Source organism: Tasmannia lanceolata, unplaced genomic scaffold (assembly GCF_043159265.1).
Source record: "Tasmannia lanceolata isolate RefF3 unplaced genomic scaffold, GAP_Taslan_0.1 ptg000012l, whole genome shotgun sequence".
NCBI classification, from domain to species: Eukaryota; Viridiplantae; Streptophyta; class Magnoliopsida; order Canellales; family Winteraceae; genus Tasmannia; species Tasmannia lanceolata.
In genome coordinates this window covers 27,670,051-27,791,406 of record NW_027518689.1, presented here as the reverse complement: position 1 = coordinate 27,791,406, position 121,356 = coordinate 27,670,051, and the positions used below count along the sequence as shown (strand labels likewise).

The window sequence follows — 121,356 nt, the reverse complement described above, 5'->3', positions numbered from 1 at the left end:
CAAATAACAGAAACATTACAATTAGGTTGAAAAAAATCAATACAATAACCTTCATAAAATTAACCTTCACAAAAATCAGTACAATAACCTTCGCTACAACACACAGTAAAACAAAATCCTAAAATCGGTACAATGACTGAACTCGTGTTGTGAAGAACACAAATCCGACCCCAGATTTCCCAAATCCAAGCCTTATTTACCGAAAATCCAACCCAAGTTCAACCCAAAACGAAACCCTAACAATATATATCGAAACCGTAAGGAGAAGACTCAACTCATGTTGTGAAGAACAAAAATCGGACCCCAGATTTCCCAAATCCAAGCCCTATTTACCCAAAATCCAACCCACGTTCAACCCAAACCGAAACCCTAACAATACATATATAAAAAAAAAAGAATATTTGTTACAGACCCAATCCGACGTTTGAACGGAGAAGAAGAGTTTCAAAAAAAAATCCACCAAACCAGTAGGAGAAGATATGTTGGAAAGAAGCAGAACTCCCCCCAAAAATGAAAAAAAGAAGTCACTGAAAGGCGTATTGGCAGAAAAAATAAAAAAAAGGAGAAAAGGAGGAAGAGAGAGACGAGATCTAACCTTCTTTGGGGTCGCCGGAGGGGAGAGCTCGCCGGACGGGGTGATCTTGCTTGCCGGAATCGTGAAGAAGAGGACTTATGTGAGAGGAGGGTTTTTGCTCGACAGAGAGATGCCCGACATATTTTCTCGCTGGAAAAGGAAATGGGTTTTCCCATCTATTTTGTGGGAAAACAATCGAGTCAAAACGCGAGAAAGTGGGTTTTCCACGCCCTTATTTTCCTTTACCACGTCTGTAAATTCTCTTTCTCGAGAAACCTTGTGAACAGCGGAATACATCCCATCACGGGAAAATTTGCCCTACTTTCGTTTCCTTTCCTTTCTCGGGACGGCAAGTGAACAGAGCCATATGGAATTTTTTTTGTTCTGTATTTGAGCTGTGAGAAAACCTTTCCTGCGCAGCTGCGCAAAGAGCTTCTCTGCACTTAAGTGGCTTAAAAAGCCTCCCATAGGTTCGTATAGCGGGTCCACCTTTGCGGGGTCCACAAAAAGTTACCAATGGGAGGCTTTATAAGCCACTTAAGAGCAGGGAGCTCCTTGCGCAGCTGCTCAGGAACACTTTCCTCTTGAGTTATTGGTAATAATTTTTTTAGTCACTTAGAAAAATATAATCAATATTATCATTATTATCTGTAATGATTCCTTAATTGGGATAGTTAATTAAATTGAGGGACTTCAAATTAAAATAGGGAAATGTTATCAGCACTACTATATTTTGATGAGGGCTCTCCTCATTTTATTTTAAGTACGGTATGGCCCGCAACAAAGGATGATCCAAACCATGCATCAGATGGGCCACAACCTAAATAGGTTGTGCCCAAAAAATCATTTCCATATGTTGATCCTAACCCTTCGATCTGAATGTTAGAGGGTTGATCTTAACCCTCTATAGATCGGAGGGTAAGGATCAACCTATGGAATTAAATGATTTTTGGGGCACAACCTATTTAGGCTGTGGCCCATCTGATGGACGGTTTCGATCATCTTATGGTGCAGGCCATACCGTACTTTTAATAAAGTGAGGAGTGCCCTCATTAAAATACAATAGTGCTAATAACATTTCCCTTAAAGGAACATGAAGTCAAATAGTCTCGAAGTATGACTGGGAGTTCACATGAATAGAAATGTTGTCATCTCAACATAAGCTCTTCTCCACTGGATACAAAGGACAAACCCAATTCCGTCGAAGTACATTATTTATAAGTAGTAGATATAATATTCAGACAATCCAGCAGTAGTTTTTCCTACATTCAACACCAGATTTTAATTTAATATATCTCAAGTTTAACTAAAGACCTCAGGGTTCATTGACAACCCTCATAATGAATTTCATCAATAGGAAGAGGCCGATTGAGAAGGAAAGGAGGAGTAGAAAAGTAAAGAAGAAAACAAATCCTAAGTTTCTTTTCAATTTTTTTTAAATGTATATGTCACGCCCTCATGCCATACACATACACACATAATCAATACACAAGGCTTATGAGTGCGACGGCGCCGCACACCTGCAAAGCAAGTTTCACAAGCATACAAGGCTAGCAAAGCAAATACCAAAACCATATGCAATAATCCAAATAATCTAAATATCCAAATTTATATGTCTTACATTAATCTAATAATCAAATCTCAATCACTTTCTAAATCTTTCACCTAACCCATAATCCCATAAAATCAAAGTACGTAATCAAATGACATAGTCTCAATAGTCCTAGTCTAAAGAATGAAAAGTACTAATAAGTAGAGATAGTCAGAAATCAGGATCACTCATGCTCCTCCTCGCCGGTTCCACGAGGATCAAACTTTGAAAATATTAATATAACCACAGTCAGCTGAAAAGCTCGGTACATAATATCGCACTATAAAGGTGGGATCATTGCATGCTACAAAAGAAAGGTTCACAATAGGATAAAAGATATAAGTCACAAATAAAATGATTATCACAAGTTCAATAAGGAGGGAGCAAAGATTCATAAGGGCACAAGTTTAGTATCACATCGAAGGTCACAACATTCAAAGGGTCACTGAAGGTAATCAATATGGGTACGATACCACCTTGAGATAATTGGCTTAGTCCAAAAAGCAAGTTATTGTCACTCCGACTACTAATGGGTACACAAAGTGAGTTATTGCTTACACCGACCGCTCACGGTGTCAAAACTAGTTCCTATGTTCACATACCTGTCGACAGGGCCAACATTTGTCTCCCATTGGCGGGATCACAGTTCACATATAGGCTAATGCCTATGCCCCACTGGCGGGGGTCTTTTATGAGTTCACATAACCTAAGCCTCTCAATAGGTGTTCAAAGTTCACATAGTTCGAAAGAAGGTATTCAAAGTTCAAGGCAAGTGTTTCAACTTGATTCCAAAATAGTTTCACAATAAAGATAACTCAATATTCCAAGGGTTTATATATTTGAGAAAACAAAAGGGGTGAGCATGCAAGATCCAAATAAAGATCCAAAGTTTATCAATAGCTTCACAATTCAGAAAGTTTGGGGTTCACAACCAACAATGTCATAATATTCAAAAAGGTAGATCGCAGCACTAAGGTAGTACGAAATTACGTACCTCAATACCGAATCACTTTCTTTATGCCTTTCCTTAGAGGTCAAATACATATTTCAAATAGTTCATTCACATCACATAAGGGCCTAATAGCTAAGGCAAAACACACAAGATGATTGGAAATTCCCAAAATAATTTATAATTTTCAGGTCATTGGCAGTCGATTGGGCTCAACCAGTCGACTAGCCGAAGGCTACTGTCCCCATATAAAAAAATCTCTCTTAGGCGATCTAGTCGACCGGTACCACCAGTCGACTGCCACTCCATTACTGTTTCTTAGCGAAAAATAGTTTTTGGGCGCTCCAGTCGACTGCCCCTTAACTAATGTTTCGATGTAAAACACAGTTTTTGGGTGCGCTAGTCGAACCAGTCGACTGCCCCTGGAAAAACTGGTTTTACCCGATTTCACATAACCTTAGTAATTTCCATCTTTCTCATCCGGACTTCTCAAAGCCATTTCGCGTCGCACTTATGAAAGAGAGAACAACCACCTTAGATAAATTAAAAGAATAAGACAGAATATGGGATGGGTGCTATGTGGTGACGGTGAGAGAGAGAGAGAGAGAGAGATTCTATGAATATGCTTAGGCGTGGACTGTCATTCTACCCTAAACTCCCCGAACTAGTAATTCGATTTGAATAAATTCCGTAAAAAGTAGGTATTTCTCTTATTATATAGTACTATAGTTAGGGGATTGATGAGGTTACTCACTTCTTTTATAAATTGTCAAATGTTGTCTTAATCACCAAAAGCTAGTGAGAAATATCATTATTAAAACAAGGGAAGGTAGATATCACTTTCCCATTATTTAAGTTATATTTGCTGAATTTGTGGTATTGCAACCATATTTCCCGAGCACATTTTGATGTTTTAAAGGGAATGTTTGAAAACGATGAAAAGAAAGTTGCTAATTTATTTTCCATCAAAATATTTGCCTAGTCGAACAAACAAATATCGCATGGTCCTCTTTTCAGTTATTTTCATTTTCTTTAGAGGTAAAGTGGACAGTTCCAAATTTAAATTTTGGGAAGGCAAGATTTTCCAAAATAAAATTTTACCTTAAAATTATTTGCGGGTGTTTCTTTGACGTAAATTTTTTACCCGCCCGAGCAAGCCGGTCCACCTGAAACTTGATGAGTGGGGCCCACCCTGCTTGATCACGCGGCCGACAGGCTTCCATTGGATTGTCTTAATTATGCCAATTGAGCAAATTGAGAAACTTAAAAATAGCATAAAATTAATGGAAGCGATTAGCTTGAAAGTGCTACAAGGATGTTCACATGGACAGTAAGATTTTTCGCCTCAATATAATCTCCACCTACTATTACGTGGTTCCTATGATACACTTGGATCTTATCGGCATAATCGAATTACATTATTTATAAGTAGATCGATATTAATTCACACAATTCAACAATAATTTTTCCTCCATTCAACACTAGATCTCAATATAACACATAAACTTTCACTGCAGACCTCGGGGTTCATTGAATACTCTTATAATGAATTTTATCACTAGGAAGAAGTCAAATGAGAAGGAAAGGAAAAATAGATAGGAAAAGGGCAAAAGAAGAAGAAAGCAAATCCTAAGCGGAGAGTTTCTTCCTGATTAAATTTTTTTTTTGCTTAAAATGGAGTTTTTTTTTTTTTCTTCCAAATTTTGATGCAGTTTTACGAAAAATGTTAATAACGTGTTCCTAGAGCAAATCGGTTTTTAAGGTTCCGTTTCTTTTGATATAAGAATGTATATAAAATTTGTTTTTATGTTCATTTTTACAACATAAAACAAATTTTACATCCAAAGAAACGGAGCCTAAATTTTGATATGTACATGTAAAATTTTGATGCAGTTTTACGAAAAATGTCAATAACGTGTTCCTAGAGCAAATCGGTTTTTAAGGTTCCGTTTCTTTTGACATAAGAATGTATATAAAATTTGTTTTTATGTTCATTTTTACAACATAAAACAAATTTTACATCCAAAGAAACGGAGCCTAAATTTTGATATGTACATGTAAAATTTTGATGCAGTTTTACGAAAAATGTCAATAACGTGTTCCTAGAGCAAATCGGTTTTTAAGGTTCCGTTTCTTTTGACATAAGAATGTATATAAAATTTGTTTTTATGTTCATTTTTACAACATAAAACAAATTTTACATCCAAAGAAACGGAGCCTAAATTTTGATATGTACATGTAAAATTTTGATGCAGTTTTACGAAAAATGTCAATAACGTGTTCCTATAGCAAATCGGTTTTTAAGGTTCCGTTTCTTTTGACATAAGAATGTATATAAAATTTGTTTTTATGTTCATTTTTACAACATAAAACAAATTTTACATCCAAAGAAACGGAGCCTAAATTTTGATATGTACATGTAAAATTTTGATGTAGTTTTACGAAAAATGTCAATAACGTGTTCCTAGAGCAAATCGGTTTTTAAGGTTCCGTTTCTTTTGACATAAGAATGTATATAAAATTTGTTTTTATGTTCATTTTTACAACATAAAACAAATTTTACATCCAAAGAAACGGAGCCTAAATTTTGATATGTACATGTAAAATTTTGATGCAGTTTTACGAAAAATGTCAATAACGTGTTCCTAGAGCAAATCGGTTTTTAAGGTTCCGTTTCTTTTGACATAAGAATGTATATAAAATTTGTTTTTATGTTCATTTTTACAACATAAAACAAATTTTACATCCAAAGAAACGGAGCCTAAATTTTGATATGTACATGTAAAATTTTGATGCAGTTTTACGAAAAATGTCAATAACGTGTTCCTAGAGCAAATCGGTTTTTAAGGTTCCGTTTCTTTTGACATAAGAATGTATATAAAATTTGTTTTTATGTTCATTTTTACAACATAAAACAAATTTTACATCCAAAGAAACGGAGCCTAAATTTTGATATGTACATGTAAAATTTTGATGCAGTTTTACGAAAAATGTCAATAACGTGTTCCTATAGCAAATCGGTTTTTAAGGTTCCGTTTCTTTTGACATAAGAATGTATATAAAATTTGTTTTTATGTTCATTTTTACAACATAAAACAAATTTTACATCCAAAGAAACGGAGCCTAAATTTTGATATGTACATGTCAAATTTTGATGCAGTTTTACGAAAAATGTCAATAACGTGTTCCTATAGCAAATCATTTTTTAAGGTTCCGCTTCTTTTGACGTAAGAATGTATATAAAATTTGTTTTTATGTTCATTTTTACAACATAAAACAAATTTTACATCCAAAGAAACGGAGCCTAAAAGTAAAATATATAGCAGTTGAAAAAACAAGGAGTGTTGGTATAACTTCCCCATGTTTGACTTTTATTTTTAAAACGGTGCTTACCATATTTGACTTGTAGATGAATTTTTTTTAAAAAATAGTTAAACTTGTCATTATACTTATTTTAGAAGTGGTGACATTGAAAACATAATTGATGTAATACATTTTGAATTGGACTGTCCATCATAGTGTACAAGGTCGTACTTACGTTGGATACAATCAGGGCTTAGGCATTGAGGGAGGGAAGAAGGATAAATCTTGAAAGAGAAAAGACTATCATCAAAACTAAAAGCAGGAAATTTTTTTTTTTTTGAAGAACTTCTCTACATTAAATCAGTGCTGATAATTTACTAAAGAAGACAACATGAATGCAGAGAAGTTCCACCCAATTGGACGGTTAGTGTATTAACAAGGTGCATTAACGTGGTTTAGATTGTGCAATGGACAGCCCCACTCCTAATTAGTGTATTTATGACTATCTTTTTACACTACAACGGGTGGCCTGAGGTAGAAAAATGTCTTGACTATATCATTTCCCCTAAATTATATAAAAATAGGGAAGTGATTATGTTCACATCTCTTTTTTACTTGGGACAGACCCCTCTAGCTATAAAGAGTTGTCATAAATACACTAGAGGGGGTTCTCCCGAGGAAAAAAAGTGATGATTATATCATTTCTTTAATAATAAAGTGGGGTTCACTTTATTGGGCCCACAAATAAAGGGTCTAGATCTAAGTTGGGCGTCTCTATGTTGGGCCCACAAATTAATAGTTTAGATCAATCTACATTATGGGAGCCACTATTATTGCTGCATTTGCATGCATGGTTGTTCACTCATTTAAATTTCAAAATTTGAATTTTCCAACTCATTTTTACTAGTGAATTTGAATTTTGAATTCACCCACTTTTTCACAGAATGCAATGGTTATAAAATGATGACATGAAATGCTCATTTAAACGAGAATTTATATGATGGGTGGCCGTGAAAACACGTGAAGTCTGAAAAAAGTAGGTACGGCCCACTTTTTCTGATATCCAAACCGTTCATCTGTTTGGGCACAACGTAAATAGGTTGTGCCCCAAAAATCATTTCCATTGGATGATCCTAACCCTCCGATCTGAACTGATATGAAAATGGAGATTTCCAAAAATCATTTATAGGATCTTCTACAGATCGTAGGGTTAGGATCATCCTATGGAAATGATTTTTGGGGCACAACCTATTTACGTTGTGCCCAAATAGATGAACGGTTTGGATCATCGAAAAAAGTGGGCCGTACCTACTTTTTTCAGACTTCACGTATTTTCACGGCCACCCATCATATAAATTCTCCATTTAAACAACCATTTTTATTATCAAATAGAAGAAATACATTGAGGTGGTGGGTAGGTGAGGAAAGCATTGGCAAGGATCGCTGGGTTGCATGCCATGGAAGTGGTGAACCTAGAGAAATTAGGCCTGAGAGCCCTTGCTGCTCTTTCCTCCATCCGTGTTGATTGAAATTTACTTCGATCTGCGATTCATTTTTGGTATCCTGATGGGCTCGTCTTTTGTTTCGGGATGTAGTAGCTCTACCCGATTCATGAGAAACTATATACGATGCTTACACTTTTTGGCAATGGTACAAGAAATCGGGCTTTCACCTGCATTCATGAGCGTCGGTGAAAATACGGATTAACATCGGTGTAACTAACACCGGCGGTCATCCCGGTCGTTGGTAAATATGGCGTCCCTAAAGGGTTATACCGACGTTCAATGAAAAACGTCGGCGAATGTGTTTACACCGATGTTTCTAACCGTCCCAAAAAACCAAATATTAAATGCCGGAATTTACATATTCACTGACGTTTGAGGAAACGTTGGTGAAATATGACATTTACTGATTTACCGACGTTTGTTTAGCGCCGGCAAATGCTTACATATACACCGGCGTTCAGTAAACGTCGGATAATAACTCAAATACGCCTGAGAAAAAAATTTCACCGACGTATAGTGACTGTCGGAGTGATGTATATTCACTGACGCTTACTTTAAACGTCTAAAGACAATCACCGACGGTTTTAGTGAACGCCGGTAAATATATAATTTTTTTTTTTTAAATTTCAGATACAAAGAAACCCCAAATAGGGTACAAGAGCCTCCTAATTTCGACATACACATTGACATTCAATCTCATGAGAGAGAGAGAGAGAGAGAGAGAGAGAGAGAGTTTTCCAAAACAAATGTAAGAATGTTGACTCAGGTGTGCAAGTGAAAAGATGTGATCGAAAGGCAGAAAGTCAAGGATGTGATCCAAAAGGTGAGCTCCGCCACTACACAAGTTCTTTGTAATGCTCTCATATATAATAAAACTACAAGGAAAAGCATAAGGTGGAACAACCTCATCCTATCAAGTAAGCCACACTCGAGGAGTTTGATAGTATTTATCATACATGTAGAAAAAAATAGTAAGTTAGACCTTTTGGTATTGACATGAAATGCGAAGAATAATTTCTCTTTTTTAATGATTAAATTGGAACAAGAAATGCAAGGATGTTATGTGAAGCGATAATAAAAACAATCTGAAAGTTCCCATTTGTGCAAGCTTCCAAAGACCAGAACACAAACACCAAAAGGGGGATATGATGAGAAACATAAAGTATTATAATTAGACCCAGATACATATGCACTTAATTACAACCAACGAGCAGAATTACAGCCAAGAAGCAGCTGTGTGCGATAAAATTTTTGACATTGTGAAATTTCAGAAAAGTTTTTCTGTTAGTGCTCGTTACCGGATGAGCACGAACACGATCTTGGGCCCGAAACTTTGAAGAACCAATTACTTTATATGTTTTTGACAAAACTTTAGAAAACCGACTTACCGGATTCCATTGCCATCGCACAGGCTATGTCCAGAGATGGTACTGAACAGCGGAAGCTTATCTCTCCAGTCTCTTTGCACGCCTTGGATTCGGATTCCATTGCCATCGCACAGGCTATGTCCAGAGATGGTACTGAACAGCGGAAGCTTTTCTCTCCAGTCTCTTTGCAAGCCTTGGATTCTGAGAACACATGAAAAACATTAAACCCGTGTTGCACTCCTCACTTCACATCCAAAAGGCTGACAGGATGCCAGGGATCTATCAATTCTTGCCGTGGATACCAAGAACTGATTTCCCTTATCTCTTCAAGGGACGTGCGTGAGCAGGGACGTGGGAGAGATCATATCTTTATAGAGTTTTTAAGAATAGAAACTACCCATCACTGTTTCATTCTCCCACCCTTCCCTACATTTACGCTTCCACTTTCCTTTGGTAGTTAGGTTGTTATTAAACCTCTTGTGATTCCTAATATCATGGGCCCCACTAATCCCAACCGTCGATCTTTGCGCAGGCCACCTAAGGCTGGGATTTATCCCAACATTCTCCCACTTGGCCTACAAAGATCTACTGGATTACCTTAGGGATCATAACTTTATATGATATATGAATCACTTACCAAACTATACTATTCCGTTCAGTAAAAATGACCAACAACAAATTGTGTAACCATTGAGTCACCAACTCTACTCAATAGCCTACCCCACGGTTATATTGTTAGTAATCCCTACTAACATGAATATTAATGCATACATGCATGAAACGTAAAAAATGATCTAAAAATAGTCATTCAGACATTCTGCCCCCTTATTAACAATCCATGTACTGTGCACAAAACAAAATGGAGCGGCAGAAAATAACCATAACGTCAGAATAAAAAATACATAATGTGATCACAACACAAATGTCTAGACATAATGCGAACTCCCACTGTCAAAAGCCATTATGCTTATCTACCAACTTTATGCATGCAATTTGATCCTTAAGGACCTCAGGTGGTAAGCCTTTGGTCATTGAGTTTGCCAACACTTGTGCGGTCATCATGTGTTCCGAAGACATTATATGATTCTGAACTCTCTTCCTCACGACAATATGTCAACACATTGACTCCTTAACTTAATTTGTCGTTCTTGAAAAAGTAAAACCGCAGCAGAATTATCACTATACATTCTCAGTGACTTGTTGACTATCAACAAGATAAAACCCTGAGACGGAATTCCGCAACTATAAGGCATAATAACATGAGGCCTTAAAATACATAAGAAACTCTGAACCTAAGGTGGAAGCAACCGATAGTGTCTACTTGACATTCTTCCACTATTCCGGACTTTCTGCAAAATATCCCAAAGCAGAACTCTAGGTGTCCCGACAACAACAAAGTTAAAATCTGAGTAGCCTATCACCTTAAGGCTATCCGATCTCCTAAATGTGAGCATGTAATCCGAAGTCCCTCTCAGGTAACGCATAACCTTCTTGGCTGCCTTTCAATGATCCAAACCTGGGTCACTTTGGTATCTCCCAAGCATGCAGTATCTCCCAAGCATGCCAACTGCAATTGCAATATCAGGGCGGACATGAGACTCCCAACTGCCGAAGCATAAGGGATCCTCTTCATCTCATCCCGTTCCAGTGCGTTCCTGGGACACTATAACTGACTGAATACATCGCCCTTAACCAAATGGGCAAGACTAGGGGAGCATTTCTTGATGCTGAACCTTCTAAGGACTTTCTCTGTATATGCCTTCTGGGATAAACCCAGCAATCCTCGAGTACTATCCCGGTGAATCTTGATACCTATCACATAGGATGCTTCACCAAGGTCTTTCATGTCAAAGTTCCTTGAAATGAACTTTTTCGTCTCGTTCAGCATTCCCAAATTACTACTGGCAAGTAGTATATCATCAACGTATAACACAAGGATGATGAAATGGCTCCCACTAACCTTAAGATATATGTACTGGTCTACAACATTATCTTTGAACCCAAAACTGGAAACTACCTCGTGAAACTTGAGATACCACTGCCTAGAAGCCTGCTTTAGTCTGTAAATTGATTTCTTTAGTTTACAGACTAGGTGTTCTTTGCCTTTAGTCTCGAAGACATCAGGCTGTACCATATAGACCTCCTCATGCAAGTCACCATTCAAAAATGCAGTCTTCACATCCATCTGATGGAGCTCTAAGTCATAATGAGCTACCAGAGCCATGACAATCCTCAAAGAGTCTTTCTTTGACACAGGAGAGAAAGTCTCTTTGTAGTCTATTCCCTCTTTCTGAGTGAACCCGTTAGTGACTAGTCTGGCCATGTATCTTTCAATACCGCCCTTGGAGTCCCTTTTGGTCTTGAAGACCCATTTACAACCTACAGATTTGGTTCCTTTTGGCAACTCAATGAGTTCCCAAATGCGGTTCTCTTCCATAGAGAGCAACTCATCCTTCATGGCTTTAAGCCATTGAGCTGATCGATTATTATCCATGGCCTGACTAAATGAAAGTGGATCATCATCAATTTCACTGTTGTAGTCACACTCATTTAGATAGACAATGTAGTCATCAGCAATGGCCAACCTCCTCTCTTTGTGTAACCTGCGCACAAGCTGCTCAGTGGTAGTGACCATAGGAGCACCTATAGCCTTTGGACCTTTTAGGGTACCCTATGAAGTGACAAGTGATAGTTCTGGGGTCTAATTTCTTCATCTGTGGGTTATACACCCTTGCTTCAGCTAAACAGCCCCATACGTGCAAATATCCTAATTCAGAAAAAATCGAGTGAATGGAGAACTCCACCCTTAACTAATCTCTCCATCCAATTGACAGAGATGTGGCCCAATCGCTTATGCCACAGACTAGAAGAGTTTTCATCTACTCGACCCCGTTTATTGCCACGGTAACCGATTTCGTCGTTCACATGCATGCTTAACAAAGTCTGAGAAAACGAGTCATCTAAATGTAACATATAAAGATTACCCATGAGGGTGCCAGAACCAGCCACAATAGAATGAAGGAGTAGAGAAAAGCCATTATTTCCAAACTTAAATTAAAATCCACACGAACCAAGTTTAGAAACAGAGATTAGGTTTCTACTCATAGATGGAACATAGAGAGTATCTACAAGATCTAAAATAAAACCAGAATCTAAAACAAGGCGGAAAGCCCCAATCGCCTCGACATTAGCCTCTACTCCATTTCCAAATTTAATGGTTCTCTCCCCTTTACTGAGTCTCCGACTATCAAGAAAGCCTTGCATGGAACTCAATATGTGAATAGTCGAACCAGTATCTATCCACCAAGTATTTCTAAGAGCGTCTACCAAAAAGGACTCATGAGAAATAAAAACTAAATGAACTATCCCGAAGTGGTAGTTTGACACGGAACCTGGGCTCATTGTTGTAGAACTAGACCAAAAGTTACAGTCATGCTCACAATCTATGACACCTCATACATCCATACAGGGGAGTTTATTAGTTCAATCCATAATTTAAAATAATCTAACTTTAACAGAACAGTCAGATTACACAGAATTACGGAAAAAACATAAGTGTGTTTCTAAAAGGACACTAGCGTATCACCATGGCCCTTCCGTTGGGCCGAGCCACGGAGCCACGACATACAATTAGCTCCCACTATAGATAACACAATACCGTAATTCTAAAGAGACACCAGGCGTATCATTGTGACCCTTCCGTTGGGCCGAGTAACAACATACAATTGGTTGGTTCTCAAATCACATCACTCGGCCAATCCGACCTTAGGGAAATCGGTCAGATAGTCTAGAACCACAGAAATACCTGAGTGTGAACCCAGCGAAACACCGTCGTGTCATCGTGACCCTTCAGTTGGGCCGAGCCACGACACAAGTTGGCTTTCAACCTAGTCAACACAATACTGTGATCCTAGCGGGGCATGTCATCGTGACCCTTCTGTTGGGGCGAGCCACGACACACAATCAGTTCTCACCAGTGAGACCGACTAGACCTAGACAACATGCACCAGGAGGGCTCAACACCGTTGGGCAGAAGTAGCACTCCCGACAAAGTTATTCAAGCCTAGCCTCCTCACACTGCTTGTTTGCACAAACACAACAGCCCTCCGTTGAGCTGACTGCTGCCTTTGAACAACCAAACACAACTTTAAGTGTGGTTTTATCAGTTCTGGATGTGTCACTATGTGCGACACGGTTTTCGATTCAACCACTAATACACAAACCATCTTGCTTCCCCAGATAAGTCCAAGGTTTTCCGTTTTATCAATTATGTAGTGTTTCACTTTAAGGAAATCCATGATATATTAACCATAACCATAAAACCATCATTTAACTAGGGCACTGGCATGCATTTACATAAATCAATTCCAATTACATGTCAAGCCAAATCAATACTTTAGTTGGATAACAAAATCCAAAAAATAAAAACCCAAAATAGAGTCAAGAAAACTGGGTTGCTTAACCTTGTTTGCAAAGGTTTTGGACTGATCGGATTACATCCACAGACAATCTTAACCATTAGGAAAATCCTTTTGAGTTGTGTGTAAAATAACATACATACATAACGTAAGGTTTCTGTGTTTCATAATTAGAAACCACAAAGGATCATCCAAACTAAGTTTTAATTGTCAATCAAATCCAAAATTTATGCAAAATCAGATCCTTAAGGCATGGATAATGTTTTAAAGTAGTTTCAAGATCGAAAGGAAACTCTAAGAACAAGTTACATATAACTATTGTGTATAATAGTTACTGTATACATTCATTTATGTGTTGTGTATACACATCGCTGCTGTATATATCTTATACAACTAGATAGTCTAGATCTTAGATGAGTCGAATGGGCGGGACCCACCCGGGGCTTTTGGTCATCGTCGTGCCCGACTCGGGGAAGTAAAGTATTAGTTTTTCTGAAACAATTTCAGATTTTCATTATTTTAGTCGAACTTCGACTTTTCATTGCCGGAGATCAAGGTGTTCGATCGACGAACGGTCGGTGGCGTTGGATTCATATCGCCTCCGGCTACCCATCCATGCCATATGATCACTGGAATGACAGTCACATAGCCAGATCCAGCCAGATTTTCAACTGCCGGGAAAACTTTAAAAGCTTGATTTTGACGCCGGTTTTAATGGCATCATCGCCGTTTCAACGCCGGCAACCGTGGCTCTGATACCACATGTAAGTGCTCGTTACCGGATGAGCACGAACACGATCTTGGGTGCGAAACTTTGAAGAACCAATTACTTTATATGTTTTTAACAAAACTTTAGAAAACCGACTTACCGGATTCCATTGCCATCGCACAGGCTATGTCCAGAGATGGTACTGAACAGCGGAAGCTTTTCTCTCCGATCTCTTTGCAAGCCTTGGATTCGGATTCCATTGCCATCGCACAGGCTATGTCCAGAGATGGTACTGAACAGCGGAAGCTTTTCTCTCCGATCTCTTTGCAAGCCTTGGATTCGGATTCCATTGCCATCGCACAGGCTATCTCCAGAGATGGTACTGAACAGCGGAAGCTTTTCTCTCTGGTCTCTTTGCAAGCCTTGGATTCTGAGAACACATGAAAAACATTAAACCCGCGTTGCACTCCTCACTTCATATCCAAAAGGCTGACGGGATGCCCGGGATCTATCAATTCTTGCTGTGGATACCAAGAACTGATTTCCCTTATCTCTTCAGGGGACGTGCGTGAGCAGGAACGTGGGAGAGATCATATCTTTATAGAGTTTTTAAGAATAGAAACTACCCATCACCGTTTCATTTTCCCACTCTTCCCTACATTTACGTTTCCACTTTCCTTTGGTAGTTAGGTTGTTATTAAACCTCTTGTGATTCCTAATATCATGGGCCCCACTAATCCCAACCGTCGATGATCTTTGCGCAGGCCACCTAAGGCTGGGATTTATCCCAACATTTTCTGCGTAGAAAAAAAAACAGAATTGCCACTAAGGTCATTTTCTGACTATAACTTCATCAAGTAAATAGGTTTTGTGACTTTCCCTTTGATTTTAACAGTACATTTAGCACTATGAAAACATGAACAAACATGGAAATCATCAGACCAAACATGAAAGACAAAAAGACAGGCCAAGTATTTCAGAGTTCAAAGCAAATGACAAGATTCTTGATGTTAAATTTTTAATCATTTAAAGCCTTTAAAGCTTTTTTTCTTTTGTCTTACGTGAATCAAATTTCAAACGGTTGAAATTCCATCATCATTACTATGCAATATTTAATTGCCTTTGAATACTTTATACGTTTTTTCTTTTTCTCTTTATTTGTAAGCGTTATTTGCATTAAGAGAGTGATAGAGAGACGTTGAAGAGTGTATATTTATATACACATCAATAGTGTATACAAGACACAAGTTCTCTTTTCCTCTCACAGACACATGACTTCTTCTTCTTCTTGAATGTTCTATTCATTCTATTCTTGAGTATTGTTTTGCAAGTTTCAATCTTTTCAAAGCTTTGAAAGTTTCTTTTTTAAGTGGGCAATTTGTTCGGCATCAACCGTTGTTCACAAGGTCCGAGCCGGTGCGTGCACACCTTAAAATACAAAAGATAGTGGTGTTGTATCCTGGAGATAGGTCGCAAGAGAACCCGATTGCATACCAAGCGTGGTGGGGGTGATAATCTATCTTAAGGGTAGCGTTATTCCGTAACGTGCCTCTACCACTAAACTTACTCCATTTTCTTACATATTTCCTTTGATCTTTGCTTACGGATTTACGGTTTACATTTGGGCATCAAAGGTAACTCTTTCTTTATTTCATTTCAATTACATATATCACTATTTTTGTTGAACTAATCTACTTGACCCTAAGATTTTATCCAACAATCTTAAGATAGATTATTTGTATTAGTTCAACATGGCCGGTGAAAATTACACTCATCCCGAGAAGTTTGACGAATTGAACTTCAAGCGTTGGCAACAACGGCTTTCAACTCTTAAAGTTGCCTATGTCTTGAGCACACCCAAACCTAGTTCCGAAGACCATGAACTCGCTCAATCCGATGTCAAACAAAAATGGGAAAATGATGGCTTTTTGTGTCGTGGTTACATACTTAGTGCCATGACCAATTCATTATATGATGTGTATTGTGGAATGAAGACCGCAAAAGAAATGTGGGAAGCTTTAGATAAAAAGTACAAGACCGAGGATGTAGGAGTGAAAAAATATGTAGTTGGAAACTATCTTAGATATGAGATGGTGGATGGAAAATCCGTCTTAGGGCAAGTTCATGAATTCCAACTCTTGTTGAATGAGATCCTAGCAGAAGGAGTTAAAATGGATGACCACTTCCATTCGGCGGCCATTATTGATAAACTTCCACCTTCATGGAAGGAATTCCCAAGATGAACTGATGTTGCTTTGTGGACTTCTACCGCTAAGTTATATCCCTTCCCTGCCTCATCGAGAAATAGTCACCTCCGGAAGGAAGGAGCTAGAGGCGAAAAAGTATACACTGGAGGTTTGGAACCCAGAGAAAAATCCGATATAACATCTGAATCTTGAAACCAGATATTCAGTTGTTCCGGCGCCTTCGTTCTTCGCCTCGATGTTGATGGCTCGAACTCGTGTATAGGCAACTCGACTCGAGGAGCTTATGCTAGGAGCTTCTTCCCCACATATCCTAACCGGGCATTTTGGTCGAGCGGAAAGAAAGCCGATTCGTTGGTCTTTTCTGGATCAGACGGCTTCTGCAACACTGGTAACTGGACACCGTCGTAAGAAGATTCTTTCAAACATTCAGACCTAAGCTCTGACTTTAGCCTACCTACTTCTGGCTATACGCCTACTCCCTTCCTTCGCTTCTGAACTAAGCCACATAGAGGGGAGAGCGATAATTAGTTAGTAGCGTGTCGTAGTACTCGGCTCGTCGCTACTTTGATTCAAAAGGTAACCGACGGTTCCCGACTTTCTCCGGTTTCCGCAACCGTAACCATTTGTCACTCCGATTACTTCATCCATAAACCCTTTTGTATTATTTCAATAGCGGTACGCTCTAAAAAAAAAAGTCAGCAGAGCTCTCGTGACTAAGCAACAACCCCTAGCATACTTTCGTCGATGAAGCAGAACGTCTGCGTGCGCCGGACCGCCGACGAATAATAGGTACCCCCACCCCAGGCAGAGTTAGTGAGCCGTGTAATAGGCGACCATTTCGCGCGGTTCGGGGGGCACTTGAGTCAGCCGCCGGCGCCCGGCTGCGGTCGATTGTTGGCAAGGAACTTGATCTCCCCCCCCCCCCCCCCCACCCCTAACATAAGGGGCAGCTGCGGTCGATCCAGGGAATGGAGGGGCCCTTTTACCAAGTCTTCTCATTACTTTGGGTCTCTCATTTCCTATTTTTATTGGCATTACTATAGTGGGATTTCAAATAAATGAAAGTCTTAAACATCGGAAAGAGGAATTATCCTTGGAAGATCTCCTAGTAACACTTTGAATTGAAGAACATAGGAATCGTGATCAAAATGACAAAGAATCGAAACTCTTCTCTAAGGACAATCTTGTTGAGACTAGTGAAAAGAAGTCAAATAAAAGTCTTGGGTCTCTTCAAAACTCTGAAACCACTTCAAAAGTAACATAAAAATTGACAAGAATAAGAAGAAAGAAGGTTGTTTCAATTGCAGAAAACTTGGACACTATGTTAGACAATGTCGACATCGAAAGGGAAAAGACACTTCCCAAAATGTCGAAAACTCTCAAGCGAAACCCACTCCTCAAGCAAATATGATGGAATCCAGGACTGTTATTCACGGAACCGAAGTGAAGAAGCTTATAACCGTAGACTCTGAAGTGAACATTGTATTCAATGTGAGTGATTGGTGGGTAGACACTGGAGCCATTGTACATGTCTGTTGTGACAGAAGTGTGTTCGTCACCTATCGTTAAGTAGATGAAAGCTAGATGCTTTTCATGGGTAACTCCTCAATGGCTAAGGTCATGGGGAAAGGGAAGGTTGATCTTAAACTCACTTCCGGCAAGGTTCTCACACTGCACCAAGTTCCTTATGTTCCAGAAGTAAGAAATAACTTAATCTCTAGTTACTTGTTGAAAAAGCACGGTTTCAAGCTCGTCTTTGAATCTGATAAGTTTATTCTCACCAAGGGTGGGATGTTTGTGGGAAAGGGTTATGCTTGTGGGGGTTTATTCAAGCTCAATGTATCCATGAATGAAATCAATAAGGTTTCTGAGTTTTCTGCTTATATTGTTGATAAATCAAAGTGTCAAATATGTAAATTCACAATCTATCAAAACGGTGGTAGATTAGGACATGTAAATTCATAATCTATCAAAACGATGGTGAACTTAGGTATGATTCCAAATGTTTCTACTGAACATAAACCAAAGTGTCAAATATGTGTTCAGTCAAAGTTTAGCAAAAAACAATTTAAATCAATAGAAAGGAATTCAGAAATTCTAGGACTAGTACATAGTGATGTTTGCGACCTCAAGAACACTATTACAAGAGGAGGAAATAAGTACTTTATAACCTCCATCGATGATAAATCAAAATTTGCAATGGTATTTCTTCTTAAATCTAAAGATGAAGCTTTAGAAAAATTTATAGCCTATAAAACTGAAGTGAAAAATCAATTAGACAAGCAGATTAAAATACTTAGATCAGATCGAGGTGGTGAATACACCTCAAATTCTCCACAACAAATGGAGTAGCAGAAAGAAAAAATAGGACTCTAATTGACATGGTAAATGCCATGTTAACTAGTTCAGGGCTACCACTCAACATGTGGGGGGAAGCCTTATTGTCAGCTTGTTACATATTAAACAAAATACCCTATAAAAATGAAAATGGAACTCCATTAGAGTTATGGAAAGGTAGAAAACTAAGTCTTAAATACCTTGAAGTGTGGGGGTGTTTAGCTAAAGTGAGCTTACCTCCCCCTAAGAAAACAAAGTTAGGATCTAAAACAGTGGATTGTGTGTTCATAGGGTATGCACAAAACAGTGCAGCTTATAGATTTCTAGTGGTGAAATCTGAACATTACTCTATAGATGTAAACACTATATTAGAGTCTAGAGATGCAAAATTTTTTGAGGATGTATTTCCTTTTAAACAAATAAGTGCGAGTCAAACTCTAATACCTAAAATAGAAGTTACATCTGTATTCCTCATATAGAAAACCAAGAACCTAAATGAAGAAAACGAGGTAGAGAAGAAGCTAACCTAGAGGTAGAACCTAGCAGAAGTCTAAGAGAAAAGAAAGCTACTGACTTTGGCTCTGACTTTTATACCTTTTTGGTAGAGGATAATCCATCTACTTTTAAGGAAGCGATGTCTTCTTTGGATGCAAACTTGTGGAAAGAAGCTATTAATAGTGAAATAGGATCCATCATGTCAAATAACACATGGGAGTTAATGGATTTACCTCATGGGTGCAAACCAATAGGTTGTAAATGAATTTTTAAAAAGAAACTTCGAACCGATTGATCTATAGAAAAATTTAAGGCTAGATTAGTAGCCAAATGTTTTGAACAGAAAGAAGGGATAGACTTTTTTTACACATATTCTCCTGTAACTAGGATTACTACAATAAGAATATTGATAGCCATAACGGCTATCTATAACTTGGAAATCCATCAAATGGATGTTAAAAATTCTTTCCTGAACGGAGAATTAGGAGAAGAAATTTACATGGATAAACCTGAGGGATTTGTTTTTCCTGGTCAAGAACATAAAGTCTGTAAACTTATAAAATCCTTTTATGGTTTAAAACAAGTGCCAAAACAATGGCATGAGAAATTTGATAAAGTAGTATTATCAAATGGTTTCACCATAAATGATCCTGATAAATGTGTATACAGTAGATTTAAAGGTAATTCTGGAGTTTTCATTTGCCTGTATGTCGATGAAATGTTAATCATCGGTACGAGTCTAGATGTTATAAATGACACTAAGAATCTTTTGTCAAAGAACTTTGACATGAAAGACCTTGGATTGGCAGATGTAATCTTAGGGATTAAGATAATTAGAAACTCAGAAGGGATTATTTTGACGCAATCTCATTATGTTGAAAAGATCCTTAGAAAATTTAACAAACTTGATAGTACACACTTGAGTGTACCATATGATCCTAGTTCAAAACTTAAGAAAAATAAAGGATACCATATCCTAATTAGAATACTTCAGAATTATAGGTAGTTTAATGTATCTAATGAACTGCACTAGACTAGATATTGCTTACGTAGTTGGTAGGCTAAGTAGATATACTAATAACCTTAGTCAAGAACACTGGGATGCACTTATTAGAATTTTAAGATATTTGAAAGGTATAATGGAGTTTAGACTTGACTATGGTAGTTATCCTGCTGTATTAGATGGATATAGCGATTCAAATTGGATTTCAGATTCTGAAGAAACAAAATCCACAAGTGGATATATTTTCACTTTAGGTGGTGGTGCTGTTGCTTGGAAATCTACCAAGAAGACATGTAGAGCACGTTCCACTATGGAATCTGAATTTATTGCTTTAGATAAAGCAGGAGAAGAAGCGGAATGGCTTAGGAATATGTTAGCAGATATTCCTCTGTGGTGCAAGCCAATTCCATCTATCTCTATTCATTGTGATAGCCAAGCTACAATAGCAAGAGCTAAGAGCAGAACATATAATGGTAAATCCAGACACATACGTCTGAGGCATAACAATGTGAGGCAATTGCTTTCAGATGGAGTAATTGCAATTGACTTTGTAAGGTCAGAGAGAAACTTGGCAGATCCACTGACCAAAGGACTAGCTAAAAAGCTAGTGGCTGAAACAACAAGAGGGATGGGGCTAAAGCCTATCAAATAGAATCACTAGTTACGACAACCCAACCTATATGACTAGAGATCCCAAGAACTAGGTTCAATGGAAAAAACAAGTTATTCGAGTGATCAGTGAAAGAACTATACTTAAATTTTTAAGAGAATGAAAGACTTCTCTTGGCCTATCCCTAAGATGTAAATAGTGCTAGCTGTAACGATATGGAGAAGGGCTTTGCTCTAAATGGGTCTATAGCTGTTTATAAGCGGGGTTCCTGGTTACACGTAGCCTTGATGGACTCACATATATGAGTGTGGAAGTGGGGCCGCTTCCTATGAGAATAAGGCTTGTTCTCTAGAGCGCTCATAAAACAGGATTAGCGCATGGCCGAAATGTGCTACCCCGATAGAACACGGTTACATTACCGGTATCATGTGTGTAATATATGAAAGTCTATGATCCGAAGTTCTTAGTTCAAGACGTAATTCACTTTGAACTTTTATAAACTGGAATATGTGAACACAAAGTGGAGGTTCAAGTCCACAAGACACCTTCACCTAGTGCATGCTATTTTAAAGTTGGCCATATATTATTTTTATTTGAATTTGAATTTGAATTTTGATTCATGTGGGGGATTGTTGGATTTTTTAATCATTTAAAGCTTTTAATGCTTTGCCTTTAAAGCTTTTTTTCTCTTGTCTTATGTGAATCAAATTTCAAACGGTTGAAATTCCATCATTTCTATGCAATATTTAATTGCCTTTGAATACTTTATACGTTTTTTATTTTTGTCTTTATTTGTAAACGTTATGTGCATTAAGAGAGTGATAGAAAGATGTTGAAGAGTGTACACACACACACACACACACACATCAACAGTGTATACAAGACACAAGTTCTCTTTTCCTCTCACAGACACATGACTTCTTCTTTTTGAATGTTCTATTCATTCTATTCTTGAGTACTGTTTTGCAAGTTTCAATCTTTTCAAAGCTTTGCAAGTTTGTTTTTTAAGTGGGCAATTCGTTTGGCATCAACCATTGTTCGCAAGGTCCGAGCCGGTGCGTGCACATCGTCAAAGACAAAAGATAGTGGTGTTGTATCTTGGAGATAGGTCGCAAGAGAACCCGATTGCATACCAAGTGTGGTGGGGGCGATAATCCATCTTAATGGTAGCGTTATTCCGTAACGTGCCTCTACCACTAAACTCACTCCATTTTCTTACATATTTCCTTTGATCTTTGCTTACGAATTTGCGGTTTACATTTGGGCATCAAAGGTAACCCTTTCTTTATTTCATTTCAATTACATATATCACTAGTTTTGTTGAACTAATCTACTTGACCCCAAGATTTTATACAACACTTGATTCTGATTTCAAGAAGTTAAAAAAAAAAAACAGATTCGAAAACAATTCTTGTGACTTTTTAAAGATCGATGATAATTCAATGTTCCCCACCATCACCTTGGCATATGTTGAACACCCCATCCAAAATAGGGAAAATGATGGAGGTGTTTGATTAGCTTGTTGGAAAATATAAAAGCCCATGCAATGTATCGTGCGTAAAAAAATCACATGAAAAATAATATATAATCGAACATGCAATCATGCATGAATTCAAGACCCGCTTTTGACAGCAAGGCGATAAGACCAGATATACGACTAGTTTCATAATCATCCAACTATCCATGAGTGTAAAATAATGGCCTCACCCCTATGAAAACACATCAAAATTTTAGGTCTAAATGGTGGGACACGGCCTATGCATGGTTTAGTGGTGATGGTGGCCCCCATACCATCGAAACTTGAGGTGAAAAAATAGCTAGAATTGGATGATAGTCAATTGTGCATTGTGGCAAGAGAGGACCGTTACTTAATAACTCATTTTTCAGAAAGTGGAAACCTTAAAAGTGAATGAGGCCATGAACAACTTGCTTTCATGGCTCATCCACTAACTTTAATTAATTCATGCGTTTCAGATAGAAGAAAAAATTCGCATCATACGTAGGCTAAGTGATCAAACAATTAATCAAACACCAATCAAAGGCTTGACCATAGAGGAAAAGCAAGGTTACCTAAAGGTGTTTCAGGAAATGCAGGTTGATGTAACCTGAAAACAAAGGGAAACCAAGTGAAATGAATAACAAATAAATATACTACATGTTAATAAATCCGATCATCAAGCTATAATAAATATGTCGTCGTATTAAAATTACTTACCAAGAAGGACGGCTAAGCAATTACTCCACCTAAAGCTTCTCCAATCTCGATGTAGAGATCGGTTTGTCTAATCAGAGGCTCTTTTTGCTCCAATGCAACTGTGATCTGAACCTCAGTGAAATGAGTGCCTAATGGCACCCCCTCGACTACATGTGTCTGATCGACGCTCAACCGAATACCATGGGCCACTTCAACCCCCTCATTTTGAATGCTCATTAAGGTAACCTTAGAAAATTCCAAATGATCATAAATAAAAAAAGACAATTATTTATTAAGTCACAAACTAATATATGATTTATACTAAAATTAAATGACATTAATACCCGATCGCGATGGATATCTCTGTGACTGCCTGAGGAGGTCGCATGTGATCGTGACTGAGTAGGATCGTCAGGTGGCTAACATACAACAAGATAGATACATATAAAGGTAATAGTGAACTAAAACAACTATGCAATGGAAAAAATTAAAGTCATACATTGCTATTTTCAACGCCTTGGAAATGTGCTAAGAGTGCCATCAATTGGCATTCCATGTGGGCCTGATTTTGCAACATTTGGGCCTACTTCTCTCTCAAACTTCCCACCTCAATTGTGAGTTGCTCGTTGGCCCTTTGAAGTGATGCATCCCTCTCCTGTGACATCCCACCGCTGCACGTAGAGCTAAATATGGTAGGAAGGGTAGGTCCGGCACCCATCATGCGCACCCTGCCGCATCTCTCCTCGCCAAGGCTGTCATTTGGGACAACCGCGGGGCTGATATCGGGATGATGAGACTCAATCTCCTTTATCTGATCCTGAATAAACCAATATGTAATACAATAAAATCTTTTATACAGTTCTATAACATAAAAAAATAAAGTATCAATGTTATGAAACATACTATAATATCTCTACAAACATCATCATAAGGCTTCTCGTCTTTGGTGCTGTGAAGACGAATGAAAAGTTGGGCTCGACTTATAGCATTACCACGATTCTTTCTAGTCTGTTCTCAAATTAACAATATCATTGCTAGCTTGTCATAATCAAAAGAAAAGTAAATTAAAAAAATTCAATCACGACTCCACCTCCTCCTCCCAATATACTGGGATGGCCTTTGATCCACCGGTGTGTTTGATGATTTGTTTAGAGCGATTGAGTTTCTCAAATTGAAAATATAGGAGATTTGAGAGAATATAATAGTATAATCAATAAGTACATATTCCTTCCTAACCACATTGAAAATACAGAAGAAGGAAAAAACTAATTTACAAAAATTACAAAATTCCAATATACAGTGGGGAATATCAGTGAGTAAGAACTTAGGCATACATGTGAAAAACATTTAAAAATATTGCAGAAACTAAAACGTAGACCATTCATATGCAGAGACTATTCATAAACATAGATTAGAACTCAAACATATATGTGAAAAACATCATATAAATTGTAGAAAATATAGTAGTGACCATTCATAAACAGTGATAAGGGAAAACGAAGAACATGAAACTATAAACAAAGATCAATCTAGACATTAGAAAAACAAAAAGATTGCCAAAAAAAATCCTCAAGGGTTTAGTCAATAATACTCAAAATATTAGCACTCAGCTTTCATGAAATAGGAAGATTTATACTGGTATGTGCATGAAAAATATCACAAAAATAGGAGAAGGCTAGGGTTTCGGCCATGGTGGATGAAAATATCAGGAACAAGAAATACATCACAGAATAGGAGAAAGCTGGTTCACTAGTATTGAGAGACAGAGAGGAGAGAGACATTTTTTTGGCCGAAACCCTAGCTTTCTCGCAATGGATTCGATAGACAGAGATAGAGAAAAGGAGAAACAAATGGGGTTTTGCAGAGAAGACATGAGAGAGAGAGAGAGAGAGAGAGAGAGAGAGATTACCTTGTAACGGTGGGAATATCGTCAAAGCTTTCAGCGTGTTAATATAATCACAAAATTAGGAAAAACCAGCACCGTATGGAAAGGATCGTCACAAAATCAGTTGAAAACTCACTGGAATCGTAAAAAAAAGTAGTCAGAGAGGGCGAGGGATTCTGCAGCACCCGAAAAAAAGAATGCTGGTGATTATTACCTTCAGCGGCATTTGCACAAACGTCGGTGCTTTTCATCACTTGAAAAAAAATTATTTAATATATTTAACACACACCGACGTTAGTAAAAGAATGCTGGTGATTATTACCTTCAGGGGCATTCGTACAAATGTCGATGCTTTTCGTCACTTGAAAAAAATTACTTAGCGACGTTTTCAATAAATCGTCGATATTGTATTTATTTAGCGACGCTCATTTTTTAGTATTTTTTTTGGGCGGGACAAGTTAGTGGTGCGGGAATATCACTTCACCATTGTTCTACTTTAGAAACGTTGGTGTATATGTAAATGTAGCGACATTTTTTTTTAGCGCCAGTAATGGAACGTCGGTGAAGGCCCGCTTTCTTTTAGTGTCCCTTAGTCAAGCCTTCCTTCGGGATGGGTTTCGACACCCTGTTAAGCCAATTGATTGGTGTACCGAAGAGGTCCTTGGCTCCTTTCCTTGACCGTCATGGCATTGCTGTAACTTGATTGTATCCTAACCATCAAGAACATGTTTCTTTTCCATTTCATTCAATAAGAACCACACCATTACTTCCTCTAACTTCATTGTATCCTTACCATATAATAAAGTTGTCACCAGGTTCTCACACGAATCCGGAAACGGAGTAAGAAGCAAAATGGTCTTGTCTTCTTTCTTCATCTTTTCTTCAACCTTGTGGAGCTGATTCATAAGCCCATTGAACAAGATAACGTGCTCTAGAAGATCTCTAGCTCCATGCATCTTAAGTTGTACAATTGTCGCTTCAGATACAATTGACTGGCCAAGCTTTTTGACATGTAAATCTTTTCTAATTTCTCTCATAACTTAGGTACCTTTTGTTCTTCCATAATGTTAAACATTGCGTTATCTGCTAGACATATCGAAATTGTGTCGTCCGGCTGCGACTTAATGCCTTCTCACTCGATGTTTGTCATCTTCTTTGGCTTCCCATCCTTTCTTTTCAATGTCTTTGCTATACCTTATTGAATAAGGATGTGTTAGATTGTATGCCCTAAAGCCAATTCTTTATGCCCTAAAGCCAATTCTTGTTGTATTGAAACTTTCATTTAATAAAGATTCAGTATTTCGTGACATCTATTGGGCACTTATTAGAGTGTACGATGTGTTTCTTGACACACTCTTGTCCTTAGGTAGCATCATAGGATAGGTCATGCATATAAAGATATCATGCATATAAAGATTATGTGGCTGGGAGATATGACCTTTCGATTCTTTGCAAACCTACGACATTCCTAGTTAGGGTTGAGATTGGTCATCCCGTACCTGTGCGTAACCAGCATTGAACCTGCCTCCATAGATGCATTGGGGTGGCCTATCTCAGGCACTAGGGTAGTTGACTCTAAGCAGGTGGAATAGGTGCGGTGATTGGATCACACATTGAATGGATCATTCTACAAATTAGCCCGTGGACAAGGATTTGGATAAGGTTATTCTGTCAGACAGGACCCTTGGACATGTCCTTAAACCTAAGGGGTCATTTTGATTTGTGGGCTCACCATGTGGCTTTGGTCTATCTAACCGTAGTCTCCAGTTTGGATTTCTTGACGGTAGTATTGGGTCATCGGGAAAACCCATGGGATCAATAGTGATGCCTAACAAGGAATCCTCCACCTCTTTCACAGCGGAATACCATTTACAGTTTTGACCTCAGCTAAGCCCTTTGAATAAAGGTTGGCTAGCTAGTTCGATAAAGTTTTTATTCGAAGGTTTCTAAAAAAAGTAATGGTTGTTTTTAAAAGATGTTTGCAAATGCATTTGCAGGCTAAAATTGATAGATTGAAAGGTATACCATTGAGTGGGCCTAGGGGTAATTGATGTCCACCCCCCGTAGGACTCAACTCAGTAAATGTAGAATTGGAACGTACATATTGGATGCGATTAGGGTAATTTGATCTAATGGTCCTTTTTAGGATAATGTCTTGGTGGGGTTAAAGGACTCGAAATCAAGGACTCGAAATGGATCATGGTGTGCGATACCATTGGATTGCGAAACCATTGGATTTGGGGTTAAAGGACTCAAAATCAAGTCGTACCGACAATTTCCCATCTCAGATCAAAGATCTGATGGGAAATAAAGAATAGAGTCGCCATCTAGGATTAAGGCCTACAACCCAATATGAAACTCTGTGCTACAAGGCATGTCAACGTCCCAAAGTGAAGGGTCCGTGCTTGGTTACGAATAGGGAAGGTGTTAGGCACCCCACTCGCCCGATGAACTCGGTCTCTAATGCCAATCGTATTAGTTTAGGGAATTTTGGGTGAAAAAGCGTAAAATGGGAACAAGATAAGAACTATCTAATAGAAGGCAATGCTAAGAAAGCAGTAACCGAACACATGCTGATAAAGTGAATGCAAAGTAAACATACAATTAAGTAACAGTTAATGCTAAGTAAACAATAACCAATCACGTGCTCAGAAGTAAACACACAAGCAAACATGTCACTAAGCAGGATAATGCTAAGGAAATTGAAACCAATCACATGCTCTGAAGTAAACACACAAATAGCATACAACTAAGCAAGAGACTATACTAAGCAGTAAACAATCAGAGTAGAAAAGTAATCATATAAGCATCTAAAAGTAAGCACACAGGCAATCAATGAATCACAAGATATAGAAACAAAAAGAACTCGGGAAATCGACGAGGTGTTAAAGAAACAAAAGAAAGTGAAAAAACATGATCCTGGAGGAACGATAGGCTCAGGAGGGGGTCATCGTCGCTTATTGTCTACAGGGTTGAATGAGTGGTGAGACTCATCACGCTGTCGCCCAAAACCGGCAAAAAACACGGCTAAACGAAGAAAACCACTGGAAAACGAGGAAAATCGCGAGAAAATGTAGGAAACCACGAATGCGAGAAACCACGAGAAAACATGGGAAAACGCGAGAAATCACGAAGAAACACGCGAAATAGTGGGAAAGCCCGATGAAATTTGAAAAACGTGGGCTCCAGTGACCTGACGATCACCATCCTCTCCCTTTTTTATTTTTGTGTTTTTTAGTTTTTATGTTTTGTGTTTTTAGTTTTTTTATCCCTTTTGTTTGAAAAAGGGGTTTTTGGCTCAGGAGGTTGCCGTCCGTTGTCGCTTAAACCGAATGGTTTTAGAAAACATTTTTGTTGTTTTTGGGATTTTAGTGTTTTATGATTTTTTTAATTTTTTATCCCTTTTGTTTGAAAAGGGGTTTTTGGCTCAGGAGGTTTCCGTCCGTCGTCGCCTAAACCCAAAGAAGTGTTCCCAAAATCGATGGAATCCCCAAACTCAAAAAGGATCCCGAGGAACGTGAAAAGAGTGATCCTGAAAGTGAAGGAAGTATTCAAGGAACCACTAAACCCCGTAAGAAGTGATGATCTCGATGAAGGGGGAACCCCTAACCCCCATAAGAAGTCCTAAGATAGGAAAAGAGACATGAAGGGCGAGGGGTGGCTCAAGAAATATTCCGTCAACACCTTGACCGGACGGAGAATTCTTGAAAACCGATGTGAGTGTCAAACACCAATGACAACCCCAAACTCTGATGAAACTCTCGCAAATAAGGAGAAGCTCAGAAACGAGATCCGGACGTCGTCACAAGACCCGAGGGGAGAAAAGGAGAAAAGGAGAAAAGGGGCTCCGAGTACCCACATCATAGCCCTTACCTCCTGTTCCTAGGAAACCAAGCTTGAAATCAAAACTTCAATGAAATTAAATCCGAAAATCAAGCTCCTCCCTTAGGTTGTTTTGACACATGCCCAGAATCGGAAAATCATGGAGGAAATCAAACTAAACACTCGACTACAGATTTGCAATATTTGAATAAACACATCAAGAAGCACGGGATGAAAGCAAGACTAGAGCCAAGAACTGAACAACATAAGGGAGATAACTCAACTCAATCATTAAGTTGAGCACAAATGAAGGATTTCATTATGAGGGCTACTCTTTTCAGACTAGACCAAGCCCAATTTGACTTCTATACCTTTCCCACCTGCCTATTAGAATAAAGGAGAAAGAACGCCATGGTGAAATACTAAAGCTAATGGTGCCAATGTCAGTAAACGCTAACCAATGTTTGCACGACAAAGTTTCAATAGTGGCTACACCAATAACACGTGATCATTTTCCCTTTTACCACTGAATGCGAAACAGTCACTACAGTGTTAGTTCCAAAGGAGGAAAACAACAAAGTGATATTATTATCGAAACATGGTAATGTTAAATATCAGTCATCTGAAAGGAGAAAGGGTGGTATTAATATCATCAGATAACGATATTAGCATGCGTATTACCCTATGTTGATAATTACATTTCTCTCATGTTGTCTCTCACCGGAAGAAAAATTACTTCAATTGCTTCGAGGACATCCTTGGAAGGGGCGGCTTGAACTGAAGAATGACTTCCATTTTACATATGATTTCACAGCACATGGACAACAACTCAAAATATAGGACACTAAGCCTCGGCCACGAAATGAGAAAAGGGAAGCTAGCTTTATAAGACCAATTCAAATTGTTGTTAAAAAGCTAGTCAAGTTGGGGCCAAAAATATAAAGCGAAGGGTACTAATATGGCACCATAATCTCTAATACATGCACAAACTTGATTCGTATACCACTATACATCAAAATCACCATGGATTTTTACAAGCACTGACCTATATTAGAATTTGATCCATCCCTCAAAGGGAAATATCTTCAACATGTATAATGATAATGGCAAATGAACATAGAATGAGTGAACTGGATCCAAGAAGCATAAAAAATAAACCAAAGACAAATGGATTTACTGATTTCAATGCAGAAACAAAGCCACAAGAAATGAATCAAAAACCTTGAGAAGAAATTCAAGCTTCAAATATTATGGGGAGCTACATTAAATGGAAAGTAAATGGAACTTATCTTCCCAATTAATTGAAAAATCACCCTAGCAAGACAAAATCCATGGCAACCCAAGGGCATCATCAACAGACAAGTCAGAAACCCAGAAAAATAGAAATAGAACGGTAGGATTGTTATTTCCTCATCTAAAGGAAATTGAAAATTGATATTAATTTGATAAACAACGTGGTGCTAAGGAAGATGAAGAGTTAATCACACATCAAAGACCAAATCCATACACAATCACTAATAGAGAATGAGAAAAATGAATTAAAAATAATAAGTGGAAGAAGCATTACCTTCTTCTCTAATCTAACTCCTCTTTTGATTGAAGAAATGTCTAAAATAATAGCTCTAATCGCAAGATATCGCCAGATCTTTTAAATGGAGTAATCGGAATTTCTTTAAGCGGTGTCCAAATGGAAGACAAGAGGATCTCTTTCCTTAAGCTCTTATCTCCATCTGCTCTCTCTTTCTCTTCTCTTGATTTTTCTCCCCCCTCCAAATGCCCTAAGTCATGATATATATAGAAAAAAGAGGGTGCTGATATCAGCACCCCCATGCTTTGGTCATCACACCCCGAACTGCTTCTTACCCTTTAATTGTCTTTAAAAAAACATTCCTATTCCGCTAATTCACTCCCCTTCTGCTTAAAAATTGATGTCAGCACCACTGTTTTGTTAATTGCACTGATTCAACTTGTCTTTGCTTTTTTGATGAATTGGTGGATTGGTACTTACCCTCCTTTGCCTCGATAATGTACCCTCCATATTTGCAAACCATCATTACTTCTCCTTGCTTGATAATCCCACAAACTCAGCTTGTCTTTTCCTCGGGATCTTGTCAATTTTCTCTGAACATTAGTTGCATGGGTGTTCCCGGAAATAGCAACAACCCCTCGGGAACTTTGTACTTATTAACAGACATAGTGCGCTGATGAAAATCTAAGATCTCTTCGCATTTGGGTTTGATTCCCCAGGAGTTTTATAGGATTCGGATTGCTTCGAGGCTCGGGTTTTTGGGAACTCTTTCTGATTTCGGGGATTTAATCAATTTCAGGATTTTTTATTTGATTTTGGGAGTTTAAGGCTAGGTCAAAATGGGATGTCTACAGCTGCTTATCTAATGGGATCATAGCTGGACTACATTGCATGAGATCACAGTGGGACCTATTGTGGGGCCCTGTAGGATCAGCCATTGGATCCCTGCATCGATCCCACTCACAAATCGCTAGATGCTTATGGATTGTTGGATAATCCGGGTTTCTGATTCAATCGTATGTGTAATATGGATTGGATCCACTGTATGTGATACAAGGAGGAAACACACCATAACAGGGCGTGTACACTTTACTTAGAAGAGAGATATTTCATATTATAATGTGTACATGTCTTAATTGACATGTGCTCAATTATAACTCAAATCCTATTGGATTAGAGTTATGAGAGATCCTATTAGTTGGTTTGATCTCAGAACTAGCATCATACAACATACAAGATGAGCAACCATTTATTATGGCCGAAAGTAAAAGATTTGAAAAATATATTCAAAAAGCTCTAAATCCTGCTTTTAAAAAAGTGACTAGAAATACTATAAAATCAGATTCCTTTAAATTATTTATTGAAAGCAAAGAACAATTGATTTCAAGTTTTGAAAATTTTAATGAAAAAATTGCACGTACTTCTGATACTTGAACTAGTAAACAAAATGAAGGCTATATTTGTGTAACAGGACATTATATTAATTCGAACTGGATGTTAGAAAAAGAATACTTAGTTTTACTCAATTAGAATTCCCGCATAATGGTCATTCTATATCAAAATCTATTATCTACTGTTCACGATTTTAAAATTCAAAATAAATTTTTTTCTATTAGCTTCGATAATGCTAGTAATAATACTGCATCAATAAGGGTTATTAAAATCTCAATTGAAACCTATTTTAGATGGACAACTATTTCATATTAGATGTGCATGCCATATTTTAAATTTAACTGTACAAGATGGTTTATCGAAAATTGCACCACAGTTATTAAGAATTGTCTTCAATTTATTCAGTCTCCAAGGCATAGAAGACAAGAATTTAAAGCTTTATGTAAAAATTAAAAAAAAAACTACAAAAAAAGCCTCTTAGATATTAACACTAGGTCGAATTTAACTTATAAAATGTTAAAAGCATCATTTGAGTTCAAAACTATAATTACAACATTTTGCCAAGAACATATGCCTCCACCTTGCAATCATACTATATCCTTAGAATATTGAAACAATTGTGAAATTATTGCAGATTTATTAGAAATATTTTTAAATACAACTAATCTTCTTTCCGGTGTTTACTATCCAACTTCACAATTAATTTTGGGTCAATATATAAAATTACTATTTGTTTTAAAAATAATAGATCGAGATTGGGAAATGGAAGTCTACTTCATAGAATGGAGGATAAATTTAGAAAATATTTTCAAGAAATTCCTCCTCTATATTTTTTAAGTACAATAACAGACCCATGATCAAGTTACAAGGTTTAGAGGTCATTTTAGATGCATGCAATGAAAACGCAGGTATTGGATCTGGGCATAGTATAGATGAGATTATAAATTTATTATATTCTATGTATGCATTGTATGAGACAGAACATGGACATAGAAGACCGAGTTCTTCACAAAACTACCAACCTAGAAATAACCCACTTTGGTCACTAATAAATTAAAAAAGACCTAGAAATAGTGCAAGTACATCTTCTGATGAGCTATCATTATATTTGGGAAATGATTATTCAAACTACCTTAATCCTGATGAATGGGAGAGTTTTGATGACATACAGAGCAGAATGTCACCAAAAACAGTAGAGGTATGCGTGTGCCTCAAGGACTGGTTGGATGCAGATGATAGAGCACAAGACAAAGAGAAGATGACTCAACCGACTCACCTGAATGAATATGAAGATTCAAAATTTTAAGTCGTTAATTTCTACTTGTACTTCACAATGTATTTGTACTTTATTTTTTTTCTTTTTTTCTTGTATGTTGGTGGGTTAGAGGCAAGGTTCTATGTCCTCCTCTAATAATTTTCTATATTAACAAAATTTTAAGGTGCCGCCCGGGTTCCTAGATAAATATTCCGGGCACAATTGATCTTTGTTTTTAAATTACTTGTAATTTGACTTGCAAATTTTTCATAAATGACTTGCAAATTTTTCCAATTTTTTCCAACAACTGGATTCTCGGAATTCCGAGAAAAATTCTAGTAGAAAAAAACATATAAATTCTCGGAATTCCGAGAAAAATTCCACTAGAAAAAAACATATTCTCGGAATTCCGAGAATGCAATTGTTTGAAAAAAAAAACCGTTACATGCCGAAACGTGCCAGCACGGCACGACACGGCACTCCAAGGCACGCTACGAGTGGGCCGCGGGCCGTGCCGTGCCTAATCCCCACGCTTTGGTGTACCGGCACGGCGCACGGGCCACGCTGGGCCGAGAATTTTCGTTTTGCCACCTTGATGCACGGGACCAACAAATTTGACCCAACTTTATACCACACATGTTCTCGATTAGTTGAGGATTTCGCAGTAAGTGAAGGGGATTGGTAAATTCGCTTCTCCTTCCTTAAGTTATAAAATGATTTGAATGTGTTAACTTACCAACTTCTCCAAAAGCTTAAGTTGTTGGAGGAAGGTGTTATTTATCTTTTATACTTTAACACTGCCCTGCACGTGTTACCCACTTGGCAAACACGTGGAACATGTGGTCCCACTTTGGCCGACCATCGCATGTGGATTTTTGCTATCCGGGTGGTTTGAACTTGAGACCTTTGGCTCTGATACCATGTTAAGTGACAAACTTCTCCAAAAGCTTTTCAGAGTTGGCCTACACATGGCACATGTGGCCCCTCTTTGGGGTTTGGCCATTGTATGTGGATTTTTGCTATCAAGGAGGTTTGAACCCAGGCCTTTGATCTGAAACCATGTGAAACAACCAATAGCTCCGTAAGCTTAAGCTTTTGGAGAAGTTGGTAAGTTAACATGGTATCAGAGCCAAAGGTCTCGAGTTCAAACCTCCCGGATAGCAAAAACCACATGCGACGGTCGGCCCAAAGTGGAACCACATGTGCCACGTGTTTGCCCAGTGGGCCACACGTGCGGGGGAGTGTTAAAGTATAAAAGATAAATAATGCCTTTCTCCAGCAGCTTAAGCTTTTGGAGAAGTTGGTAAGTTAGCAGAATGTGTGTACACATGCATTATGCACAAATGTTTTATTTTTTCAAGTGCTGAACTTGAATCCCTTTAGGCAGGCATGTTGTGGATTAAAGAAGTTTGGTAAGAGTTATGAAAGAAATGATGCTTTAAGGCGTATTACTAATTTTAAGGAGAGATATTATGTCGCTTTCCTCGAGATAATATTCGACCCCACCACTTGAATAATTAATGTGCATCTGGATCAACACCATTGGATTTTAGGGCAAGTCGGTGAGATATTGGTTTTTTTCAGCGAAAAACAGATAACCAGAGAGAAACGAACGAAATGGGTCAAAAAGAGAGTTTATATACCTGTAGAGAGGGACAAGAAGGCTTTGTAAATCACCAAACTATGATTCTCATAATGGAATCTCAGATTCATTCACAAATGATATATTTTTGATCTATTTATAGAACTTCTAGTGTCTTTTCTAGTTGAAAAGTATCATTTCGATACCCCTGATGATCAACATACTACTTATTTGACTGTTAGATTGCGTTAGATCGTAAATCTACGATCCAGATCGGCTCTTTAGTGACCGTTGGCTTGTCTAAAACCCCGATCTGTCACGTAAAGGTTATTTGACCATTAGATCGTAATCGATCACCAACATGTGGCCTAAATCACACCCGATGAACATTTTGTCGTTGGTATGTGACCAGTCATGATCTGGAGATCTAGACCCCACTTGATTGAGCATCAACCGTTACCACGTCGATTTTCTCAGTAATAAATATAAAGTTTACTTTAGCTATTAAACATCTTATAAATGAATTCTTTATAGATATTAAGTAACTTATACATTTTTCTACGAAAATAATAAGGGATTTGATAGGCGGTTTCCCAAAAAGACATTTCGCAGTTAGTTGTTGCATAAGAGCAGCCACACATGCTCACTTTTCAGCAGATTTTTTCTTATTCATTTGATTCATATGAGGCGGCTGCTCTCTGATTGTCACGCCCCAAACCCCACCCTGGGCATAAGACATGACAGTGCCGTACACCTGCAAGACAAGTCCCACAAATGTCCAAGGCTACAAGCAATAACATAAATAACCTGGCATTCATAACTAAACATATCAGAGTCTCAATTAGTGCAAACCCATCAGAGTCAAATCAAAATCTCATCTCTCCCCAATAGTCAAAACAAAATAAATATTAAGGTCTTTACATCTTATTCAAATACTCACTTCCTAAAGAATCTGAAATAACTAAACTAATTTTCCAAGCCATAGTCTAGTTCGAAGGCTAAGCGTCCTGTTCCTCGTTTTCTTCACGAGGGCCAAGACCTGGAAAATATTAAATAACCACAGTCAGCTGAAAAGCTCAGTACATAATAAAGCACTACTCTAAGTATAGTCTAAGCATGCCAAGGCTCAATAGGGTCAGATAGTCAAAATCAAAGTTGAGTTATGAGGTCTTAGCTAAATCAATAGGCACAAAGTAGTTATAAGTGCATGTCAAATATGGTTATAAATTAAAGGTGCAATAAGGCAAATTCAAAGTCTGAGTTCTAACCAGGTTCAAAGGTTTTCAGAGTTCATATTCAAAGGTTTTCAAAGTTTATATACACTTCAGAGTCATCAGCATGGTTCAGAAGACATGTTATTGCTTATACACCGACAGTCCATGGTGTTGGAACTAGTTCCTCAAAGTTCAGATACAAGTCGACAGGGCCAGCGTTTTATCCCACTCACGGGCCAAAAGTTCCAGTGTACTACTCCCACGGTGGGTCCAGAATTGCCAATTATTTTACCCCCATATGGCAGGGTCCAGAAATAGTCCAAGCCTCCACAGAAGTGTTCAAAAGGTATCCGAGGTTCATATTCAGATAGTTCAAAGTATCCAAATGGTTCCAATAGTTCAAAGTATTCAAACTGCTAGTGTCAAAGGTTCAAAGTTCAGAACATGTATTCACAACAATTATTTCTAAGGTTTGGAGTTCAAACAGTTATTTCAAAGGTTCGGAGCTCAACAGTTATTTTAAGGATTCAGAGTGCAGAGCAGTTACTTCAAAGGTTTGGGGTTCAGATACTTCTAAATATTCGAATAGTACTAAAGATTCAAAATTCAAAAGATGGTCCCAAAGGTCTAAAGTCCAGACATAAATTCATACAGTTGTTTCAAAGGTTCTAAAGTAGCAGTAGGTGAAACAAAATGGCATGTTAGACTTCAAAGCTAATTGAAAAGTTCAAAGGTGTCAATACAGTTTTCCAAAGTTAACACTGATTCAAAGGGAAAAGGGTTTACAATTACCCAAAGTAGTACGTTATTACGTACCTCAATGTCGTTTGTTCTTTCCTTAAATCTGATTATGTTTCAATATTCCGATTTAACCAGGGCATAGATAACAAAAAGGGTGTTTTTAGAATTACCATTATCATAGAGTCTTCAAACATTTCTGAATCTATTTTTATCATAAAGTACGTCTTCTACCGAGTCCATAGAGTACAAAAGCATCGAAAACGGATAAGAGATGAAGAAGTTATGATTTTTCAAAGTTTTACACATTTTCAGGGTTCGGAAGTACAAAGGTTTCTTCGGAAGTCCGAAGGCCTCAGACCGATTCTAGTGGCCTCCCTTCGGAAGTTTGAATGTTTCTTCAGATGTCCCCTTTGGAAGTTCGAAGGTTTCTTCGGAAGTCCGAAGATCACAGACTGGGTTTTTGGGGAAAATTCCAGATTCGTCATGAAAACTTCAAAAGGGCATAACTTCTTCATTTTAACTCCGATTCGCGAGTGGTTGGAGTCGTTGGACTCGTATCGATGAGATGAATCCATCTAATCCAATTTCATGCTCCAAAATATCTCAGATTTATTTATCATAATTTAATCTAAGATTTTAGGGCATGAATCAACCCTCAATTCTTAAAGTTCCAGAACTAAATTCTTAGTTTATTAGGGATCTTTAAATACATCCCTAAATTCTTATACAATTTTTATGCGAAACTGACATAAATCTCACCTTGATTCACGGCTTTGACTCTGAAATCGCGATCTCCTCGTTCTTCTTTTCTTCTTTCTCTAAGGCTGAACAAAACGTTTAGGGTTTGTTTTAGTCTCAAAATGATATATTTATAGGCTTTATTAAGAAGCCCTAATATGAGTCAAATTCAAACAGACAAAATGCCCCTTTTTAATAAAGTGGGACAAAATTTTAATGGAGGGTATTTACATTCTACCCTCCTTACAAAAATTTTGTCCTCGAAATTTACTTATCACGTACTTGAATTTTCAAACAGAAACGGATATCTCGATCTCATTTTCTCTTCCAGCTCCTAAGTGGCTTCACGTTCTGAGTGATTCCGCCACTGAACTTTCACATACAGAATAGTTCTTCTTCTGAGAAGTTGGCCCTTATGATCCACAATACGGACAGGTTGTTCCTCAAATGACAGATCTTTTCTCAGATTCAGAGGTTCCAATTCAATCACATGATTCGGGTTTGCTACGTACTTTCGTAACATAGACACATGAAACACATTGTGTACTCTAGATAATGATGGAGGTAAGGCCAGTCGATAGGCCACTGTTCCAATCTTCTCTAATATTTCATAAGGTCCCACAAATCTCGGGCTGAGTTTTCCCCCAACCCCAAACCGCATCACTCCTTTGGTGGGTGATACTTTCAAAAGTACCTTATGTCCAATCTAAAATTCTAATTCCCTTCGTCTAACATCTGCATAACTCTTCTACTAGCTTTGTGCCGTGCGAAGATGCTCTCTAATCAACTGAATTTTATCCATGACTTGCTGAACCAAATCCGGGCCTAAGAGTCTTCTTTCACCTACATCATTCCAACATATAGGTGATCTACATCTCCCTCCATAAAGGGCCTCAAAAAGTTCCATCTTAATACTGGCCCGATAACTGTTATTGTAGGAGAATTCAATCAAGGGAAGATGGCCATCATAAGATCCTTTCAAATCCATAATACAAGCCCTGAGCATATCTTCCAAAATTTGAATAGTTCTTTCAGATTGCCCATCTGTCTGAGGATGGAAAGCTGTACTGAATTTAAGGGAAGATCTCATTGCTGAATGTAAGCTATTCCAAAATGAGATACAAAACGAGTGTCTCTATATGATACAATGGTTTTAGGCACACCATGATACTTCACTATCTGATCAACATACAATTTGGCCAACCTTTCATGTGTTAGGCCGTTCTGATGGGTATGAAATGAGCTGTCTTTGTCAATCTGTTCACAATTACCCACGCGGAATCATTGCCTGAGAGAGTACGAGGTAGAGCCGACACAAAGTCCATCGTAATCTCCTCCCACTTCCATTCGGGGATAGGAAGTAGTTGCAATATCCCTGGTGGTCTCTGAAATTCTGTTTTAATTACCTGACAAGTTAGGCACTGAGATACATATAGAGCTATTTCTCTCTTCATATTATTCCACCAGAAATTCCCTTTCAAGTCCTTATACATTTTCGTACCTCTAGGGTGTACAGAATAACGCGAAATGTGCGCTTCCTTCAAAATTTCATTTTTCAGAACGGAGTCATTCAGATTACAAATACGGTTACCAAACATCAAGGTACCGTCATTGTGAATTCAGAATTCAGATTCAGATCCTTCTTTTAACTTATTTCTAATTTTACAAAGTTCTGGGTCGGATTCCTAAGTTATCCCGATTCTTTCCTGCACTGTGGGCTGTACTTGGAGTGCTGCAATCAGTACCCCAAAGTTTGGACCACGAATTTCTATTTCTGATCTTCGGATGTCTTCCAAAATGTACTTTTGAGAAGTAATCAAAGTTGCCAAATTCACAAACGACTTCCGACTTAGAGCATCAGCTATCCTTCAATAGTTCTAACCAACGCCTCTGTCTCATGTTCAATTCTTTTTGAGTAAAGATATACTTAAGACTCTTATGATCACTAAAGATTTCACACGGTTCCCCATACAGATAATGCCTCAAGATTTTCAGAGCAAACACAACGACTGCCAATTCCAAATCATGAGTCGGATAGTTCTCTTCATAAGGTTTCAACTGGCGTGATGCATACACTATCACTTTGCCATTCTGCATTAACACACATCCTAAGCCTTTCTTCGAGGCATCACTCTAAATTACAAATCCCATTCTACTAACAGACAAAGCTAGAATGGGAGCAGAAACTAGTCTTTGTTTCAATTCTTGAAAACTCTTTTCACAATCCTCAGACCAAACAAATTTTGTCCCTTTCAGTGTCAAACGGGTCAAAGGGGCAGCCAAACGCGAAAAGTCCTGAACAAAACAGCGGTAGGATCCTGCCAATCTCAGAAAACTACGAATTTCAAGAACATTATTCGGCCTATTCCATAATGTTACTGCCTCAATCTGCTTTGGGTCTACAGACACACTATCTTTAGAGACCACATGACCCTAAAAGGAGATTGAGTCGAGCCAGAATTCACATTTCTTCAGTTTTTCATATAGTTTCTCTTTTCTTAAGGTTTCTAAGACAACTCTCAAATGATGCTCGTGGTCAGACTGACTTTTAGAATATATCAGAATGTCGTCAATGAACACAACCACGAACTGGTCTAATAGTGGTCTGAATATCCTGTTCATCAAGTCCATAAAAGCTGCCGGGGCATTGGTTAATCCAAACGGCATAACAAGAAACTCATAATGGCCATACTGAGCTCGGAAGGCGGTCTTCGGAACATCTTCTGATTTAATTCTAAGATGATGATAACCCGATCGAAGGCCGATCTTGGAAAACACACATGCCCCTTGCAATTGATCAAACAAATCATCTATTCGCGGAAGCAGATATTTGTTCTTTATAGTAACTTCGTTCAATTCTCTGTAATCTATACATAATCTCATAGTTCCATCTTTCTTCTTAACGAACAAAATTGGTTCTTCCCATGGTGAAACACTGGGTCGCACATAATCCTTCTCTAACAGTTCTTCTAACTGACTTTTCAATTCTTTCATTTCCAAAGGTGTCATATGATACGGGGCCTTAGAGATAGGCGCCGTTCCAGGAGCTAGATCAACAGTAAATTCAACTTCTATATTCAGAGGTAGACCTGGAAGGTTTTCAAGAAACACATCTGCAGACTCCCTAACTATAGGGATGTTCTCAATCTTCATACCATTATCATTAACCTCAACTACTGAGGCCAAGATAGCTTCGCAACCTTGTCCAAGAAGTCGAGAAGCTTGCATTGCAGACAAAACTATATGAGTCGAGTGAGCTCCACTCCCTTCAAAACAAAAATTTTCCTCTCTTACTACCTTCTTATTACAATCTACCAATGCATAATGGGTTGACAACCAGTCCATTCCCAAAATCACATCGAAGTCAGATAATTCAGCAAAGATAAGATCTACTAACATTTCTCTGTTTTCAATCCTTATAGGACACATCTTACTAATTTTGTTAGCCATATTCCTAAATCCAATAAAACGCTTAATCAGAAAACTGTCTAAAGCATAGTTACATACTTACAATAATACAAACAATTCCCATTTGGAGCCAATATCTATACAACACATATTTTTCATGATTCTTACCCAATCACAAACTCGCATGCTTCCCAAGCGTCCCTGGGTGCATTTGAATTTATAATTGAGCCCTGATCGCGCGTCTGATTTATGTGTTATCAGGAGTCCCCGAAACACACAAACCTATCAAGCACTTCCTAATTGCTCCTTATCTAAATCCCCAGTTCTCACAATCAAAGTCTTTTGTTCAAATGATTCTACCTAGGACCTAAAGCCTAAGATTTGATACCACTTTCTGTCACGTCCCAAACCCCACCTTGGGCGTAAGACATGACAGCGCCGTACACCTGCAAGACAAGTCCCACAAATGTACAAGGCTACAAGCAATAACATAAATAACCTGGCATTCATAACTAAATATATTAGAGTCTCAATTAGTGCGGACCCATCAGAGTCAAATCAAAATCTTATCTCTCCCCAATAGTCAAAACAAAATAAATATTAAGGTCTTTACATCTTATTCAAATACTCACTTCCTAAAGAATCTGAAATAACTAAACTAATTTTCCAAGCTGAAGTCCAGTTCGAAGGCTAAGCATCCTGTTCCTCATTTTCTTCACGAGGGCCAAGACCTGAAAAATATTAAATAACCACAGTCAGCTGAAAGCTCAGTACATAATAAAACACTACTCTAAGTACAGTCTAAGCATGCCAAGGCTTAATAGGGTCAGATAGTCAAAATCAAAGCTGAGTTCTGAGGTCTTAGCTAAATCAATAGGCACAAAGTAGTTATAAGTGCATGTCAAATATGGTTCTAAATTAAAGGTGCAATAAGGCAAATTCAAAGTCTGAGTTCTGACCAGGTTCAAAGGTTTTCAGAGTTCATATTCAAAGGTTTTCAAAGTTCATATACACTTCAGAGTCATTGGCATGGTTCAGAAGACATGTTATTGCTTATACACCGACAGTCCACGGTGTTGGAACTAGTTCCTCAAAGTTCAGATACAAGTCGACAGGGCCAACGTTTTATCCCACTGACGGGCCAGAAGTTCCAGTGTACTACCCCTACGGTGGGTCCAGAATTGCCAAATGTTTTACCCCCATATGGCAGGGTCTAGAAATAGTCCAAGCCTCCACAGAAGTGTTCAAAAGGTATCCAAGGGTCATATTCAGATAGTTCAAAGTATTCAAATGGTTTAAATAGTTCAAAGTATTCAAACTGCTAGTGTCAAAGGTTCAAAGTTCAGAACATGTATTCAAACAATTATTTCCAAGGTTTGGAGTTCTGAACAGTTATTTCAACGGTTCGGAGTTCAGAGCAGTTATTCTAAGGATTCAGAGTTCAGAGCAGTTACTTCAAAGGTTCAGGGTTCAGATACTTCTAAATATTCGAATAGTACTAAAGATTCAAAATTCAAAAGAAGGTCCCAAAGGTCTAAAGTCCAGACAGATATTCATATAGTTGTTTCAATGGATCTAAAGTAGCAGTAGGTGAAACAAAATGGCATGTTAGACTTCAAAGCTAATTGAAAAGTTCAAACGTGTCAATACAGTTTTTCAAAGTCAATACCGATTCAAAGGGAAAAGGGTTTACAATTACCCAAAGTAGTACGTTATTACGTACCTCAATGTCGTTCGTTATGTTTCAATATTCCGATCTGACCAGGGCATAGATAACAAATAAGGGTGTTTATAGAATTACCATTATCATGGAGTCTTCAAACATTTTTGAATCTATTTTTATCACAAAGTACGTCTTCTGCCGAGTCCATAGAGTACCAAAGCATCGAAAACGGATAAGAGATGAAGAAGTTATGATTTTTCAAAGTTTTACACATTTTCAGGGTTCGGAAGTCCGAAGGCCTCAGACTGATAGTACTAGCCTCCCTTCGGAAGTCCGAAGATCGCAGACTGGGTTTTTGGGGAAAATTCCAGATTCGTCCTGAAAACTTCAAAAGGCCATAACTTCTTCGTTTTAACTCCGATTCGTGCGTGGTTGGATTCGTTGGACTCGTATCGACGAGAGGAATCCATCTAATCTAATATCATGCTCCAAAAATCTCAGATTTATTTATCATAATTTAGTCTAAGATTTTAGGGCATGAATCAACCCTCAATTCTTAAAGTTCCAGAACTAAATTCTTAGGGATCTTTAAATTCATCCCTAAATTCTTATACAAATTTTATGCGAAACCAACATAAATCTCACCTTGATTCATGGCTTCGACTCTGAAATCGCGATCTCCTCAGTCTTCTTTTCTTCTTTCTCTGATTTCTTTCTCTAAGGTTGAACAAAACATTTAGGGTTTGTTTTAGCCTTAAAACGATATACTTTTAGGCTTTATTAGGAAGCCCTAATTTGAGTCAAATTCAAACGGACAAAAATGCCCCTTTTTAATAAAGGGGGAATAAATTTTAATGGAGGGTATTTTTGGGTATTTACATTTATACAACAGCTAACCCTGAAATGCTTTCCTGCCGGAGTCCCTTGCAAATCCCAAATAATGAATACCTTATTGATGTAAAATTCTTTGTAGGTATTAGAGACATATTTTAAGTGAATTTAATCATAAAACCATGGTTTTAAATTTCGACCGAAATCTGAAATTTCAGACCAAAGATTTCGGTGGAGACCGACACCGAAATCACTAATACCCGAAAAGGTATTTTATTTCGTCCGAAATTTCGGAATTTCGGTTCGACATTTTGTTTTTCCCCGAAATTTCACCCAAAGACCAGTTTTTTTTTTTTTTTTTTCAAATAAGTTTCACCCAAAACCTGTTTTTTTTAATTAAACTAATATTTTCTGTCAAATAAAATATTGTTGATCTGGTTTCGCAGGATTTTGGCTGAAATTTTGATTTCGGTGGGGTCCGAAACCGGTAGCTAAACCGAAATTTAAAACCATGCATGAAACTGAATATTTTTTGCACGGATAATGTTCGCACATTTTGAGTATGTATTGTAAACACATTATTGTTTCGGCAAAGGCATTTTCAGGCCATTTGGATACAAGAATTTTGTTGTCCAGGATTGTAAAATCTTAGAATTTACAAGTACCTGTATTTCGTAAGCTAAAACCTGGATTTTACAATCCTGAAAATGTTCAATCCAAGTTTTAGCTTATAAAGTCCAGGTTTTAGAACCCAAGTTTTAGCTTGTAGAATCCAGGACTTTACAATTCTAGATTATAAAATCCTGGTATCCAAATGGACTGTTTGAGCACTTGTCAATGTTGGTGTTGAGTACCTATGTAAATTCTAATTAAAATGATGATTAGGAGTTAAAAACAACGGAGTTTAAGTGATACTGGGGCTGTTCGCCAAGAGATAGAAATACTTGGATAAGCTATTCTTGGAGACTATCCTAATCCATTTTGAGTATTTCATATTTAAGTGGGACCCACTGTACTTATTGAAAAAAACTAGACTTCACTCGCACACACGCCATATAAAAGGCACCATCGCCATTGTAAAGACATTTTGGGTATTTTGTGGGGGTTGGTGTTATGTATATAAATGCTAATTAAAATAATGATAACAATGATTAGGATTTAGAAACAAAGGAGTTTAAGGAGTACTTTAGAGATAGAAATCCTTGGGTGAGCTATTCCTGAGAGTGATTATGCTACTTAAATAAGTAATCTGATTCTGCACTGTTAAACGAGTTTGTTCTGGTAATATTTTATAAGAGAACTAAGCTCAACGCGAACAAAGGATAAATAAACCCCGGCTTACTATTCCCACCATGGACACGTTGATCGAGCTGGAGTCCCGCATTAATGAGTTTGACCACTTTTTGGAGTCTGTTGTTGGACCTCTAGATGGACGAATCAGAGAAGACGCTTAACTAGGAAGTTGTAGGTCTTTGAATTATCTTTCCAACAGATATTCATGGTCCTAATTTGGCTCAGTGGTTGAAGGGTTATGACTATTATGGTAGACCGTGTTTGCTAGCTTTGACTAGTTAATGTGGTTAGAGTTCCTAAACTATTAATGATGTATGTGAGTCCCTAAACTAGTTAGTGGACTAGTTTGAACGAATTTTCTCATGTATTTCTCTATTTAAAGAGTATCAAACATATGTAATGGAGTTAGTTGAATATTTGAATGAAAATTTGCTTAGTGCATTTTCCCTTGAACCTTGAAGAGTTCTACCTTGAAACCTAGAAGAGTTTCACTCCTTCCTTGAAGAGTAGGAGCTTTCCCCTATTGTTTGCATCCTTGAAGAGTTACAACCATCAATCTAGAAGAATTGATGTTACCTATCTTCCTTGGCAACCTAGAAGAGTAGCCATTGAAATTATCTTTCTCTATTTTGCCCCGCTCTATTTCCAGAAACCTGTCCATTCGCAGTCATCTACTTCCATCACCATTTCAAGCCCTTTCCAGTATTTTTCTGAGCAAACTTTTGTCAGCAAAGTTGTAGATCTTTGAGTCCTTGAAAGTTTGGCTTTCGAATCAAGTCATTCCGACCTATATCGAGGGAGATACATTCATTTTACCGAACTTGCGCAAATCTGTTTTTTTTGAATCCGAATTCTTGAGCATTTGAGTGTGTGTCTGTCACTCTCCCGATCCTTAGTCCAAGAAGCCTAGGAGAGACTTGTGTTTATCTTGTTTCGCAAGATTTCGACAGAAATTTCGATTTCGGTGGGGACCGAAACAGGTACCGAAACCAAAATTTAAAACCATGCATAAAACTGAATATTTTTTGCACGGATAATGTTCACACATTTTGAGTATGTATTGTAAACACATTATTGCCGCAACAAAGGCATTTTCAGGCCATTTGGATACAAGAATTTAAGTAGAATCCAGGTTTTAGCTTATAAAATCCAGGTTTTAGCTTATAAAACCCAAGTTTTAGCTTGTAGAATCCAGGATTTTACAATTCTAGATTATAAAATCCTGGTCTCCAAATGGACTGTTTGGGCACTTGTCAATGTTGGTGTTGAGTACCTATGGAAATGCTAATTAAAATGATGATTAAGAGTTAAAAACAACGGAGTTTAAGTGATACTGGGGATGTTCGCAAAAGAGATAGAAATACTTGGATAAGCTATTCTTGGTACTGGCTATCCTAATCCATTTTGAGTATTTCATATTTAAGTGGGACCCACTGTACTTTTTGAAAAATTCTAGACTTGACTCGCACACAAGCCATATAAAAGGCATCATCGCCATTGTAAAGGCATTTTGGGTATTTAGTGGAGGTTGGTGTTATGTATATAAATGCAAATTAAAATAATGATAACAATGATTAGGATTTAGAAACAAAGGAGTTTAAGTAGTACTGGGACTTTTAGAGATAGAAATCCTTGGGTGAGCTATTCCTGAGAGTGATTATGCTACTTAAATAGGTAATATGATTCTGCACTGTTAAACAAGTTTGTTCTGATAATATTATATCAGAGAACTAAGCTCAACGCGAACAAAGGATAAATAAAATAAACCTCGGCCTACTATTCCCACAATAAAATTGTGATACATTGATTCAACATAAGAATATTAATAATAGATAAATGGAGATAATCTAGTCACCCTTTTTTTATTAGGGTGACTAGATTTTATTGTGATACTCTGAGCCCCCTCTAGGGTAAAAGAGTAGTCATAAATACATTAGATTAAACCCTTCCATACATTTGAAGGGTTTAATCCCAAGTAAAAAAAGGGGCGAATATATCACTTCCCTAGATTAAACCCTTCCATACATTTGAATTTAACCAGTAACAGTGATCTACGGGCTGTTTAGACAATACTGTCACAGGATATACCGACTAGCTGAATTACAAATGTTACAGATGTAGGAGAATCAGGAATTCAATCTGATCTGACTTTGAGTATTGATATTGAACAGGACAGAAAGAAACATGATTTGGCATCGAAAAAATAAGAATGATAGTATAGAAATGTTGGAATTTGGCACCTGAAATCGAATAAATTTTGGTTGTCAGCCGTCGAACCACGGTGTGCTCAATGGCTTGAAGCAATGAGTGCCTAATCTGTTCTCCAATCTGAAATATTTAAAAAGAAGAAGAGAAAAGAGATTAAACCTCTCATAGGAGAGTCAGAAAAAAGCCAGAAAATATCCGAAGAAATCGTGAGCAGCTACTTTTGGGCCAACTCCAAATGATGGCAAGGAAATAAGAAAAAAGGCGTTATGGGCCTGAACAGATTCTCAGCATCCTTATTTATCTCCTGTGTAGATATGAAGAGCCGATAAGACCCTTGTAGCGGGCATAAGAAACGATTAACACGTAAATGGAAGCGCACATTAATCCAGTGACGATAACCACCTGCTCAACAATAAACCAGAAAAATGCTACGATAATATTCAAAAAAGTAGGTGCTTGATCAAATGCAGATAGACTAACTAAACAAAGAAGATATGTACTTACCCATTTGAACATGTATCCATGGTTATTATTCCAATTATATGGGACGTTCATGGCCAGTAACGAAGTAACAAAATCATAAATAGAGAGGCAAACATTACCAGCAGTCAGGAAGAGGTTTAACTGCCACAAATAGAAGAAACAGAATCATGAACAGATATAAGAAGAATCTGCGTTTCATCTTTAATTAATTTGCCATTAAGAAAAAAAATGTGGGATCTAGTACAAAATTCCAAAGTCTGCCCTTGGCTGAGAAGTGAAATACATTCGGTGACACACTAAAAAATAAAGATTTTTCAACCGTGAATTCCAATTAGCAAATTACAACAAATGCATAGGTCCATTAATTATCAGGTCCTTAAACATCACCTGAATCAGTCGATTTCGATGATTGTCAAGCTGCAATGAAAAGCAAAGGAGCCAATATTAGAGAAAAATGGTTATGCTTAATCTAAATGATTATCTCCACTTAATTAAAGTGAGAAGGGATATAAAGCTAGTTCTTCATGCAGAAACATTCACCTGGATATTAATGTAATTTTCCGTGTCATCAATATACTCGCTCAGCTGGAAACAATTTTTAAGTTACGGGTCAAAACTGGAGGGCAACAAGTAACATAAATATTAAAAATGACAAAATTTGAAGAGTTCCATAGCTCTATAGAAATATGGAGTACATACAGCTCAAAGCCCGTCTGAAATGAAATAGCATGTCTACCATTTTGATGGGCCCCATCCTACTCTCTAATAAATAATCATAAAGTGGCATCATCCAATCTGTGCCTTTTTATTTCTTTGAAAGTTCACTTACAGATCAAAATTTGAAGGGTTAGAATCATTTACTGGGGAGATTTTGAGACACGATGCATTCATAGTGGGCCTAGCAGATAAAGGGTTGGATCATCAAACAAGTGGGACCCAACTGTACTTCTGCATGCTCATATTTTCCCTTAGAGAAAATATTCATGGATACCAAATAATAGCTCTTATGGCATATCTAATATATGATGTAGACAGAATTACGACAGTAGAAATAACCAAAAGGATTGGCAAGCAATGCATCTCTAGAATTTTTTTTTCTACAAAAATAAAAGGCAGCTATATACATGGAAGAAAACACAATTTTTAAATGATTTTCTCATAGAACAATAGTAGATGATCACTACCAATGGGGAACATAACTTCAACAATGCATACCGTGGTTAATTTGTTCAGCGTGCCATCAATTTGTATGAAGTATGCCTGCAAAGTTAGACAACATTTCAGCTTATATTTTGATATTCGTAGAATAAGATTTATGAAAAGTGGGTTTACTAATAGAAACCTCGAGTAACATTTCAAGCTCCTCAACATCGTCCTCATGTCCGTGAACTGTTGGCAGTGCCACACTAGCCTTGCTTGGTTTAGAAATCCTCGTGCCTATAGTTGAAGAGTCGGGAAACGAATTGAGTAGACCTGAGCCACTAATGCGTGAAGATACGCCAACCAATTTTCTTGACAAGTAAAGGTCCGCCATATCATCATCGTCTTCAAGAAGTTGATCCAGCTCATCCCTTACCTGCAAAGCACTACACATTTGTTCATTAAAAAAACTCTTAAACATACATGGAAACACCAATATGAACAACCCTCCATATTATAGATATTGAAAAGGTAAAACAGAAACAAGGGTGGATCATGGATGGAAGCAATACTTGGCTTGAAAAGATAATAGTTTATTTGGAATGGCAATGATTTATTAGAAAAGGGGCAAAGCCCAGTGACCGAGATGGTAAGAGAACAAGCCAAATAAAAGGAGAAACAAAAAAGCAAAAAAAAAAACACACACACACACACGCGCGCACACACACATCAAGGCGAAAGAAAATCAAAACTTTCTAACACAAATCTAGCAACCCTGAATGGGGCCAGCTGATTGGCCACACAATTAGCTGAACACAAAACATGTGCTGCAAGATGGAATCAAGGCAATCAAGCAAAAGATAAGAGATGGAAGAGAATAAATAGTTTATGGTGAAACCGCAAGGAAATGAGCTCGGTTGCTATATAAGGACTAAAATACTTATAATGACTAAAATACTATTTATGAAGGTAAATAAAGAGAAAAGCAAATAATCTATCCAGATACATCTAAATATACATTGACACAATATAATACATTACAACACTCTCCATCAAGATGGGCCATATATATTAGGCATGCCCAGCTTGACATAGTATCTTGAAGAAAGGCAGGTCAGTTGCTGCGACGCAGGAATATATGGAAGAGATAAACACTTACTAATGATCTTCTCTTAAATAAAGTGAACATTAACATCAATATGCTTCGTCAACTCATGAAGAAACGCATCAGAAGCAATGTGAATAGCCGCTTGGTTATCACAATCAAGGGCATTGGACCCTTGGTGTGCCCTCGGTGCCAAAACCAAGCACAGATATTAATGACCAAGCCAGAGAATGTCACATGCACAATGAGATGGTCCCTTGTAGTCCGCCTCTGCATTAGAAGGAGAAAAACAATGATTGTTTCTTGCTCTTCCAAGTAACCAGATTTTTTTTAACCCGAAATTTATCTAGGAACCCGGGGGCACCTCAAAGTTTATTAATAGGAAATAAAATTACAAGAGGACATAGAGCCTTGCCTCTAACACATCCAGTTACGATATAAGTATAACAATAAAACCCCTTTCCCCCAAATAAACATAAAAACATTATTTATTACGAATATAAGGAATACATAATTGATCGCATCTAGCAACTCCTCCAGAATTCCTTGGAAGGCAAACCAGTTCCAAAAAAACTGAACTAGTGCTGGTGTCGCAACCATAGTTTGTCAAGCTATCTACAACCAAGTTACCTTGTCTGCAAATGTGAGTGATAACAAATTCCATAGAGGACAATATTTTCCTTATTTCTTTTAAAATATAATGAATGTGCCATGGAGATCTGTCTTTGCCTTTAATAATATGTACAAGGACAAGGCTGTCAAATTCAACCCACGTTCTTTTAATACCGAGTATCATGCAATAGCGAAGACCATCTCTCATAGCTCTAGCTCATCCAACATATCAGTATTCTCATCGTAGAACTGGGAAAAAGCAAAACTCATCTTACTTTTGGCAGCTCTTGTTACACCTCCTCCTGCAGCTATACCAGCGTTATCTCTAGCCACACCATCGACATTCAGCTTCAAGATGTCGGTCGGTTTTCTCCAGTAAACCAACGAAGATTTTTCTTGTATATGTTGATTCGCTCAAAAGATAATACAATTAGATGTAGTTTTAGCATTATCACTTCGTTCCCTAATCCACAATATGATTCTATATTTTATCTGATTAGTTTGGGTTTGTTAGAAGTGTATATGTGCCTAAGGGCAGTTAAGTCTTTGTACTCTTTTCTATCTTTATATAAAGACATAAGTGATGGGAGCTCTACCCAACTCACTCTTTTCTATAGGGTTGCAACTTGGGTCAGGTTGGGTTGAGCTTTTGCTAAAAAATGAATTAGAATCAACCCGAACCGGCTTTTAAGGTAAAAGCTCAACCCGAATTCCCAAAAATCAACCTGAGTTCCACCCCTACTTTTCTTTCTCTCATTCTCCTGTCTTATCTTCTCTCTCAACATGGTATCAGAACCCTAGGGTTTTGCCCTTAGGGACCACCATTGCAAACGCCCTTCCCTTCTTCTTCTTCTTCTTCCTCAGCACATCCAAACCCTAGCCCCTAAAACCCCAGCACCCTCCCTGTCGTAAACCTTCTCCTCCACGCCATCTCCCCACCACACCCCTACAAGACTCGCCTCTTACGACAACCACCCTCCCCTACAACAACCTCCCTCCCTCTTTCACTCTCACCGGAACCCTAAACCACCTCCCAATCTCCTTGATCTCTCCTTCCCCTATCCCATCAGCCTAAACCCTAACCCTAAGAACTCTAACCCCTCACCCTAACCCCATACCCTAAACCCCACCTTGTTGGAAATCATCCCAGACCCCAAATCCTACCCAAGCAACACCGGAAATCCCTAATCCTAAACCTACTGACGTCGTAACCCCTCGCTCTTCTACCCTTCCAGCGTCGTAACCCCTCCCTACTCAAAACCCGACAAGCCCCACCACCCCCACCCCTACCCCAAACACCCCTACACCACCCCTTTTCATCTCCACATCCGTCCCTAACTCCCTTCGTTCTCTCTAATTTCTATCTCAACACCTTACTTCCTCATTCCATTGCGCCTTTCCCCCTTTGAATCTCTTCTCTAAGGGGTTTCTACTTCTTCTCTTACCCTCTTCCTCTCTCTTTCATGGCTTAAACCCACTTTGATGCCTTTTTCCTTCATCTCCGCAACTCTAATTTTGTCTCCTAGCCTCCCTTCTCCTTTTGGCTAGTACTCCTATGTCTCTTTTTGCTATCTGTCTCCATCGGAGCCACGGTATCATGGTCGGGCTCGTCGTGCGACCTTTTTTCTTGTGCGACCTTTTTTCTTGTTTTGTCCCTCTCTTGTTTATCATCCACCGTTGTGGTTGAGTGTGTTCTTCTCTATCTTGGTCCCTATGGATCCTCTTGTCATCATGGATCCACCTGTCAGGTTGGCTCCTGCTGTCAGCACGACTCCTCCACCTACGGCTACATCTTCTATTTACTCTCCTTCCGTTGTGCATTCTTACCCATAGATGACTTCGGAGAAGCTCAAAGAGTCCAATTACCTTAGCTGGCGTATGGTAGTTGAGACCTACCTCTTGGCTCAAGGTAGGTTCACCCTCATTGAGTGTCATGCCCCTCCCTCTACGGATTCAACCTATGACCGGTGGGGGTAGGATGATGCCTACATTTGCACCCTCCTTTGGAAGAGCATGGCTCCTCATGCGGCTCGCACGATGATGTGCCTGTAGACCTCTAAGGCCTTCTGAGACCACACAAGTGTTCTCTATTCTAGGGCTAATAACCTCACTCGTATTTGCACCACTTACTCAGAGTGGATGTGCCTTCAACGCGGAGATACCCCTCACTCCGCACACTACAGTCGCTTAGTTTCTCGATGTCTTCATGCCCCTCACTGTTGATCTGACTGTCCTTGCCCGTCAACGGGGCCAGCTCCGTGTTGTTCATTTCCTTGATACCTTTGACCCGAACTTTCTGCACCTTCGACAGTAGATTACTGGCTCGGGTTTCTATCTCATCTTTCACGAAAATTAATTCTCATGCCCAGCCGTGTCTTCTGGGTGACTCCTCTCATACCGTTTATGTTGATGGTTCTGCACTCGCTGCCTATGATAGTGATGACCGTTATGGCCGTGGCGGTGGTTCCTTTGGCCATGGCAGGGGTCGTAGAGGTCTTGGAGGTGGCCAAGACGTCAGTGGTGGCCAGGGTACTGGTGGACGTGGTCGCGCTTATTGCACTCACTATCAGAAGGAGGGACATCATGTTGATACTTGCTATGCCTTACATCCCGAGCTCCATCCACCCCGCTCTGCTCATCTCACTATCGTTAGCCTTCCTGATGCATCTACATCCTCCTCTACCAGTCAAGCAGCAGCAGCACCTAGTCCAGCAACAACACCTAGTAATACATGTCTTCTCTCTAGAGATGACTATGAGGAGTTTTAGCACCTACGATTGAGCAGTTGACCGCCTACTGCGGAGTTTACATAGCCAGGTAGTTCACCTGCCCCTCTACTTACTAGCTCCACTCCTGGATTAGTGATTCCAAGGCCTCGAACCATGTGACTGGTAATTCTACTTCACTTCGCTCCTTTCGTCCTTTCATTCTCTTTCATTCTGTTACTCTTGCCGATGGGAGTATTGCTCCCATTTATGGGGTTGAGACTCTTTCCCCTCATTTCGAACTTACCTTATCTTCAGTACTTTGTGTACCTAATCTCCCTGTAATTTACTTTATGTCAGCCAACTTACCAAAAATCATAAATCTTAATTGCTCTGTCTCATTTTTCCCTTCTTATTGTGTCTTTCAAGATCTCTTTGTTATGAGAGAAAGAGATGAGAGAATGGAATAAGTTAGGTTCTCTCCCCTTCACCCAAGTATTTATATTAAAGAGAGAAAGGTGTACAATGACTACTATGCCTTTATGGCACTACACACAAACATATATATCCAACACTCCCCCTCAAGCTGGAATGTATATTATACATTCCTAGCTTGTTACAAATATCAATAAACTTAGCTTTGCTCAATGGTTTGGTGAATGTATTAGCTAGCTAATCAGCGGATTGAGTGAAGGTAGTGCGCAATTCACCCTGCTGGATCCTGTGTCTGATGAAGTGGCAGTCCACCTCGATGTGTTTGGTTACTTTGGTACGCTCATGAAACACTGGATTGTTTGCAATGTAGATAGCCGCTTTGTTGTCACAATATAACTCTGCAGAAGATGGGTGGAACCCAATTTCAGATAGAAGAGAGTGCAACCAGATAAGCTCACCACAAGTGTGAGACATAGCTCTGTATTCTGCTTCAGCACTTGACTTGGACACAACATTTTGTTTCTTATTTTGCCAGGACACTAGGTTTTCCCCAACAAATGTGCAATATCCAGTAGTAGATCGTTTGTCAGTTGGAGAGCCAGCCCAATCAGTATCACAAAAGGCCTTTAACTTCATGTGACCATGTTTCTTAAAAAGTAGCCCTTTTCCTAGAGCACTTTTCAACCATCGAAGTCTTTCCAAGTTGGTGGAAGTTTGTCAATTATCGAAGGAACAATGAAAGAATCATCAAGAAGAATACCTTGCAAATGTATTTGACTTACTATATGTTGAATTTCATGCAACTGATCAATAACTGATCTATCATCTACCATGCAAAAATTCAAAAACCGACTTACAGTAAACTTCTTGCTACTTGCATCTTCCGTCATGTACTTGGTTTCAAGTGCGGGTCAAATCTCACTTGCCGATCCCATGCTTTGGTATATGTCAAAAAGTGAATCTGACATAGTGTTGAGGATGTGCCATTTGCAAATGTAGTCGTCTTGTTCCCATTTTAGCCTTGCACGAGCCTGTGCTAGAGTCTCATTTTCAACTGCCACCAGCTTTGGGGTTGTGAGAATACGGACCACTTTGAGTGAAGTGAGGATGAAGTGCAACTTCTTTTGCTACCGCTTGAAATTGGCTTTGTCAAAACGTTTAAGTTTGACGAAGTCTTGGGTCATTTGACGAATAAAAAATAATGCCATTGAAGCACTCAGAAACAACGTGAGAAAATTTTGTCCTAAGATTGTTGGTGGGAATGTTGTGGAGATAGAACTCTGTAGAGTTGCTTCAAGGCACGTAATCGCTTTCCTTAAGACAAATTTTGCCGCGACCAGTTGTGTGCAAAGGGGATCCACGAATTTCCTCCAAGATATAATGAAGCTTTGTAGGAAGATCCTACAAATATTTGATGACGATTTGCACAAGTGGAATCAAACCCAAAATGCCTTTTAAGAGCTTCAAGCCTTAGAGAAAAACACTAAAACTGTTTATGCAGAAAATGGCCTTTAGTGCACCGTTTAATGAACAAATTATCTTGAAACTCAAGAGAATAAGAGATTACTAGAGAGAGAAAGAGAATACAACACTAACTATTTTCTGTATATTGAAAAGACAGATTTCTGCTCCTTTTATAGAGCATTTAATGTCTATTCATTAAGAGAAACACCCCTTCAAGACATCTCTTGGATTGGTTTGAATAACAACCATTCGATCTTAACTCTTTGCGATTTAAGTGTTTTGGACCATCCACAAAGTGTCCCTTGTGTTTGAAAATCATCCATGACGGTTGGGAAGCAAAAGACATGAAAGAAGTTTGAAAACGGAAGTGAAAAGCCATGTCTATTTTCTCCCAACGGATAGATTTTCGAACAGCCACGGTCGACCGGGCTACCGCGGTCGCCCGCCGATAGGCTTCTGGACTTTTTATTTTTCTGATCCGAAGAATCGCGGTCGACCGGGGCTGCCGCGGTCGACCGACGACACCTTTCTGGAAATCGTTTATATTTCCAATAACCAATCCGCAGTCGACCGGCCCTGTTTGAAAATTGTTTTTTTATTTAAAATATAACTTGTGAAAATCCCTTTAATTTCCAATACCATTTTGAAAATCTCTAACAGATCCTTGGGATCAAACCTGCCATAACTCCCATGGACCCAAATACAAAACTTCTCCTAGAAGAGGGGGACTTATTAGAGGACCCTTGTCGATATAGGAGACTTGTTAGGAAGCTCATATATCTCAATGTCACTCGTCCTGACATTTCATATGCTGTGGGAATAGTTAGCCAATTCACAAGTGACCCTCTTACCTCTCACTGGGCACTTGAGACTTTAGAAAAAGTCTCAAGCACAAGAAAGAGGAAATGTCTCTTTAAGACTTGGCTCAATGCCTCAGGATTGAGGAAGAATCAAGGATAAGAGACAACAAAGAAGAGCATGAACCTCTATCCTCTAAAATCCATTTGGTGAAAAATGTTAAGGACTCGAACCAACAAGGGAAATGCAATCAGAAGAGAAACAAAAATCTTGAAAAGAAGTTCAATAAGAACAAGAAAAGAAAAGGGGCTTGTTTCAATTGTGGCAACCTGGCCATTACAAGAGTGAGTGTCGACTTCTTAAGGATAAGAAGTCGGGTGCACCAACAGACAAAGAAAAGTTTGTGGTCATGATTTCAGAGGCAAATGTCCTTGAAGATAGCAATGATTTATGGATTGACTCGGGTGTGACGAGACATGTCTGCAAAGACAAGAATCTATTTTCATCTTATGAAATAGTTGAAGATAGAAGTGGGCTCTACATAAGCAAATCGTCGACAGCAGAGTCAAAGGAAGAGGAAAGATGGAACTTGAATTCACATCTGAAAAGTGTCTCACTCTAACCGATGTCTATCATGTACCAAAAGTTAGAAAGAATTTAGTGTCTGGAAGCATTCTTAACAAGAATGGCTTCAAACTTCTGTTTGAATCTGACAAGTTTATTCTTTCTAAAGGGGTACCTTTGTAGGGAAGGGATATATGTATGAAGGAATGTTCAAGTTGAATATTAATAAAGTGAATGTCTTCGCTTATATTCTTGAATCTTTTTTATCATTATGGCATAGTCGATTAGGACATCTTAATACTAGGAAAATGAATGATATGGTTAAATTAGAATTGATTCCTAAGTATCAACATGACTTGGTAGACAAATACAAAATATGCATGCAAACTAAGATCATTTCAAAGTCTTCCTAAAGTGTATAGGAATAATAACTTGTTAGACCTAGTTCATAGTGACGTGTGTGATATACATAGTATCCCCACTAGAGGAGGCAAAAAGTACTTTGTCACGTTCATTGATGACTATTCAAAGTACTGTCATGTATATCTCCTTAGTCACAAAAATGAGGTTTTAGAAAAGTTTAAGGTGTATAAAACTAAAGTAGAAAACAATGTGGATAAAAAATTAAGTGCTTAAGATCCGATAGGGGTGGTGAATATTACTTTTCTAATTTTTGTGAATCGGAAGTAATTATTCATGAGACTACTATCCCTTATACTCCTCAACAAAATGGAGTAGCTGAAAGGAAAAATAGGACTTTAACTGAAATAGCTAATGCAAGTAAATTTTGGTTTAAACAAGAATTTTTGGGGTGAAGCCTTACTTACGGCTTGTCACATCTTGAATAAAGTTCCAAGTAAGAAGTCTAATATAACCCCTTATGAGTTTTGAAAAAAAAGAAAACCAAACTTAAGTTACTTTAAAGTTTGGGGTGATAGGGCCATAGTTAAAGTTCCTAAGCTTAAGTTAAGAAAGTTAGGTGAGAAGGGTATTGAATGTATCTTCTTAGGATATGCTAATCATAGTAAGGCCTATACGTTTCTAGTGATAGAACTTAATGATTTTCTTGAGGTAAACTCTATAATTGAGTCAAGGGATGCTATTTTATATGAATAGATTTTCTTCTATTCCAAAGGAAGTTGAGGCTTGTACTTCCATAGAACCCCCTCTAGAACTTCAAAAAGAAGTCAGTGAAACTAGTGAAATAAGAATAAGTAAAATAGATCGAAGAGAAAAGAGTTTTGGTCCTCACTTTGTTACCTATCTAGTAGAAGGAACAAGATCGATCATGTTAGACTTAAACATAGAAAGTGATCATCAAACCTATGTAGAAGCCATAAAGTCACAAGATACTGCCTTTTGGAAGGAAGCAATTAATGGCGAAATGGATTCTATCATGGGAAATAAGACTTGAAGTTTGGTTGACCTACCACCTGGGTCAAAACCAATAGGTTGTAAATGGATCTTCAAGAAGGAGATGAGAGTAGATGGATCAATAGAGAAGTTTATGGCAAGACTAATTGCCAAAGGGTTACACAAAAACTCGGTATTGATTACTTTGACACTTATGCACCAGTTGCTAGGATTATTACCATTAGAGTTTTGATAGCTCTTGCTTTCATTTACAAACTTCATATTCACCAAATGGATGTTAAAACTGTATTCTTGAATGGTGAATTGGATGAAGAAGTATACATGGAATAACCAGATAGTTTTATATTATCAGGACTAGAGCATAAGGTTTGTAAACTAATTAAATCTTTATATGGCCTTAAGCAAGCCCCTAAGCAATGGCGTGAAAGATTTGATAAATTTTAGTGTCAAATGGCTATAGAATACATGAGTCAGATAAATGTATTTATAGTAAATTTGAAGGTAATAAAGGTGTTATAATATGTCTGTATGTTGATGACATATTAATATTTAGTACATATATTGAATATATTCAAAGTACTAAATCATTTTTGTCTCAAAACTTTGATATGAAAGACATGGGTGAAACAGATGTAATCTTGGGAATAAGAATCATAAAGAATGACAATGGTTTGATTCTAACCCAATCTCATTACATAGAAAAGGTGCTCAAAAGGTTCAATCATTTTGAGTGTTCAACTGTTTCAACACCTAATCGTGGTAGGATCATTTCCCAACTATGGTATGCTAGTGCTATTGGCAGTCTCATGTATGCTATAACATGTACTAGACTAGACATATCATTTGCAGTAGGTAAACTTAGTAGGTTTACCAGTAGTCCTAGTTTTGCACATTGGAATGCAATATATAGAGTATTTAGATACTTGAAGAGGACAATGAAATATGGTCTATGTTATAATGGGTATCCAACAGTGATAGAAGGATACACTGATGCCAATTGGATAATTGAGCGTATAGATCATACTTCAACCAGTGGGTGGATTTTCACTCTTGGTGGTGGAGATGTCTTTTGGGCCTCTAAAAAGCAAACATGCATTACTACTTCTACTATGGAAGTAGAGTTTATAGCCTTGGCTGCATGTTCTAAAGAGACAGAATGGTTTAGGAATTCATTATTGGAAATTTTGTTATGGCCTAAACCAATGCCATCGATTTATGTCCATTGTGATACTCAGGCCGCCACACTATCAAGGGCATATAATCATGTTTATAATGGTAAGTCCAGACATATAGGACTTAGACATAGTACTATAAGAGTGTTACTGACCAATGGGGTTGTAACTATTGATTATGTGAGATCAAGCCAAAATTTGGTTGATCCGTTGACTAAAGCTCTTGCAAGAGATTTGATGAGAAAAATATCAGTAGGGATGGGGTTAAAGCCATTAACCAATAGTCACCGATGATGGAACCTCGATTCAACAGTTGAATAAACATCAAGTCTTGAGTTCAATGATTCCAAGTACATCATATGAAGTGATTGCAAGTACTATAATATACACTATTTTCATCCCAAGGTAAAGTGCTTGGTATCTGTAATGTTTACAAGGGTAAGGATGAGCAAATGGGTTCTTAACAGACTTATAACATGGTGTTGGTGTGTTTTAATTACAGGGACACTCTTAATAAGTCTACCTATGTGAGTGTGGGAGTGGTGCCGCTTCCTATGAGACTTGGCTAGTCTCTAAAGCACTCATGAAACTAAGATTTAGATTCAAGGCCAATACATGTTCAGCTCTTAAAAAGTGCCTATAAAGATGAAACCTTATGTGTGAAGATGTGTCTGGTTAGCTGAATAGAATAGCTAGTTCAAAGATACGTCTACTAGGTAATTCTGGCTAACTTTGATGTGTTTTCACCAAGTGAAGGTTCAAATCGAGAGATACCTTCATTTATGCATATGGTTTCCAAGCATGATGAGAAAACTATTTTTGTTTTGAAAATGGTGGGGGATTGTTAGAGATTTTCAAAATGGTATTTTAAATTAAAAGAATTTTCAGAAGTTATATTTTAAATAGAAAAAACAATTCTCAAACAGGACCGGTCGATTGGGAGTTCTTGGTCGACCACGGATTGGTTAGTGGAAATATAAACGATTCCAGAAAGGTGTGGCCAGTCGACCGCGGTAGCCTCGGTCAACCACGGTTCTTTGGATTGGAAAAAATAAAAAGTCCAAAAGCCTATCGGCGATTGACATCGGTAGCCCGGTTGACCTCGGCTGTTCGAAAATCTATCCGTTGGGAGAAAATAGACATGGCTTTTCACTTCCGTTTTCAAACTTCTTTCATGTCTTTTGCTTCCCAACAGTCATGGATGATTTTCAAACACAAGGGACACTTTGTGGATGGTCCAAAACACTTAAATCGTAAAGAGTTACATCGAATGGTCATTATTCAAACCAATCCAAGGGATGTCTTGAAGGGGTGTTTCTCTTAATGAATAGACATCAAATGCTCCATAAAAGGAGAAGAAATCTGTCTTTTCAATATACAGAAAACAGTTAGTGCTGTATTCTCTTTCTCTCTCTAGCAATCTCCTATTCTCTTGATTTTTAAGATAATTTGTTCATTAAACGGTGCACTAAAGGTTGTTTTCTGCATAAACAGTTTTAGTGTTTTTCTGTAAGGCTTGAAATTCCTAAAAGGCATTTTGGGTTTGATTCTGCTTGTGCAAAGTGTCATGAAATATTTGTAGGATCTTCCTACAAAGCTTCATTGTATCTTGGAGGAAATTCTCAGATCCCCTTTGCACACAACTGTTAGGGGCAAAATTTGTCTTAAGGAAAGCGATTGCGCTCCTTGAAGCAACTATAAAGGGTTCTATCTCCTCAACATTCCCACCAACATGATCTACTCTCATCCAGAAGGTCCAACACATATTTCCGCTTAGATAGAGAGATATTTGTACCTGAGTAAAATACCTCAATCCCTAAGAAGTATCGAAGGCGACCAAGATCTTTTGTAGAGATCTGTTTCTAAAGACAATTCTTCACTAATTGAATGCCTCAAGAGTCACTCCCTGTAATGATAATATCATCTACATAGACTATGAGAATGACATGACCAACATCTGACTTGAGGCTAAACACAGAGTGGTCCACCTCACATCTCTTCATACCATATCCCATGAGAGAATCACTAAACTTCAAACACGAGGGGATTGTTTGAGGCCATACAATGACTTGCGAAGGTGGCAAACTGAGGTGGTCAACTCCCCCTGAGCAACATACCCTAGAGATTGCTCCATATACACCTCCTCAACCAAATCACCATAGGGCAATGCATTTTTTACCTCAAGCTGATGAAGGGGCCATCCATGGTTGACTACCAACGAGACACGAACATGCACAGATGGGATTTTCGCAACTAGAGAAAAAGTCTCAGTATAATCAATCCCATAAATCTGAGTGTATCCTTTTGCAACAAACCACGCTTTAAGATGCTCAATTGTCCCATCGGGAAGGTATTTGATGGCATAGATCCACCTGCAGCTAATGGGATGGACTCCAAGAGGAGGAACTAGATCCCAAGTATGATTCGCCTGAAGGGCGTTCATCTCATCATCCATAGAACCACGCCACCTGTAGTGGGCAAGAGCTTCCTACAAAGACTTAGGCAAGGAGACAGAAGACAAAGAAGATATAAAATTGCAAAATGTAGGTGAAAGATGGTTGTAAGATACGTAAGAAGATATAGGATGACTCGTAGTACGTGAGAGCGTACGGAATGCAATGGGAGAGTGTAAATAACCCTCAGAGGAAGGAGACAATACCTGAGAAGTGGACGCTGGGATCTTAGTTAGGGACGATATGGACTCAGGTGGAACAAGAGAAGGCTGAGGGCGGGGTCTGCGCTGATAGACCTAAATGTGGGTGGAGACCGGAGGTGGAGCAGGCGAGGAAGCAGACGGGACCGACAATGGTGCAGGAAGAGGAGGTACACTATCAGGGAGAACTAGAACCAGAGACTCATGTGTAGGAGGAGTAGGACTAGTAAAATAAGGAACATACTCAATGAAGGTAAAATCGACGGAGACAAAACACCGATGAAGACGATGATTGTAACACTTGTATCCTTTCTGGGTACGAGAGTAACCTAGAAAAACACATCGCTTAGCCTGGGGTCCAATTTGTCCACATCTAGACCCAGCTTATGGACAAAGCAAAAACAGCTAAATACACGTGGGGTAATAGGAAAGGGTTCGCCGTGAGGGAGAAGAACCGAGAAGGGGATTGATTGTCTAACATAGACGAGGAGAGACGGTTAGCTAGAAAGCAAGAAGTAAGAATGGCATCACTCCAATATACCTTAGGAACATGCATATGAAAGAGTAGAGTACGAGCGATGTCAAGAAGATAGCGCAACTTCCTCTCAGGTTTGGGGTGGGGTGGGGCTGAGGAAGAAGAAGAAGAGGATGAAGGAGAAGGATCTTCAAGGGTGGTCCCTAGGGCACACTAACCCTAGAGATCTGATACCATGTTATGAGGGAAAGAGATGAGAGAATGGAATGAGTTAGGATCTCTCCCCTTCACTCAAGTATTTATATTAAAGAGAGAAATATGTACAATGACTATTATGCCCTTATGGCACTACACACAAACATATATATCAAACATTCTTGACAGGGAAGACAATTGGTTCGGGTCATGAGGTGCATCGCCTTTATCATCTTAGTTGTAGATCGTCGCCTACCATGTTGCATTGTTCTATCGATGCCTATTAGTGGCATTGTCTTATTGGCCATCCCTCCATTCAGGAACACAGACGAGGGAAGACAGTTAGCTAGAAAGTAGGAAGTAAGAATGGCATCACTCCAATATACCTTAGGAACATGCATATGAAAGAGTAGAGTACGGGCAATGTCAAGAAAATAGCACAACTTTCTCTCAGGTTTGGCGTGGAGTGAGGCTGAGGAAGAAGAAGAAGAGGATGGAGGAGAAGGTACTTCAAGGGTGGTCCTTAGGGCACACTAACCCTAGGGCTCTGATACCATGTTATGAGAAAAAGAGACGAGAGAATGGAATGACTTAGGGCCTGTCCCCTTCACTCAAGTATTTATATTAAGGAGAGAAAGGTGTACAATGACTATTATGCCCTTATGGCACTACACACAAACATATATATCAAACATTCTTGACTGGGAAGACAACTGGTTCCTGTCGTGAGGTGGATGGCCTTTATCATCTTAGTTGTAGATCGTCGCCTACCATGTTTCATAGTTCTGTCGATGCCTATCAGTGGCATTGTCGCATTGGCCATCCCTCCATTCAACAGCTGCAGCAAAGCTCTATTGTCTCTTACCCCCTTCAGTCATATAAGTGCGAGTCATGTGAACATGGGAACCACCGTGTGTTATTTCCTTCCCGAGTTGTTTATACGGGTCTCGAGACCTTTTGAGTTAGTGCATTCTGATGTCTGAGGTCCCTCAAGGACCATGTCTCTTTTTTGGATATAAATACTTTATTATTTTTGTCGATGACTTTTCTCATATGGCATGGCTCTTTTTACTTAAGGATCGCTCTGAGGTCTTTCATGCTTTTCGCGCATTTCATGCTGAAATCACTAACCAATATGATTGTAATCTTAAATGTTTACGTACTGATATTGCTAGGGAGTACTTCTCGACATCAAATGGTTTTTAGGATTTCTTAGCCACTCATGGCATCGTGCATCAATCCTCTTGTGCATACACCACTCAACAATATGGTGTAGCGGAGAGGAAACTGAGATATTTACTTGATATAACCCGCACTCTTCTCTTTCAAATGAGGGGCCCTAAAGCCTATTGGAGTCATGCCATCCTTAGCTCCTGTTTCTTGGCTAACCGCCTTCTCTCTTCGGTTTTAGATGGTAAATCTCCCTTCTCCATTTTAGATCCTCAGGGGAACCATTTACTATTACCCCATGGGTCTTTGTGTTTTCTTTGTTCACAACCTTACTCCTGGTCTACATAAATTAGACCCCCGGGCAGAGCACTGTGTCTTCTGGGCTACTCTCGTACCCAGAAAGGTTATTAGTGTTGCAGTCCTAGGCTTTGCAGGCTCTTTGTTTCCGCTGATGTCACATTCTTTGAGTCTATCTCTTTCTTTCATACTCCCACTAAGAGTGGGAAGCCTGTTTCCGACTCACCGGTCCCTCTTCCTCTTCCATTTCTTCCTGATCTAGTTGAGTCCCCTTCCACACCATTGTAGGTGACGGTGGCTCCTCCACCAGCTCCTATGAAGGTCTACCAGCAACGTCGGAGGCTAGATGCCCATCCATCTCCGCCCGAGACATCGTCTTCCCAGCCAGAGATCACGGTTTCACCCTCTCATGTACCTCTTCTTCCACCTCCTGATATTCATGTAGATTCTCCTATTGCTTCACGTACATGTTCCTGTACCACTGCACATCCTATTTCCTCTGTTGTTTCTTATGATCATCTCACCCCTTTGTTTCATAGCTTTGTGTCTTCCTTGTCCTTTGTGTCTTTGCGGAAGTCTGTGCCAGAGGCTCTTGCTCACCAAGGTTAGTGTGCTGCTATGGATATTGAGATGGCCGCACTTCAGACTAATCATACTTGGGATTTGGTTACTCAACCTCATGGTACTTAGCTTGTGGGCTGTCGTTGGGTCTTCAACATCAAATATTTACCAGATGGGATAGTTGAGCGCCTTAAGGAGTGCTTGGTTGGCAAAGGATATACACAGACCTTCGGGATTGACTACACAGATACCATGTCACCAGTTGCCAAAATTCCCTCTGTGCAAGTGTTGATCTCCCTCGCCATCAACAAAGGGTGGCCCTTATATCATCTCGATGTCAAGAATGCCTTTCTCCATCCAGACTTAGACTTTGGAGGTGTATATGGAGCAACCTCCTGGATATGTTTCTCAATGGGAGATATCATTCTCAGTATGTCGGCTACGCAAATCATTATATGGCCTCAAACAATCTCCTAGAGCATGGTTTGGGAGATTCAGTAATGCTATCATGAGATATGACATGAAGCATTGTGTAGTTGACCTCTCAGTATTTAGTCGGTGGTCTGATGCTAGACATGTCTTTCTTATAGTCTATGTGGATGACATCATCATTACAGGGACTGACATAGTTGTCATATAGAGGTTGAAAGCCTTCCCCGAAAAAGAGTTTTCAATAGAAGACACTGGGCGTCTACGATATATCTTCGGGATTGAGTTAGCTTACTCTATTAGTAGTCTCTCCCTCTCACCGAGGAAGTATGTGTTAGATCTACTAGATGAGACACGATCTTTGGGTATGAAGCCAACTGCTATCCCCATGGACCCAAATACAAAGCTGCGTCCAGAAGAGGGAGACTTGTTAGATGACCCTGGCAGGTACTGACGGCTAATGGGAAAGCTTATATACCTCACAGTTACTTGCCCAGATATTTCATATGCAGTGAGGTCATTAGCTAGTTCATGAGTGCTCCTTGTACATGCCACTGGGTAGCTGTGATTCAGATTCTTCGATACTTGAAAAGCGCACTAGGAAAATGACTGTTTTTCAAGAGATTTGGCCATAAAACGTTAGAAGGATTTTTTGATGCAGACTGGGTAGGGTCACCAGCAGATAGAAGATCTACTACTAGGTATTGTACCTTCATTAGGGTAACTTAGTGTAATGGCAATGTAAGAAGCAAGATGTAGTAGCCAAATCGAGTGCACAATTCAAATACTAGTGGAGAGCTTATCAGTTGCGCTCTCTCCTATCTGAGATTGGCTTCTCCTCCTCATCCTTGGCTGAGTTGCATTACGACAATAAGGCTGCTACTCACATTGCCACCAATCCTGTCTTCCTGAGCGAACCAAGCACATAGAGGTGGATTGCCATTTCATATGCTAGAGAATCCAAAAGGGGGTGATATACACTACTTTCACTTGATCAATGAATCAGCTAGCTGATGTTTTTACCGAGTCTTTGAGTAAAGCTGAGCTAAATGATATTTCTACCCAGCTAGGAATGCATTATATACATTTCAGGTTGAGGGGGAGTGTTAGAAGTATATAGGTGCCTAAGGCCAGTTTCTTCTTTGTAATCTTTTATCTCTTTATAAGAATACATAAGGAGGAACTCTACCCGACTCACTCTTTTCTTTCTCTCATTCTCCTCTCCAATCTTCTCTCTCAACAGGGTTAACTAATTTTTCATCCTTCTTTTACATCTTTCTAGCAAGATTTCCCATATTATGATTGATGGGGCAATTTCAACAGTATTATTAAATGTAGAATTGCCTTTTTTTCAATCATTGAACGTGAAATCGGTTCTTCTCAAGGAAGAGGGACTAATACAAATTTAATCTCCCATGTGTCAAAGAAATCAATGAAGAAGAAGAAAGATAAGGCATGAGTGGGCATCAAACCGAGGGCTTTATTATAGAAGAGAAAGAGAGACTCGAGGGATCGTTTTGGGCTATCCTTTTGTTTTCTATTGAGATTAGAATAGTTTAACCTAGTTCTCTTCCTCCTCAACTTGATCTTCTTCTTGGATCTATAGTTCTATAATGTTATCTTTTTTATACTACTTGGTATTAAATAAGCTCCAACAAGGAAATATACAATGAAATATTGTTCAAAAAGGAAGAAAAACTAAACATTGAGATCATCAATACTTAGGAGTGGAGGTTGTCAAGTTCAGACCATCACAAATAGCAAATGGGCATAACATAGCAAAGATATTTTGAAAGATAGGTAGAAGACAGATTGTGTACTTTAAAGAAAATTATGTTTACTTGCTTCAATAATAGATTTTTTTTAATTTCAGTCGAAATGTTTCGATTTCGATTGAAAGATTTGAGTTTCGACAACCACTGACACGTAATCCATTTGGATTAATTTCAATCCAAGATTTCATCAACGTCTTGATCGAAATGTGTCATTTAGGTCTTTGTTTTGGTTGAAATTACTAAAATAGTGTAAATTGGATGAACATAAGGCAACGTCAAAGAAAACGTGTCTTTCAGGTATGAAATCCACACGACAAAACCCACTCGAAGAAAAGAGAGATTCTAAAAAGATTTTTCCCAAAAAAAAAACAATTGGAAGGTATTAAGAAAATAAATCTAAGTGTCAGGTGACGAATCTTACTTGAAATTTGTTGGCTTGAAAAAGGTAAAAATCTTTTATAACATCCCGACATTATTCATCTTCACCGCAAGTCCTATCGCCAGCAGCCGGATTTGATTGTTGTCGGTGGTTGGAGGCCTTTCGTTGCTCCCACGACGAGGGTTCTTAGCTTTTATTTCCATTAGTACAATAACCCATCATGTTTCAAATATATGACAATCTCTTTAAATTAACTATCATGCTTCCAGCTTCAGAGTGTTGCGTTTACAATTTAAGTATAAGCGGGCATGGTAGATGGTATAATAACGTGACACAACTCAACAAAGCCTTTGTCTCAAACTAGTTGGGGTCGGCTAAATGAATCCTTAAAAAATTCATGAAGAAGGCAAAAGGAATCTACCCGGCTCTAATCCCGGTTCTAGTTGGGTTCTTCTACGTGGATCATTTTCTTCCATTCTATCCTATCCAAGGTCATGTTCTCTGTTATGTTCCTAGCTATCAAGTCTTTCCTCTTCGGTCTGCCCCTGCGTCTTTTTACTCCATCAATTTGGCACGAGTCACCTCTTCTCACCGGAGCATCCAAAGGTGGTTGGATATGTCCAAACCATCTTAAGCAGTGCTCTTTCATCTTCTCCCCGATTGGAGCCACCCCCACCTTTTTATGAATGTTTTCATTTTTAATTCTATCTAGCCTTGTGTGGCTGCACATCCATCTAAGCATTCGCATCCCCACTACACTTATTTTATGCACATGCTGCTTCTTGGTGGCCCAACATTCTGAGCCATACAACATGGCTGACTTCATAGTTGTCTTATAAAACTTTTCCTTCAACTTGGTAGGGAATTTACGGTCTCATAGAACTCTTGAGGCAAGCTTTCACTTCATCCAACCTGCTCTTATTCTATGGTTAACATCCTCTTCAATCTCTCCTTCCTTATGTAGAATTGAACCATGATAGCGAAAGATATCCCTCTTAGGTACCTCCTGTCCAGTCATATTTACTACATCCTCGTCCCTCCTCCTTACATTACTAAAGTTGCATTCCATATATTCTGTCCTAAAACCTTTAAATTCCAAAGTAGTTCTCCATAACTCTAATTTAGCATTTACCCCTGCTTTGGTTTCATCGATTAATACCATGTCATCTGCAAAAAACATACATCACGGCACCTCATCCTAGATACCCTCCCTAAGCTCATCCATAACTAGCGAAAAAAGATAAGGGCTTAGAGCTGATCCTTGGTGCAGTCCTATTATAATTGGAAACTCACTAGATGTGCCATCCGTGGTTTTAACACTAGTTGCTGCTCCATTGTACATATCCTTAATCACATCAACATATTTAGTAGGTACTTTTTTTCTTTCAAGGACCCACCACATAACACTCCTGAGAACCCTATCATATGATTTCTCCAAATTAATGAAAACCATATGAAGGTCATTTTTATTTTCTCTAAATCTCTCCATTAACCGCCTAATCAAGAAGATAACTTCTATTGTTGTTCGTCCGGACATGAAGCCAAACTGATTCTCTGATACATTAATCTCTTTTCTTAGTCTATGCTCAATTATCCTCTCCCAAAGCTTCATGGTGTGACTCATTAGCTTAATTCCCCAGTAATTGGTGCAACTTTGAATATCCCCTTTACTGTTATAAATAGGTACTAATATACTCTTCCTCCACTCATCAGGCATCTTCTTAGTTTTTAAAATATTGTTAAATAATCTAGCTAACCAAACTAAACCCACATCACCCAAGCATCTCCAAGTCTCAATAGGAATATCATCAGCCCCCTAGCCTTACCTAATTTCATATTTTTCGTAGCTACTCTTACCTCTGATGTTCGGATTCTACGAACAAACCTTTGATTTGTATCATCAAAAGCGTTATCAAGTTCTCTCAAATTCGCTACAGGTTCTCCTTTAAACAACTTATCGAAGTAACTTCTCCACCTCTCTTTTACCTCGTTTTCTTTTACTAACAATCTTTGATTCTCGTCTTTGATGCATTTTATATGATTCAAGTCCCTGCTCAGCCTTTTCTCTCATCTTAGCAAGCTTGTAGATATCTTTTTCACCCTCTTTCGTCCCTAACCTGTGGTACAAATCCTCATAAATAACTATTTCAAAATAAAAGGAAAAATATTATTTGATTATACCATCTACCATGTTCTTCAAAATATTTTTTGATTATCCTCATAAATGACTTCTTCCTAGCTAAATATAACTATGTTCTTCAAACATATGCACCCAATCCGTAATTTTGCAAAGAAAAAACGCCACCATGTTGACTTTGTGGACAAAATGTATAATTAAAAATGTATAAAGAAGGGTAAAATAGGTATTGTGAAAGGGGTAGGATTGAAAATCTGGGGCTATAATGGGGGCCTTTGTTAACAAAAGCAAAAAAAAGTGATGTGTAATTCTATTAGAATTTTGGAAGAAATTCAAATAAATCTTTCCTTTTCTCTTCTGCTATATAATATATAGATACATACATACATACATACATACATATCTATATATATATATATATATATATATTAAAATATTAAAAAATCACAGAATAATAAAATAGCCAATTATTCATTTTTCCATCCAAATTTATTAAGTTAACAAGAAACTACTATGATAAGTTATTCAATATCATAATAGGAATTGTTTGTTAACAAACTTGTCGCATACTAAGCATCTATTTCCCATCCAAACTCATGCAAATTGGATAATAATCTTAAAAAAATAATGGATACAAGATCATATCAATTCTCAGAGCCTCAAACATCAAATGACAAATATCAATTATAAAAGGGCGATGATTTTTTTGCCTCCCGAGTAGGATTATGCGACCCCCTTTCTATGTGATTTGACGTCAAAAAGTGTCAAGTCTGCACACAATTCACTTTAAAAGGGGGGTGCAGAATCCTCAGGGGGTGAAAAAAATCATCTCCCTTATAAAAAAATGGTAAGTCATCGATGTTGTCCTCATTATAGTCGCCCCCCTCCTTGATGCAAGTAATGTCCTCGGGCACATGCATTGTGCTTGACGAGTTCACTGGTTTGATTCGTTCGAACTCCTCATCCTTCTCTGTCTTATTCCTTCCCACAGGAGGGTTTTTGAAGGATTCTTCTAATGCAAAAGAAAAATGGGGTCAATCGAAAAAAGGTTCTATTTTCTTTTATACAAAACTTAATTAGGATAAATCGAATGACTTGTATCAATTAAGATCAAATCATAAGATTCAATAAAAAATCGTAAGATCATACAGATTAATATTCAATCATGAGATTCAAATCGAAATCTATAAGGTTTGATTGAATCCTAAATCTTAAGATTTTCAAAATAATTGTGCATGTACTATGTATAAATATTAATATGAATTACATGTGAAATTTGGTATGTACTAAATTATCAAACATGTGCGCTAGTTTTTAAACCAGCATGGATGGTTGTCTTGCTTCTGTAATGGTTTCAATATGTAGTTATGCTTACTATAGCCTTTCCTAAAGTTTTGATGTGATTCTAGGGGGAGAGAAATGGAAGAAAGAGGGGAGAAGAGAAAAAGAGAAGGAGAAGAGTAGACGAGAAAGAGGGGAAGGAGGATGAAGAAGGGAAAGGGAAGAAGAAGAGAGATAGTGGAGAAATTTGCATTCTCAATTCATTAATTCATCAAAAGTTAAAATCTTTAATACATGTGGCCTATATATATAGGCAATGGAAATAAAATTCCATGAAAACAAAATTCTTAACTCTAAATAGCATGGAAATAAATATCCTAGAAACTAAAGAACATGAAAATAAATACGTAAAAGTCCAAATGGGCACATGTCGCTTATGAGGCCTACAATTTGCATCATTCTCTTCGTATTGAAAAGAATTAGCTTTGAGTTCTAGTCCGCCTGGATCAAATATGTAAATGACCCACTCTCGCAATAGGAGTGGAAAGCCGTCAAAGTCACCTCTGATATAGGCCATCAGAAGTGGTCCATCCTGATAAGTACGACGGAATGGAAAAGTGGCAATCCGGTTGAGGCCAATCATTGACTGTAAATAGTCACTCGCGGTAACTGCACAAAATATCCTAGCCATGTCAAATGTAATGTCTATAGGCAGCACCATATCCACATGAACAATGTCTGCCAAAATCTCCTCTGTTACACAGTATGACCATCTGCAACAACGGTATCCTCATGCCCCTCACCCACATCTACATGTGTCATCACCAGCATCCTCACTCACAATGCTCATCAGGGCCTCTCTTTCTGCAATCTCTGCAATAGGCTCAGACTCGGTACATCTAGCAACTGGATCATCAGTGACAACCTCATCACCAAGAACATCCGGTCCATCACTAGCATCATCTGCGTCTGGCATGTCATGGGAGTTGGTAATATCGGTCGTGGCATCTTCCTCTTGGGATGTAGCCTCATCAATAGGACAAGAAGATGGTGTGCATAATCGACCCCATCGTGAACATTATCACACTACGGACGACGAGCTGCCTCTATCAATTGCTCATGACGGGTTGCCTCCTTGCGAGCTCTTCGCAGGTGATACTGATAATGAGCCTCTCGAGCATAGATCTTTGCGAATTCATCACGGACATCTTGCATCGACTAAAACTAAGGTTTTAAATTTCAGTTTCGGGGATAATTTTGGCCCTCATCGAAGCCGAAATTCGGTAGAAGCACTCAAAATGTCGGTAATTTCGGCCGAAATTCTATAAAGAAATAAAAATTAATATTTTATCAAAATTTTTGCCAAAATTGCCGAAATTGCTGAAATTTCGACAGAAATTGACAAAAATTTAGTAAATTTCAACAATTTTAGTTTCAGAACGTTTCGGTTTCGGTCTTGATCGAAATCCGGATGAAATTTAAAACCATGACAAAAACAAGGCATGCCTAAGTCACTGCGCTCTAGCAAGAAGGATCTCCATTTCGTCTTGGCGTCTCTGCATACTATATCTTGACTAGACGAACGGTCCTTTGATGATCATGACTATGGTATGCAACAACAGCCTTGATCCATTGTGACACTCAGCCTCGCAATCTCCATATGGATAGTAGTAGGCATCATAACCATAGAAATACGGAACCCATGGTGCAGTCATTGTGGGGCGAATCAATGTCGCATTGCTCCTGATGTAATCTCTGGAAATCAGCAGTAAGATCTGTTCGTGATATCGAAAGGAACAAAAATGCATTCCGCGAACCTCAAATCAAACTCCCGGATGGCCAAGATCGTAGGGGTGCAACTCGGGTCGGATTGGGTCGGGTTGAAGCCGACCCGACCCTACCCGAGGAACTCCTTTTTCCAACCTGACCCGATTTCCAACCCTACGAGGTTCAACCCAACCCGACCCGAGGAACCCTTTTTTCCAACCCGAACCCGACCCATGTTCAACCCGAGTTTTTAAGCTTAAGAAAAAAAAAAATTCACATAAAATGTCGGGTTTCACTAGGGTCGGGTTGCCCAAACCATCAACTCGAACCCGACCCGACATTTTTTTCTGGGTTGAACCCGTCGGGTTCAGGTTGAATGTGACCCGAGTTGCACCCTTACTGGATGCGGTCGGACCAAAACCGATGGATGATGAAGGTTGGCCAAAGTAGTCGATGTGCTCACCATGGACTGCGAAGAATAGACTGGGTATACTTGTCACGTTGTTCTGAACAACTCTCATGCTGACGCCGAGGCCAAATTTCGACCAGAAATGGCTCGGGTGAAGAGATAAAATTAGATGGAGAAAGAAGAGAGAAAGAGTGGGAATAAAAGAGAGATAGATAAGTGAGAGAGGCGAAGAGATGAGAGAAAGAGAGGAAAAATAAGAGAGGGACAGACTAGAGAGAATGAGGAGAGAGAAAAGCTAGAGAGAGAAGGGGTGAGAAAAAAGAAGAAAGTGTAGACGGATGAAAGAGACAAGACAATTTCTTTTTCTTTTTTTTCTTTTTTTCTTTTTGCTTTCTTTTCTTCTCTTTCCTTCTCAGTCAGCCAACCTAAGAAGTAAACTCTGATGTGGTCACAAGACCAATTAATAGAAAATAACAAGGGGTGCCCAAGGGAGGAAAGGGCGGCACATTTCCTTTTTAAAAGAAGTTATTAAAGGAAAGTCACCGACTGTCCTTTGTGAGCAGGAAACTTCAGAAATTTGAAACCCTTGTGGGTTTCTCCTACTAAATGCTGGAGACGAACTAGAGACGCGCAGGAGACGGCGAGCGGCGACACAAAACTGAAGCTAGAAGGGAAGCAAGAGTGAAGTGTGGATTAGGGTTGACAAAAGAAAGACGTGGTGGGTTTGATTACGGTTCTGCAGGAAGGTACTATTGAGGGTTTTGGAAGATGGGTTTCAAGGGATTAGAGGTTACTAATGTGGGTTTGGGTAAAGGAGAAAGGATGGGTTTGGAAGGGTATTAGGGGTTTGGATTGCGATGAACAACAGAGTGTAGGGGATGGTTTCAGATAGGGTTTTAAGGATTAGGGTTTCAAGAGGTTGTGGAATCTTTGGGTTAAGGTTTTAGAACGAAAAGGAGAAGGAAAAGGGGGTTGAGATATGGGTGGTCATGCCTAGAGAAGAGAGAGTTAAGTTTGAAGGAAGATGGGGTTGTTTTTAGGCTATGTAATCACGAGTTTTAGGTTGCCTAGACTAAGGGCTATTAGGATCTGTTTCTTTAGGGATTATGTGAAAGGGTTTGATGGACTGAAAACAATGGTTTGGGGCTGATTTATACACAACAAATAGGGGTTTTGTGGGATGGTTTGGGACAAGAGCAACCCAGAAATCTGGGTTGTTTCTGCAGCCGACCGTTAGGGGAGATAAGGAAATATAGGGAAAAAGAGGGAAAGGAAAGAGAGAGACAGGGAAAGAAGGAAAGACTTATGGGATCTTTTGTTTTGATACTAAATTGATGTGATCCCGGGAGGAGAGAAATAGAAGAAAGAAAGGAGAAGAGAAAAGGAAAAGGAAGAGAAGGGAATGAAAAAGACATATCTGGTAGAATCGTAACCATAGAATACGACCCTAATCGAAATGCATACATTTGTCTCATACACTATGGGACTAGCAAAAAGGTTTGGTAGATGAGGCTGAACCTCTTGTGAGCGAGTGGATGGCCAATTACTCTGCCAATTCAAGTCTCGTAGGTAGAGATGAGATGTGATGGATGCTTTCAAAGCCGATAGCCAAATGTGACCATTGATCCTAGCCAGATCGATCTGAGTTGTTTTCAATATTGTGATTTCTGTGCTGAAATTAAAACCCAATTTGGTGTTCCTGTTTGTATTCTTAGGAGTGATAATGCAAGTGAATATTTTTCTTCTTGGAAGAAGAGAAGGAGAAGAGTAGAGAAGAAGGAGGGGAAGAAAGGAGAAGCAAAGGAAGAAGATGAAAGATGGGGAGAGAAATCTGTATTCTCAATTCATTAATTCATTTAAAGTTAAAATCTACATGTGGCCTATATACGGGCAATGGAAATAAAATTCCATGAAAACAAAATCGGTAACTCTAAATAACATGGAAATAAATGTCGTAGAAACTAAATAACATGACATATCACAAAAAAAAGAAACTAAATAATATGAAAATAAATACGTAAAAGTCCTAATGGGCACATATGCCTGCTTATGGGGCCTACAATCTGCATCAAGTTTCATCTTTAGATTATATTATTTGCACATGTTTCCATAATTTTATAGGATTTCCACCGAAGATTTCAACCAAAACCGAAATGTTTCCGTTTCTATGGTGACCAAAACCAAAAACGAAAAACGGGATTTAAAACCTTGTCGCTATAAATACCCTTGATTTCAACAAATCAGGTTTTGTCTCTATTCCTCTACCTGTGTCTGTATGTGGGTACCATAGCTTCTAATTTATCGAATAATAAAACAAGTACATACAAAAATACGTAAAAGACACATCTACATAGAATATGGATACCCACACATACACAAATTAATGAGATATTGCTAAGACGGTTGTTGAATATACATCACCAAGAATAGAGATTTTGATGTTTTCATTGATCTCTAGATAAGTCAGGAATTTTCTAATGTTATTTTATTGGCATACCACTCAGAAAACTATAAAGAATAGCTTTTTGAAGACACCAGAGATCAAGCCCGAAAAATCCATAGTTTCAATATGTTAGCACAAAATGAATATGAAACTACAAATCAAAACAAAATCGACCAGATTTTAGTTTTTAAAAGGCAAAGCTATACCTTTTGAACCCTAGCAGTCAACTTTGTCATTGCAGTCTTTAATTTACGCACCCGATCCAAGTTACGCCTACTGATCTGCACATTATGATAGTTGTTGGCAAACGGGTTGTGTGATACCACACGAAAAAAGGAATTTTAGCACAAAAATAAAACAAAGACAATAGGAAATGGATGTGTACAGATTGCCACTAATAGAAAGCATAAAAATATCCCGTTCAAATAGCATAGACTAATCAATAATATGTAATGTGTGTGTGTGTGTGTGTATATATATATATATATATATATATATATATATATATATATAACATAACAAATTAATGCAATAGATATGCATATGAGAAAAAAATATAACCTCCCATATTCATGTGATGGAAAAGAATAATGTGAATCACGAATAGAGAAACAACTAGTAAACCAGAACAGATGAGGACAACATTACATGAGCTAAGAAGATTTTATGGAAGCGCATAATGTATAATGCCCACAACCAAGGGAATCAAGTAGCTCTTAGTATTTTGGAGTCCAACTTATCTAAGGTACGCTCCGTGCCTCTTCCACTGGTTTGTAAATCCACTGTGAAAGAAAAGGTATAGAGATTCACTCAAAGTGGAGATGAAATGATCAAGAAAGGCTAGCGCAATAAAAATAAGAGTTTGTTAATGTTTTGAGATCATCAAACTGGAATTCAGCCTGTGTAGCTATTACAACATGCTCATTACATTACTCATATGTGGCTTTCATTGTAAACTCAAGCACGACCTCATGAGTTTCTGGTAATTTTGTTAGTGTATAAACTAGTGCAGACATGGAGTTTGGAAAAAAGAAACTATCCAATCCATGCTTGAAAAAAATGCACTCAATAGGAGTGGAGATGGGAAGGGCATCAAAGTTGGAGATGCGTCATGTACATAGCGCATTTTGCACTTTATTGGCTATAAATAAAAATTTAACAGATGCATATTATCTCCCAGCCAGGGTAAAATAGAGATACTTATCTAAGACACATGTATAAAACATGAAAAATAATTCTCCAATAAGTTTATCTCTAGTCAACTTCCTTATTCAACAATATCAACAAAATAGATTGAAAAGATGGAAAAAAAAAATCAACTTACGTTGGAGGTCAGCTCATCCAAAGCTGGGTAAGTAGCGGTTTCCAGTTCCGTGGTACGTGCATCAAGAAAACTGCAAATGGCTTCCAAAGCCACCTCCAGTGCACGAAATTCAAATGGAGACTCTACATTGCATGACTCAGCACTGTCAGGGTGTCAAACAATAGCACATCTACTTGAAGTTACGTACAATTGGTTCTAACATCTAACTTTAAGAAAAAGAGATAATCACCGTAAGAAACAATGGTATGCTTTCCAAAAAATTATAAAACTAATTTGAATATAAAAAAAAGAACCGACACAACAGAGAGATGCCCAAAGGCATCCTTACCATCTTCGCTTGCTTCGATATCAGGTTCCCCGCTCGAGTGCTCCCTCCCTTTTCTTAGTGGTTGGGGAATAGTATATGCAGGCGGCAAACGCCTCCGGAGTTCCTCAATGATGGGAATTACATTATCCTCTAGGGGATCTCGAAGGAATACCTAATCCAAAAAAATGTAAATCAATAAAATTGGAAACAGTAGGTAGAAGAATCTTAATTTTAGATTAACAATAGCAGAAGAATCTTAATTATAGATTAATTTTACATAATCCTTTAGTTGCATTCAATCTTAATTTATTTTTTTGTTTTCTTTTCTATATTATTTTTTCCAATTTTGACAATCAGAAATAACAATACCAGAAGAATCAGTAATATCTCCCCAAAATAGCTTCCCTTTGCTCATCTAAGCAACTTTAAACAATTTACTACTGCAATCGAAGTTTAGTTCTAAAAAAATAATGGGAGGCTTGCTCCAGACAATATTTTCTTTTTGCAGCACTGAACATTTCTAACTGACTCCAATCTAATCATGAATATATCATTAATGAGGATTCCATGTAAACAGTATAATATATACATTCTTTCTGATACTTCAACAATGATGGATACGATCAGCCCCATCAGGCTGTTATGGGTACCAAAGAAAACTCTAAAAGTCTTTTCCCAAGATTGTAGAAGGAAAGAGAATTTTTTCAAAGACAACCTATTCCTATTGACCGTACACCTGCACTAATTCACTAAGTCACTAGGATAGGAAAAAATTGATCAGACCCATATAAACATTGAATACGATAAAATAGAGAGCCAAACCTGATGGGACTGCAAACAATGAATAAAAAAAGGTGAAGGCTTCCCAACCAGGTAATCATATAGAATTTACAAGAAGTCATCTGGCTTATTTCGGTAACTCAAGTCAGTTCCGAGTTAGGAGTTTGCCATTAATTACTAGTAATAAAAGCACTATCATCACAGGTGAATCCCAAGAAGACAAATCGGGAGAGGACTGAAACGAAAGTCTTAAAAAATCAGAATAAAATGATTTCTCACAGAAACGACCAGTTAGTATCAAATTCCCAAATCATGTAATCTTCACTACTGTTGAGAAATGGATTGGAAGAGAAGGAGTAGAAGAAGAGTGAGGGAGAAGAGATTCTCCACAAAAGGGAGCTCACATGTAATATGATGTATATATAGAGCCCAAAGTAGGGTTACATGTGTAAAGACAACAATACCCTCAACACTATACGTAATGACCAAAATACTCTTCAACATGCTCCCTGAAGATGGAGTGTATATACTATAGAACTCCAGCTTGTTACAAAAAAAAAACTAGAACAAACAACTATAATACCCATACAAAAAAATAAATAAATCTCATACACACGGTCAGCTTGGTACAACACTCCCCCTCAAGCTGGTGTGGTGAATACATGGTGAAAAAACATAATAAAAAAAGATAACGGCCACCATGAGTACAACGGCGAGATCAACGGCCACAAAAAATAACAACTACCCCTGAATCAGCACAACTGCCAGAGCGATCGCCACAGAGTCTCCCCCTGAATCAAAGTACGGTTAGCAAATCTGCATACGAAGAACTATCGAACGGAGGCACCTCGGCGGGGAAACAACAACGATCCATCGAACAAAAACACCAAAGGTGTGCACACGAACAACAACAGCACCACGAGTAGAGATCAGGCGACAAGGTGGATTGCAACACAAACCACAACAACCACAATGAATGCGTAAAACTACGCAATGCAATTACACATGTGTAGAACTATCAACAAGGTGGATTGCAACGCAAACCACTACAACAACAACAAGGGTGTAACACTACGCAAAGCAACTACACACTCATGTTGAAGCACCAACAGCAGGACTCGCAAAGTGAGTCCACCAACAACCAACCACAATCAACCAACCAACAATCCAACCACAAAACGAACTAACGAACAACGAACTAAGCAACAGACAAACCAACCAACCAACAAACTAACAACGTTAAGAAGCAACTAATAATGCGAATAAGAAACCAACCAACCAACCAACCAACCAATGAACCAACGAGGGAAACCTCACAACACTTCAACAAGGAGGATGATAATAGCCCAACCCGAAGACAACAAAAGAACGAAAAGAATATACACAAGGGGATCTTTTTGGGATGGATTCACAAATGGTATTTACAAAAAAAAGGTGGGATTTAGGAACTCACAAGAAGGGAAGGTTTAGGGATCAGGGATTTAGAGTGCAGGTTGAGCTAGGGCTAGGGATTTAGGGTTTAGGTAAGGGTGAGTTAGGGTTTAGGGTAAGGCTTCCACGAATTTCGGGTTTAAGGTTCTCAGATTTAGGGTTTGGAAAAGACAGAGAACCAACGGTTGGGGTGAAAATAGGGGTGGTGGCCGAAGGTGGAGGTGGTGGCCGAAGTTGGAGGTAGTGACTGAAGATGGTGGAGGTGTCACCGGTGGTGGAGGTCACCGCTGGAGATGGAGATGGTGATGAGGGACTCTTCCTTTCTTTCCACCCTTTAGGATCTTAGCTCTAATACCATGTTGAGAAATGGATTAGGAATAGAAGAAGAAGAAGAATAGTGAGGGAGAAGATGGTGAGATTCTCCACTAAGGGGAGCTCACATGTAATATGATGTATATATAGTGTTAGATTGGTTGTAAAACCACAAGTCAAATTACTACACGTAGCGGAAAATTAAACCGTGTAGAACAAAATTTTTGCTCCAACTCGGGATTCCTAGGGACTAATTGATTTTATAGAGATTTAATAAACATAAATATAAATACCTTATTTTGTTGATGAGAAGAAAAATGTCTGCGTGATCTACTCCTCGAAAATTCTCCAACGATCTAATCGATTCGAAATCGCAAGTTAAACCGATGGATTCCTTTCGTTGCACAAAGGATCTTGTAAACAACTCTTTGTTTACTTTACAATATGATCTAAATCAGATTATAATATGAGAATATATATTTAGATTAATGGAGCTTGGTTGGATGTTTGTTTTCTTGTTAGAAAAGACAAAACTAGTTGATGGAATTGAAGAAGAAGAAAAGAAAGATTTGGGGTGTCTCTACCAATTTTCAGCACATGGAATTATGGAAGAGCTATTGCAAACGCCATTCCTTTGTCCTGTATTTATAGAGTTCTCAATTTTCATATTCACAATCTAAAGTTTCTAGCGAAATCCCAAAAGTAATGGAAACTAGCCACAATTGGAAGCTCCAATTTGGAAAGAAGCTAGTTTGCTTTTTCAAAATAGAAACCAAAACCAAACATTGTGAGAATGTTTTTAGAAATTCTTGGACTTTTAGAAATTCCTAAATAGAGTTTTTCCAAGTAAAAACATGGGTTGCTTTATTGGATAAAAACAATCCCTAAAATATCTCCTACAGTCTTTCATTTTTCTACATTCCCGCTATAATGCTGTAGGTCAAATTTTGACCTCATTTTTGGACAAGTAAATGACCAAATTTAGAAAAAATCATATACTACAAAGTTGTATTTCTTTCAAAGTTCTTCAAAACAAGTACTTACACATTAATTTTGGTAAAGAAATGAGTAAGTTGACTGTTTTAGTAAAACTAGTCTATAAGCTAAACTTATAATTGTTTATTTAATTTATATTAATTAAATAAACATATTTTCTCTCATCCAATGGGATAAAAGCTCTATCCATATTTTTTTATAATTCCTAAAATAACCTGTATGGTTAATACTTAACCATTTTGGTATTCCCAATGTATCCCATAGTGCAAATACACTATATAAATTGTGTATATCTTTTCAATGCATCCAATGCCACGAAACTAGTTCGTCTATGTAACCAAATAAATGCGAAACGTCTATCTAATAGATTATAATAGGTCAATCGAGTAGTGAGTGGGATCGTAGCAGGGATTTAACAGTAAATCCTGCAGAACCCATAAATGGGCCGTACTACAATTATTGCTCTGTAGCCAATGCTACAATCGCATTGAGTCAGTGGCCTCCGTCGAGACGTAACTCTGAAGATAACCATCAAATCATCATACCCCTAATCACATCAAATGTGCAAGTCCTTTCTCCAAGTCCACATGAACCGAGTTGAGTCCTACTGGGGGTGGCATCAACTACCCCCTGGGCTCACTCATGGTATACCTTTCAGTCAAATAGTGTTGGCCCACAAAATGTATTTGCTAAAATCATTTCAAAACTTATTTTGTGAAATCCTTTTGATATACACTTTATCAAATCCACCTGGCCAGGTATTTTTTTAGGCCTACTGCTCTGACCAAAACTGTAGATGTTATCCTATAAAATGGGTGGAGAATTCCATGTCGGGTATCACTATTGACCTTGAAGGTTTGCCCAACACTCCAGTACTACTCTCTGGTGACTCCAAGAGAATCACGGTTAGATAGATAAAAAATGAGAGACTTGCCAACAGACCAATATGACCCTTCAGGTCAAAGGACATGTAAAGGGTCATGTCTGGTAGAATAGGTCAACTATCTCCTATCCACAAGCTATTATAATGTGATCCTGTTCAGTACGTAATCTCATTGTCGTACCCATTCTATCTTGCTTAGGGTCCACTACTGAAGTGATGAGATAAGTCACTCCACATCTCGTGCATGTAAACAAGAGAGATGCTAGTTGTATACAGGAGAAGGTGTCCAATCCTCAACCCCAACTAGGAACTACTAACCAAAGAAATCAATCCAAATCAATCAATTTAAATCAATCAATCGATCAAAAGCGTGAGAGTATCAATCTTTTCACAAGAATTTTACTCCGCGAGCAAATTTCCATCGCTTGTTACTGCGTGAGGGTTCCGCATAACAAAGCTTTCCCTTTTGATTAGTGTGTGAGAGTTCCGCCTAATTAAATTCCACCTTTTGTTACTATGAGAGGATCCAAGCCCGTTTCATACGGCATCTAAGCCCGTCTCATACGACATCTAAGCCCGTCTCATATGGCATCTAAGCCCGTCTCATACGGCATCCAAGCCCGTCTCATACGGCATCTAACCCCGTCTCATACGGCATCTAAGCCCGTCTCATACGGCACCTAAGCCCGTCCCATACGGCACCTAAGCCCGTCCCATACGGCATCCAAGCCCGTCTCATACGGCATCCAAGCCCGTCTCATACGGCATCTAAGCCCGTCTCATACGGCATCTAAGCTCGTCTCATACGGCATCCAAGCCCGCTCTCATACGGCATCCAAGCCCGCTCTCGCACGGCATCCGCCATCCCGAGGCATTCTTTCCAAAGTCTCCTGAGACTTTCCTTCCAAAGTCCCCTGCGGCATCCTTTCCAAAGTCCCCTGAGGCATCCACTCTGAGTAAGACCCTTGAGGCATCTGACCCCTTTTAGAATTCAACCTTCGCAAAATCATTTTCGTTAATTCTTTCCTTCTTTAAACCAATTTCCGGGGCATGTCAAAACGCGTTGTCCTTTTGGCTTTGACATTCGTGTGACGAGCACCCTCTGCCAAAGAGGGGCATCTGTAGACACCCCATTTTGACCAGACCCTAATTCCCAAAATCGAAAAAAAATCCTGAAATCGAGTAAAGTTCCTAAACCCTTGGATCTCAAAAACAATTCCCTGATGTCCTAAAGCCGCACTTCAACTTTAAAAATTGAAGAGCCGAACCTAAAATGCAAAAGACCCTGACAAATCTTCATTTGCAGATTATTGTCGAAATCTTTGTGAGCCCAAATGATTCCCCGAAATTTACAAAATTTACAAAATATCCCGGAGCTTTGGTACAGCCCCGCTCCCTAAATTTCAGAGTTCCGAGGCTTAATTGCGCGACCTGTGAATGCTTGTTGTTTCTGAGTGCGTCTCTGCAAGTTTTCAAAGAAAATGGACAAAGAAGTTGAGAAAAGACAAGCTGAGATTGTGCGAATATCGAGACATAATGGTGCTAGTTAGGCAAGACAAGAGGGCTTAAAATATGGTAGTGCTGATACCATTTCAAAAGATAAAAGGGAGTAGGGGCAAAAATGCCATTTCCCCTCTAAAAGAAGATCGAAAACTAGGGTTTCCGAGGGGAGGGTTTTTTTTAAGAAAAAAAGCAGCAGAGAGAGGGAGAGGAAAAAAGGGATTTGCAGCCACCTCATCTTCTCCTCCTTCTACCACCGCCTCCAACCACCACCCCCAAACCCTCTTCCTCTTCCACTCTTCTCCAACCGCCACCTCCAAAACCGCACCACCCAATCACCACCATCCCTCAAAACCCATCTCCACCGCACCAGCCACCATCCTCAACCCCAAACCTGAAACCCAAAACCCATACCTACCACCATCCTCCACCTCCATCTCCACCCCAACACCACCCTTCGAAAATCCTCCACCATCCTCCACCTTCACCTTCCTCAACCCCCAAAGCCGAAACCCACTTTCTGCACCTCCAAAAACCGAAACCCACCACCACCATCCTCCACCTCCATCTCCACCCCAACACCACCCTTCGAAAATCCTCTTCCATCCTCCACCTCCACCTTCCTCAACCCCCAAAGCCGAAACCCATTTTCTGCACCTCCAAAAACCGAAACCCACCACCACCAAACCGAAACCCATGTCCACACTTCGAAAACCCTCTTCCACCCTCATCTTCTCCGACCCCCACCTCCAAAACCGAAACCCATTTCTACCCCAAACCCACCTCGAAAACCCATAGCCACCACCACCGGCCTCCCTCAAACCCTCTTTTTCTTTCTTTAAAAAAGAAAAAGAAAAAGAAAATAGAGCAATAGAGAGAGAGAGAGAGAGAGAGAGAGAGAGAGAGAGAGAGAGAGAGAGAGAGAGAGAGCTAAGAGAGAGAGGGGTTTTGGCAGGTTCCCCCATTCCCTCCTTTGCCTACTACATCTCCTTCAAAACCCATTAATTTTAGCCATTTTTCAAAGCCCATCCATCTTCTTTTTCTACCTCCATCATCCACTACATCTCAGCCATCACCATTATTCAAACCCATTTCAACTAATCATTCCCTTGATCTCAAACCTCTCATCAAATTCGAGATCTACGGCCCTCTATCTACCGTTCTTGCTCCAAAATCCCATTGACCTCCCTACTACCTCATTGGATCCGATCAAGATTCCGATCAAACTTCGTCTTCCCCGGCAAGTTTTCACTACTGCTATCCGAAAGAAGAGGAGGGAAGCAAAAATTACAATCATTATCCGCTTACCTCGGGTAATCCCCTTTCTTCTCCTTTTAATTTGTTATTTGTAATGTGGGTTGAGATAATTGTCGGGTTATGAATCTACTTTTACCTTGATTTGGACCTAGTATACCCTTATGGGTGACTTTTTCATCTTGATTAAAGTAGGATTTCTAATGGGGTTTCGGGATTCCTCCTTCTTTAGGACCTTCACTTATGGGGTTCAGAGGTTCTACCTTCCTCTTCGGGTTGATTCTCCTCACGTTCTTAGGGATCCTACTCGAGCTTCGGGATTCCCTCGATTTCGGGAACGCTTTGTCGGGTTTAGGCGATGACGGACGGCAACCTCTTGAGCCAAAACCCCCTTTCGATCAAAAGGGATAAAAATACATAAAAATCAAATAACAAAAAATCCAAAAAACATCAAAAAACGCTCAAAGCGTATTTCGAAACACCGTTCGAACTACGTTGGCTTGATCCCTTTTCACAGGGTACGTAGGCAGCTTGGGATTTTCGTCCCAAGTTCAGTCAAACTTTTCAATAAAATCATTTAAACCCTTAAAAAAAATCATTTCAACATCTGAAAATATCTTTCAAGCTTTTCCCAAAAATACAAAAACCAAAACGGGCAAGGATGGTGATTACCAGGTCACTCGGAGCCTTCCTTTCATTTCATTTCCGATTTTGATCGCGGTTTTTTGGTTTTATCGGTTTTCCGACGTTTTATCGAGTTTTGGGACGGGCGACGACGTTGCGTGGCCCCTTCGCAGGGATTGTCCTCGCTGAGCCCAACGATAGGCTATGACGATCGTGAGACTTGTCCGATCTTTAGCGGATTAGGATCGCTGAGCTTGATTCATTAGAATCGCTCCCTGAGCCTATCATATGTTCCCTTTTCTTTTCCCTGGCATTCTTGGTCCTCATGTACCGTTGATTTTCTGATTCATTTCTTTCCCTGTATCTTTTAGCTCATTGTGTGTTTATCCTTGACTTCTTACGTGCTACTGTTAGCTTGCTTACTTTCCTAGCATGAGATTGATTATTATTTTCTTAGCATTATCTCTTACATAGGCTCGCATGCTAGTGTGTTTATTCTATTGCTTTGGTAGTTTACTGCTGTGCTTATCTGTCCTCTCACCTGCTTAGTTGTAGCATTTATTCATCTTATTTTGATTATCTGCTTAGCTGTAGCTGTGCGTGCGGATGTTACTGCTTTCCTAGATGTGATGGGTTAGGATTAGATGCGATGAGTTAGGATTTGGATGTTTATTTTCTTTTGCCCATCCTCGGGTTATGCATGCTTAGATAGAAATTTTCTCGGGGATGCTCGTTCCCATTTCACATGATTTTAGCCCAAAACTCTTCAAAATTAATTAAAAATGGTATAAGAGACCATGTGCTTGCACTTGGGCGAATTGGGGGCGCTTAACACCTTCCCCATTCGTCATCAGGCACAGACTTTTGTATCTCTAGTTATCCGTTGCAACAGAGTATTTCATGGGATCCAGGGCCTACTTCCTTGGATGGCGACTCTTCTTTGTTATAGGTATATCTTGGTTCCGGGCTAGTCCTTGAATCGAGAGGTATCTCATTTATATCGCCACCCATGCTTTGAGTGGCACCATTTCGAGAGTTTCTTGGTAGAGCTCTCCTTCACATTGTGGAGATCTTAGAGGACCGGCGGGGGATATCGTGTCCCTCGCCCCACCGTCCTCGGGATCGGGGTCCACACCGTCTAACCTGACTGAAAGAGATCTCCCACCATTAGAGACCATGCAGACCAGAAAGGCAGTAGAAGAACTAGCATGTTCGATCACCGCCATGGCCGATCAAGATGAGTTTCTTGTTCTCTAATCTTTTCTTTGTTTTCTAGTAATTTGCATTGTTAGATTCTTTTCTTTCTATTACATCTATTTTTATTGATGTGATTATGGCATATTTGACTGAATTCCATGATCATAGGTTTTACAGTTGGTATCAGAGCCACCCATGAAAATCTAGGATCATTAGTATGTTGGAGAAATTTTGTTAAAAAATCTATCATTAGGAATTTCTGTTAATATTAATTAATATAGATCTAATTTACCAAAATGATAAAAGTAAATTAATCAAGAAAGGTTAAAAATAGCTTGTTTTAATGGATCGAGGCACGTTAGAAATGACGCTCTCTTTATAGTGAAAACGCTCCCATCTGCATTGGGATCACCGGTGTTTGGCTCCCAAGATTCAACCATCCTTCAAGATCTCTTCCGTGCAGGGAATTGATCATACGAACTCGTCAATTGCCCGTATCGCAAAAATAATAAAGTATAACATGATAAAATATGAAACCAAAATTAACATGAGGGGGTTTTTCCATAGAAAACTGGTTGGTCTTTTTGAGAAGAGAGATGCGTAAAAGAAAAAGATGTTTCCTTTTTAAGAGATAGAGAGGGTTGAGAGAGCCATTGGAGAAACTAAAGAAGAGAGACGTTTCATACGTTATGCACCTAAAATCTCTCCTAGTCCCTAAATATCTTTTAACTTCCCTAATAAATAAGAAAAGATAAAATAGAATAGATTTATTAATTTTAAATCATCAAAAAAATTTAACAATCCCCCACATGATTTAAAATTTAAAATAAACAGGCATTCGACTTTACTGTGCATTGGGTGCATGTGTCTTCCGGACTTGAACCTACACTTAGTGTTAGTAAGTTTCCATCTGAAGGAGCCATAGTGAACTAAGTCTTGAACTAGGTCCTTGAGTTCAAACTTCATCTTACCACACACAGTACGGGCAATTACTTGAGTTCTAGTCGGTTTGGCCCTTTACGGTCATGAGCCCTATCTTATTTTATGAGTGTCTTTAGGGAGTAGCCCAGCTTCCCACAGCAGCGACCTCACTACCACACTCACAGGGTGCTCTGTGACCTACACCCTGCAAACCCTGTCTTGGACTGATTAAGAGATATACTCAACCTAATACCGTCACAGTCAAAAGCACTGTCACCATAGGAATGAGACTAGGGAATACCCTTAAAAAAAATTAGCTCTCCTACAGCCACCCTACAACTTCGTTTTTACCCATTGACCCTCCTTCATGGGATCTCCAATCACAGAGGTTGGGTGTCCACTGTGTTAACAACCATATGGGCTCAGTCTCATTCCCCTTGATGATATATCACTAGCATTTGAGCTAGTCTTTTATAATCATATTGCTTCCAGACCTTATAAGGTCTAAAGCCAATACTCTTTGGAAGAGTAATCAATAGTGTCTAAAACACTCTTTCACATTATGCTTGCGACATAATATCTAGTCTTTAGAACGGCAAAGAACATCAAGCCAAATGCTTTAATTAATCATTTGCGAGTAGGTTTCAATCTTGTAATAACTTTAAATAACTCCACTTGTATAAGTGATAACCCCCACATTTGAGCAATTAGTGGACATGATAATAAATGGGAGCTGATATTTCCGCTCCACTTATAGACTATTCCACTCCAACTTGGAGTGGATTGGTTTAAAAGTGGAGTGGAAATATCCAAAGCATAGGGGAGTTGATATTTCCACTCCCCTTTTAGACCAATCCACTCCAAGTTGGAGTGGATTGGTCTAAAAGGGGAGCGGAAATATCAATTCCCTAATAAAATCCTGTTTGTGCTAATATGTACCCCCACAACTTGCGAAGTAGCAAGTATTTCTTTACTCACAAAAATCTACATATTATATTGTCCCAAGAGATTTATTATCACAATATCATGTGTTATAAATTTCATGGGAAAATAATTAAATGCAACCCAAACAAGTAATATGATCTTTAGGGGGAACAATATCGAAATACACAAGTTCTAATATGAGAGCATAGATGTTGAGTGTCAATATGAACACAGTAAAAGAAATAAAAAAAAAAAAACTAAGAATATAACCAATGTAGGGATTTTCGAGTTTTCTACTCTAGCTTTTATTTATGTGTTTTTTTTAGAAGATAAAATTGTCAATTGGTGACACAAAAATGACAAAATAGTGGATAGGTGACACCCTTTTGAAAGCTTGTAAACGGAGGTCAAAACACCTTTTACGTATTGGCTTTTTACCTAAATACCCTTAAAGAAGAAAAAACTCATCGTTTTAACTTCTCTTCGTTTTTAACTGTTTGGAAGCTTTTTTTCACTTTTTCTCTCTCCTTTTTCATTTTTAACCACCTCCAACCCATCTTCTCCGGCGTGAGGTGGTGGCCGGCGTGAAGATCAACCCATTTTCTCCGGTGTGGGGCGGTTTCTTATGCTAATCCGAACCTCTTTTCTTCATAGTGGACCGTATTCTGGCGAGGTCGTCATTTTTTCTGGCGTCTTCCCCATCGTCTCAGGTATGGTAGGGTATCATGTTTCGTGTTTTTTTTTACTTTTATTTTCCTTCTATTAAGTTACTTTTGTGGTTTAGGGTTTTATTTTCACTATTGGGAAGCCTTTACACATATAGGGTTTCATTTTTTATTTTTTTCCTAGTAAGTTGGCTTTGATGAGAAACTGTTGACATCTACTGTTTCATTTTCACTATGGAGAACCCTCTTTTGATAATTTCCCATTTTCAGTGTTGAGAGATTATCTCCCTTTTGAGATTGATAATCCCCCACTTCCATTGTTGATAACCCCCTTTTTATTATTGACAACCCCCCTTTGAAATTGATAATTTCGCTTTTCCAGTGTTGAGAACCCCCTCTATGTAGTTCATAATCCCCCACATTTCCAGTGTTGAGAACCCCTTGTTGAGGTTGATAATCCTCCATTTTCAGTGTTGAAAACCCCATCTAGGTAGTTGATAAACCACATATTTACAGTGTTGAGAAGCCCCTCTAGGTAGTTATGATAACTCCCATGTAAAGTGTTTTGTTTGAACCCCCCATTCAATGTTGTGAAGAGTGTGATAGGGAAACCTTTTAATGTTCATTTTAAGTTACAAGTTTTGATGATCATGGTAAAAACTATGTTTTTAAATGGAGATTGGTAGAAACTATGGGAGGGGAACTTGTATGCATTTTTTTAAATGGCAGGAGAACTTATTTGTGAATGAGGCAACTTGTTTGTGAATGGCAGGGGAACTTGTTTGTGAATGGCTGGGGAACTTGTAAAATTTAAACTGGTTTTATGGTGTATGTTTGTGTTTGTGTTTGTGTTCCAATTTGAACAGGGGAACTTGTTTCTGAATGGGTGGAGAACTTGTAAATTTAAACTGGTTTTATGAAAGTGTGTTTGTGTTTGTGTTTCAATTTGAACAGGGGAACTTGTTTGTGAATGTTGAAAAACTTGTAAATTTAAACAGGTTTTATGGTGTCTGTTTGTGTTTGTGTTTCAATTTGAACAGAGGAACTTGTTCCTGAATGGGTGGATAACTTGTAAATTTAAACAGGTTTTAGACAAGTGTGTTTGTGTTTGTGTTTCAAGTTAAACAGGGGAACTTGTTTCTTAATGGCTAGGGAACTTGTAAATTAAAACAGGTTATGATGTGTGTTTGTGTTTGAAGTTGAACAGGAAACTTGTTTGTAAATGGTTCAGGAACTTGTAAATTTATATGGTTGGTGGCCCATTTTTTGGGTTGATAACCCACTTTATCTACCTGATAAAATGGTTGGTGACCCATTTATTAGGTTGATAACCCACTTTACAATGTCAATCACCCAAAAAATTGGAAGGTTGGTAAGCCTAATTTCCAATTCCAGTAACTTTATCTACGCAGGTAATTTGTTGGTAACCCACTTTTTAGGTTGATAACCCACTTTGCATTGTCAGTCACCCCATAAGGTGGGAGGTTGATAAGATGGTTGCCAAATTCCAGTAGCTTTATCAACACTGAAAATTGGTTGATAACCCATTTTATTAGTCGATGACCCACTTCCGAATGTTGGTAACCTTATTTTGAGGTAGTCGATAACCCTGAATCCCTCATTCCAGTAGCTTTAATACCCACTGAATGTGTTGATAACCCACAAAATTTGGATTCGATAACCCGGTTTGTAAATTCTAGTACTTTTATCAACACATGGATTGGGTTGATGACCCAATTTGTGTGTCGGTAACCCACTACCGAATGTTGGTTCCAGTGGCTTTATCAACCCAGGTATGAGTTCGTAACCCAACTTGTGCGTTGGTAACCCATTTTCGAATATTGGTAACCCTGTTTTCAAGGAGTAGATAACCTGGATTTTGAATTCCAGTAGCTTTATCAACCTTGTGAATGGGTTGATAATCCCCCTTCTCTTGTGTTGAGAACCCCTGTTGAGGTTGATAATCCTCATTGTCCAGTGTTGAGAACCCCCTGTTGAGGTTGATAATCCCCCTTCTCCAGTGTTGAAAACCCCCTCAAGGGAGGTTGATAATCCCCATTTCCTGTGTTGAGAACCCCCCTGGAGGTTGATAATCCCCTACTCCAGTGTTAAAACTCCCTATTGAGGTTGATAATCCCCCTTCTCTAGTGTTGAAAACCCCCTCAGGTAGTTTATAATACCCATTTCCAGTGTTGTGAATCCCGGTTGAGGTTGATAATTAATATTTGTAATGTTGAGAACTCCCTGTTGAGGTTGATAATCCCCCTTCTCCAGTGTTGAAAACCCCCTCAAGGGAGGTTGATAATCCCCATTTTCAGATTGTTGCCAATCCTCTTTTGGATCATTGTTCATATAGTAATTTTTAGTATGGTTTCTACACTTGATAATCAAATATTTGAGTTGCGAACCCCATTTTAAGAAACATGAACTTACATTACAATTAATTATGTTCTTCTTTTGTGACAGTGATAATATATATAGTTGGATTGGGAGAAGGCAAAGTCTACAATGAAGACGCGTGTAAGTGTAGTCTTTTTTGTTCTCGTTTTAGATTGTTAGTCAATAGAATGCTCTTTTATTCTCTAATTGTGTTAATAGGCAAATGAGAGGCGGAGTCGAAAGTCTAATAGGAAGCCCACAAATAGCATATCTATATAGCATATCTATATCCAAAAAAATTGATTATTAGTCAATAGATGTAGGAGAGTGACAACTAAATAGAGAACAAATAGCATATCTATATCCAAAAAAATTGTTTATGTATTGATGTTCCAATTACAACCATTCTTTACAAAATAACAAAAAAGAAGTCATCACAATATCTGAGAACATTCAAAAAATTCAATTACACCCTTACACAAAGAAGGGAGCTTGGCAAGGTACGCCCGACCTACAGAGTATGGGTGCAGAAGGCCCAATAGCAGTTTGGTCAACTTGTTGTCTTACCACGGGTGGTTCTTTGCAACTGCTTCTATTGTGGCCAACTTGTCGACATCGGGTGCATTTGTAATGTAATCCACCTTTCAATTCGCGAGCAGTTCTTCTCGTATGCGGCCTTTCCGGTGGTCACTTTGCAATCGGCGGTAATATTGTCATCAAGGATTCGGAATTTAATTCCCATTGGGTCCTGTCTAGTGTCGGGTGCAAAACTTCAGCGTACGTATCCCGATATCATCTGGGCAAGCAAATAAGCGTAAACATGTCTGAGCAACCCAAGCTGCTGTGACAAGAGGGTGATCATTGCCCCTTAATTTAGTTCTACACGTATGGTCGGGGACAAACGACTTCACTAACACACAGGTCATATGATTAGTACCCGTTATACGCCATTTGCAACCCTCTACCTTGCATCGAACGGCATACTTCTTCGGTGTTGACTTTGACCTCACGAACATAAACCTCTGCCGAATAGCGTACTCTTTGACAACCTTTTTGAAGTGTTGCATATTAGAAAATATTGCATCAACCGTTAACTGCTCAAACTGAAGATTATTAGTATCTACATCATGGGCTCCAACAAACATCCCATCTGCTTTCATTGGCCGACTACTGTCAGTCGGAACCGGTTGAGATCCCTCTCTGATAGGAGAACCCCCTCTGATAGGAGAATCCACACTGAAAGGCTGAGCGCATGGACTAACACCGATATTTTCATAATCGTCATCATCATCCTCCTCCTCCTCCTCATCCTCCTCATCATCATCATCACTACCATCGTCATTATCATCATCATTTCTTTCTTCTTCTAAATCTAAACCCCTCACACAGAAACCGTCTTAAAAAACATTACTGAAGTCCACTTCAAGATCTCCCACATTTTGGAAGTCATCGATACCTCCACTAACATGGTTGCCATACAAATCACTTGCCAATGTTTCATTTAAGTCAATTTCAGACCTGCATAGTTCGGCAATATATAATCAAGTTGGATCCATATGAATTATAAATTGAAATATGGAAGTATTCAAACATTGCCAAAGAACTACAATACCTTATGACAGGTTCTGCTGGAGCACCTCTTATCTCTTCACTTACATCTTCACTTACATATCTCCCATCAAATTCACTTTCGTAGTCTTTTTGCAAGTCCACTTCAAAACGATGACGTTTTTGGGACGGAATCGAAGTAGAAGGAATGCTACGATTAAGAGAGGGTCTCCTAGTGCAGAGTTTGTTTGGGGGAAGCATTGAGGAATTCAATGAATTAATACATTTGTCATTTATGCTCTTAGTTATGTATATCATCACAGAATTGAACATGTATCTGTCAAACATCCTTAACATTGTTTGGAGGACATCATCATCATCGACGTCGATTAAAGTGACTATATATGGATCCACAACATATCGACATTTTATCGATAGTAAAACCTGCCTTTCTATAACACCAATTCTTCTTCGGATTGCAGCTTCAAATTCGTCGAAATTGATTCCGCGGCTGACAGATAACAATGTCTTCTTCCCTCCAACGTATTCCCAAGAAACATCATCCTTCAAATCTCCATCATAGTGTAAAAGAAGAGAAACCATTGTTTCAGACATTTTTATAAAATTCTAAATAGGGGTTCTAAACAGAGTTGTTGCTAAAAGGGGATCTTCATATCTTCTTCAGGGGTATTCAAGTGTACACAATGGGTTACCAAGTTCATAAGTGGGGTTATGGACTCTAAAGGAGGTTTTACTACCTCAATGGGGGTTTGAAGGTCAGTCCACAAGGTGTTCTAAGAGATTATCAGCTACCTAATGGGGGATTCAAGTCCGTACGGAGGCTTCTGTAAAGGGTAATCAAGTTGCAAATTAGGGGTTTTCAACTCTCTACACAAGGGGGTTTTCTAGTTTCTAAAGGGATTACCATGTACATAGAAGGGGAGTTACCAACAATGTACAAGGGCTTTTCAACACTCTCCAAGGGGGTTACCAAGCCTCTCCGAGGTGTATCAAGTGTCAAAACAAATTTATCAGGTAAATATATGGGACTTACCAACAGCAAATAAGGGATTATCAAGTGCAAAAAATTGTGATTCATGTACAAAAGGGTTTACATAAACCATCTATATTCGGGTCATCAAACACTAATACCAACTTTATTAGTAGGGTACCAACTCTATAAGAACAGTTTCAGAGATAATAGAAGCACAAGCCCTAACTCACCATTTTAAAAGGGTTATAAGATAGGGTTATCAATCACAGTAAAGATAGGGTTATCACACACAATACAGACAGGGTTATTATCACACACTAAAGACAGGGTTCAAACGCATTAATGGAAGCACTAATCCTAAGAGAATAGATAACCTACTAACCTTCACTTACACTTCGTGGGTTTCAGGCGTTAATGGAGAAATTTGCAAGAGGTTGGCGGTAAGTTTGGGTAGGTGAAAAGTAAGAGAGAGAAAAATCTACTATAACATGTTCTTTTTGGCATGAGGGGTATCTGGGTAAAAGGCCATGTCAGAAAAAGGTGTTTCGACCTCCGTTCACAACTTTTCAAAAGGGTGTCACCCATCCACTATTTTTGCATTTTTCTGTCACCAATTGACAATTTTCCCTTTTTAGAACTTAGGTCTCGGTTTCCATTATGTTTTGAGTTTACCAGTTCCGGTTTTGATACAAAGGACAATCCTAGCAAGTCCTTTACTTTTAAAAAATAAAAAATAAGTAATTTCAAATGAGGCCACCACCAATCAAGTGCCAATAATACTAGCTTAGACTGCCGGCATTGCAGGGCGATGGCCTTAGCATGTCATCACCATTGTGTCCCATATGTACCATCTACATGTGGTTGGATATATTGATTTTATGGACCCCACTTTGATAGGTTGATCCTAGCCCTTCATTCATCAGCCCTACTTTAGGGTTCAACCGAGTAAATCTCTAGCATTTATCTTTGTAGTTTTTTATCTTTATTCTAATCAATTAGTTCTTACATAAGTTAGAATCAGAATTCAGAACACTTAAAAAGAGGTCTACAAAATTGAGAGAAGATTCAAGTTTTCATGTATGAGCCAACAGGGTTTATATATATAATCCTCTATTGGGAGCAGTGTGATGGTAGAGAAGGGTTTGGCTTCAATAGCATGGCTAATGATGTTGCGTGCGGGAACCAATAGTCCAAAGCAGCAAGAATAAAAGATAAAAAACCTATCAGGTGCCAATACCAAAAAGCAGAAAAAGTCTTATCCTTTTTAAGGATAAAAACAGCATGCCAAATGTTTCGGGATTTCTCACTAGTTTCCCATATTTACATGAACATTCTGGTGGTTCCCTAATTCACACAAGAAAGATGATGCAGTGAAACAAGTAAAAATTTGAATGACCAAAATGCCCTTATGACCACTAGTGTGGAAGAATGTAATGCAAAAGAACCTTCTACACATCGAAGTCCCAGCTCAAATCCTTAGGAAACAAGCAAAATCAACAATATTCAAAATCAGAAATTATACAAGGAAATCCTTCCAACTTCAAACTTTTCCAAAAATCCCAAATTAGCAATCTCTGAGAAGAACCTCGGAATAGATTTTGGAGGACTTGTATAATTTCCCAAAATGCTAATCCAGCCCACCAAAACCCCATATTTAACACTACCAAAACCCAACTTCACAACGTGGAATTCTCACCACTAAACTACAGCCGCCTTGGTGCCCTTTTCACTTCAACGGGACAACACAGGACAGCACTAGTCGATTTCTATGGTATAAGGGTCTGTTACTCTTAGAATGGAATTGTAGGGAAAACAAACATAAGGGATCTTCATTGACTAAAATCAAAGAATTCAAATCGACTCCAATACATCCATAAGAAACTAAAGATTTTCCAAGATCACAGACAGATTTAATCAAATTTAACCGTAAAAAAAAACAGATAAAAGGTGTTTCCCGTTGGCCCTAGTCTTCTCCTTTTGCTCTCTCAGGAAACTTGACAAATTTCCTTTAACTTGTTTTGTTTTTTACATAATAATATTAACAGAAATTTCAGAAAGGGCTTTGACTCTAAAATTGTTAGAGAAATTTTGTTAAAAAATCTATCATTAGGAATTTCTGTTAATATTAATTAATATAGATCTAATCTACCAAAATAATAAAAGTAAATTAAACAAGAAAGATTAGAAATAACCTGTTTTAATGGATCGAGGCACGTCAGAAATGACGCTCTCTTTAGAGTCAAAACGCCCCCGTCTGCACTGGGTTCGCCGGCGTTTGGCTCCAAAGATTCAACCATCCTTCAAGATCTCTTCCGTGCAGGGAATTGATCCTACGAACTCGTCATTCACCCGTATCACAAAAACAATAAAGTGTAACATGATAAAATATGAAACCAAAATTAATATGAGGGGGTTTTTCCATAGAAAATTGGTTGGTCAATTTGAGAAGAGAGATGCGTAGAAGAAAGGGACGTTTCCTAGGGGGTTGAGAGAGCCGTTGGAAAAACTACCTAATATCTTTTAACTTCCCTAATAAATAGGAAAAGATAAAATAGAATAGACTTATCAATTTTAAATCATAAAAAAAATCTAACATATTATAATTTAAAAGAAGGTTAACATGCCCACAGAGAAATTGATGAATAAATAACAGGAGTCATATGCATCTTTATTTTCAGTGTACCCATGGCGCCCGATGAACGATTCTGTGTTTACAGTGAGGTTTTTAACTAGGTTTGGGGTGTTTCTTAGGGCATGTTCGTGATCTTTGTTTTCTATTTCGATAGTGACGATCTTTTGTCTTTAGAGATGCTATCTTCTTTGTGGATTTTGTTTGCTTTTTTTCTATTGGTTGTGGGGTGAAGTGGATTTTGTTTGCTTTTTTCTATTGGTTGTGGGGTGAAATCCGAAAGGAAGGATTCAAGATTCGGGGTCGGAGTCTGCAATGGCCAATTTGGGCATTGCATTGCAAGGCCTACTCGGCAAGCTTGGCTTCTCGACTCATCTTGAACGTCTTGACCTATACCCATGACCTATAACTTCTGTAATATTACAGAATGAATGCTGGTTTCGATTTCTAGGTATCGAGAAATTTCATAAAATTAGCAGGCTTTGCAATAAGGAACTACATGACCTCGTGATTGAGTTTATTGGGGCCGGCCTTGTTTGGGTCATTTCGGCCACCAAAGGCTACGGTGATTTTTCCGTTAAGGATAGACCACACGCATGCTTTATGATACTTCTACCACATCTCCAAATTAAAGCAAAAATGATTTGAAAGTTATTTCTAGCGTTATCATGTTCTAACAAACCTTTGAGTGATTTTCGATAACAGCACCCCTATGTTTCACCGTGAAACTATTGCTCCCATGATATCATTTAATATTTGCTCCAGACGATGAATAAGGAATTTTTACGAGAAAAAACACCCTTTCATTTGATATTCACACCTTGATCGCATTAAAAAAAAAACACACTTTTATACTCGGACGATATTTTGATAATGCTTGTACACCTACTGTTTTAATCTAAACATCTCAGCCTTGCTATAATACTGACACCCAGAAAGTGTTAATGGCTCCAGAGATTGAATCACAGCCATTAACACTTTGCATTCCACATGGGACACATGCATGTGATCAGTACTGTTGATATTGTGGTCGTCACTTGCGCAAACACATTACAACATCCTTGATGGAAGTGAATGCAAAGCTAATGGTCTAGAGTTTAGGACCTACCTTGTGCTGGCTGCTCTAAAGGAACCCAAGAAATAACAGACATCACCCACTTATGTGTGTCGTTTAGAGGCTCCCAAGAGACTTCGTTGGTGCCTTAGATACCCAACAAATAGAGGGACCCATTCTACATCTGCAGGTTTAAATGGTTGAACAGTAGAGGAACCCAATACATGTCTCTTGAGAAAGAGAATCATTGGGAGTTTAAATCCGTGCAATTGATTAAACTATGATAGTTTTGGTGACTTTTATTAATATTGACACCCATCTTAAGGTTGCGTAAACTAATACTTAATACTCCTTGTTTTGGGCACTCAACCAAAACATAGAGGATTTTCAAAATTAATAGAACCTGCAATTTTGATAACAACACTTGTTATTCCTTTAATTAGGAAGTCTGTTAACTAAGCATCTATTTTCATATTGGCACCCTCTTATTTTATTTATGCATACGTAGACACTCATAATAAAATATTTTCATATTGGCACCCTCTTATTTTCTTATTCCAAAATATGAAGACTCTTCTTGTTCGTTACCTTAGCTAGGATATCCTAGGAGATTTTTTAGTTACCCATCTAGATATGCTAGATTGGGGAGTTTTGTTAATTCGTTAGTGAAGAGAGTTCTAGTACAACTTGTTTTCTTTTCTTGTAAAAAAAAGCACTGTATGAGATGGGAATGGATGGATTGTTATTTTTTTTTACGTTAATGAAAAAATACAACAAGGAAGAGGGGATGAATTCCTATTCCATATATCTCTTGTGTATTTGTTTATTTTCTTCCTTTAAAATTTAGAACAAGTGAAATCAAAATCCAATTTTGGATCAAGTGGTATCAGAGTAGGTTCCGCCATCGTCCCGGGACAGCAAAACAATGGTGAAAGCCCGCGCTTCGTGACAACAACCACGTGACGAAGAAGGTCTAGTACCCGTATCCGTTGAGCAAAGAGATACGGTGGAAGATCATGGAGTAGATCAAAGACTTTCACAGATCGAGAGCCAGATGGCGACCATGATGTCAATGATGTCGCCACTGATGTCTGCCAAAGAGGCATCAACCTCGCAGCCGAATCCTGAACTCGCCACCCATGGGAAAGTGGTCGAGGTCGAGAATGACCGAGAGGAGAAAAAAGGAGATCTGGTGTCGCAGACATCCCACTCACAAGAGAAAATCCAAGTTCAACCCTTCAAGGTGGAGGCAAGGATCGACATGCCAGTGTACGATGGCAAAGTTGACGCGGAGATATTGGACGATTGGATCGACAGGCTTGAGACATATTTCTCAATCTACCAGTACATAGACATGCAGAAGGTAAATTTCTCCAGACTAAAAATGACCAATCACCCCCTCACATGGTGGAATTCCTATGCGAGAAGTAAGAGATTAGCAAACGTGACCTGTAGCAGTTCCAGACACTGATTCGGAAGCAGCTCCACCCCCTCGGATATGAGAAAGACCGATGGGTACGATGGCAATACCTACGGCAACAATTCGAGCAAACAATGCAGGAGTACAACACTGAGTTTCACAAATAGGCCATAATGCTTGGGATCTCCCTAGAGGAGCGAGAAACCTTTATGAAATACTTAGGTGCACTACATGAGTACATCCGAGAAGAGTTAAATCTCTTCCACATTGCCGATATTGAGGAAGTAAGCATCAAAGCCATGGTGATTGACAAACGAGATCGGAGGCACAAGAAAAAAGATGACCGGATAAGAGAAAAATCCAAGTCCGATCCAAAACCGAGCAAGTACACTAACACGGTTCATAAAGCTTGGTGTGATCATTGCAAATGGCCAAGGCACACAAGCTAGGAGTGTTTGATATTACACCCCAAGCTACGACCGACGATATCACGAAACACAAACACAGAGGATGAATCTAAGGCTACTTTGCATGCCGAGGAACTCCAGGAGATGACAACCGTAGATGAGAAGCTAACACTCATGACCAAATCTGATGGAGCACCTTCAGTTCAAGACGAACATGAGGAGCTTTTTCATGTCCGGATCCAAGTCAAACAGAACTTGGTTGGTGCGATCATCGATCCAGGAAGCCAGAAGAATTTAATCTCCGAAGGACTAGTTGCCAAGATGGGATTGATGACCACTCCACATCCATGGCTGTATCCACTTGGATGGATCCAAAAAGACGTGGAAAGAAAGATCACATGTCAATGTACGTTCAAGTTCGCCATTACCGACAAGTACGTTGACAAAGTTACCTGCGAGCTAGTACCGTTAGATGTCTGCCAAGTAATTCTTGGTAGTCTGTATCTATGGGATCGTGATGCTATCTTCTATCGTAAAGAGGGAAAGTATTGCCTCGTCAAGGATGGGAAAGATTACATCATCAAGGTGAATCAACCAATAGAAGGTGCCAAATCATCCATCTCCACCACTCAAGCCAAATGATTGGTGAATGCTAGCGGCAAATTTGTGATGCTCATAACAGGGCCAAAGTCTAGTAGTTTGCAAATGAGGGATGCAACAATGACCCGGCCCATTCAACCGAAAAGATGTCATAAGTAGAAGAAGCGGAGACGTACCTCGAAGGCTCGTCAGGCGAGACTAGACAAATCTCATGAGCGAGCCGTGATAAAACCGAAGGTGGGTCAAGTTGAGTACCATTCGATTGGAAAAGGTGGACCCAAGTTGAGCCAATCAGAGTGGATGTGTAAAGGCGGGAGGCCAATAGCCTTCCCCCATTTCAAATATTAATTTTGCAGGAGCAAAATCCTCCAAAAAGGGGGAGCCATGATCCAGGTGGATCATGGTCAAAAGTGGGCCCAATTGGAGGCGCCACACGTAGCGGCAAAAGCATGAGAACGGCATGATATGGATGGGCAACAGATTTGGTGATGAAATGGCAAGTGATAAGCTTCACAAGTTGGAAACTACCTAAGCCAATGACACTTGAAGAGAGTCCACGTTGGGATGAGGAGATTTTTCTCTATCCTAGAATTTAGTTAGGTAATGTATTAGGAATAAGCAAGTTGTTAGATAGGATAGCTATCAAGAAGAGTTATTTTAGGAGTTTAGTTTTCCTTCTTTTAAAAAGTCAATGTAATGGAGGAGAGTTGGGCTGGATATGGCAGAAACTTTAAATTCGTGAGTGGCTTTAGATCCTTCATGATTATTCTTAGTTTTTCTTCTGCTATAATATTTGTTGATATTTGGAGAGTGGGTTCGAATAGTAAACCACAATCCATTGCAAGCCATAGTCGAGGGTTAATCAAAGCCCGTTGTTGCCGATAAAAAAAATCTCAACTTATATCCAAAATCTAAATTTGGATCACATAATGATAAAGGTACCTAGACAGTTTGTTTGTATAATTTACATGCATATAGGCATGCACATTTATAGTTTTTGATATTGACACTCTTGCATGTTTTATAATATATGTAAGGTTCGGTTAATTAAGGTGTGGTTTTGCCCATATTACCCTTGATATTATGCTTTAATTGATTTTGAGAAATTGATTAAAAGTAATTTGAAATTATAAAATTATCTAATTTTAATAATTATGATAAAGTGCTCAAGATAAGTTTAGTGATTATTATTTTTGCCCAGAGGTGATTTATTAATCATGATGATTAGTCTATGAGCATTTTAGTAATTATGAAAATTGATCAGCGGAAATGTTGTAATTATTTAGTATAAAGGCAATACAATAATTACAACGAATTGTTATCAAATTTGTCCTGTGATTACTTATCAAAGATAGTTAGGTAATTTTGAAGAATTACCAATGATATTTAGGGAATATTGCTTAATTAGATTTGTTGTTGCTAAAACGAACCTTCTATGGATTATAGGATGTGAATATCAATACTTACACTTTAGATGATGAATCGTCATTGACAAAGTGAAAGCACTGATACGCTAATCCTATTCACGACCTGGAAAGAGTTGGAGTGGGTGGTTAACCACCAAAGTGGTCCATTGATGGAGACTGAAGAACTTTTTTGAATCATGTTAGGAAATTGCATTTTGGATTATAGCAGGTAGTGGTTGGCCCAAAGGAAAGCCCTACTTGGCTCAATTCAAGACAGCACATGCAATCAAAGGAAGTCTAACGGACTAGAAGATCTCTGCAGCCCAAAGGTGTTGACATTTCGAAAGCTGTTATGATTTTCGACGGTTGGCATTGTGATAAAGTTCTGGATAGGGCCGTTGCACGTTGGGTGCAGTAAGGACTTCCAGTGATATGATTCTAGACTGGACTGTTGCACATTGAGATCTTATCCCAAAGGAAGGATCGCAAGGCTGCATGAAGGACTTCTAGTGAATTCTTAAAAGAATTTGATCCGGTTCTGTAGAAAGATATAATAACTTAGAAAACCTCTTTAGTGATTGGATTTTTGGAGGTTGCTCTAATTTCATTAACTGGCATTGGGGTATGTTTTGGAGAGGACCATTGCATATTGTATTTTTATCCCAAAGGAAAGATTACAAAGGTGTGGTTAGGACTCCCAATAGACCTTGCCAGTAAAATTTGATTCAAGGTAAACTTTATAATATTTTATTGAGAGTGGATGAGCCTATTAAGATTACTTTGTATAGCTCTCACAATCTGAAATCCAAATGTGGAAGTAAATGAGAGTAGATAGAATATGTTATTTGATCATATATATGAGGCCATCAGGAAAAGGTATTTACAATCTAATAAAGTAAATTAGCTCTTAAATTAATTTTCCAACTAAATTAGCTCTTAAATGCCATTGGACAAAGCTTTTTGATAAATCAGAGAGGGAGCACTATATCCTGTAGAATATGAAATATAATGATATCTCCTTAAATTGATCATGATTCAACGTTATAGACGTTTTTATGCTCATCAAAGTAAAGGTTATATATCTGAGTTATTAAAAAAAAAATGAACTAATTTTTATGGATGGAGACATCAGTGGGAGCATATAGTGATTGATGCTCCTTTAGAATAATCATAGTATTGATTGTTTGTTATATAGCCTGTAAGTTATAGAGCTCAATTTTACGATTTAAAATAGCCATCAAGATATTGGATTTTGGATTTAGATCCTGTAATCACCCCGTTGATAGATGGGTATATATACCTTAAGATTAGTGGGAGTTTATTGATTTCCTTTTGGCCTATTGTGATGAATTTATAAGAACTTGATAAGGGCTTGATTCCACTGTAGAGCCATGGATAGCTCAAGGTTAATTAGAGCATGGCCGGTTTGATTTAATTAAAAAATAAAATTATGATATCAGTTAAGGAATATGTGTTATCATTGGGTAATTGTGGAAATATTTATGGAATAAAAGCCTTAAGTTTTACACTTAAGCATGATGGTAATAGTCACATAAGGGGTTCAGGTAAGAAGCAAAAGAGCCTTAAGTTTTACACTTAAGCATGACAGTAATAGTCACATAAGGGCTTCTTGTAAGAAGCAAAAGAGCCTTAAGTTTTACACTTAAGCATGACGGTTATTAGTCACAAAAGGGCTTCAGGTGAGAAGCATAAAGGTTGACCAATATTGGATTTAGCGTAGAAGGATCACATGAAGGTACGTTATTTCCATACTACACGTTCCATGTTTGTTGGCGATCATTTGTGAACGAGATTTCTGATAATTGTGATCATACTTGGTCGTCTGTTTGATGGAGTATTGACCTCTATGGTTCGTTATTAGAATCTTGTTAGACAGGATCCTGTTTGTGAGATGTTATCACATTAATCTTATTTGGCCAAAAGGTTTTCCAGTCTAGATATGTATCAAGGTTAGTCTTATGCTTCAATGCTTGCCCAAGTGGGAGAATGTAAGATCTTATGTGGGCAATCATTGATATTAGATCTACGGTCTAGATTGAAGAATTAGATTAAGTGTGAAATTACTGGAGTTATCCGTTTCCACAGTGATCAGTGAATGGTATAAGGGTAATCAGTGCATCTCATCTCTATTGAGACATGGATGATCAGTGTAGCCCTAGATTCAATTGTATCCATTGGTTAAAAAAGATTAAGCCAACTAGAGTTCTATCGTGAGCGTGACTCTAGGAGGTCTTGATCTATATATAAAGGGGTTGGTCTCTACTGCAGTCTAACCTGACCAAAAGATATCTCTCCCCATCAGAGATCAGGCAGACCAGAAAGGCAGTCGAAGAATTGGCCTGTTTGATCACCGCCATGGCCGATCGAGATGAGTTTCCTGTTCTCTAATCTTTTCTTTGTATTCTAGTAATTTGCATGGTTAGATTCTTTTCTTTCTATTACATCTATTTTTATTGATGTGATTATGGCATATTTGATTGAACTCCATGATCATAGGTTTTACAGCTTTATCCCAAACATACTTAATTACATCACTCCAAATCACTTCAATTTTGATATCTTGAATAAACATTACATCTAGTTTGACATATCTTATCAAATCTCTAATACCCTTTTGCAGACAAGGCCATTTAAACATCTAACATTCCAAGACAGACTTTGGGGTCTTTCTTCTTACCAGGAAAACACTATAGTCCATCCACACTAAAATAGGGTTTCTCTGGTTTTGTGAAATCTTCTAGGATGTTAATTGGTAAAAGTATTGGAGTTGGTTGAATGTATTTAACGAAATAGCCCAATCCCTTCGAGAACGAGAGCCTCTCGTTCCGTGCACGCACAGACATAGATTCGGTCCAGATTCCTTTCCCAAGCCGCCAGGGCAGGGATACCGCTACTGAAAGACGGAAAGGAAAGATTGAGAAGCGGTCCAATGCATTGCCATTATGTTTGCCAGGTCTTTTCACTGGTAGGGCATGGAGTCGACCTCTCCAATATAGGAAGGAGGTAAACCGCTTCGAGCAGGTAGCTAACCAAGAAGACAAATTGGCAAATTCTATACTATAATTAAGTTTTTCTGATATAGTAGAATATAAATTCCCATTGATGTGGAGGTCTACCTGATGGATGTGGCCTTCCAAAGTGTGTATTGAAGAAGATTGTTTGTTGGTTATTTATCGGCTAAATGAAAAACCGTGTCCTACTTGCTGGTTTTTGTTCCTTGTCAAGATTTTTGAATGTTTGCTCCACCTCCCACATAAAGGGAGGGTTGATAGCAAAACGGGATCCTGTTCTGTCAAAAAACGTTGGTCCTTCATCGTGACATGTGGGCAGGACAAAACTCTTTAACCGACTGTGGAGCACATCCCCACAAATGCCAAAACTCTTTAGCTGACCGTTTCTCAAGTCTGGGGGCGAATTGTACGTGGTGTTACTTGGGAGTTGGGACCATATACACCCAATATTTAGGTGCTTTCGGTTTCAAAAATCTATAGCTTAGGAACACTTTCCTCGTTTAAATATCTGTCAAACGGTATTACAATTCCCAAAAAGCCCTCATAAGCCAATTAAAAGGAAAAGACAAGCTGAATTTGTGTAATTATTAAAACATGGTAGTGCAAATATCAGTAGCCGGAAATATTAAAACTAAGAAAAAACAAGGTAACAATAATAAAATTTTGTCTTATGCATACCTCCTCTGCAGTAATTATCGCCTTGATATGCTGCTTGCAAAAGACAAACACAAACCCCGCCAAAAATCAAAACCGAAATAGAAAACAAGAAAACAGCAAAAACATGATACAGAAGACAAAAATCCACCTCTAAATTAAGAACAATTGCTCTCTCTCGACCGAGAATCGCTGAAGGATATGATAACAAAGGATCAATAATTCGAAAATCTCTTGCATGAATCTCAACTCTATTCATAATCGTGTACTTATCAATATCCAAGATCGTGCCCTCACCAGTACAATCTAATAAAATCCAACTTGTTTTTTTCTTCAGAGATGGTTGAAGATCTGTGATGAATCCATCTCGAGCCATTTTAAAACTAGGTCTGTTTTGATCCGATTACATGATGGATTGAGAGAAACCCCAGGGTAGAAGAAAGTAACTGTTTTATGAAGAGATTTATGTGGTTGATCGAGAGAGTGAAACCCTAACCCTAGCGGGGAAAAGAGGATTTGTGGAGAGGTTTGAGAAGAGAAGGAGGAGATTAGCATTGATGGATTTTTGAAAGGTTTCAGATTTATGATAATAGGGCTGATGAGAGGGAGAAAGAGGGACTGAGGGAGTGAGTACTTAATTAAATTAATCAGATCGAGAGAGGAGAAAGGCAGTGATAAATTGATAATAAAGCAAAGAAGGCGTGGGTTTTGAAACGTAAAATATTATTCTTCTCAGAGGAATGATAGAACATAGGACGCCCTTGCAAAAATCAGCATCAAGGGCGCTCCTATTGGTTGATACCAGACAAGTCAACACGGTTTCAACCTTTTCAGGCGCCGTATTCTTTTTTGGAGCCACCGTAAATGCACTTTGCAAAAAATCAACCAATAGGGGGCGCCCTTGAAGGTGGTTTTTCTTTTGCAAGGTGCCCTTCATTCTATCATTGCTCTATTTTCTCTATAAAAAAATAATAAATTTTGAGGGATTTGCAAGGGATCACAGCAGAAGTCTCTCCCATGTAGTATTGTTGGAAAAATCCATATCTTAAGAAGCCTAAATATTATGATTCTTAAGATTTTTGTATAAAAATGGACGGATCAAATATCTACAGATCCTATAAACAAATAATGAAGAAATGATATACGGCTTAGTCGAACCCAAAATAGAAAGTCTAAGTGAAAACTAGTTATTAGAACCCAAAACATGTTACTTAAACTGAAAACATGTTTACTTGACTGCATAATAGTGCAACTCGAAGAAAATTCCATGTACCGTAAATCAAACCATAATTGAAATAAAACATGAAAAAACATATTGCACTTATCTCTTTTGATAAAAACGTTTAGAAAAACAAGATTTGAAGAGAGAAGCCTGAGTCGTGCCATATGGTCACTCTCCTTAAGAATAGTATCCGACCCCTACCGGTGCAGCCGAGATCCGCGAATCGACGCTCCAAGATAAAACAGCCAAGTATTGCTCTAGTCTACGTGAACTCGTTGACTGATCCACCCAGAACCACCTTAGAACTGTGCTCAGACACTGAAGGAACGGAAGGAAGGAGATGAAGCAAAACTAGAAAAACAAAACCCTTTTTCTGTCTAAATCTCTTTCCTTTTCTGTTGGCAAAAGACCATAAAACGTTTCCCTCTCAATAACCACATTTGTGACCATTGGAGATGAAACGGTTTTGCAACTTTAATAGGTGTTATTATCACAACCGTTTGGGGTGCCAATAAAAAAACGTGTAGCAATTAATGGGGGTGCCCACAACAAAAACATGGGGTAAAATTAAAACCATTTTGGGCATTAAAAATAATCTTTTCATTTAACCAAAACCCGGACCACGGCCAGGCCCAGCTCGGCGCGCGTACACGTGTGTGTTTTTTTTACACATGGGCTTGTGCTCTTCTACAAGCCTAAGATCCAACAAATTCTAAAGCCCCTTGAAGGCCCAAGCCTTTCTCCAGCTCTCCATCTTATATGGATGAGAAGCATTTTCTTCCAAAGCAATGTGGGACTATTTGTTTTTGCTTGTAGTTGAGAGCTCACTTTAAGCACACATATGCCTAGGTCTTGGGTTCAAGTCCCCATTCAATCAAAAGACTCTTACTTTCAAAACATGAGAGGGAAACATTAATTTAAATCTTCCCTCTGTAGACACCCCATTTTGACCGTGCCCTAAACCTCCCATATTTGAGCAAAACCTTACCAAACCAATGTTTTAAAACTCCAAATTTCACCCCAAGGTAGGTTAGGGTCCCAGCAAGGTCCCTGCAAAATTTCATCAAAATCCGAGCGCGTTTGCCTACCGAACGAGCCGAGGTAAGTGTCGTAGTATAAGCTGGAAAGGGGGGTGATTTTATCTTGAAGGGGGGGGGCGAATTTATACTGGAACGGTGCGATTTAAATCAGAATAAGACACGATTGTGTCGCACGCTCATCAAAAAATCGCGCGAACCGCGCGCCCATCAAACTGGTTGTGCCAATATCAACCTCCCCTTTTTGCATATAAATACAAGTTTAAGCTTTTTTTTTTAAAAAAATTTTTCGGAGAAGAGAGAAGCAGAGAGAGAGAGAGAGGGGTTTTCGATCTCCTTCACCGGCGATCTCACCGGAGATTCGACCGTCATCCTCCACCTACCTTCACCTCTTCACCATTAGATCTATCTCTTTCAACAGATCTTTGAGATCATCTCCCAAACCCATTTTTTCCGGCATCTTCTTCTCCGACAACATTATTCTCCAGCAGGACTCCCATCATGCTCCGAACAAGCTTCGGTTGGTCAAAGATCTAACTAGAGAGGGAGATAAATCTAGAGATCTCAAAGGAATAGCTAAACAAAAAGGAAAAAAATTCGCAGAGAGGAGAGAAAATCTGAAACCCTAGTTCCGTCCGATCCTTCTTCTCCGCTCAAGCTCCGGTCTAGTTCCGGCGAGCGCTGATCTGAGAAATCGATAGAAAAGACAGAGTAAAATAGCAAATATGAGAAAGAGAGAGATTTAGGGTTCCGATGGAGTTTCTTCCTTTGTCCGATCATCGTCTCTGTGGAAATTTTAGAGTAGATCTGTGGAAAGCAAGCTCAGACCAGAGGGAGATCTAAGCAAAAAGGAGATTTCAGATCCTTACTCTGTCAATTTTTGTTGGAGAACCGATTGTTTCCCTAATTTTTTCCGACGAGCATCATCATCTCCGACTATTCTCAGCAGATTTGATCCTTCACTTTTCTGCAGCAATAGTGAATCGGATTTTTCTGAGGAAAGCTTCATCAGAAAAGAAGGTAATTCAAGATAATTTGTTTAATTATTTTCCCTGATTTTACCTAATTTCGAATTGCTAGGCCTATTGTATGTTGATGATTTATCATGATAGGTCTCTTATTTGTTATAGTAGATCTTTTCTTAGCATTATTTGATTCTAGTTTTCAGTATTCTCAAAAAAAAAAAAAAAATGGAGTAATGGTGAGAAATTTTTATCTCAATAGCTTGTTATGTTTAGCTGATTGGTCTTTAAGTGAACTGATTGCATTGGTATGATTCCTAATTGTGTTTTGGAACTTGTTTGAGAATAAAAAGTGGATTGAGACTAGAAAAATTGTATGAATAAGATAGTGTTTGAGCTTATGATTTAATCCTCTAGTATTAATGTTATCTCATTTGTATTGTCATCCAAACATTTTATTTTATTTTATTCCTTTAGCTGTTTACGGATATATTACGATTCTAGAATGAAACTAAAGATGTGGTGTTTGTATTATCTTAATATAGACTCATTATTGTGTGCCTTTCTATTTGTCAAGTCTGTTTGTTGGTGTGTTGATACCTAAGTTGTTTATAAAAAAAAAGAAAAGAAAAGGAGGCTAATACAAACAGGGTGTATGGTGTTGTTAGTGGAGATTTTACTCAAAGGTTACAGTGTGAATGAGTGGTTTTTATTTACATTTGGTCAATAACAGCTTTTTGCTATGGTTGTATATTTGAAATGAATGTCCTTTGGTACTATGCTTACATGTCTTAAAAAAAAAAAGAAGAAGAAAAGGAACAATATCTATCCCTTTACATGGACAAATTCTTTTAGAGAAGTAGTCTGTTGCCTTATTAGCTTCCCTCCAAGTATGGGTGATCCACCAGGATATGAATTCTTTTAGCTGGTTCCTAATCTGATGAATAAGTTCAGATCTTCTCCAAGGGATGTCTATACGCTTAAGGATCACATCAACTTTGTACTTGGAATCAGATTTTATCAATAAATTCTTCCTATCGCGACTATGAACTATTTACAAGCTTTCGTTGTGCCAAGTTTGTGCCATTTACATGGTTTTGGCTCTTTCTCTGCTTATTAAAATTTGTACCCAAGCTGGTTTACCAAGAAAATATTTCTATCTCTTGGCTTATCAAACAAGTTCATCCCGTTAATCCTACCTTTGGTATCTTGGAGAATGTCTTTGAGTACCTTTTGTTTGTGGTGAGAGATTGATTCAAATAGCACCATTTCCAACCCCTTTAAGAAGACAAGCTATGTCTCAGCAGATAGTCAATACCCTTTTAGAGAGACAAGCTGTGTCTTAACAGAAAAATAAAACATTTTTAGAAGACAAGCTATGTCTTATGTAAAAATGTCACACCCTTTTGAGAGACATGCTTTGTCTCATAAAAAGCCATATCTTTAGGGAGACAAGCTATGTCTCAGTAGAGAGGTCAAATCTTCTGGAGACAGGCTTTGTCTCTTTGGTCATAGTGATCCCTCTTCTAGGAGACTTTTTGAGTCTCACTAGCACCCTTCTTTATCTCCATTTCTTTTAGGAGACTAACCTAGTCTCATATCTCCATTTCTTTTAGGAGACTAACCTAGTCTCATTAGTACTCCCTTCTTAGGGTTGTGCACTAGGAGTCAGTCATTTCGTATATGAGTCAGTCTTTAGCTAGAGAGTCTGTCTTTAGTTAGAGAGTCAGTCTTTCGAGAGCCTGTCCTATCATCATAGGGGTTAGGATTCTATCCAACCTCTCACCAAATCATGTGATTTTATCCGCTCCTGTAAGGTATAGGATGCTGTCCAACCCTTGCAGAGTTGTTATTCTGTTCATCCCCCCGCAAAGCATAGGATGCTGTCCAACCTTTGCGGGATATCAGGAGTCTGTCATACTCTTATGATGATAGGAATTTGTCCTCTAGTGTCAAAAACTCAAAAACATTTCAAAAACTCTTAAAAATTCAAAACACATCTGAAAAACCAAAATTCTCAAAAATCTTGAGTCTTAGGAGCGTATTAGGAAAATCTGTTTTCGAACTACGTTGGCTTGATCCCTTTCAACAGGGTACGTAGTGCAGCTTGAGATCCACATCCCAAGTCCAGCCAAACCTTTAAAAATAAACATTTCAAACCTTCCAAAAAATACAAAAATTCTTCAAAACCTTTTCAAAAAGTTATTCCCCTAGAGTTAGGAGTATGTCTTAGTTGTTTGGGGTGTTTTAGAGTTAGGAGTCTCTCCTGATTTGTATTGATATGGTGTATCCTGTCGTGTGAGTGTCTCTAGAGTTAGGAGGCCTCGAGTCGATCGGTTAGACATTCAGTCGAACCGATGGCTAGACTAGGAAGCATATAGTCAGCCCATGGTTTTCCTTAGGTTGCACAGCCTAGTTACACATAGGATGTAGGGCCCACCTGCATTAACTTAAGGCTAATCAACTTGCATTAGTTAGGGCATATAGAGAGTCTTTAAAATTACAATTCACTTGAACTTAAGTAAATTGTGCAAAAACCTTAAAAATCAGTCGAGTCTAGTGGATCGAGTCTAGGATAGCGGTTCTAGATGGTTAGGCATCGTAGTTAGAATAGGTCATCGAACTACGTCGACTCCGATTCTTCCCGAGGCCGGGATACGTAGAGCAGCTGGGATGGACGGCCATTTTGGTCCGAGTCAATGCATTAGAGTTTTAGGATTCATTTTATCCAGTTATGTTTAGAATTGATTTATGTTGTATGTTTTGCTGTGTTTTCTTACTTTCATGTACAGATCCTATACCTTTAGCTGTAGCATGCATATCTTTGCACACCAGAACTCAGACACCAATTAGGTATGACACTCATAACCTAGCTATTATTAGGCGACACTTCTTTCATTTCTTTTTATGTGTGCTTATTATTCATCTCCGAGACATGCATGATTAGATAGACGTCTTCTCGGAGATATTCGTTCCCACTTCATATGACTTTCACCCAAAACTCTTCAAAATTATTAAGTAAATGGCATAAAAGACCAGGTGTTTACACTTGGGCGGATGAGGTGCTCTTTAGACCTTCCGAATTCGTAACCAGGCACGAACCTTCTTTTATATCTCTGGTTATCCGTTGCAACAGAGCATAGTATGGGATCCTTGGCCCACTTCCTTGGATGGCGACTCTTCTTTGTTTAAGGTACGCCTCGAATCTGGGCTAGTCCCCGAATCGAGAGGTATCTCATCTTTGTATTGCCACTCATGCTGTGAGGGGCACATTCTTTCGAGAGTTCCTTGGTAGAGCTCTCCATTCACGTGGATGATCCATATGAGACTCCAGCGTGAGGGCACATCCCCCGCCTCTCTCGGATCGGGGTCCACACCCTCCAAACAAGAAAAAGCATCTTTGACTTTTCAATTTAAAAGTATTTAAAATTTCCAACAATTCCCCACAAGATTCAAAATATAGTTGGAGTTTGAAAATGAAAGTATCTAAGCACATTAGAAAAATAGAGTGGATTCATACCGGTGTTTTTTGGACTTCAACCGATATTGAGGATAAACAGATTATGTTACCGAGTACGGGTAGAGTTAGATTCCTTCAACCTTTCCTCTTAGGTGTAACCGGCTAACCTGTTACCCACACCCTACCTTCGATTCCTTGGTGATTCATTCCCAGTATTGGAACATTTTGGCATTGTTCCCCTCTTGGTTCTTATGAATGTTCTAGAGAATTATTTGTTAAATTCTCATTGGAAGCAGCCTCGCCTCCACATTCACTTAGGTCAGTCACCAAGTATGCACTGCAAGTAACATACCACCCAATATAGGTAATGAATTGATTAAGAGTCTATAACTCATCCTACCTCATTTGTAGTGAACACTATCTTCCATCATTTTGCATCTAGGAGTAGGGGGTGATAATGTTAACAAACCATCATGTGCCTTGTTAGTACCCATTGAACCTAATTCCCGGAATCTCCTTTCACATAGGTTGGGTGTCCATCACTAATGGTTAATGCCTCAGGCTTTACCCCATTCCTTTTCGATGCCTTATACACCACTTTATGTGGCTTTATGAGAGGATCTGCATACTCCTCTCCGACTTTACAAAGTCGAGTGTTATTATCTCTCATATGCTTTACCAATTTATGCCTTAGGCAAACATGCCCTTTTACCATTTAAAGTCTTACATTCGGCCTTGGCTAAAGCATTTTTGGCAGTCACTATATAAAATTACCGAGGGAACCGGTTTTGGCCATAACAGCCCATCTGCCATAAAAAATATAACTTGAGCCATTTGGCTCCACCTCCTGCTAAGGATAAAGCTATAATCTTGCTATCATAGTGGGACTTTTACAACACAATTGTTTAACCGATTTTCATGAAATCGCTCCACCACTTAAGATGAATAAGTACCCATTTGTATACCTGGATTCTCTCAATTAGAAATCCAATTAGCACAACCTTGCCTTCTTGAACATATCCAATTGTGGCTCTCGGATGAATAAGTACCACAATTTGAACAATTACCTCTAAATTCTCAGTTACAAGGTACTATCAATCCCAATCTGATGTATACATGTACCTATTAAGCAACAAACTATAAGCAAGTCATGGCATTTGCATTTTAAGCCGCCATACTCCAAAAATTATGCTTACCCTCCCAACCAAGAATTTTGAGTCATGTCCTTACAATACATACATAATTACATATGCAATTGCATTCAATAGTTTAATCTTTCTATAAGTATTTTTATGGACTTACTTTCTCCAACTTGCAGAATGTGTATCTAATAAGCACATAATGCATATGATGTTCAAATTGTGTTCCAATATGCCAAGTCTAATTATTTTCCAAAAATTACAGAAAATAAGAATGAAATTTTAACATGGAATGAAATTCATCAATTCTTCTTTAGATGGAATGAACTAGTTTGGGTAATGCCAAACCCAACTTGCCTATTAGAGTTCCCATTCCATGGTACATATAAAACATCATTTTCAATACATGATGGCAGTATACCAAGTTCCTTAACAAGATCAAGAACTTTAAATTTTGATTGCGTATGAACTATATAGCATTCCCATTCAAGTAATGCAGAATTTTTCTATTGGAAATAAATCATTACTCATATTGCCATTAGATTCATTTGCAAGTATTCAACAAGACATACTTATCTCTTAAAGGCATTTTTGCAAACACTTGACAAGCATAATTTTGACCCATGTACCATTATCAAAACAAATGAGTGTCAAAACATTAAACTAGGTAAATAGGTGTTGATATCAAACATATGCTATTGATTTTATGAGCCACAACAACTGGTCCAAATATCAAGCACCTATGATGATCAACCATGAATTCCCTTTTCTTTTATCAACAAACCATCAGAATTTCTTAAAAACATAAATTTAACATGTTGAGGGCAATTGTATGAAGATATAATAAGGAAATCCATCATCAAATCCAAACAAGTATAATCTACTAATTTGGGTGCCGATAACAATATTGAGTCCTAAAGTACTCAACCTTTTAATTTTTCCAACCAATTAAGAGATGGGTCTCTACACTAATTTAAAAATAAAGTGTTTCACAAATACCATCCGTGATCCATTAATTTTAGTTCCAAACATCAAAAGAGTTTTAACCAAATGATGAAAACAGCATCATATGAATTTCAACCAAGCATTAGAAATTCCAAAACTTTAATTAAAATAAATTATGCAATTTTCATGTTTCTAAGAGCAAACAGAAATGGATCAACAATCAACATTATAACATGTGGCTAAAAATTATTAAAATATTCTATTTTCTTTTAAGAAATCTGAACATATTTTTTGATTTTATTAGCACCAAAATTGGGTTTTTTAGAAAGCCATAGATCATATATCAGTAACAACTCTGATCCTTATAAGAGAAGTAGTAAATCTGATACAATACGATTTTTAAGACTTGGAAAAATACATATCTTAAGAAGCCTAAATATTATGATTCTTAAGTTGTTGGATAAAAATGGACGGATTAGATTTCTACATATCTTATAAACAAATAATGAAGAAATGATATATGGCCTAGTCGAACTCCAAACAGAAAGTCAAAGTAAAAACAAGTTATTCGATCCCAAAAGAGGTTAATTTCTTAAACCGAAAACATGTTTACTTGACCTCATTATAGTGCATGTATTGTAAATCCAACCATAATTGAAATTAAACATGGAAAAACATATTGCAATTATCTCTTTTGATGAAAAACGCTTGGAAAAATCATATTCGAAGAGAGAAGGCTGAGTCGTGCCACATGGTCACTCTCCTTAAGAATCGTATCCGCCCCCTACCGGTGCAGTCGGGATCCACGAATCGACGCTTCAAGATAAAACATCCAAGTATGGCTTCAGTCCACGTGCACTCGTTGACTGGTCCACCGAGAACCACCTTAGAACTGTGCTCAGACACGAAAGGACCGAGATGAAGCAAAACTAGAAAAATAGAACCCTTTTTCTGTCCAAATCTCTTTCCTTTTTCTGTTGGCAAAAGGCCACCCCAAAACGTCTGTCCAGATTCTTCTATCTACAGAATTATTTTTTAGAAAGGCTACTTCTTCCGCCCAGACCCCGGGCCATGGCCCGGCCCGGCGCGCGCATGTTTTTTACATATAGGCTTGTGCTTTTCTAAAAGCCTAGGATCCAGCAAAGTCTAAAGCCTCTTGAAGGTCCAAGCCTTTCTCCAACTCTCCATCTTATATGGATGAGAAGCATTTTCTTCCAAAGTAATGTGGGACTATTTGTTTTTGCTTGTAGTTGAGAGCTCACTTTAAGCACACACACTCCTAGGTCTTGGGTTCAAGTCCCCATTCAATCAAGAGACTCTTGCTTTCAAAACAAGAGAGGTAAACTTTAATTTGAATGTTCCCTCCAAATTTTAATTACAAAGAAAAAGCATCTTTGACTTTTTAATTTAAAAGTACTTAAAATTTGCAACAAGTATTCGCGGACCTGCTGTTGCATGAGAGAGCAGCCACATAGGCTCAGTTTTCAACAGACTTTGTCTTATTCGTTTAATTCATCTGAGTTGGTAGCTCTCTCATGCACCAGCTGGCCCGCGAAATGCTTCTGCGATTGTCCCTAGCAAATCCCATATTACTAAGAAGAGTAATATTCATTTTTGTTAAAAGTGGGCAGCATTAGCCTAATTACGGGCCCACCTAAAACGTGATGAGTGGGACCCACCCTGCTTGATCATGTGGCCCACACGCTCCCATTTGAAAATCAACTATTATAAACCCTCCATGGTGACCCTACTTTCAATATAAATTACATGAGTTTCTATGTTGTTGCATTGAAAAGTACATGGTGGAAAGCCATTTCGCGTCGCATGTATGAAGGAGAGAATAGCCACCTAAGATAAATTAATTGAATAAGACAAAAAATGGGATGGGTGCTATGTGGTGACGAGAGAGAGAGAGAGAGAGAGAGAGAGAGAGATTCTGTGGATAAACTTAGGAGTAATTGGATTTTAATAAATTCCTTAAAAAGTAGGTGTTCCTCTTATTATATAGTGTAGTGAGGGAATTGATGAGGTTACTCACTTCTTTTATAAATTGTCAAACGTTGTCTTAATCATTAAAAGCTAGCTAGTGAGAAATATCACTTTCCCATAAATTGACTTGCAGATGAATTTTAAAAATCAGATAACAGTTGTCATTATTTAAGTTAGATTTACTTAATTTGTGGCATTGCATCCATATTTCACGGGCCCTAGTTGAGTTGGGGAAAAAGACATTGAAAGTTTGAAAAAAAAAATCAGTTACGCTTGTCATTAGTTATTTTAGAATTGGTGACATTGAAAGTTTGAAACCATATTTGATGTATGGAAAGAAGAGTTTAAGGGCACGTTTGGCAACATTGAAAAAAGTTATTAATTTTTTACTTACAATTTTTTAATATAATTTTTGACAAGGAGGAAAAAGACAAATGTGGCAAGGTCCTTTTTTAAAGTATTTTTACAAGAAATTTTCTACCTAAAATAAAGTATTCCCCAAATAATTGAGTTAACAAACATCCTAAAATTTGATTTCTCGGGCCCTAGTTAAGTTGGGGGTTAAAAAAAACATTATATCCGCCATTAGACATTGTTGTGCTATTTATGTTGAGGTAGAATTTGATTAGGGGTGTCAATGGATCCACTTCGGGTCAGATCCACTTATGTCACAGTCACGATCCATTCAAATTCCTTATCGGTCGGGTCGGAGTCGGATTGTTCTTCGGATCCCACTTTCCACGTCATGATCACGATCCATTTTAATTAGGACCGTCCATCGGAGTGTCCTATTATTTCTCACTAAGCTAAGTAAACAATTAATTTCTTTAAAAAGAGATAGAATGGCAGTCCACTATTAGTGTGTCTCTATGCTTTTTCTTCCACTAAATTAAAAATTTATCTATGTTTAATCTATGTGTATAATAATGCTTGTAAACAATATAACTAATCAAAATTACATACACAAATATAATGTATAACTAATATCAAAGAATATGATGCATAAAGCCCTCTCTCTTTTCCTTTGTGAAAGTATGAAATGAAACAACTGAAATGAGTGAAATCGCATTCCCATCCGATTCATTAACTGATAAGAGAGCTTTTGACCAAAATACCCATCCTAGAACGGTTAGCAATAAAAAAATTTAGAAGATATTTTGTAAACCATTTCGGATCGTGACTATCCAATGGGCATCTGTGGCGTGGCCATACACAATCCAAAATTTTTCGGATCCTAGATTTGATGATCCAAAATATGCCCATGGATCCTATTCATTTAGATCCCGTTCATTATCGTTCGGATTCGGACGATCCATCGGACTGTCTGGATCCATTGACACCCCTAAATTTGATTGTTTTAAGATGGATATGTAACTTCAAGTTCTTGGATACGTGTGTTTTGAAAAACTCAAATCCTCTTGTGGAACAGTTTATTGAAACACATGTAAATATCTTCTCTTGTGACATCTTGAAAAATGCTTATTATTCATGCCACTTATGAAATAGTAAGAAATTTTCTTGCCACTTAGACAAAACCCCATACGTAAACCAAAACCAAAGTCAACATGGATTTAATATTCCAAAAGTATTACGTATGGAGGATGATGATATATGAAACTACATCACAATGCATGCGGGCGGATGTCAATCAAAATTAAGAAGACACCTTATTGACTTGCTAATTTATGATTATCATTCGGCCAAACCACTTAAGATTATAGTTCCGATTCGTTTTCGATTGGGCTTCGGATTGATGGAGAGAAGAAAGATAAAACTTGAAAGAGAAAAGACTAGTCATCAAAACGAAAAGCAGGTAAAAACCATCAACCGTGTCAACATCGGCCGGAAAAAAATATTTTTCGAAGAACCTACATTAAATCTGTGCTGATTTACACAGGAGACAACATGAATGAAAAAATGTGTCTGGTTTTTGTTTAATGCAGAGAAGTTCCACCCGATTGGACGGTTAGTGTATTAACAAGGTGCATTAATGTGGTTTAGATTGTGCAATGGATGACGGAGATCAGACTACAACCACACACCGTTTTTGTGATGCCCATGGGATTGATGTGGTTTCGATGAACAGCGTACTCCTGATTAGTGTATTTAACTATTTATGACTATCTTTTTACACTACAAGGGGGTGGCCTGAGGAAGAAAAATGTCTTGATTATATCATTTCCCCTAAATAATATTAAAATAGGGAAGTGATATGTTCACTCCTCTTTTTTATTTGGGACGACAGCCCCCTCTAGTTATAAAGAGTTGTTATAAATACACTAGAGGGGGTTGTCCCAAGGGAGAAAAGGGATGAATATATCATTTCCCTAAAAATAATGTGGGGTTCACTTTATTGGGTCCACAAATAAAGGGTTCAGATCTAAGTTGGGCCTCTCTATGTTGGGCCCACAAATTAATAGTTTAGATGAATCTACATTATGGGAGCCACTATTATTGCTGCATTTGCATGCATGGTTGTTCACTCATTTAAATTTTGAATTTTCCCACTCCTTTTTACTAGTGAATTTGAATCTTGAATTCTTCCACTTTTTCACTGAATACAATGGTTATAAAATGACGACTTGAAATGCTCATTTAAACAACAATTTTTATTATCAAATAGAAGAAAAACATTGAGGTGGTGCGTAGGTGAGGAAAGCACTGGGGAGGATCGGTGGGTTGCATGCCATATATGGAAGTGGTGAACCTAGAGAAGTTAGGCCTGAGAGCCCTTGCTGCTCTTTCCTCCATCCGTGTTGATTGAAATTTACTTCGATCTGCGATTCATTTTTGGTATCCAGATGGGCTCGTCTTTCGTTTCTGGATGTAGTAGCTCTACCCGATTCATGAGAAACTATATACGATGCTTACACTTTCTGGCAATGGTCCACTACAAGAAATTAGGCTTTCACTGGCGTTCATGAGCTTCGGTGAAAATACGGATCAACTTCGGTGTAACTAACACCGACAGTCATCCCGATCGTTGGTAAATAGGGCGTCCCTAAAGGGTTATACGGACGTTCAATGAAAAATGTCGGTGAATGCGTTTACACCGAAGTTTCTCACTGTCCCAAAAAACCAAATATTAAATGCCGGAATTTACATATTCACCGACGTTTGAGGAAACGTTCAAACGCCTGTGAAATATGACATTTACCGACATTTGTTTAGCCCCGGCAAATGGCTTACATATACACCGACGTTCAGTAAAAGTCGGAGAATAACTCAAATACACCTGAGAAAAAAAATTCACCGACGTATTGTGACCGTCGGAGTTATATATATTCACTGACGATCTACTTTAGTGAATGCCGGTAAATATATGATTTTTTTTTAATTTCATATACAAAGAAACCCCAAATAGGGTACAAGAACCTTCTAATTTCGACATACAAATACCTGCTATAGTATCAGACATTCACATTCACATTCAATCCCATTATATATATATATATATATATATATATAGAGAGAGAGAGAGAGAGAGAGAGAAAACGGTTCCTACACATATGTGTAGATAAGTTATCTACACACTAGCTTAAAATACAGTGGGGGCCACATTATTTGGGTGATCCAAACCATTCATTTTTAAGGCCCTCACATAGATAGGGTGTCCATAAAAAATAAGATCCATAGGATCATCCTAACCATTCGAACTGTGGAGGCAAAAAATGGACTAATTTGTGAAGGTCTAAAGACATCCATTTTACCTCCACAAATCGTAGGGTTGGCATGATCCTATGGATCTGATTTTTTGTAGACACCCTATCTGTGTGAGGGCCTTTAAAATGGATGGCTTGGATCACCCAAACAATGTGGGCCCCCACTGTATTTTAAGCTAGTGTGTAGAGAACTCTCTACACATATGTGTAGGAACCGTTTTCTCATATATATATATATATATATATATATATATATATATATATATATATATATATATATATATAGAGAGAGAGAGAGAGAGAGAGAGAGAGAGAGTTCCAAAACAAATGTAAGAATGTTGACTAAGGTGTACAAGTAAAAAGATGTGATCCAAAGGCACAAAGTCAAGGATGTGATTCAAAAAGTGAGCTCCACCACTACACAAAAGCATACAGCTCCCACACATTCAAACTACCATGTTCTTTGTAATGCTCTCATCTATCTATCTATCTATATCTATAAAGCTGAAATGTGGTAAGCTGGCGTGTTGCCACGTGGCACCCTCACTGGATCCCGAAATTTAAAAATGCTTGATAATTTAAAGGGAATGTGGGACTCTGGGGTTGTGTCACGTGGCAACCCTTTTTCCACAGAATTTCAAAAGGTTTTTATATTTTTGCGTGTATCTATTCTCTTCACTAAATAATCTCCATAAATATTGCACCAAATGAGACGGTATGAATTTCTATATCTGCCAATATCGTTTCATATTCCCATTTTATTTGTGCCAAATCACATCTCTTCCCTAGATAAGTACGAAGAAATAAATAATCTCCATAAATATAGTGGAATTCCAAGAGTCACTTGAAAAAATTATCAGAGAGTTTGGAACTTTAACAAAGGAACGAGATCTTCTCGTCTTTGTAAACAACTCTTTGAATCAAAGGATTGACAATCTTGTTTTGAAAAACAATGAATTGAAGGAGGAAAATAAAAAGCTTTATGGAGACATTGAAAAACTCTTTTATGAAAATAAAGATTTGAAACAAGACAATGACAAGCTACAATTAAACTTTTCATATGGAAAGTCTAAGCTTGATGAGATTCTTGAAAGAAATCTTTCTAATGGAATGGCCGGTTTGGGATACCAACAATTTCAAAAGAATGAATCTTTCAAGAACAAGTTTGTCCAACCATCCAAACAAAAGAGAAATTCATAGTCAAATACAAAGACTAACTCTTTTGTTCCTACGTGTCATTACTGTGAAAAAATTGGACATAACAATTTTGTTTGCAAAATAAGAAAACAAGTAAATGTAAAGTATGTTTAGGTAAGAAAGGATGAGTTGTATGATACTAACATGGAATGACCCAAAAGAACTTAGGTACCTAAGTATAGAAATGAACGTTGTCATTGTAGATTTGTGCTAAAGGAAGTGTCAAAACGAGAAATGGTACTTGGATAGTGGGTGCTCAAGACACATGACCAGAGACCCATCCAAGTTTTCATCCATCACCATGGGTAATCAAGGTAAGGTCACCTTCGGCGACGACAAGAAGGGAAAAATCACCGGTGAAGGTATAATTACTTTTAAAGACATCATAATATCTAATGTTTTGCTTGTTGATGGTTTGGCTATGAATTTACTTAGCACTAGTCAACTTTGTGATGTTGGAAATGAGGTAACATTTAAAAATGATAAATGCATTGTGAAAGGCACACACAGTGACACAGTTAGCTTCATTGCAACTAGAAATGATAATGTTTACATTCTTGCATTGGAGGAACTCACATCACAAAATGTAAAATGTCTTTCTTCTATTGATAATAACTCATGGACTTGGCATAGAAGATTCGGGCATGCACATATGGAATTATTGTCGAAACTTTGCAACAAAGAAATTGTCAATGGCTTGCCTAAACTCAAGTTCTCAAACGATCATGTTTGTAGAGCCTGTCAGAAAGGAAAACAAGCCAAAAACTCTTTTAAACCCAAAAGCGTCATGTCTACCATTAGACCTCTACAACCTCTTCATATGGATCTTTTTGGTCCTATGAAAACTTGTAGCATTGGTGGGAAGAGATATGTGTATGTTGTTGTTGATGATTTTTCTAGATACACATGGGTTATGTTTTTGAGTAGCAAAGATGAAACTTTTCAAATATTTTTCAAATTATGTAACAAGGTTCAAAATGAAAAAGGAATTTCTATAACATCCATAAGAACTGACTATGGAACTGAATTTGAAAACATTGATTTTGAAAACTATTGCTCTAAATATGGAATTGATCATAATTTCTCTACACCTAGAACTCCTCAACAAAATGGTGTAGTAGAAAGGAAAAATCGAGTACTTCAAGAGATGGCAAGAACTATGTTAAGTGACTATGGCACCCCTAGGAAATTTTGGTCCGAAGCCGTTAACACGGCATGCTATGTCATTAATAGAGTCCTCATAAGACTAAAGACTCTTAAGACTCCATATGAGCTTTGGAAAGGAAGAAAACCTAACATAAGTCACTTCAAAGTTTTTTGTTGTAAATGCTATATTCTAAATATCAAGGATAATCTTCATAAATTCGACCCCAAGTCGGATGATGGAATCTTCCTTGGATATTCCAATAGAAGTAAAGCATATAGAGTTTACAATAAAAGAAACTTGATTGTTGAAGAAGCAATTCATGTAAAATATGATGAATCTCATGACCCTAAATCAATAACTAATGATGATGATGAAGAAAATCTTCAAAAATCTCAAGAGAACAATGAAACAAATGATATATCTAAGAAACTAGAAGAAGTTAATCTTGAGAATGAAGAACAAATTGAAGAAGAAGAAGAAGAAGATGATGAAGAAACTTTAACTAACAAAGGAAAAAGAATTATGAAGAATCACCCTAATTCAAGACTAGAGCACAATATAGAACAATTTGTGGAGAATTTGCTTTTATATCTCATGTTGAACCTAAAAGCATCACCGAAGCCGAACAAGATGAATTTTGGATGATTCTATGCAAGAGGAACTCAACCAATTCGAAAGAAACAAGGTTTGGAAATTGGTTCATAGGCCTA

The 121,356-nt window shown here is 38.3% G+C and overlaps 1 protein-coding gene and 1 long non-coding RNA gene across 8 annotated transcripts; both read right to left on the bottom strand.

The window, feature by feature from the left end:
- Positions 1–9,068: 9,068 nt before the first annotated feature.
- Positions 9,069–30,741, bottom strand: LOC143887780 (uncharacterized). 6 transcript variants are annotated; one of them, XR_013254373.1, is made up of 8 exons: positions 30,537–30,741; positions 25,172–25,323; positions 24,166–24,270; positions 23,762–24,079; positions 23,607–23,681; positions 23,284–23,508; positions 23,139–23,173; positions 12,910–15,213 (listed from the first exon to the last, which is right to left on the bottom strand). It is a non-coding gene; the product is annotated as an uncharacterized LOC143887780 (long non-coding RNA). The 6 variants fall into 6 exon arrangements; XR_013254370.1 differs by lacking the exons at positions 24,166–24,270; positions 25,172–25,323 and adding an exon at positions 9,069–9,490 and having other exon boundaries at positions 14,577–15,213; XR_013254374.1 differs by lacking the exon at positions 25,172–25,323.
- A 15,856-nt stretch (positions 30,742–46,597) lies between these two features.
- On the bottom strand, positions 46,598–104,504 carry LOC143887153 (magnesium transporter MRS2-I-like). 2 transcript variants are annotated; one of them, XR_013254085.1, is made up of 12 exons: positions 104,038–104,504; positions 103,911–103,940; positions 76,298–76,448; positions 75,970–76,091; positions 74,852–74,926; positions 48,648–48,881; positions 48,521–48,565; positions 47,846–47,890; positions 47,693–47,722; positions 47,327–47,446; positions 47,041–47,224; positions 46,598–46,942 (listed from the first exon to the last, which is right to left on the bottom strand). XR_013254085.1 is itself a non-coding variant. In XM_077391256.1 (11 exons), the coding sequence occupies exons 1-11, from the start codon at positions 104,260–104,262 to the stop codon at positions 47,120–47,122; spliced, it is 1,182 nt and encodes a 393-aa protein (XP_077247371.1). In that variant the 5' UTR covers positions 104,263–104,504; the 3' UTR covers positions 46,598–47,119. The 2 variants fall into 2 exon arrangements, 1 of the variants encoding a protein (XP_077247371.1); XM_077391256.1 differs by having other exon boundaries at positions 46,598–47,224.
- Between the last annotated feature and the right edge of the window lie 16,852 nt (positions 104,505–121,356).

Excerpts from the sequence above, each read along its gene's own strand:
- LOC143887153 (XM_077391256.1), bottom strand. The coding sequence starts at position 104,262 with ATGGCTCGAGATGGATTCATCACAGATCTTCAACCATCTCTGAAGAAA. Across the intron at positions 76,449-103,910 it reads CGATAATTACTGCAGAGGAG|GTATTCCTTCGAGATCCCCT; the intron begins GTATGCATAAGA and ends TTTTTGGATTAG. Across the intron at positions 48,566-48,647 it reads AGCTTGAAATGTTACTCGAG|GCATACTTCATACAAATTGA; the intron begins GTTTCTATTAGT and ends CTAACTTTGCAG.